Source organism: Globicephala melas, chromosome 9 (assembly GCF_963455315.2).
Source record: "Globicephala melas chromosome 9, mGloMel1.2, whole genome shotgun sequence".
In the NCBI taxonomy this organism is placed as follows: Eukaryota; Metazoa; Chordata; class Mammalia; order Artiodactyla; family Delphinidae; genus Globicephala; species Globicephala melas.
This window is the reverse complement of record NC_083322.1, coordinates 56,736,117-56,880,295: the sequence shown is the minus strand read 5'-3', so window position 1 is coordinate 56,880,295 and position 144,179 is coordinate 56,736,117. Positions and strand designations below refer to the sequence as shown.

The following is a 144,179-nucleotide window of genomic DNA, read 5'->3' as shown; positions in this document are numbered from 1 at the left end:
CTCCTCCTGCTTCAACTCTCTGAGCAGTCTCTCTGGCAGTACCGTATCCTCCAAGCCTGCTCAGTTCTGCAGGCAGCTCGGGCTTGGCTCATTTATCAAAACTGTCTGGTTTCTGTTCCCTGACTGGCCAAAGTGATTTTTGCTCCTTTGGCTACAGGAAAGTGGAAAGGAACGAATGGGCAGAAAATTAGGAAAAGTTGAAAAGTGTGAAGGATGGAAGAAGCAAGGGAAGCAGGTTATGAAAAGGGAGGTCATGCGAAAGCAGAGTGTGTGGGGGTGGTCAGAAATAAAGGCCAACAGGTGGAAGTAATAAGAAATGAGAGTAAACTAAATAAGGGAGAATGCAGTCCACTGGATGCATAGGAAAACTGCATGTTCACTCTTCCTTACTCTCTGGCCTCACTTCTTTCTGATTTTTCAGTCAAAAGATGTTATTCCTTAATGGCTCTTTAATCTCAACAGGTGTTCAAACCTTCTCTACCTACTCTAAATATGGGCACCCCAGCCTTTCCCTCAACCCTGGTTGGACATTAGAATCACCTGGGCGATGTTTAAAAATGCTGACACCTGGGCCCCACATCAGGCCACATATATCAGAACCTTTGGAAGCGTGACCCAGCACTGATATTTTTTTTTTTATTGAAGTATAGTTGATTTACAATGTTTAGTTTCAGGTGTATAGCAAAGTGATTCAGTTATACGTATCTATTCTTTTTCAGATTCTTTTCCATTGTAGGTTATTACAAGATATTGAATATCGTTCCCTGTACTATACACTAGGACCTTGTTGTTTATCTATGTTATATATAAAGTATTGATAGTTTGTATCTGTTAATCCCATATTCCTAACTTATCCAATTTATCTCTCCCCCACCCGTTTCCCCTTTAGTAACCATAAGTTTGTTTTCTGCGTCTGACAGCACTAGTATTTTAAAATGCTGCCCAGCTGCCCACTTCCTACTTCCCTCGTCCAGAACCACACAATAAAAACTCTCTTATTATTATATTTCTTCTGCCTCAAATTTCTTCAGCTATTGTCACTCATATGTTCTTCCTTCCCTATGACCTTAGAGGAAAATTGTCTGCTGTCCTTTCCAAGATAATGCTCTCGTGTGCGCCCACTACCTTCTATTTGCGATATTAACTTGCTTTATTGTCGCTTCTCTTTCTCATTTCAATTTCTCCCTTTTCTTAACCTAAAAACTGCCCCATACAGCTTCTCATTAAGGAAAACTTCTCTTCACCCAACTTCCTCTCCTGGTAGCAATTCTTCTTTATTATCTTCACTATCAAATTTCTTCTTCCACGCTTTTATGCTTTGTCCTCCCGTTTCACGTTTCAACATAGTTTTCACCGTCAGCTCCAGTGGCACTGCTCGCTCAAAGACGAACGATGACTCTGGTGCTCAGGTCCCTCGACTTGCCTTGGTCCTCGTTCAACGCAACCTTCCTACACTAGGTTCCTCTGGTCCTCCTGGTGCTCTGCCCTATCTCTCTTGCCTTTGGCTAAAATGCTGTATCTGCCTCCTCCTATCCGTCCCCCGAAGTCTCACCCCTCTTTTAAATCTCATTTCAAATGTTCCCTCATCCATAAAGCTTTCATGTCATAGAATCCTCGTATCATAGAATCAACCTCTACAGCTATTAACAGCAATTCTTCCCTTCATAATTAATCATTTAAGGTGTTTTAAATGCCACCTTAGAAAAACGGTTATCTAATTTTTTTGTAATAAAACTTAATTTTTTTTTTTCATAAAGAAATACTAACAATTCTGGGAGGTCTATTTGGATGTGAGGAGTAAGAAAGGCCTAAGGGTCAAGGTTGGTTCCCAGGTGTCTGGCTTGAGCAAACAACCTTTGAAAGGGAACATGTTAAAGGAGTGAGAAGTGGAAATTAGTTCATTTTAGAGCGTGTCATGCAAAATGCCTGAGGGTCATACAGACTCATAAGTGAGATAAACACATAAAGTTTTGTTGGTGTTGAGGCCATGGAAGTAAGTCTGTTTCTCTGTTGAAAGCATTCAAAGTGAGAAGTGGTTACGGACAGAAGCTTGCAGACACCAATACTTGAGAATAAGACGAAGAGATTCCAGCTTCCTATTTAGCTAAAACTTATATAATGGACAAAATCAAATACTTTTAAACACTTGGTACCATGTAGATAGATTGCAACTTTCATTATGCTTATTTTATACACAAAACAGAGCACTGTTGAATGATGAAAGGAAATTAAGTCAGTCTAGCAGGAGCTGTGTTCATCACAAAGTCGCTCTAGTTGTTTGTTTCCTGCCTCACCCCCACCCAGAACCTTTGCTTGTAACTCTGCCTGTGGTGAAGTTTTCTATTTCTTCCAATAGAAGCTAGCAACTCCAAAATATTTGGTCCTATCCTTTAGGACAGTCCCTGTCCCTAGAAAAACCTAGGAACGGTAAGTGCGTGAAGTCTTAAATGCCTGTTGAAAGTGTGGCTACACGTCTGCTAGAGAATTTTCACAAGTTAACAGCAACAACAACCGTTACAGAAAATAAATGTAAGAAGAGATTCTCTTGGGAATAAAATAACCTATTTCCTTAAGTATGATTACATCTTCTCGGCTTTGAAGGTTTCTCCGATATATCATCATCATCATCATCCTTAACATTTTAGGAACATCTTATGTGTCAGACATTGTGCTAAGTGCTTTACTCTTTATAACAACTCAGTTATGATCATTTTAAAAAGCAGGAACTGAGGTTTAGAACAAGTTACCTGAGGTCGCATCATTATTAAACACCTATAATAGTTACCATATGTAAATACAATCCAAGAGTCCCTAACCATCACAACTACGGTGATGGTTATGTTCAGGTTATGGTTAGTTTATGTTTGTGTTTCTCAAACTTGTTTATGCCATTTGTGCATTTTATTCTAATTATGTGACTTCATTATGTGAATAAGTGATATAGAAGGGTTAAAGAAAGGATGTTGTTTGATGAAAACAAAGTTGAATGAATTTACAAACAACATTGTAAAGATGGATTGCTGAACACTGCTGTTGAATTAGGTATGGGCAAGACAATAAAATTTCTAAAACTTTATGCAGCATTCAAATTGCTTTTCAAGTCTCTAAACTCTTGTTTCACGTTTTCTTTTTTGAAATTGAGATTTAATGATATATACATTATGTTATTTTCAGGTGTGCAATATAGTGATTTGGTGTTTGCATGTATTGTGAAATGATCACCATAATAAGTCTAGTTAACATCCATTCCCATAAATAGTTACAATGTTTTTTCTTGTGATAGGGACTTCTGAGATCTATTCTCTTAGCAACTTTCAAATATGCAATACAGTATTATTAACTATAATCACCATGCTGGACATTACATCCTCATGACTTATTTTACTTTTTTAACAGCTAGAATTGGGCACTAGATATTGCATTATGATTGTGGTTTATGAGAAAAAAAAAGTAGGCACTGCAATCAGCAGATACACACCCAAAGGAAATGTGTTGGCACTACATCAAATGAACATGCCTTTGTAAGTTTTAAATTTAAACAAAATATTTACGGTATACATGTATCACTTTTTATGACTCACAGCTTTAATCAACTTTTTTGATGACGTGCCCAACCGCTGGTCCCATGGCAAGGCTTCTACCAAACACATAATGCTGCAGTGTTCACAGGGGATCACTTGCTATCACATCTGTCTTCTAACTAGCTTGTGAACTCCTTGATCACAGCATCAGTGATCTCCCAATTATTATATATGACTTTGAAATATATCATAGTATTTAATCTTTTAATAAAAAATAAGTCTGATAATCTGACAACTTGCAATAACCTCAAGATAAAATCAAGAGTTTTGCAATATTGGTCCCAGGGAAGCTTAGGCACTCAATGGCCACATTCTCTACCTAATACACAGCTGCCTTTCTCTTTTCTAAATAGTATTTCTATATATCTTGAAACAGTAAATAATTGGTTTAATCTGAAACATGCCCTCTGCCCCCCATTTAAAATTCTCAGGTGATACAGGGGAGGAACCCAGTATTTATTATACACCTACTACATGGGAGAAATGGGTTAGGTACTTTACATGACATTTCATTGTTATAGCAACACTGCATGGTAGATATTATTACACTCATTTTACAGATGAGAAAACTAAAATGCCAAGGAGAGAAGTAATCACCCAGCATTACATATAAAATAGGGATTCAAACACAAGTTTGTCTAATTCCAGACTGTACAATCATTCTGATGCACTGTGGTACTTACGTCACCAAAGAATAATGACATAACAAGGGTAAATAACAATAAGAATTTGAAGGGAATCGATTTTTTCACAACCTGCTTGTATTTATTTAATTGATTTATTACATTGTTTTAAAGGGTCATTTCAAGGATCTCATGCTGTTTTTTAAATAGGCCTTTAAAGGCTACAGCTTTAAAGGGAAATGATTTGCTTATTCTGACAATAGGAGTATCTTAATCCATAAATGTTACGACTGTGTAATCCTTGTCTAAAGAAAGAGATAGACTTGCTGGATAGATAGATAGATAGACACAGACAGGGAGAGGGAGAGAGAGAAAGAAGGAAGGAAGGGAGGGAGGGAGGGAGGGAGGGAAAAGAAAGAAAGAAAGAAAGGAAGAGGGCCTCCCTAGTGGCGCAGTGGTTGAGAGTCCACCTGTCGATGCAGGGGACACGGGTTCGTGCCCCGGTCCGGGAGGATCCCACATGCCACGGAGCGCCGGGCCCGTGAGCCATGGCCGCTGAGCCTGCGTGTCCGGAGCCTGTGCTCCGCAACAGGAGAGGCCACAACGGTGAGAGGCCCGCGTACCGCAAAAAAAAAAAAAAAAAAGGAAGGAAGGAAGAGAAAGAAAGAAAAAGGAAGAAAGAAAGGAGGGAGGGAGGAAGGAAGGAAGGAAGAGAAAGAAAAAGAGAAACAAAGAAAAGAAAAATTAATTTGCAGGCCATTTATATTGGATATATAGTCTATATACAAACATATGTACATATACACATTCATACCTAAATATGTACATTTCAACTTATGTTGCCACTTTTCTAGGCCAGATGGTTTTATACTATATTCATATATGAGCACATGTGTGTCTCTATAAATTCTCTACCTGCATCTCTTTCTAAGAATTTGCTACAATGTGCTACATAAAATACATAGAAATTCCTGTGAGCATCTATCTGTGATTTCACACGATTACATCATGCCAGGAACTCCATCTACCCCTCTGCGTTCCACTGGGTGCACTCAATTTTGTTTCCAGCAAAAGTTGTATCATGGACTCATCATGCAAGGTTGACAGTCCAGAAAATAACTTGTTGTGATGAGCAGCCCATCTTTCACATCTCATCAGTCCTCTTGAGCCTTTACGGAATGCTGTTGAACCACTGTGAACACAACCAGTAGCAGGTTCCCGGTGACACATTTTTTGTATGTGTGTAGGAGAGAAGGAAGATTCAGGCATAGAATAAATTCAGCCCTCCTCCATGTTTTTCAGACCAACAACGGGGGGGTCCACTTAACTCCCACTGTTGTCTAACAAGGAGTGGGGGAGAAGTTCTTCCTTTCTATGATAAAAGTTCTAATCAAAGAAGTACTTTGAGAGTAGGCCTAAATATAAATATTAGGGATTTCTGTTTTTGCCCTGTACCAATATGCATATTCTATTAGTAAATGAATAACAAAAACATATTTTATTTATTTTTTAAAGTTTATAATTTTTTAATGGTAACTTTTATATATATTTTTAATTAATTTATTTATTTTTGGCTGCATTGGGTCTTCGTTGTTGCATGTGGGCTTCTCATTGTGGTGGCTTCTCTTGTTGTGGAAGACGGGCTCTAGGCACACGGTCTTCAGCAGTTGTGGCATGTGGGCTCAATAGTTGTGGCTCGTGGGCTCTAGAGCTCAGGCTCAGTAGTTGTGGTGCATGGGCTTAGTTGCTCCATGGCATGTGGGATCTTCCCCGACCAGGGCTCGAACTCGTGTCCCCTGCATTGGCAGGGGGATTCTTAACCACTGTGCCATCAAGGAAGTCCTCAAAAACATACTGTAGAAGGGTAAAGTTACCAACCCTTGGGGAGGAAAGTGACTTGGATAATGAAAATGCCACCAGGCACTTAACTCCAGCAACTCTGGCAGGGACAATTGTAATATAATTTATCACCAGAAAGCACACTAAGATGCAGAATACATAATCATCTTATCAGGAAGCTGAGAACAGTGGCAAAACTCATTTGAATTAAGAACCAAAAAATGTTATTAGTCTCAAGGAAATTATAAGTGTGAAACAATCAGTAAAATGGAGATAAATGCTAACAGCCCTTCAAGAGGTAATGTTAATTTGGGGGGGGGGATTCAAGTCTGTAACTATCAAAGGGTTAAAAATGTACCACAACTTTAAGAGTAAGAATGGCTTGTTAGGGATATATACATACTTGAAAGAGAATAAAATTTTCTACTTTGCTTTCTTTCAGAGAACTATGTATTTTCATATCACCACTATAAAAATCAAATTATTTCCGTTTGCTGAGAGCCTAAAAGTACCTCACCCAGGGTCTAAACTTCATTCAGTGCACAGCGTTTAGGTTTTCTCCGCTATTATCAAATTTTCTCTTGTTTTTAAGGGGCTCTGTGTTATGTATAAACCACACTATGCTCTTTTTTAGACTGAACTGGGAGCTACGCTAAAAATGTAATATCTGGCACACTTTAATAGCACTGGATCCTTTTCAACCATTTTCACATATGCTTTTGCAAGAGACTAGCCCTGGGCAGGGGAAGAAAGAGCAGTCTTTTTTGTCCCATGCATTCTCCAGGAAGAATTTCTTAATAAATGCCTCACCCCACAGGGCTTGCAGCATCTCTCAATGGTCCAGCCTAGCACTAGGTGAGCGCCCGCGGGCACAGCGTGAACAAACCAGCTCCCTTTCCTTTCTCTCCTCAGTGCAGACAAGCCAGGATGTAATTTCCAAAATGAACCGTTCTACAAAACAACAAAAATAAGCAAAGGAGCTTTTCCTCAGCTTCCGCTAAGGTGCTCGGTCCCTCCGAGGAAGCTAAGGCCGCGTTGGGGTGAGGCCCTCACTTCATCCGGCGACTAGCACTGCGCCCGACAGACCCTGCCTAGCCCTCGCCTGCACCATGGCCTCCGTCTCGGAGCTCGCCTGCATCTACTCGGCCCTCATCCTACACGACGATGAGGTGACGGTCACGGAGGATAAGATCAATGCCCTCATTAAAGCAGCCCGTGTAAATGTTGAACCTTTCTGGCCAGGCTTGTTTGCAAAGGCTTTGGCCAATGTCAGCATCGGGAGCCTCATCTGCAATGTGGGGGCAGGTGGACCTGCCCCAGCAGCTGGTGCTACACCAGCAGGAGGTCCTGCCCCCTCCACTACTGCTGACCCAGCTGAGGAGAAGAAAGTAGAGGCCAAGAAAGAAGAATCTGAAGAGTCTGATGATGACGTGGGCTTTGGTCTTTTTGACTAAACCTTGAGTAGCACGTTCAATAAAAAGCTGAGTTCTTTAAAAAAAAATAATAATAATAAGCAAAGGCAATGCAAAACTATAAAGATGAATGATATTAGTATAAAGTGGAAGTGTCCAATCTAGGACATCTGAAGCCTGCAAAGAAACAATGGTGGCAAAGGAGAAAAAACATAAGAGTTAAGCTAACTCATCTTGCTATAAAGTCTTTTGCTATAAAGGTTTTTTTGGTCTTACACTGGATATTTGTGCTTGGATATGGTATGTATACTGAAGACCCTCCATTTTGGTTGTAATGTGTTTTTGTTTTATTTTGTTTTGTTTTATTGAATTTTTTTATTTTATTTTTTATACAGCAGGTTATTAGTTATCTGTTTTATACATATTAGTTTATACATGTCAATCCCAGTCCTCAATTCATCCCACCACCTCCCCTCCCCACTTTCCCCTCTTGGTGTCCATACATTTGTTCTCTACATCTGTGTCTCTATTTCTGCCTTGCAAACTGGTTCATCTGTACCACTTTTCTAGATTCCACATGTATGCGTTAATATACGATATTTGTTTTTCTCTTCTGACTTACTTCACTCTGTATGACAGTCTCTAGGTCCATCCACGTCTCTACAAAGGACCCAGTTTTGTTCCTTTTTATGGCTGAGTAATATTCCATTGTATATATGTACCACATCTTCTTTACCCATTCGTCTGTCGACGGGCATTTAGGTTGCTTCCATGACCTGGCTATTGTAAACAGTGCTGCAGTGAACACTGGGGTGCATGTGTCTTTTTGAATTATGGTTTTCTCTGGGTGTATGCCCAGTAGTGGGATTGCTGGGTCATATGGTAATTCTATTTTTAGTTCTTTAAGGAACCTCCATACTGTTCTCCATAGTGGCTGTTATCAATTTACATTCCCACCAACAGTGCAAGAGGGTTCCCTTTTCTCCACACCCTCTCCAGCATTTGTTGTTTGTAGATTTTCTGATGATGCCCATTCTGACTGGTGTGAGGTGATGCCTCACTGTAGTTTTGATTTGCATTTCTCTAATAATTAGTGATGTTGAGCAGCTTTTCATGTGTTTCTTGGCCATCTGTATGTCTTCTTTGGAGAAATGTCTATTTAGGTCTTCTGCCCATTTTTTGATTGGGTTGTTTTTTTTTTAATATTGAGCTGCACAAGCTGTTTATATATTTTGAAGATTAAGCCTTTGTCTGTTGATTCGTTTGCAAATATTTTCTCCCATTCTGAGTGTTGTCTTTTTGTTTTATTTAGAGTTTCCTTTGCTGGTAATGTGTTTGTTTTAATGTGTAAAACGTGACTAGTAACTCCTACTTTATAGGACTGTTATAAGAATTATAATTTGTGAGCAAATGTGAGGCATTTTTTAACCTGTTGAAGCAGTTTTGATCAAGAACACCATGTTATACACTGTTACAGTTGGCAGGGCCTTGCAGGGATGTGCAATGCCCCTGTTGTTAGTTCAGAGCTCCTGAATCCATTCAATCACAACACTATCTGTGACATCTCCAGTGAGTGCTGCTTTGTGTCCGAGAATCTGGCCATGACTCACACGTAATAAATTAAAAAACCAAAAAGTTTTACGTGGTCCAACAGCCCTATGCCTTTTAAAGGCACACTGTCCCCCAAGATCTTGCCCCTCCCATCTCTATCCAATTTTCTATTTCTCTCTTAAATGAGATTTTCGTGTTTGCTTCATTTGGATAGCACTGATGTCAGGTTCCTATAACCCACTGAAGCCAGCCAGTCCCTCCCTGGTTTAAGTGTCTCAATTCTAGACACAACTCCTTTCCCCTTTCCTATTCTTCCCATAAGGGAGGTGTTCTTGTCAAATGAGTGTAGTTTCCCAATATCTCAAGCATTTAAAAATAATCCTATATATGCATATATTATACGCAAAAATTCACGCCATCGTATTGCCTGAGATCCATCCTGTGAACGCAGCCAGGCATGTTAGGTCCCACAAGTCACCACCGCGGCCAACGCAAAGCCTCATTAAGGGCGTAAAGAAGGACTGAGAGAGACAACCCTCACCCTCTCCACTGGGAAGCAGGGTTAAGTCAGAGAGTAGAGCAGGAGGGCCAGGAAAAAGCCTCCTGCAGTCTGGGCCTTGCATCAAATATGAGGCAGTGATGGTCTTCCCCAGAGGGAGGGGCAGAAGAGCTGAGAGGGACCCACAACGAGATGCAGGAAACTTAAGACCTTTTGTGTCTAAGGGTGAGGAGAACTGACCAAAAATCTCCAACACGCCATACCCCACACTACCTCTTTTACGCACAATGACCAGCATTCAATAAAAAAATATTACACTATGCATGAAAAAGCAAGAAAACACATTGTCAAGAATCAACAGTCAATAGATGAAAACCCAGGCATGGAACAGATGTAAAATGATCAGACTGGGACTTTAAAGTAACCATTCCTATCGGCCAGCAGCAGCAGAATAGGATCGACAGCCCTCTCATTATTCAAGCAGTGGTTCTCAAAGTGTGCTTGGAAGATCAGCAGCAGCAGTAGCTCCAGGGAACTTATGGGAAATGCAAATTTGGGGCCTCACGCTATACCCACAGAATCTTGGAAGGGGGCTCAGCAATTTGGGGTTTAACAAGCCTGCCAGGTGATTGTGGTACATGCTAAAACTTAAGAACCACTATACTAAAAAAACTGAATTCACTACCGTAAATAAAGACAACATAGGGTTCAGCTATCTCCACTCGTTAATTCCATTAAATATTTAGAATGAAATAATAGCAATGCAACATGGACATTTTCAGAAAACAAAGGAAAGTGGAACAGTTTTGAACTCATTTCAGGAGACCAGCCTAAGCCTGATACCAACCTGAGAGAGACATTATAGGAGAAGAAAACTATAGACCAATATCCCTCATGAACTCATATATTCAAAATGTTAGCAAAATATTAGATAATTTAATCTAACAATGTATAAAAAAGATAATACATCATGACCAATGAGATTTATCCCAGGAATGCTAAGTTGGATTGACAATAGAAAATCAACCGTGCATATTAACAAAATGAAAGAGAAATGTTATATGATCCATTTAATAGATGCAGACAAAGCATTTGACAAAAATTTATACCCATTAATGTTAAGGATTTCCCATCAAAGTAGGAGTAGAAGAGAAATCATAAATTTAATCAAAGGAGTCTACAAAAAACCAATGCTAACTTCCTACTCAATTGTGGAACATTAGTCATAAAGCTTCTGGAACAGTGCTTGGTACAAAGTAAGCACTACAAAAGAGTTCACAAAAATAAAGAATTACACAGGTCTCTATTTTGCCTTGCCAGAAATGCTACAAGTAACTACATGTTGTGAAAATTTATGATATAATATTAACTTTTATCCTGCCAAAAATTAGATGTTCAGTAGATGTTCTTTTTTTGTTGTTGTTCTTGGATCCCTACATTTTAAAAAATTCTCATTATATTTGGTTGTGAAATTTAATCATGTTCTAAACACTTTAGTACAGGAAAAGAGAGATTTTTTTGGTCATAAAATTATTTTTAAACATTATTACTCTTTTCTTCCTTTCTAAAGAATGGATAATGCCTTCCTATTTTCACTGACTGAAAAGCTTTACAGCAAAAATACAAGTTTCTGATGGTGTGACTGTGCGTTTCTGAGAGAGGGTGAGCCTGTATGTATTTTATGTGTTCTGCACGTCAGGGTCCCTTTCATCTTGTCCTAGTTTATGTGTCCACCTGAATGCAGCTGGGACTTTACTTGCAGCAACAGATATCACTAAAGCACAGGCATTTGGTGGTGGCACAGTAGTTCCAACTGGACCTTAGTGTCCCATAATGTTTCCCAATACAGACATTAAAAATCAAAAACCAATTTAAAGAAGTGCAATATCTCTCTGCTTCTCTTTAGGTGCCGGAAGGGTAAGAGGTTTTCTTTCTTAAGAAGTTATCTTAAGAGTTATGAATTACTCCTAACTCCTATTTCACATTCACTGAACTTCAGTTCTCTCATCAGAAGGAAAAAGAAACCCACCTTTATCCGTAATAATTTATATCCTCACTACAGCCCTGTGATATGATACTAATATTACCCCCATTTTATGGATAAGCAGACTGAGTCAACGTGAGATTAGGCAATTTAAAGTGCCGTAGCTAGTAAGTGGTAAAGTTTTGAACCCAGGTTGACTGACTCCAGACTTCTAGCTCTTCAACAACTCATGTACTGCCACTCAAATTGAAATCATTTGCTTAAAGTCTTTATTAAATCATAGGTTTCACAAAGCCACCAACTATTTACCTGGCTCCCAGGGCATAGAATAGATACCTAAGAAATAGATGAATGAATGAACCATATCATGTAGCTATTCTTATCCCTGATTTACAAATGAGGAGACTGAGATTAAAGAAGCCAAAATAGTCTTCTCAAAATCAAGCAAATACAGAGTACATCCAGGATTTGAATCTAAGCCACTCTGACTCCAAATCTTTTCCTCATTCCCTTTATAGCACAGCACACTAACTCTTCTTTAGAACTCTGGAAACCTCCTGATAATTAGTTGACCGCAAAAAAGCACTGGGGAGAATTTGTCCTTTTGAGGGGTTGTATATGACACCACTTTTGTCATGAGGCCTTTATAAAAGAAGGCAATCAACATCACCTGCTGGTGACGGCAGTAGCCTTGAGGTCCCTGATGATGATGATTCCTATGATGAAGAATTAGTAATGGGATGGGGGGAGAGAGCAAAGTTCTACCCCTAGGACATAATATTTTTAACCTCAATTAGTCCATTAGGCATTATGTACACAAACTTTGATATGTTCCGTAAAACAGATCTGCTACTTTAATGGTCAGACATTATCTGGGCAAGTGATAAATTCATTTAATTCAGTAATAAAACAACAGATATTGACTCTGAACTGTCATTGACATAGCACTACAGGACTTCCCTGGTGGCGCTGTGGTTAAGAATCCACCTGCCGATGCAGGGGACACGGGTTTGAGCCCTGGTCCGGGAAAATACCACATGCCGTGGAGCGACTAAGCCCGTGCGCCACAACTACTGAGCCCACGTGCCACAACTACTGAAGCCTGCACGCCGAGAGCCCGTGCTCCGCAACAAGATAAACTACCAAAATGAGAAGCCCACGCACCGCAACTAAGAGTAGCCCCTGCTCACCGCAACTAGAGAAAGCCCGTGAGCAGCAACGAAGACCCAATGCAGCCAAAAATAAATAAAATTTTAAAAAAAGAAATAGCATGCACAATCTAGTTTACAGTTGTTTATTTTTAAGAAATTTTAAACTTTTCACTAACCACTTTGACACTACATGAAATATCCTTAATACAAAAAAGGGTAAAATAAATTTAAGATAGACAGGCTGGACTGAAAGATATCAGTACAATCATAATAAAATATATAAAGGAAGTAAATCAGATTTACTTGTATTCTTTACGGATTCAGAGGTAAAAATGAAAATTCATATTTTAGCAGATAGCTAATTATTAGTCTAATAAGAAGAGCATTCATGTCACCAACAACAAAGTCAAAAAGACATTCTCTTAATGGTGATGTTCAATGTAGTTCTTTCCTGTTACGTCCAATTGTTTTCTTCTTAAAGAAGGAAACTAAAAAGAACTGGAAAAGCAGTTACCATTCAGAGTCAGCTGCAGGCATAGCCACAGGGTCTATGCACGTAAATAATGGTCTGATGCTGTCCAGACAGGCTGATGACTCATTCCCAGACTTGCTCTCTAGATAGAATCGTAATTACCGGAAAATTTCACAACTTTCTGCCTCAGACTAAGAAATCACCCAAGTATGTTTAATTAACAAATAAAACATTTGCTTTGTGAGTTTGAGTGATTCAATCTAATGCTTCAATCTTCTGATCAGTAAAAGACTAAAATACCTTCCACTAACTCTTAAAGTAGCAAGAAAAGGAAGTGGCATCAGTAAGATGTGTGCTGACAAAATAACCTGTGACTCAAGGCCAAACTAAAGTACATTGTCCTTACTTTCTCTCCTTTCCTTCCTTGCTTCCTTTATTCACTCATTCAACAAATATTTACTGAGCACCTATCATGAGCAAGGTCAAGTGTGTGGCTATGTCTACTGTGCTCTCAGCACACATCAGGAAGCTAGGACACCATACTGAAATATGGTGGTACATGGTGGACGACGTTATTCTTTCCACTTATGTTTAGCCTATCAACAACTGTGATTAAGTGGGGTTGCTTGAAGAGAGCTTCTACCTGGGTAATCAGATAAGACATCTGAGATCCTTCTTGCCTCTCCTCAGGACCAGCAATCCATTTACAACTCCTTTTTAAAAAATATACTAGCCTTCTGCTTCTCTTTGTTTTCCTCTTAACTAGAATGGAGATATTCTATTATGCAACATTTCAATAATATATTTATGTCCTTATATTTTGATCTCATGGGTCTTGCAAAATACCAGTCTTGGATAAACCCACTTATTGATTCTCTACTTGCTTATATTCATTGTTGGCATTCCAATAACTTTTTTTCCCCCCATATAATTCTGCAGTCACATTACTCAGCAGTGACTGTTTTAAACCTTTTCCATTTTCCTGGAGCTTCCATCCCTGCTACTTTCCACATTGTCCTTGGTGTTCGTAGTTCATATTACCTATTCTCTCAGAGGGAAAGTAGGCGCCACCAGGTAACATTTCCTCCATCTCTAAATCACCAAACATCCCTTCTCTCTTCACCCATCTCTACCCTCTCTTTTGGCAAGAGAGGAGATGGTCGTCCTCCCTGTAAAATTCAAAATCTCCCAGCTGTGACTGAGAGGTTACCCTCTCCCACCTTCCCAGGAACTTTACACAATCAAAAATTTTTTTCTCTGCAATAGTTTCTAATTTTCCCTTAAGCCTGAATATTTTCAATTGCTTTTAAGCTCTCTCAAGCCTCTCTCAGAGAAAAAAACTAAAACTCTTACCTCATCACTCATTCTCCTTCAGCTACAACAGACTTGTCAACAACATTGTGCATATTTTGCTGTTTCCAATTCTCATTTCATCATCACCAGTCAGCACTCTAATTTGGCTTGAACGCCTACCACTTCCACCAAACAGCTTTCATCAAGGTCCCTAGTGACCTCCATGTTACTAAATGGAATTTTTCTTTTAGGTTTTCATCTTATTTGATTTCTCAGTAGCATCTGACGATGTTGAATATATCTCCTTCTTAAGACACTTTCTTCTCTTGATGTGTTATAGCACATTCTCCTGGCTTTTCCCCTATGTTTGGCCATAGCTTCTTGGTGTCCTTTACACGCTCTTTCTCTTCTACCCTGGAAGTAATTCTTGGCTTTCCTCCGGACCAAACCTAGGCTCTTTTCTGCTTTCACGCTTCCCCCTAAGCAATTCCATGGTTTAGTTACCATCCATATGTCTAGATTGGACGTAAATCTCACGTACCTCCTAAGATATCTCCCAACTGCCTCCTTATTTTTTCTTGGTCAGCATCCCACCTAGACTCAACTACACCTCTACTTCAAGTTGAATATGGAGGTTAACTTGGGTGTTAAAGGTTGAGGAGAATTTTACCAGGTGGAATACAGAAGTAGAGGAAATTATTCCAGATATTGAAAATGGCAAAACAAAGGCATAAATTCATAAGAAAAGATCAAGGTGAATTTTGAAATTGCTAAGTAACCTGCTTGACATGAGCACAAGCTTTAAAAATAGGGTCACAGAGGCACTGGGCTGTCAGATAAGGAGCCCAGTCCCCACTCAAAAGATAAGAGTATTCCTATGATGGTTTTCAGTGAGGGTCATATGGTATCAAAACAGTGGTTAAGATGACAAACCTCAGGGCCTTATGCAGGGTGGCTTTAGGGAAAGAGACTGTAGAAGCTGGAACATGAAATTGGGATATAACTATTTTAGGTTTCCTGTTTTGGGGTGATAAAGGCCTCAATCAAGATGACAATGACAGGGCTTCCCTGGTGGTGCAGTGGCTAAGAATCTGCCTGTCAATGCAGGGGACACGGGTTCGAGCTCTGGCCCAGGAAGATCCCACATGCCGTGGAGCAACTAAGCCCATGCGCCACAACTACTGAGCCTGCACTCTAGAGCCTGCAAGCCACAACTACTGAGCCCATGTGCCACAACTACTGAAGCCCTTGCGCCCAGAGCCTGTGCTCCACAACAAGAGAAGCCACGACAATGAGAAGCCCGCGCACTGCAACGAAGAGTAGCCCCCGCTCACCGCAACTAAAGAAAACACGTGCACAGCAACGAAGACCCAACACAGCCAAAAATAAATAAATAAGTAAATAAATAAATTTATTTATTAAAAAAAAATGCTGACAATGACAACTGGAAGAATGGGCCCAGAAAACATACTGAAAGACAGCAACAAAATGTGATACATGGAACATGCAGCAGATGAAAATTCAGGCTGAAAACTCTCTTGAAGGTTGAAGGTAATCACAAAAAGGGAGTCACTATTTAACGCTTAGAAGGCGATTTGAAAACACGGATCTAGCATCTTGGAAAGAGGCCTGGGGTGTTCTTATTAATTTAAAAGTCACACTCCAAGAGACGGGAACTGAAAATTTCACAGCTGACTTTTCCAAAGAGAAGCATAAGTAGAGAAATGGAAGAGAAGAAAGTCAAGGCTAAAATCTTGGGAGGTATATAAAATGTTAAGGAAGGAAACAAACAAACAAACAAAAGACAAGCAAAGATGAATGTAATTTGTGCAGGGCCAGAGAAGCCAAGGAAAGGAAGCACGTCAAGAATGCTTCTGAGGAGCCACAGGGAGAGGAAAGGACATGGCAAATTCCCTTGCAAGGGATTAGGAAGAGATTGATGAAAGCAGCTCGGTCTTTGAAGAATGTTGTGGTTAAAGGAAGAAAAAAGTTACAAGATACTAGTCTAAGGAGAGAGTCAAACCGGTGAAAAGTTTATGTTTTTGCTTGCTTACTTTAGGCTAAGGAAAACCTGACAGCACATTTATACAGTGTGGAGGGGCAATTATTGGAGAGGTTTTGGCAAAAATAGCTCAGTTGTGAGGACCTGAGAATGAGGTACTCAGGAGTCTGGATGAGATAAAGTTTTAGGGCACTGTTGGAAAAGAAAGATAAGGGAGGAATCAGATCACCTGCAGTTATTCATCTCCTAAAATGGCCACGTACAAAACAGAAAAGAGGGGCTGCCAAGATAGTTTTTTAACATTTCTTTTGAAAAGTGATTAATGAGTTTTGCCCAAACGATTGTTGTATCTGTTATGTTTAGAAAAGTCTGACCCTGGGAAGGCAAATAGGTTTAATCTGTCACGTCAATTCCAATTGATTAGTAAACCTGCAGTGCTATTGGAAAGGATTATGAAACCTGTTCTAGCTCAGTAGGAGAGTGCCCTGTGATTGATTAGCAATGTCTACTTTGGGCCAAGCATAGAGGGTTGATATATTTGCTAACTCTGGAACCATAACTATTAGTTATTTAGTCTAATCTTCTGATGTACAGATCAGAAGCAAGACAGCATTTAGATATTCATCACAGGTTTATAGGAAAGTAGAAATGTTAGGCAAAGTCATCCACTTGAAGATTCCTTAGCTGAAAGATGTGGACTTTGGAACCCAGGTTTTGAAAGCTGCAGAATTCAAGCAGAAATACCAGACCTCATTCATTTTTCTAAACTGTTTCAGATTTCAAGTCTGTTTCTTCCTCCCAAATTCATCTGGAATTGGCTTGTAACACATTTGAACTTTACATTTAAAAAATATACATACAACCAAAATTTGCACCACTATCCAAGACTGGTTGTCTGATATTCTCTTCAGTAGAAAGAATACTATTCTGGATCAAAAAGCTTTCAAAAGGTACTCTTTACAGTGGGATGAAGCAAGAGAGAATGGCAGAGAGGGAGGAGAGCAGCAGCATCTCTGTGTAGCGAGAGGTCTCTGCAGATGAGGAAGGGCTGGTGGAAGCGCCATGACAAAACACCTTCTATAGTGCCAGCCCCTATCATGTAAATATTGGTCAGGGGCCCTGGGAAGAAGGCAGGGTATGGTTGGGACAGCACAGTCCTGTTCATTTGCTTCAATGTCTCAATTTAACTGGAGGTAGAAGTTGGCTATAGAAAAGAAAATCAGAAGGTCCATCATTTTAGTAAAGATATGTTACTAAGAATATAAATATTGATGTATTTCTTGAGTATAGTTAACTTTTTGGTTAGCACTGTTGAAACTAAGCTCTATACTTAATAGTTGCATTCTTGTTTTCTATACTTGTGTTATAAAATTCCTCTGCTATTATGTAGTACATTGTTCATGTGAAGCTGTTTTTAAAGGAAACACAGTTCTGTCTTGATAAATATCAGGAAACTACCAGATGTTTCCTACTGTCTAAGCCAAACCAGCCAACAGTATGATCATGCTGTCCCTGACATAGTCATGAACTGTATACCACCCATGGCCTCCCCTGTAATACAGAGTTCAATGCTCTGGCACACAGCAAAATGTGCAATTTAAATAGTTAGAAAACAAAATGAAACAAAAACAAGAGGAACATCATTCTAATGTTATTTTACCTTTCTTACCTAAAAAATGCTATTTTTTTCTATTCAAATTCTTAATCCATAGAAGAATAGACTTCCTTTCTAATATCTTCCAAAAATAGAACAGAATTTACATTTTTTCTCTTCTGAAAGTGGAGAGTTATTTAAGAGATTAGAGAGAGAAAAAGCTAACTTGTTCTTTAAGAATAATATATTAAGAAAGGCTAGTTGTTAAGGAAGTTTCTTATTTTAATAACCCAGGCTGAACCCTTGCTCAGCCTGCATTCTAGCCTTGGGGCTATCTGGACAGGGGAGAGATAGGGAGGGAATACAGGGTTTCAGACAGAGTAAATGGCATATGTAATGACTGAGAGACAGAAAAGCTTAAGGCTTACTTAGCTATCAGCCAGCGGTCCCCTGGATAGGTATATACAGAAAAACAATGGGAGGCAAATATAACATGGTGGATTCAAAATGTGTGGTGTGGAACTTTGAAGCCAAGCTGAGTAGTTTCTACTTCTATCAGCAGATCATATAGGGCCATTGAAGGCTTTTGAAAAAGGAAGTGTATTATTGGATCACTAGTGAGATTCCTCATGAAGAGGCGTAGAGAGACAAGTGTGAAAGGCAGGGGTCATGGCATGTCTGTGTATAAGAGCCTGGAAAGAGTTGCTAATAAAGAAGCTGGAAAAGCTCCAAGAGGCAGAGGCAGCTGGAGGAGCATGACGGGTGAGATTTCAAGATCAAAGGAGGAAAGGACTTTGAGTGTAAAGCAGATTCCAATGATAGAGAAGGTCACGAGGAATGAGAATTTAAATGCCCTGGATTTGGCAGTCGGAAAGTCATGTAGAGATACAAGCAGCTCATGCAGCTCAATATCAAAAAAAACAAACAACCCCATCCAAAAATGGGCAGAAGACCTAAATAGACATTTCTCCAAAGAAGATATACAGATTGCCACCACACACATGAAAGAATGATCAACATCACTAATCATTAGAGAAATGCAAATCAAAACTACAATGAGATATCATCTCACACCAGTCAGAATGGCCATCATCAAAAACTCTAGAAACAATAAATGCTGGAGAGGGTGTGGAGAAAAGGGAACCTTCTTACACTGTTGGTGGGAATGTAAATTGATACAGCCACTATGGAGAACAGTATGGAGGTTCCTTCAAAAACTAAAAATAGAACTACCATACAACCAGCAATCCCACTACTGGGCATATACCCTGAGAAAACCATAAGTCAAAAAGAGTCATGTACCACAAAGTTCACTGCAGCTCTCCTTACAATAGCCAGGACATGGAAGCAACCTAAGTGCCCATCAACAGATGAATGGATAAAGAAGATGGAATATATACAATGGAATATTACTCAGCCATAAAAAGAAACGAAATTGAGTTATCTGTAGTGAGGTGGATGGACCTAGAGTCTGTCATAGAGAGTGAAGTAAGTCAGAAAGAGAAAAACAAATACCGTATGCTAACACATATATACTGAATCTAAAAAAAAAAAAAGAAACAATGGTTATGAAGAACCTAGGGGCAGGACAGGAATAAAGATGCAGACATAGAGAATGGACTTGAGGACATGGGGGGGGAGGGTAAGCTGGGACGAAGTGAGAGTGGCATGGACTAATATATACTACCAAACGTAAAATAGCTAGCTAGTGGGAAGCAGCCACATAGCACAGGGAGATCAGCTCAGTGCTTTGTGACCACCTAGAGGGGTGGGATAGAGAGGGTGGGAGGGAGACACAAGAGGGAGGAGATATGGGGATATATGTATATGTATACCTGATTCACTTTGTTATAAAGCAGAAGCTAACACACCATTGTAAAGCAATTATACTCCAATAAAGATGTTTAAAAAAAGAAAGATAACCAACAAGTAGCTGTTAAAAAAAAAGTGAATTGGAAAGGAATGACCTTCTATGCAACATTTCAGGTATCCAGTTAAACATGTGATTCATTGTGGTCTACCTAGAGTAAAAGTCACAGGTGAGCCTGGAGGATAGGAGCTGAGTTTATACCTTTCTTCTGATTTGAATTGAGAAAGCATAAGATTTGTCTAGTGCCTAGAGAAGGTTCAATGCCTGGCAGTTTTGATTCAACATAGGGAAGTTGTTTCATCTTGAATTTTCGGAACAAGTATGTGTATGGAAGAGAAGACTTTGGGCTTATCAAAGTAGTTTTTCTTTCACTTTTCACAAGTTGCACTTATTTTCATAAAACAGAAACAGATTTCAAAAAAAAAGAAAGTCATGTGGAGAAAGTGGTTAGTGAGAATGGAAGTGAAATTGCAAGATTTCAAAGATTACTCAAAGAATGAGTAATTAGTAAGGAATGGAGTCAGGCAATGATACAGGCAATGCTCTAAAACGTGGGAAATTGAATAAAAGCATGGAGAGTCTTGCTCTGACAGGAAGCAGGAACAAGGGCAAGTTTCTCCTTTTAGTAAAGTTTTACTATTATGATTGTTGTTAATCAATTTGGGTAGAGAATCCAAGTCACACTTTTAGGCAGAAAAGAAGAAACCAATCAGGGGAGAGAAAGAAAAATCTAAGATATGGCATACTTTATAGACTTAGGTCCTAGGAGATCCAGGGATAACAGAGCTCAAGAAGATAGGCTTAGCAAAAAAAGGAAAATATTTGCTTCTCCATCAGAAAAGCGAGGCATCAAGAAAGATGAATTTGACACATTCTCATGTAGAAAGGAGAAAAAGTTGGGGAGTGTACATCTGCTATTCTCAAACTCTCCTACTGAATAAAATGGTAGGACATTTGCCAGCAAGATGGCCGGTTGAAATAAGGCTGGACTCTTGAAGAAAAGACAGAAAGTTGGCAACCGATGTAGTGGAGAATCCAGGCGAGAAGTAAAAGAACCCCACTGCAGCAAAGGGCTTTGCCAAAATTAGTCAGGGTTTCTCCGCACCTCGTCATCATCCCGGAAACTGGATAGCAAGGCTTGGAGAGAAATATGGTGGAAAGACAGTACCAGAGATACCTGATACTTCACTTGAGGTTGTTTCTTCTTTTATCTTATAAACTCCTCTTCACTCAAGTCATGGATAATATTTGCTACATACAGAAATGTCCTGGGAGGGCTTCCCTGGTGGCGCAGTGGTTGAGAGTCCGCCTGCCGATGCAGGGGACACGGGTTCGTGCCCCGGTCCGGGAGGATCCCACATGCCGCGGAGCGGCTGGGCCCGTGAGCCATGGCCGCTGAGCCTGCGCGTCCAGAGCCTGTGCTCCGCAACGGGAGAGGCCACGGCAGTAAGAGGCCCGCGTACCACCAAAAAAAAAAAGAGAAATTCCCTGGGAGAACAGTTTTGGGGAAATGAAGAAAAGACTCAGAGAAGAGAATATTGGCCCGAAGTGGAATGTGAGGGAGCTGGAGGGATAATTGGGTAGAATGCAGAACCAGAGGTGACTTGAGAAAGTAAGCCTCGGGAATTCACATACATGGGGATCGACTTCCCACGGGGCCTGAGTGATTTTTGTCTAACTCTTAAAGGACAGTATGAAATTATCTGATGTCAGAGTAATGCAAGTATGATGCTTAAAATGGGTGACTACCTGGGCCCGGCTGGATAAAGGCAAAGAAGTTCAAAATGTGGGGGAAAAATATTGGGAAAAGTAGAGGGACTATAAAGGAGAAGGTGGATGAACAGCAGGATTTCTATAAAGGACAGAAAGAAAGACGAAGGCCTGAAAAATTCACAAGCTTGGGATTGAAGGGGAAAGAATTTTAAGATAAGCCAGTGCTGGCAGAGATAAAGTGAAAGAAAAGATGAAGGAAACAAAGTAGTGACTGCAATCCTGCAGCAAAAGAACAATACTGGAATTTTGATGTTTCAGTTGGTAATTTTTCACAAAGCAGCACGTGGTTGTCATTATATTGTACATTCTGCCCCAGATGCTGCTCCGCCTGAAAGAGGGTCAGGGTTCAGGCCTGAAGTCTCTTTGACCTTGTGGCTTCCGTGACTGAGGAATAAAGTCCTGGTTTAAATAAATCATCTAAGAGCACCAGAGGTCTGGCCCCTGACAATGCAGCAGGCTTAGAATAAGAAGAGGAGGAGAGTGAAGTGCAACAGTAATCAGCCTGAGAGACAGTCTGGGAGTTAGACAAGGTAATGACCTCCCACCCTTCATTGCTCTCTTCAACTCCTACAATCCCCCTACCACACTCCTCCTTCTTAGTCTCTCTCCCCGCATGTTTTTACGATCCTCTCATGGACCTCAGGAAGCATGGGACAAACTGTCTTTGGGGAACCCCAAACGACTAGAACATCAGATTCTCAACTCACTAGTAACCTGAGAAATTAGAATGAAAACAAAAACAATACCTTTTAGATAGCTTAAAAGGTATCACATATTTGCTATGTGATGGCAAAAAGAGTACATATCATAAGAGTATACAGCACAAAAAATTTTCACAAAGTGAAAACAATTGTGTAATTAGGGACCTCAACCTATACCCAGCATTCCAGAAGCCTTCTTCCTGTCCCCCTTTCAGTCATGCCGTGCCCCTAACAGCAACAACAATCTTGACTTTTAACACCATGGATTGATTTTGCATTAAAAAGTACAGTGTTATTTTGTTCATATTTTTAATACTTTCTGGGCATAGTTCAAGATAGAAATTATTAATATCCCAAACTGGTAACATACCAACAAAAATACTAGTATTTGAATACCTTAAATGGCACAAAGTAGGCCTGTATAATGGAAGGGTATCATGGGCAATACTAGTATTGTAATCACTGGGGTTAAGGAGATTGAGAAATTCTAAGGTGGGAGTGTCAAAAGTTACCTCATCATCTTAGGTTGGCGGGAGACTAGGGGGAAGAGTGGAGGCAAGGTCTCTGATGTCATCAAGGAAGAAGCAAGGCTAGCAGGTGACTACATGCAGGGAGAGAGGATGGCAAAAGAGAGCAGCTTGAACTTCGAACGTGGGTGAGTGAAGGCAGTCCGGTGGTGGTCAGGAAATGGCAGTGGGGAGCCCTCGGCCCAGGAAGGAAAACCGGTGAAAGGAGGAGAAGTCTCTGAGTGATTGTGATAATGGGGAAAGCCACGGGAAGGAAACAATTGAGAAGATGGGTCCATTTGATTACCGCAGAATGGAAGGTAGGCAGGGCTCAGCAGAGGGCACATGGGACTGGGCTCCAAGCCTCCAACGCAGTGAAACAGTAACAGGGTCTAAAGTGAAGGCAGAACTTTCATATGGATTATATAAGCAACCTCCCTCTCAAGGTAAAGAATCCTAACTGTTTTTTGCCTTATTGACACTTCTGAGATGAAAATAGTAGATTGTCTTACCAAAGGGGGGAGGAGGTGGGGGAAGCATATACAACAGCATTTTAAATTAAATTTTAGAAGGTTGATTAACTCCTAAAACTCATTCGCACATGCTTATGTATATTGCAAGTTATGACAGAGAGAGAGAGAGAGAGAGAGACAAGAGGAGAAGGGAGAGGAGGAAAAGATGGAGAGGAAGAAAACCAATATGTCAACAACAATGTGGGAAACCAGGAAGATATATGGGATTCTAACCCAAGACCCTACATCTTTTATCCTCATTCATTATCAACCTGTGTTTATTAAGGGTTAACTGTGCCATGTAGTAAATACTGAAGACGTATATGATTCAGTTCTTTGTTATGTACATATCTACCAGGTAACTCGGTGGTTTCTTGTGAAATAAAATCAGCATCTCTAGAGAATGGAATGTACAACATCCAAGGAAACAATACTGAGCAATGAGAAAATGAGATTCAGGTGGAATCAGAGTCTCTGGCTTTGAGTGCTGGTTTCACCATTTAAAACCTGTATGGGGCTTCCCTGGTGGCGCAGTGGTTGAGAGTCCGCCTGCTGATGCGGGGGACACGGGTTCGTGCCCCAGTCCGGGAAGATTCCACATGCCGTGGAGCGGCTAGGCCTGTGAGCCATGGCCGCTGAGCCTGTGCGTCCGGAGCCTGTGCTCCACAACGGGAGAGGCCACAACAGTGAGAGGCTCGCGTACCACAAAAAAAACCCAAAAAAACAAAAAACGTGTATGACCCTGGGAAATGTACCTAAGCTCTCCAAGCCATAGTTTTGTCACCGTAAAATGGGGCTAATCCTAGTACAAATGTTATAGGGTCCTTGTGAGGATTAAATGACTTAATGTGTAGCAAGCCCTTAGCATAAAGTCAGAAAAACTCAACAAATGTTAGCATTTGTTAGCAGGAATGACACAGGAATAGGAAGAAGCCTCTGAATAAGGAGACTTACAGAGCTGATACTCTCACTGTGGCCTTGCTACTACTTAGCTGTACAGCCTTTATAAATGTCATTAGCCCATGGTTTCCTCATCTGAGAATTTAGAAAGACACAGTCCACAAAACCTCCCTCACTTCTGATGCTAATTACAAGTTCAGGAGTCCCCAAGACCACCCTTAGAGTCAGTAATTTGCTAGAAGAACTCACAGAACTCACTGAAAGCTGTTACACTCACAGTTACAGTTCATTACAGCTAAAGAGACAGAGTAAAATCAGCCACGGAAAGTGATGCATGGGAAAGAGTCTAGGAAAGTTCCAGCTTTCCAATTGTTTTCTCCCAGTGGAATCACGGCCAACACTGCTCTCTCAGAAACAGTGTGTGACATGCATTGGGTACTGCCAAGCAGGGAAACTCACCAAAGCCTTCATATGCAGAATCTTTGTTGGGGCTCCATGATCAACTGCCCCCATGGCTGGCCTGTCTCCAGCCTCTCCAGAGATCAAGCTGATACCACATGACTCAAAGATTCCCCATAAGTCACACCGTTAGACTGTCTGACGTGGCCCAAAGTCCCCAGGTAAACAGACACTCTTATCAGGCAGGACATTCAGAGGGCTTAGAGATCACCCCCAGAGGTAGGCAGGGAAAGGCCAGACCTCTCTTTGGATGAGGTTAAATTCTTTATACTACCAAAAGCTGGACTTCCAGTTCTAACACTCTAGACCAGCAACCTTCAAATTTTTGTTCACTGGAACCTACAAAAAGAAATGAATTTTACATGTTGATTTCAACATATACGTGTTTCATAAGACAAATACCCTTTTACTATACGGAATGTATGCTGATATTCTAGTTTGTTTGAATTTATTTTATGAACAATATTGGTAACTTTCCACTAAATTGACCACTAATGCGCCTCAACGTGCAGTTTGAAAGACAGTGATTCAGAGCAGGGCCCTGTGGGCCAAATACAGCCTGCTGCTTATTTTTATAAAAATAGCATTGGAGTAGTTGCCACAGAGATAGTACTGCATGCGAAGGCTAAAATATTTACCACCTGGCCCTTTACAGAAAATGTCTGATGACCCCTGATCTAGTGTAGTATTATGATTTGTGACCTCAGGAAAATACATTTATGATATTGCCTTATATCCATTCCAATGTATGACGAATTCATAAACTTACCCATTTTGTAGTTTGTACAAACACATAACAACACAAATATTAGATTCCAGGGGATAGTTTAAGCCCATGATCTTTGTGTTCTCAAATGTGTGATTGCGCTACTCGCTATTCAAAAAGCATCTGCAAACTCCTTCCCTTCTAGATAACCTGCACCCTTTTAACTACAGCAAAGCATGAGAAGTTATGTGAGAAACATCTGGCACCGTCAAAGACCTCAGAAGCCAGAGAAATACTGATCAGTATTAAAGAGAAGGAGTTCAGCCTTCATAAGAGAAATGTACCAAGAAAAAAAATTCCAACACATACACCCAAAGAAATGTCAGTAGGGGTCCCTCTAAAGTCCACATTCAGATGAAATGTTCAGAAGAATTAAAACAAGAGCAAATTTGGGAGGAGAGGAGTACCCCAATTCACTCTGGACATCTCTCTCATCTCAGCCCTCTAAGACCGAGTATTAGGAAGAGACTAGAAAGAAATGCAGGCTTCCCCAGAGGGTGAGCTACGAGTGGCACAATATTATCAGTTTCTGAAATATTAGCAGGATTGGCTTTTAGCCTCACCAGACTGACTGACCGGTGTTGGGAACAGAAATAAAAGCTTGTGACTTCATGGGGTTTGACCCTATTGAAAATGAGCCCCTCTGCTTGAAGAGGTGATCAAGTCGCAGGGGTCCTTTCTACTCTCTTAACATAAGGTGCGAAAAGGACATAATCGGAACCCGTAACCTTCTGCTTTCCAGAAATTGGTGTGTCTGTAAACGGATTAAGTAAAATTAATTTTCAAGAGGCTGCTCATTTTCTCTTTAGTGCAATTCAGCTTTGCCACACTAGCTGTGAAGGTTTGTCAAGTTACTGAAACTCTCAAATTCACTTTGATACAGATTTCTAATCTTCCCCTTCCCACCTTTTTAAATTACTGCCTGAGTCTGTGCCCTAAACATGCCCATGTTTTGCTTTTAGCACCAAAACCTTCTAGTTTATTCTATTGGAGCTGCTTTTCCCCTGTATCCCTAGGCTGTTCCTGTTGGCTTCCACGGTCCAAAACTGAGACCAAAATCCTCACCCAATGATGCAGGTAGATGGTAAAATATCCCCAACTTTCCGCCCTTCTTTGTATCTGTGCCCTTTACCACGTGACTCTGAAGCTCCCTCACTCAAGAGGGGGCACCTATCGTCCTTTCCTTTGAATCTGAGTTTGTCTTGTGTCTTGCTTTGCACAACTGCACGCAGTGGAAGTGATGGTGTGCTTGTTCTTTCCCTAGGCCTAGAGACACTGTTTTTGCTTCCACTCTCTTAGAACCCTGCTGTACTCTGACAAAAAGCCCAGGCAAGTCTATTAAAGGATGAAAGTCACCAACTTTGCCACAGCCAACCCCTAGCCGAGACCCACTGACTAGTCAGCCCGGAACTGATCCATCAACTGACTACAGATGAATCAGTGACACCCACCAAGATCAACAGAGCCAGGCCCAGAAAGATTGACTGGTGAACTCAGAAACAATAATAAATGCATTGTTTTAAGTCACTGGATTTGGGGTAGTTTGTTGCCCACAATAACTGAAAAGCATTTTTAAAGACTTTCTATCAATGACAGTGTACCCAATTAACTATAAGTTCCTTCTGTTCTTGCGATATAAATTTGATAAATGCCTTCTTAGTCGGCCAAGCTGAACTCACTAAGTGGAATTTCTCTCTCTTACTTTAATACCACAAATTCTTTTCCTTCACTTATGCTACTGTGTCTCTTTCCATGAAATGTTCCCAGAAGAAAAGGTAGAAAACGTCCTAGGTTTACCCTCATCACTCACTTATTACCCCTCCTTTTCTCGGACACTTAATCCACTTACACTTTGCACATAAAATTGGCTTCATTAAGTAAACTTGATAACTGTCACCACCATTTGTCTCGACTGCCAATTCCTAGAATGCAGGCAAAATGTTGGCAGAACTTGTCCATAGAGTATCATGTTTACAGGCCCTTAATCCGTTTGTCAAATCAAATTAAAATGAATGGTTTTTAAATGTTTGAATTACTCCCGGCTCCAAATGGAACAGTCCAAATATTAATTTATTCTACCTTATATCTGTTTTTATATTAAAATAATATATGTAAATAAGAATCAGTTGAAAATCCAAACTTCCAACAATTACTTAAAACAATAAAAGAAAAGGCAAGTCTGGACATGGGCAATTAAAGAGCAAGTGCATCCTCGTTGTATGTTCCTCGTTAATACATGACTTTAGTTATAAAAAGGAAACATTTAGCAACAATGGTCTTTGAACTGTTCGTAAGTAATCAGTGAACTATATCAGTATTTATCAGAGTTTTTAGATGTTTTCAAAATATTTAATATCGCTTTAAATGTTTCTCTCCTTTCTTCTTTGTCTCCCTTAGATTGAGACACATCCAGGCTTTAATACTATTCCAAAACACCCAACAAGGCAAGACCAACTCCTTCCCCTTCCTTCTCTGTACTGTGCCCATCAGAGCTGTGAAAGTCGGAGTAACTACGCCAAGTCTGTAGGATGGATAATTCTTTATATATTTATATTTAATCGAATTATTTCCAAATGGGATTTGAGGGTGTTTGTTGATAAATACTGATCATCATCAATACATGAGGACTTTTTATGAATTTAAGGAGCTCTACTCACAACCTAGACAATCAGACCCATTAATTCCCAAAACAACTCTGTGACGTAGGTCATTTACTTCGTCTGTCTCAGGCTGGCTGTAAGAAAAGGTTGAGATGACACAAGCTAAAACTACCTTTACGAAAGAAAACTCAGTTTACAGAGACTGAATTTGATGACATCTTTGAAAAGATTCTTTGGTACCTGTTCTTTAGGGGTATCAGTTCTCTAGGGGTATCACTAATAATTTTGGTATTTGCAAGAAAGTCTTTATAGCGTCTGATTTATCTCTTCTTGGCACTCTACCATAATTCACGTAGCTTCTATCAGATAAATTCTGGTACTAAACTGAGACATATTCTTCAGCAAAAGAGCAAAGCTATTTGATTGTATAATTAGAATTCATCACTGTTATAATAATTCAGAGTTGTGATATGATTTTAACAAAGCAAAATTCACCCCTTTGATAAGTTAAAATTGTTATGCTAGGCTGTGATTACAAAAAAAAATCAACCAATCAACCAACAAATGAAAACAATTAAAATAAGTGATGATAAAACTCGATGTCATACACAGGGCAAAAATTTCTGAGGCTATAGTAGCTGGCTACACATATGCCAAAAGGCACCTCGGAAAATTCTTGAGCTAATAATTCTTTTCACTCTGAATATGTTTTGGCTTCTAAAAGAGAGTACGATTGCATAATGTTTAAGGCACAGTCTCTGTTTTGCTAGTCACACTAGCTATATGATTTTGAGTGAATTATTTACCCAATACATAAGGTACTTGTGAGAATTAAAAGACATGATCTATGTAAAAAGCTTACTCCAGTGTCAGACAAATATTAAGCACTTCATATGTATAAGCTATCAGCATCATCATCATTTATCACCATCATCATAATCATAATGCAGGGGACACGGGTTCGAGCCCTGGTCTGGGAAGATCCCACATGCCACAGAGCAACTAAGCCCGTGCGCCGCAACTACTGGGCCTGCGCTCTAGAGCTCGCAAGCCACAACTACTGAGCCCCCGCATGCCACAACTACTGAAGCCTGCGTGTCTAGAGCCCTGAAACAAGAGAAGCCACTGTAGTGAGAAGCCTGCACACCACAATGAAGAGCAGTCCCAGCTCGCCGTAACTAGAGAAAGCCCACACAAAGCAACGAAGATCCAACACAGCCAAAAATAAATAAATAATTAATAATAATCATTTAAATGTAATCATCATCATGCCATCATCAGCATCACCACTGAAAAATACAAAACATACGTTCCTGTTTATCCTTAGAGATCATAATATACTCTGTAATTTCCACCTATATCTGAGTAAGTATAATTTCTGTAAATTAAATTCCATGATCCTAAGGGTTTTATCTAATTCAATACTGTACCCTTTAGGCCTAAACCAGTGCCCTGTACATAGAGGGAGCTCCAAATATTTTTGTTGTTGAATAAATAAATGCATACATACCTTTACATATTTGTTAATATGGATTATTTTTCATGACTGTAGAATTTTACAAGGATCTATTTCCTTCATTTTAAGTGTAACTTTTGCACAATAACTTTGGAGCCAATTTCTGAAATTTATAAGCCACCTATTTTAATCCCTCCCTGTCCATTTTCATGTTCAATGAAATTATGTACTCTTTAATATTAGATTTTATTCTTTGTTCAAAGAAAAAGAGGTCATCATTTAATGCGTGTGTGAGCCAAAAGGAAAAGGAAGCAATGGCATCAGTGAGGCTCTACATTCTCCCAGTGTCAGTGAATGGTTTTTAATGGTCTGTGGATTCCTCCCTTCAGACTGAGTGTAGCTTGACTGGAAAAGGTGCTGAGGATGTCCTGGTCTTCCCTGGTTAGGACAGCTCAATGCACAGAGTACGGTGTGAGGTTTCACCCTAACAGGAGAGGGCCCCCAGCACTTTCCTTCTGTGATCTTCCCACTCCTTCTATTAAATCAAAGATATCTTCTCACTGGTCCCTGCTCTCCTAGATTGTTCTAATCGAAATAGGGGCTTACTTCTCATTGATCATCATCCTTCTAAGACTCAATTAGAAGCGATATAGGTGGAGTATAACTATTACTGACTCAATATATTTGTCTTACTTGGTGGGATAAGCTTAACAGATCAAACTCTATGATGATTAGTCATATCCTGTAAACTATACAAACTTATTACTGATTCATATGATATTAATACCCAAATATACTTACTTTCAAAAGGCTATACATAGAAATATGAATTTTGCTCTATTTTTAAATTACTTTTATTTTTAAACTAGATAATATATTTGCAAGATCCCCAAATCAAAACTTTATACAAAAATATACAATGAGAAATCTCCATCTCATCCTTTCCCACCTGACTGTACCCAACATGGGCCCTAATAGGTAGCAATTTTTATTAGTTCCCTGTACAAACGTCCAAAGTTTATTTAAACAAATAAAAGCAGGTGCAAATAGGTATAATATAATGTGCTCAACATGACTAATCATCAGGCAAATGCAAATCAAAACCACACTGATATATCACCTACACCTGTTAGAATGGCTATTATCAAAAAGACCAGCAACAACAGTGTTGGTGAGGATGTGCAGAAAAAGGGACCCTTGTGCACTGTTGGTGGGAATGTAAATTGGTACAAATAGTACAGAGCTTCATCAAAAATTTAAAATAGAATTTCCATATGATCCAGCAATTCCACTTCTGGGTATTTATCCAAAGAAAATGAAAACATAAGCTTCTAAAAATATATGCATTCCTGTGTTCATTGCATCATTATTTACCATAGGCAAGATATGGCAACAATCTAAGTGTCCACTGATGGATGAATGGATGAAGAAATTGTGTTATAGATATACAATGAAATTATTATTCAGCCATATCAAAGGAAAGAAATCTTACCATGTAACAACATGGATGGACCTTGAGGGTATTATGTTTAGTGATATAAGTCAGACAGACAAAGATAAATACCATATGATCTCACGTATATGTGGAATCTAAAAAAAAAAGGAAAAGAAAAGAAAAGCAAACTCATTGATACAGGAAACTGGTGGTTGCTAGAGGTGGGGTGTTGAGAGAGTGAAATAGGTGAAGATGGTCAACAGGTACATGAAAATCTGACTGCAAACATCACAGGAAATCAAGGAAGTGCAAATTTAGACAATAATGAGATACCAGTTTGCAACCAATATACAAAATAAATTGTCTTGAAATACCAAGTATGGGTAAGCTTCATATTGTTAATTCTGCCTAGAAACAGAAAAACCAATTTTGCTAATGAGTTCATAGAATCTAAGTCTCAAAGCACAAAGCACAGTAACGATTTAATCAGATACTGAATGATTACAGAACTAGATATGCGGGAAGAAATTAAACCCATGATTTAAATTCTACTTAACAAATTCCCACTTACGGAAGGTTACTTTTACAATATAGCCAAATACACAGTTACCATATTTTTTCATTTTCTTCCTAATGTAAGCTAATACATTTTTAGCAGCTGAACACTCTAAAATCAAGAGGATTTTATTACAATTCTACAGGTTTGCTGATTTACTATGATGAAACAGTGAGAAAAAAACATAATTAGATTTAGTAGAAACATCTGTGAGATTGGATATTTATTAAGGAAAAAAACTGAAGTGGGCTGACTAATTTGTCATACGGTTGAAAGTACATGAAAAGCAAACGTTAGGACTTGGAGGCATACATGACTGAATAGGCCAATGTGACTCATAGAAATTCAGGATCAGCCTTGTAATCCACAACTCTCAAGAAGTTAGGGGATACAGGTGCTGACTTGGCCCTCCCTGAAGGAAACAAATGATTTGACCTACCTTCCCAATAACCAGAATACCAGATGTTTGCTTCCCCATACAACAGAAGAAAACCTTATGACTTGAAAGAAATGAAACAGCTCATTAAAGTAAAACTTTTCAAGCACCAAGGTACTAATCCCATGCCACCTTAAATGTTAAATAACTAATAGTAGCAATACATCCCCAATACTAATTGTTCTATGGTTGTTGGAAAAAATATCTTTACTTTTTTAAACTCTACCATGGAGTTGATCATGCTTTGGGATAAAATTATCCCTGGGCTCCCAGTAATCCCAATTGACGTCAACACTTGGAAAAAACGCAGGAAACTGAAGGAAATCGTTCCAGCTCTTGGTTTGCTATAACCTGCTCTTTCAAAGGCCTGGGGTATCGTGTTCCTTCTCTGAGAGGGGAAGGAAGGTAATTTCGGAAGCAGGATGCTGATATACTTTAGGAAGCTACTAGAGGTCACGGGCACCTCTCTGGTTTAATAAGGTACACCTATGCATATAAGCAGGAGAAAAGGCCTCCTTGAGGAGAAACCTGGGCTTCCATGCCACACTGAAAATTGCAGGGCAAGTTAGTAACTAAACCCATTTCAGCTGGAGCTAACCTGTCACGGTTTTGCTCGTCTTTCTTTTCACTTTAACCTGGCGCAATCTGCATCCAAAAAAACAGAGCGAGAGGGGGAAAATGCTCAAAGAAAGGAAGAAAGGTCCTTTTCTTTGAGGTCGTGCCGCCGGTGCCTTCATGAAAGACTTGAGCAGGCCATATACTTTGTTGTTGGTTTTTTTGTTTGTTCTTTTCCAGCAACAGAGACGTCAATGGTTTAAAGAACGGGGGAGCTTACATGTCTGAAGCACGGTCCTGGAGTGACACCTCACCGGATACTGCGGACTGCAGGCAGGACGCGACGGCAGTCCTCGCTCCGGGGAAGGGCGTGTGGGGAGGGGCCGGTGGAGGGTGTGCTGGGAGAGGTTACCAGTTATAGGGGAATTGACGTCAGGCCGGCTCATTAGTTACCAGGGAAACCAGTAGAGGGGCACGCCCCTCACAACCCCTTTGCTGATAACAATCACCAGCTGGGGCCTGGGGCAAGGGCATAGGAAGGTCAGTCAGTACCCTGCATAGGGTGTAGGTGAAGCAGGCCCTGGTCTGGCAGCGGATGTACACAGAGCAAGGGAACAGCCATCTTGAGTGGCCTGACCATACGTCCCACACCTACATACCCAGCAGAACCCTTACAATCTTGGTCCACAGCTTTTCCGAGATATCTTTGGGGCCAGGCCATATACTTTGGCGTGCTGCATCCTCAGGCTAAAACTTCTGTAGCTAGGATCCCATGGTGAAAAGTTAAGCTGTGAATCGGGAGAAAGTATTCACAACACCTTTCACCAGCAAAGGATGAGTGGCCAGAATACAGGAAGAATTCCAACGAAGCAATGAGAAACAAGGCAAGCTAATTTTAGAAAGTGGCAAAAGGTTAATTTGTCCCTTTGGAGAAAGAAAGGAGGCGAGCTTGGCCCGGGCCTGCTGGAAGAGGCTGGTAGGCATAGGCGCAGAGCTAAGCATCTGTGCCAGTGCCCAATGCCACAGAACTGGAGGGTCGCCACGCCAAGGCCTGGCAATCACGTTGGAGATGTGGCTCCCTGCGGGAGGACAGACCACCGCTGGCCCCCAGGGGGTCCTCCTGATTCCCAGCCCACTCCCTTTCTCCAGGCCACTATCGTAGAAACACTCTGAACAAAATCTGTATGACATAAACCGGGAAGTGCTAGTGTAGACGTGGCTTGGCCTGGTTCCTGACTCAAATAGTCTGACTCCATCAACTTTAGGAACTCTACTCACTCAGTTCCCTAATAGTTAATGTTAGATGAAAACATTCCAGGAGTCAGAACTCAGCGCTGTAAACCTCCTGAGATGTGAAGCAGAGAGAGCTGGATCTGAGACCTGATTTATCAAACCACCTAATCTTTAGATACAGGTCCCAAACACCCAAAAGGTTATGGGAGAAGTATAAAAGGTAATGCAAAAAAACCAAACAAACAAAAAAAATCCCCCCAAACAACAGCCTTCTTAAATCACCCACACTCATTTTCCAGAGATAAAACTTTATTTGAGGCATCAAGCAATATACTGAAAGAGGTGAGTCATGCACAAGTGATGTCCTTATTCCCATAATCGTACATTTGATACTCTCTGTCCTCTTAAAAGGGGTGTGTAGTGCGCAAGACGAGAAGCACATAGCTTTCAGACAAAACCATATCTCTGTGAGCACTTAAGAAAGTCTCCTTTAAATTTTGTTGTTCCTTCTTTAAAAGGCATGTCGGTTTTATTTCAGAAAACTACAACAAACTACTTCTTCCACTGAGGAGGAAGTTTCTCCCCAGAGTTATTTATGAAATAATGCAGCTGCCTTTTTCTTTAAAGGGATTCTTGTCTTCTGGAATTCCTTTCACCAGGGGATCTTCTCCAGAACGTTCTTCAATATAGTTCTTTATTTCTTCAGAACATTTAGACACCTTAAGGAGAAAAAGAAAGGAAAGAAAGAATGAATCAGGTCAGGATTGTTCAAACTTTGTCACCACCCTTCAGTGAAATTAATATAATTGGGTACAACCAGAAGTTTTTAAATGAAATAGAATAGAATAAAAATATTAGATTACAGCACAGAGCCTATATAATATATATGAATGATACAGTCTGTGTAAAATATGTTTCTTACTATGGTCAAGGTCAAAAAAGTTTGAAAGTCACTGTATTAAAAAAATTACCTCCAAATGGACTTGAGGACACGGGGAGGGGGAAGGGTAAACTGGGACCAAGTGAGAGAGTGGCATGGACATATATACACGACCAAATGTAAAATAGATAGCTAGTGGGAAGCAGCCTCATAGCACAGGGAGATCAGCTCGGTGCTTTGTGACCACCTAGAGGGGTGGGATAGGGAGGGTGGGAGGAAGACACAAGAGGGAGGAGATATGGGGATATATGTATATGTATAGCTGATTCACTTTGTTATACAGCAGAAACTAACACACCATTGTAAAGCAATTATACTCCAATAAAGCTGCTAAAAGAAAAAAAATTACCACCAGCATTTTCTATCCACTATGCCTCATGATTTCCTTCCTCTGCTGAAATACAATTATGACGTGTCCACCATATTTTAGGAACTGAAACATACTCCACTTTCAATTTTGCACGCTAATGAACAGATGCAATAGTAGATACTCCCCAAATGTTTGGGGGTGTGACCTGCAAAAAGTCTCACTTACTGGGTATGTGCCAGGTTCTGCAATTTCATAAAATGCTAGAAGCATTGAAGAAAGTCTGACTCCGGAGAGGCTAATGTTGTCCAAAAGTCATCCCCATCCCCACCCCATGTTTCTGCTCAGAACTGATCATAAGAAAAGACATCAGAGGCTTAGTAGGCTTATCTGAGGCTTGTGTTTATATAAGTAGTTCAAACTTTTTCTGAATGGAGGAAGGATTGAATAGTTTCTTCAAAAACTCCATTCAAAAGAGACAGTTTGTAAGACTGATTTTTAAAAAAGGGAGGGGAATAAACAAGAAAGAAAGAAAAAAAGGATTACTGTCTTAATGAAGGCCTGCATTAGTAGTAAGAAATTAGAAGTAAAAATTACAGAAGTTCCAGAAAATTCCAGTGGAGTCCTCTTAAAACTAGGCAAATGTTCCCATTGATTTTGTAATCTAGATTAGTAATCTTCAAACTGTTTTAATGTTGATCACTAAAAAATGTTTGCATATGTATCCCAAAATGTAAATAATTATTTACTTGTAACTAAGTGCAGTTACTACTGTGTTAATACATCATGTATAATCATAAAATATAAACTAGAAATTATTAAAAGATGAGATTCTAAACTAGCCAAAAATATATCATTTTGCAATATATACACATATCAAATCACTATGTTATATGTCTAAAATTAACATAATGTTTCATGTCTATTATACCACAATTAAAAATTTTTTTTAATAAAAAATTTAGTGTTTTACTCCCACACCTCAAAGATTCTTGGCACATCAGGGTGGAGGCCTAGGTGATACAGTTAAAATGTGGCAAAACAAAATCTTTACAAATCTTTCCAAGTACCATTCTCTCAGGTAACATTTGCTGTCAATCATTGCTGACATTCATTGTGCGGGCATTTTAAGTGAATTCTCAGAGGTGATGATGTAAGTGTCCATAAGCTGGGCTCTGTGGCCACAGAGAAATTTGTGGATAAGACTCATGTTTCCCCAAGTTGTATCTGTTCTTAGAAAGGCTTCTTCATTAGGTTTCCAAAAAGATGTGTAACCTCCGGAAGTGAATAATGACTTCTCTGATGCATTTCCTTCCACAGTCAAGAGGATATGTTTGAACAACAACTAGCTAGAGCCAGAATTCAGCCTGTGTATTTTGTATCCCTGGCCTGAGCAGAATACACGGCTCAGAAGTGAACAATTTATTGACAGAATAGTGGACTGGGCATCAAGAAGATATGTGTTCTAGTGTTTTCATAACTGCTCTATCATTATCTCTGGGGTCTTAACTAAAAGGCTGGTTAGCCTCCTCAGGATTCAGGTTTTTTAATCCTTAAAAGTGAGTGGGTTGAATGATCTCTAAGAGCCATAATGTTTTTCTAGCACTAAGACTCTATAATTCAAAGTGCATAATAAAATGCTGGAATCTTATCATTAGGACGTAGTTGCCTCTCCCTCTACCCTCTAAGGTTATCCCTGAAGTTTTCTCTCCCTCTGGCACAGACTTGGGGTTTCTGGAACTGAAAAGCCAATCCAGCAGGGTGTGTCCTAAGGAGTGGAGGGAGCTGGCAGGGAGGAAAGGCTAATGAATGATACCTTTAACTTCCACACAGTCAGCTGCATCCAGGCCCCTGCCCAATTTCTAATTTGAAGCTTGATAATTGGAAGACACTTGTCTCTTTTTTTCCCTATAAGTTCTGCATAGTGATACCAAATATTAAGATATTTCAACTTCAATATATGCAACTCTGTTTAATTTGTAACCTCTGAGGTTCAATGCGTGAAAAAAATCTAAGTGATCAACAGATGCCCAACTGTGGGCTTTGCCATCCACAAAATGGATCCCTTAAAGTTTCAAGAAACAATCCTATGCACTGGGTCCTGGAACTTTGGTTTTTCCTTTAAACACAGCAGTATTAATAAGCCACAGAAACTTTCAACATGTACAAAAAGGACTGTGAACTTCAAAATCCTGGAAGACTAGGGATTTGGAAGTTACAGATTAAATTTGAGAAAAGAAATGTATAAAGAGTAAAACACAAAAAAGCCTGCACATTCCAAACATCACTCAAAATGTGCCTTCTGAGTAACAAGACTCTTGTTATGAACAGATTTACCATAACTAGAGCAGGAAGGTAAGTGAACGTATTAACCATACCTACTTCCTTTCCATTTTTTCCTTACCTTTTTCTAGTATTAGACCATAGAGAAATAAAATCAGTTTAAATTTTTCTTGCTGGGGAGAAGGGACTATGTTTCTTGTTGGGGAGAAAGGACTATTCTTCCCTTAAAAAATTATCTATCCAAAAACCTGTTCCTGGACTACAGGTTGCCTGATTGAGGAAAAAGGGAAGAAACTAAGGCCTGTATTCCCAGTAAAAACTTAAAGTAAAAATTACAAAGTCTCCAACAAATTTCAGTGGAGACTTCTGAACACTGGGACATATGTTCTAACAGAATTTGTAATCCACTTCAGTGGTCTCTAAAATTTCTAATCATGATCACAAAAAAGAACTTTTGTATGCAGTATAATTTTTGTTCATAAATAAATACAGATACTACTGTATAGGTATTAGTTCATTGCACATACTTACAAAACATAAAGTGGAAATTATAAAGGGATGAGATTTACAAATAAATAAAGATAGATACTGTAATGTTTTGCTCCCAAGTCCCAGTGGACTGTTCATCACACACTTCCTAGAGAGCCCTGATGAAACTCAAAACTAGGTAATTCAAGACTTACATTGTGATTTTTTTTTAAAAAACCCTTTAAATACCGTTCTTTCCCCTTATGAAAAAGATCAAGGAACTAAGTAGCCATCTGCCTTTTCCCTACAGCTTGAGTAGTTTTTAAAACCAACTAACAGCAGGCAGAATTTCTTGTCTGTTCCCCTCATTCTCAAACATTTGGCTTTAAAATTACTCATGAGATCCTTGCTCTCTCCTTTACCTCCTGTGATTTCCCCACATCAGCTGGCAGTTCCCAAGCACCACCAAAGCCCTTCTTCAAAAGAAGCTGCAGAAAAAAGGAAAACAAAAACAAAAACCCAAAACAAAACCCCAACCCCCGCTCCCCACCCCCCGAGCCAAAAACTGTTTTACTGCAACAAACTAGGAAAAGCTGACTTTGGTTCATTTCAGAGAAGGAAATATTCTGGGACATCCAACTTACCTGTTGTCTCTGCAACTTGACTTCTTTGCGAAGTTGCTCAACTTCCATCTTCAGCTTTTCCTTTTCTGGCAAATCTTCGATGTGAAGGGCCGGCATTTTCGCCCCAGACTGGGCGCAGGGACAGCTGTGGAAGTGGGGCGGCTGGACGTGCCGCAAACCAGGGCGCGTCCCGAACTAACTACGTTGCCTGCGCACCCGGCCAGCGCAGGAGGTGACAGCCTCCCCCAGCTCCCCGACGACTTCCCCTCACGCCAGCCCTGCCTAGCGTCCCAGGATCTTAAAACCCCTGCTCTTTTTCTCAGATCTCCACAACCCCAGGAGGCCTGCCCCCGGGAGCCCGGGGAGGGTTGAATTTGCGAGGGGGCCCAAGGACGCAGAGAGGCTGCGCGCTGCGCTGTGCGGGCTCCCGCGGGGATGCTGGCCGGGCCCGCCCCGGCTCCCGACCCTGCCACGCCCGCGGGAGACCGGCCTGGGCTGGGGCCAAAGGGTTGGAGTTGAGCGAGCCCACTTTCCTGGAGAAACAACAAAAGTTTTACTTTTGTTCCATTTTTTTCCCCCCAAGTCACATCCGGGTTTTGTTTGTGAAGCTAGAAAAGGAGGACACTAGCCGGCAGGAAATAACGGCCCTTCACTTCTCCAAGAGTTTCAAAAATATACAGCATGTAACTTTCCTCCAGCTACATACATGTTTACTGTGGGAAATGTGGACGCTTAAGAAAAGGCCCAAGAGGAAAATGAAACTGAGCTGTAATCACAGAAATGCCCATCGCATCTGTTGATGTATACACACCCAGTCTGTTAAATGCCTGAAGCGGATTAACAAATTTTGGAATAAAAAAGGCATCGGGATGTGAATATTGTTTATAACTCGCACAGCCATTTTCTGACATTAATAAATTGTCATCCTCAACAACAGAGTTTTATTCTTTCTGCAGGGGAATGTTTTGTAATGTTCTAAATATAAGTGGATGATCCTAGAAAAGACAGAAGCAGAAATCTTGAAGTTCTTACCAGAAAGTATTTCTCCATTCCCCATTTGTCAAGGTTTGGGTGACACTTGACACCGAGGGTTTTGAATTCCTGGCTCAAGCATCTTCCTGGATGTTTGCAGTGGATTCGCTTAGTATTGGTTACTCCACTTTCTGGAAAGCAACGTGCATCTAGCTGCTACTTTGTGAAGCCAGGAACAATGTCTGATGTGACAAACGTTTGCATGCAATACAAGATTTCCCTTTGACTATCTAAAACATTGTTAATGATGCTCAAAAGACTAGAAGAAAAATAAAGCATGTAGGAAGAAAAAATAAAGTATCCCAAGCAGTCAGATACATATTCCTTTCTCCCCAGAGATTACCTCCTGCCTATAGAGTCAAATTCAAGTTGAGTAGAGGCAGTAACTGAATATTTCAGGGTATTTGGCCTTAGACACCATAGTCATTCCGTTTTGTAAGCAGAGGTTTTTGTTTGCTCATAATTCCTCACCAGGCTCCACCCACTTATCCTCAATAAATATATTAGAATGAAAAGAACAATGAGCCCCTTGATGGGTTGCAGTCCCTGCTCTGCCACTGGCCATCACTAGAAAAGTCACTTATTTCTTCCCGGATTTTGGTTTTCTAGTTTGTGAGATATGTCATGGGGTAGGGGAGGGGTGAATTACCTAAGGTGAATTTCATTTCTAATTGTATTTATGTATCTACATCTGACACATCACTTTCACAAAGAAAAATATTTAGGAGCTTCATTTTCTGTATTTGAAATACCACACATTCCAGGATCTCCCAGGCTCAAAAAACTTGGATCAGCTGCAGGAGTTTTCCCTGTTAGCAAGCAGTGAGCCAACACAAAAAGCTCATATCTGTTTCCAGAACTGATTTTTTTTTTAATTTCCCCATTGCTTAAATTTGAAAGGTTGGTTAAAACTAGCTTAAATAAGTTAGTGAAAGTAAGTTAATGTGGCCTGAATTAAATAAGTTCAGCACCCAAATTAAATAAGTTGGTTAAGTAAATTAATGTTTGTCTGTTCCAAATCATAAGAATAGAGTTATTTTGGCCTTGAAATTTCTTCCCTGTGAAATCACCTAGTTGTATGCAGTGATATTTATAAATCCATAATGGTTCTTTAAATGGTTCTTTAACTTCTTCCACAGTATTATGAGACTTAAATTAGAAATGAAATACATATTAGTATAATTTTAAAAATTTATTCTTATCAAATAATTCACATGCTAATAATACATTAAGTAAATTGATTAAACTGAGTTGGGAAATGCTGACATCTCATGATCACATGGCACTGAAAAACATTTTGCTGTTGTTTGGTTTTAAATGGTAAAATGATGGGTACTTTTTTCTTTAAAAAACAAAAAAACAAAATACAAGAGTACGTAGCTCCCTATTCCTAAGCACTACTTCACCTCCTACGGGGCAACCATGGTAAGCAATTTCTCGTGTATTCTCGAAGACATATTTCATCAGCAAAATATTTTGGATAAACAAATGTTAAAATCCATTATTAGTTGTATCCAATTGTGTTAACTTTTTACTTATATTGTACATATTACCTCTAATGAAGTTACTTTACAAAATGGTATGTGTAGAAACCATTCTGCAGTGAAGATGACAGATGTAATCAGAAATGAACCTTTATTAGCCCACTGTCTCTTGACAAATGTTTTAAAGAATCTGCTAAATTAAAAAAAAAAATTAACCATGTGGTTATTTTCACTTTTAAAGTATAAAAGAGCAAAGACTATGACATATTTACCTTGGCATGTAAAGAAAGGGAAAGCTCTTTGACTATTTTCCTAATGTATTAAGTATGCTGTTAAAAATCCATGTAAAGAAAAGTCTATAAGCAAATGTTGAGGTTAATTTTATTGGAGTTGATTTAATATAACATGAGCTCAAAAAAGCAGGGTTCTGGTTTTATCTTGTGAGTTTTTCAAGACATAGATCCCTTCTGCCTCTGTTCTGTAGTATAAATAAAACTAGGTTACCTCCCAAATTCTGCTCTTCTAAAATTTGTAAAGTAAATGGTGACTGTTTAGGCCATGAAAATGATTGTTTCTTTAAGGGAAATATTTAACCCACATTTGATGCACTCGGTTCATTTGATATTCATTCAATTTATTATAAGATTCCTTTTCCAGATAAAAATAATAGGAAATCACAAGATGACCAGGTCTGATGCTCCAATTTTCATTAACAATTACTTACAATTCATCGTATCAAAATGATTTACCAATTCTGTCCATATAAGAGTTTAATTTCTACTGCATATAATTGGTCTTTTTCATTACTCAGTTTACTGTCTTCCTTGTGGCAATACATTCTTTTAAGAATTTAGGAAGTTTGAAATTAGCCTTGTTTTGAAATTGGGCAAAAATCAAATCAATCCAAATTAAAATAACAGTGAGCGTTTTTTTTTTTTCTTGCTAAAGTTTAAACTCACCTATATGTACACTGGTGGCCCTGGAATAACAACTTCTGAAAAAAATCCACAGTCACGGACTGCCAGTTGTAGCTGTGTAGGCTGAGGGACATTCTGATTTTATTACCTTCTTCCTGGACCATCTTTCCTATAATTTTTATCTTATTCAAATTTCTGCTGACAATCTGTATTTTTAAGCAACAGGAATTTTACCCTATGGTTGATTTAATCATTAGTTAAGCCAATAAGAATTCTGAGTTATCCAATATAAAAAATACCTCCCTTGCCTGCTTTTAATTGAACACTTATTAAGTTAATTAAATTGTAGAGACAATTTATTAGTTGATATGGCAGTTTCAAAGATGAACAGTTTCTGACTTGGGAAATTTACAGTATAGCATTGATACTAAGACAACCATATAAATTAGAGTAAGAGAAAGCAAAGTAATGTTAAATGACTTAAGAGATATATGCTGGGAATGGAATGAGAGACTGAGATAGTTTTCGGTCAGCCTCAGAAGAAGGGTAGGATTTCAAAAGGCTGAAATGAGATGGAGTGGAGGGACATTTCGGGTGGAGAGCTCAGTATGACTAAATCCAGGTGAGAAAATGAGGTGGCACATCAGGGATTATTTAATAGTTAAGTCTGTTGACTACAGGAAGTCTAAAGGTTTTATAATAATAGAAGACATTTATTACTTTTTTTCTATATGTTTATCTCCTATCTAAATGATTTTATATAGTCACATAAGGATCCACCTTAATCCATTTTACAAAGTTCAAGTGTTGAAATTACTTATCTGAAGGTCTCAGCTATAAAGTGGATGAGTCAGGGTTTTAATGTAGCATCTTCTGGCTCCCAAATCTATTTCCAGTTGTTAGATGAAAGGTAGAGATGTTGTTAGGACTATACATGTTACTAAATGCCAAAGCCAAGACTTCATATTTTTTTAATCAGAAAAAAAAGATATATTGAACACTTAATAAACATTAAATGGCACATGGAAAAAGCTCCTAGAGACAGACAACAATTAAACAAACAAATAGATAAAACATATAGGATGCTAGAACGTGGTGGGTATTATGGAGGAAAATTAGAGTGGGAAAGGGAGATAGGGAGTGCTGGGGGTAAGGGTGGAGAGGGTTTTTGTAATTTTACACAGGGGAAAAAAGCTTCTCCTGAGGAAAAAAGACGAGACTCCTGTAGTTTATCTTGGAATCCCTTAATACACAAAGCATGTTTTGTAATAGGGAAGAATCTTTTGTATTCTATTACAAGTTAATCACTAAAGGGATATTGCCTATAAGCTTAAATTATACATAATGGCCCATATTTGGGAACCCTGCCTCCTACGTAATATGCATTTAGCTAAAATACCTTTGTTTAGCTCAAAGGAAACATTCTGACCAGGCCCACCTGTGAATGATGGCAGGGAAGAAGAAATGAATACATCCCCTCCAGAGGCTGATGGGAACTAGGAAAGGTTTGACTTTACTCCCTCTCCTTTTAGTATAAAAGAAGCCAGAATTCTAACTCAGGCAAGATGGTTCTTTGGGACACAAGCCCACCATCCTTTTTGGTTTGCTGGCTTTCTGAATAGAGTTGTTTATTGCTTTCTGAATAGAGTTGTTTCCCGAAGAATTCATCTCTTGATTATTGGCCTGTCGTGCGGCAAGCACTATGCGCTTAGACTCAGTAACAGTTTGATATGTGTTGCTAGTGATTCATCCAGAGATCCAGAATTTGGCCCTGAGAAATTTGCCAATTCATTTCTCTGATCCTCGATTTTCTCCACTCCAAGATGAAGGGGTTGGACAAGTGTCAATAGATCTTTGCTGAACATTTACTCTGGCCAGAGTAGGAGGGCACTGTGCTAGGAGCCAAACCTGAGATGACCTTTAGATTCCCTTCCAGGCCCAATCATAGATAACTCTTATCTTGTTTTTTGTTTTTTTTTTTTTTGCTGCACGTGGGCCTCTCACTGTTGTGGCCTTTCCCGTTGCGGAGCACAGGCTCCGGACGCACAGGCTCAGCGGTCATGGCTCACGGGCCCAGCCGCTCCGCGGCATGTGGGATCTTCCCAGACCGGGGCACGAACCCGTGTCCCCCGCATCGGCAGGCGGACTCTCAACCACCGAGCCACCAGGGAAGCCCTTATCTTGTTTTTAAAAGCATGACAATCAATTAGCATTTGTGAGTATTCTGACTACTAATGTATCCAAAAACAGCACTGTAAATGTGGGATAGCAACAAAGAGACACAACAAAAACAGTTTCTGAGTTGGGGTAGTTTACACTTGTCATTTGTTACAGAAGCGTAGGCAAGTTATCTCTTAGTCATTAGCACAAAGGTAGTGAAATTTGGCTTATGAAAACTCAGTTAAGATGCCGGGAGGAAACTGATTAGGAAGGTGATGCAGGTGATGGCTATTATTCTATCATCTGCAGAAAAAATCCTATTCTGTCACTGCTGCAGAAAAAAAGGACTATACTGGTGAGCCTTCGTGGGGAAGGGATGGAATAACATGCATCTTAAAGGATTCTAAGTATTTTGTCTAGTTCTGTTCCCAGTAATAATACTAGTTAACACTTATTGGGTCTTACTACATGTCAGACAATATGCTAAGTGCTGTAGTTACCCTAGTACAATATTTAACCACCATGAAAAAGGGGGTTGGATCATTATTATCCCTATCCTACAGTAGAAGAAACTGAGATTAAGTAATTTATCCAAAGTCAGGCAGGCAGTAAAGTGCCAGAGCCAGACCTTTCTGGCTTCTCATGACCTTTATTTGAGTGCTTCTTAAATCCACCATGCTCCATGACCACAGACTGAACCCTTAATCCAACTGGCATTCTGGGAAAGAGTCATGTCATTGGTGACAAGCAGAATTGGTAAGAATGCAGAAAGAGGTTATGTTACAACCACTGCTGCTGACTGGGGGATGAAAGAGGGAAACAAAAAACAGAACATCAACAACAAAACTCTTCACATTCTGCCAAGATAGGTTTTCCGTGAATCAAAAGGATAGATTTCTTAATTCTCTAAGTAAGTGAAAGGTTGGGGAAAATACAAGTCTAACCATGAAATTAAGCGTGCTGAAAGGGTAATGGAGAAACATAAAACATTAACTATATCCTGGCATCCGGAATAATATAGACTCATTTATAAAACATATTATTGTTAAAGAAATGGGTCAATCAATACTTGTTGTCAATTATGTGTTAAACCCTGTGCTAAGTACTTTAAGAAAAGCATAGACTTATGCATTATCACAGTCCAAATTTTATTAAATGCTCATATTTATAATTTTAAAATTCATGTACATGCTTAGTAGTATTATTACATATGACCAAACAGTATGTCATTAAAGCTCAAGATATTCCATGGAATTAAAAAAAAATTTTTTTATGAAATCACACAGCCTCCTTTGAGCTCCTTGAAGGGATTTTTGTCCTCTGGGATACCCTTTACTAATGGATCCTCCCCAGATCTTTCTTCAACATAATCCCTTACTTCTTCACAACATTTGGACACCTTAAAGGAAAAAAAGAAAGAGGTGACTCATTTGGCTTAATAGAGAATACTGCAGAATCCAAGAATGCATTTATAATAATAATTTTTGTGTGTGTTCTATCTTTTTAATGTGATTCTGCTTTCTGCCAATGCATTTGTACTTTCTACGAGAGAAGAAGAAATAGCTGCTCCCTGCCCTGTCCTTGTGGATATCTCTGGGCAAAGGCTAACCAGCCGCCATACTCCAGCTAAGGGCTCTCAGCGCACGCTGCCTCCAGCTTCTTTAGAGGAGACAGGGTCCAGGGATCAGAACACAGCTGACAGCACAAGTCAAGAACGTTACCAGAGTGAGCATTGATTAAATCGTTGACTTCATTCCAAAAATATGACCTGTGAAGGTGGAAGGGAATGAATAATTGTTAAATTCCAGGCTTGTCACCACTCCTGGATTCTCAGAAGTATACACATGTAATTTTATTTTAAGCTGGTCTACAATGATTGATCATGATTGTAAACTTGAAGGTGAGCTCCAAAGGGACCTTTGGCTGATTTGTTCACATGCATCCCAGGCATCTAGAACAGAGCCTGCATTTAGTTGGTGCTCAGTAAATAAATACTGGCTAAACTAGATCATTCGTTTTGCTTATGAGCTTGCTCCTTAGTCATCTGCTCCATTATAGTAATGACCCTGTGAAAAATCAGGCTTTAGTATTTTAATGGACTCAGCCAGAGCCTGTTAATGTACCATGTAACATACTGTTTAGAGAGAGGCAAAGTTCTATACATGTGTAAGTATGAGTATGTGTGCGTGTGTGTGTGTGTGTGTATACACATGCATATACACACATGGGACCAAATTATTCATTTCTTTTAATGGTCAACTTGTTTTGTTTTCACTTAATTTATCCTTCATGACATTAACACAAAACTGCTTCATTTCTGGCAGTCCATGAAGTGACCATTCTGTAAGTTACCTAAGGAATTTATTGTTTTGTTTTAATAAAATCTTCACACCATTTTTGCATGAAAGTTCTAAGCAACATTAGACAGAAGACTTAAGATTACTTAGACTCTGCAAACTCATTATCTACATATTAGAACAGATCATTTCTAATCGGGGGCAGGACATCGTTCAGGTGGCTCCTTCACAGGACGATACTTGGAGTTTATGCACACGTTTGAAATATGCAATAGTTTAGATTCACTTTTTTCCCCTCAAAATTCAAACTGGAGATTTAGATTCACTTCTTCCCCTGTCTTCCAAACACCAGCTCTTTGGGCCCCAACCAGTTGTCAGGAACAGGACTCAGTGAGGGGTTAGTTTTGACAGTGCCTGGCTAGGATCTGAGGATCCTGAGGAACAGACTACCTAAAATCCTATGTGGGTGGATGCGCTTCAAAATTATTTCACGGAGCCTTATTATAAGTATATATGGTTTAATACAGGATTACATGGCATGGTAGAAAGAGTACGGGCATTGGATTCAGGCCATCCCAGGATTGATTTTGACTCTGCCCACTTACCAGCTGTGTGTCCTTAGTTAAAATAGTTTATCTAAGGTATAGTTACTTCATCTATGAAATATGAGAAGCAACACAGATTGCATTAAGTACCTGGCATACAGAGATAGTCAATCAAATGGTAGCTATTACTATAAAGATTGCTTTTAGTTTTTGCCTATTATATTTGCTTATAGTCATTGTAAATCTTTCAGCTTTAGAAACTGATGCAAAGAGTTGTCTTACTCTGACAATAATGCTGCCTTAACAGCAAAGTAGGTTGAGGCACATTATGAATCGGTCTGGTTCATAGATATAAATAATAATTTTTAAAGTAAAATAATTACATATTGTTACTATTCCCATTTTATAGAAGAAGAAACTGGCACAGATGAGTTAGCTCATTTAAGTGAGTATTACACAGGAAGTAAGTTGTAGAGCCCCAATCTGAACCAGGAATATGGTTCCAGAGGATACCCACTTACCCGTACCGTGATGACACTATGCTATCCTGTGTCAGAGCTCTGGATTCAGGCTTGGAAAGTTCTGTGTGTGAGCATGTATGTGTAGTTTTGGCAGTCTGACACTAGATTAAATTGACTTCCAAGAGCAAAGACACATTGAGTAATAGGGCAAAGGAACCCCAAAACCTGACAAATGGGGACGGATGCGATATTTATCCAAAACAAAAATTCCCAGGTGAACTTGCCACAAGTGAATAGTAAACATGACGACAACCAAACTGCCTACAAAACAATCCTGAGTATATAAATAACAAAACAGCATTTGGATGTTTCAAATAAAGAAGAAAAAGATAACCCTCCTTTACCTCAAAAGTTTATTTTCCCCCAATTATAAACATAAGGATTTAAACTTTTTTGGTGTACGTTCCAAGCTTCTGTGCTGTTTACAGATTTAATTTTATCTTTTAAAAATCACATGTTTTGCCTGTATGGAAAGGGCAACAGGGAAGTTTGAGACAACTATAAACATAAAAGAAGTCAAAATTCCAATTTTTACTGGGAGTAAGAGTTTTGAGCAAAGTATGAAGATAATACAAGCTTCTTTTTTTGCTTTGGCCTGATGAGGTTTTTTTTTTTTTTTTTAAGAAATATGAAATATACTCTTCTCACTTGTGAAGGAGTTTTTGTTCTACTGATGTTCCCCAAACAAAGAAATCTAAAATACATATCTACATTTTCTAAGCTTCAGTCACTGTTTGGTGGAAACTTTTATTCCTTTGCCATTTCTCCTCCTTCTACTGGCAGAGGACTTTTCGTAACCATTTCTAAGATATGACAAATGTTTTTAGAAGAAACCAGTGAGTTCTTGTGCCTGAACTCATTTTTATTTGCAAAGAAGGAATAGAATGTATTCATTCATTACTGGCCATGACAGTGCTGGAGGGGATGTCTTGGCTAAAAGTATTTGAACAATATCAAATAAAGAGAAGCTTATCAATTTAGAAAAGTAAAAACAAAATGCCTATATGCATTGCTTTACTTTATTGCTAAGCTAAAATATGATGTCTCATATTCTTCATTTTATTTTTCTTTCCCCTTTATTTAAAACAACTCTATAGGAGGACGCTTCAAGATGGCAGAGGAGTAAGATGTGTAGATCACCTTCCTCCCCACAAACACATCAGAAATACATCTACATGTGGAACAACTCCTACAGAACACCTACTGAACGCTGGCAGAAGACCTCAGGCTTCCCAAAAGGCAAGAAACTCCCCATGTACCTGGGTAGGGCAAAAGAAAAAAGAATAAACAGAGACAAAAGGATAGGGACAGGGCCTGCACCAGTGGGAGGGAGCCGTGAAGGAGGAAAGGTTTCCACACAATAGGAAGCCCCTTCGTGGGCAGAGACTGCGGGTGGCGGAGGAGGAAAGCTTCGGAGCTGTGGAGGAGAGCACAGCAACGGAGGTGTGGAGGGCAAAGCGGGGAGATTCCCACACAGAGAATCACTGCCGACCAGCACTCACCAGCCTGAGAGGCTTGTCTGCTCACCCACTGGGGTGGGCGGGGCCTGGGAGCTGAGGCTTGGGCTTCGGAGGTCAGACCCCAGGGAGAGGACTGGGGTTGGCTGCATGAACACAGCCTGAATGGGGCTAGTGCACTACGGCTAGCCAGGAGGGAGTCTGGGAAAATGTCTGGAGCTGCCTAGGAGGCAAGAGACCATTGTTTTGAGGTGCGTGAGGAGAGGGGATTCAGAGCACCGCCTAAACGAGCTCCAAAGATGGGCGCGAGCCACAGCTATCAGTGCGGGCCCCAGAGACGGGCATGAGACGCTAAGGCTGCTGCTGCCGCCGCCAAGAAGCCTGTGTGCTCGCACAGGTCACTCTCCACACCTCCGCTCCCGGGAGCCTGTGCAGCCACCACTGCCAGGGTCCTGGGATCCAGGGACAACTTCCCCGGGAGAATGCACGGCACACCTCAGGCTGGTGCAACATCATGCCGGACTCTGCCACCAAAGGCTTGGCCCGCATTCTGTACCCCCAGCCTGAGTGAGCCAGAGACCCCGAATCAGCTGCTCCTTTAACCTCGTCCTGTCTAAGTGAAGAACAGACGCCCTCAGGCAACCTATACACAGAGGCAGGTCGAAATCCAAAGCTGAACCCCAGGAGCTGTGTGAACAAAGAGAAAGGGAAATCTCTCCCAGCAGCCTCAGGAGCAGCAGATTAAATCTCCACAATCAACTTGATGTACCCTGCATCTGTGGAATACCGGAATAGATAACAAATCATCCCAAAATTGAGGAGGTGGACTTTGGGAGGAACTGTAGACTTGGGGTTTGCTGTATGTGACTGACTAGATTCTGATTTTTATGTTTACCTTAGTATAGTTTTTAGCACTTGTTATCATTGGTGGATTTGTTTATTGGTTTGGTTGCTCTCTTCTTTTTTTAAATACTTTTTTATTTTAATAATATTTTAAAATTTTAATAACTTTATTTATTTGCTTGCTTTTGTTTTTTTCCCTTTTCACCCTGAGCCGTGTGGCTGACAGGGTGTTGGTGCTCCGGCGGAGTGTCAGGCCTGAGGCTCTGAGGTGGGAGAGCCGAGTTCAGGACAGTGGAAAACCAGAGACCTCCTGGCCCCACGTAGTATCAATCGTGAGAGCTCTCCCAGAGATCTCTGTCTCAACGCTAAGACTCAGCTCCACTCAACGACCAAAAGCTCCACTGCTGGACACCCCATGACAAGCAACTAGCAAGACAGGAACACATCCCCACGCATTAGCAGAGAGGCTGCCTAAAATCATAATAAGTTCACAGACACCCCCAAACTCAGCACTGGACACGGTCCTGCCCACCAGAAAGACAAAATCCAGCCTCATTCACCAGAACACAGGCACCAGTCCCTTTCACCAGGAAACCTACACAACCCACTGAACCAACCTTACCCACTGGGGGCAGACACCAAAACAATGGGAACTATGAACTTGCAGCCTGTGAAAAGGAGATCCCAAACACAGTAAGTTAAGCAAAATGAGAACACAGAGAAATACGCAGCAGATAAAGGAGCAATGTAAAAACCTAGCAGACCAAACAAATGAAGAGGAAACAGGCAGTCTACCTGAAAAAGAATTCAGAGTAATGATAGTAAAGATGATCCAAAATCTTGGAAATAGTATGCAGAAAATACAAGAAACATTTAACAAGGACCTAGAAGAACTAAAGAGAAAACAAACGATGAACAACACAATAAATGAGATTAAAAATTCTCTAAAAGGAATCAATAGCAGAATAACTGAAGCAGAAGAACGAATAACTGACCTGCAAGATAAAATAGTGGAAATAACTAACACACAGCAGAATAAAGAAAAAAGGATGAAAAGAATTGAGGACAGTCTCAGAGACATTTTGGACAACATTAAATGCACCAACAATCGAATAATAGGGCTCTCAGAAGAAGAAGAGAAAAAGAAAGGGACTGAGAAAATATTTGAAGAGATTATAGTTGAAAACTTCTCTAACATGGGAAAGGAAATAGTCAATCATGTCCAGGAAGCACAGAGAGTCCCATACAGGATAAATCCAAGGAGAAACACTCCAAGACACGTATTAATCAAACTATCAAAAATTAAACACAAATAAAAAATATTAAAAGCAGCAAGGGAAAAGCAACAAATAACATACAAGAGAATCCCCATAAGGTTAACAGCTGATCTTTCAGCAGAAACTCTGCAAGCCAGAAGGGAGTGGCAGGACATATTTAAAGTGATGAAAGGGAAAAACCTACAAACCAGATTATTCTACCCAGGAAAGATCTCATTCAGATTCAACAGAGAAATTAAAATCTCTACAGACAAGCAAAAGCTAAAGGAATTCAGCACCACCCAACCAGCTTTACAACAAATGCTAAAGGAACTTCTCTAGGCAAGACACACAAGAGAAGGAAAAGACTTACAAAAACAAAACCCCAAAATTAAGAAAATGGTAATAGGAAGATACATATCAATATTACCACAAATGTAAATGGATTAAATGCTCCAACCAAAAGACACAGACTGGCTGAATGGATACAAAAACAAGACCCGTATATATGCTGTCTACAAGAGACCCACTTCAGACCTAGGGACACATACAGACTGAAAGTGAGGGGGTGGAAAAAGATATTCCATGCAAATGTAAATCACAAGAAAGCTGAAGTAGCAATTCTCATATCAGACAAAATAGACTTTAAAATAAAGACCATTACAAGAGACAAAGAAGGACATTACATAATGATCAAGAGATCAATCCAAGAAGAAGATATAACAATTGTAAATATTTATGCACACAACATAGGAGCACCTGAATACATAAGGCAAATGCTAACAGCCATAAAAGGGGAAATCGACAGTAACATAAGCATAGGAGGGGACTTTAACACTCCACTTTCACCAATGGACAGATCATCCAAAATGAAAATAAATAAGGAAAAACAAGCTTTAAGTGATACATTAAACAAGATGGACTTAATTGATATTTATAGGACATTCCATCCAAGACCAACAGAATACACTTTCATCTCAAGTGCTCATGGAACATTCTCCAGGATAGATCATGTCTTGGGTCACAAATCAAGCCTTGGTAAATTTAAGAAAATTGAAATTGTATCAAGTATCTTTTCTGACCACAACGCTATGAGACTAGATATCAATTACAGGAAAAAATCTGTAAAAAATACAAACACATGGAGGCTAAACAATACACTACTTAATAACCAAGGGATCATTGAAGAAATCAAAGAGGAAATCAAAAAATACCTAGAAACAAATGACAATGAAAACACGACCCAAAACCTATGGGATGCAGCAAAGGCAGTTCTAAGAGGGAAGTTATAGCAATACAAGCCTACCTCAAGAAACATCTCAAATAAACAATCTAAGCTTATACCTAAAGCAATTAGAGAAAGAAGAACAAAAAAACCTCAAAGTTAGCAGAAGGAAAGAAATCATAAAGATCAGATCACAAATAAATGAAAAAGAAATGAAGGAATGATAGTAAAGATCAATAAAACTAAAAGGTGGTTCTTTGAGAAGATAAACAAAATTGATAAACCATTAGCCAGACTCATCAAAAAAAAAAGGGAGAAGACTCAAATCAATAGAATTAGAAATGAAAAAGGAGAAGTAGCAACTGACACTGCAGAAATACAAAAGATCATGAGAGATTACTGCAAGCAACTCTATGCCAATAAAATGGACAACCTGGAAGAAATGGACAAATTCTTAGAAAAGCACAACCTTCCGGGACTGAACCAGGAAGCAACAGAAAATATAACCAGACGAATCACAAGCACTGAAATTGAAACTGTGGCTAAAAATCTTCTAACAAACAAAAGCCCAGGACCAGATGGCTTCACAGGCAAATTCTATCAAACATTTAGAGAAGAGCTAACACCTATCCTTCTCAAACTCTTCCAAAATATAGCAGAGGGAGGAACACTCCCAAACTCATTCTATGAGGCCACCATCAACCTGATACCAAAACCAAACAAATATGTCACAAGAAAAGAAAACTACAGGCCAATATCACTGATGAACATAGATGCATAAAACATAGATGCAAAAATCCTCAATAAAATACTAGTAAACAGAATCTAACAGCATATTAAAAGGATCATACACCATGATCAAGTGGGGTTTATCCCAGGAATGCAAGGATTCTTCAATATACGCCAATCAATCAGTGTGATACACCATATTAACAAATTGAAGGAGAAAAACCATATGATCATCTCAACAGATGCTGAAAAAGCTTTCGACAAAATTACACACCCATTTATGATAAAAACCCTCCAGAATGTAGGCATACAGGGAACTTACCTCAACATCATAAAGGCCATATATCACAAATCCACAGCCAACATTGTTCTCAATGGTGAAAAACTGAAATCATTTCCACTAAGATAAGGAACAAGACAAGGTTGCCCACTCTCACCACTATTATTCAACATAGTTTTGGAAGTTTTAGCCACAGCGATCAGAGAGGAAAAAAAAATAAAAGGAATCCAAATTGGAAAAGAAGTAAAGCTGTCACTGTTTGCAGATGACATGATACTATACATAGAGAATCCTAAAGACACTACCAGAAAACTACTAGAGCTAATCAATGAATTTGGTAAAGTAGCAGGATACAAAATTAATGCACAGAAATCTCTTGCATTCCTATACACTAATGATGAAAAATCTGAAAGGGAAATTAAGGAAACACTCCCATTTACCACTGCAACCAAAAGAATAAAATACCTAGGAACAAACCTACCTAAGGAAACAAAAGACCTGTATGCAGAAAATTATAAGACACTGATGAAAGAAATTAGAGATAATACAGACAGATGAAGAGATACACCATGTTCTTGGATTGGAAGAATCAACACTGTGAAAATGACTACACTACCCAAAGCATTCTACAGATTCAGTGCAATCCCTATTAAACTACCAATGGCATTTTTCACAGAATTAGGACAAAAATTTTACAATTTGTATGGAATCACAAAAGACCCTGAATAGCCAAAGCAATCTTGAGAAAGAAAAATGGAGCTGGAGGAATCAGGCTCCTTGACTTCAGACTATACTACAAAGCTACAGTAATCAAGACAGTGTCCATCATTGGATGAATGGATAAAGAAGATGTGGCACATATATACAATGGAATATTACTCAGCCATAAAAAGAAACGAAATTGAGCTATTTGTAATGAGGTGGATAGACCTAGAGTCTGTCATACAGAGTGAAGTAGGTCAGAAAGAGAAAAACAAATACCGTATGCTAACACATATATATGGAATTTAAGAAAAAAAATGTCATGAAGAACCTAGAAGTAAGACAGGAATAAAGACACAGACCTACTAGAGAATAGACTTGAGGATATGGGGAGGGGGAAGGGTAAGCTGTGACAAAGCGAGAGAGAGGCATGGACATATATACACTACCAAAGGTAAGGTAGATAGCTAGTGGGAAGCAGCCACATAGCACAGGGAGATCAGCTCGGTGCTTTGTGACCGCCTGGAGGGGTGGGATAGGGAGGGTGGGAGGGAGGGAGATGCAAAAGGGAAGAGATATGGGAACATATGTATATGTATAACTGATTCACTTCGTTATAAAGCAGAGACTTACACACCATTGTAAAGCAATTATACTCCAATAAAGATGTAAAAATAAAAATTAAAAAATAAATAGAAATAAAGCAACTCTATATAAATTTTAAAACATTTTTAGCTTAGTGGCCATAGAAAAACAGGCTAAGTGCTGGATTTGGCTTATGGAAAATAGTTTGTCAAAGTGTTGATTTTAACTCTAAATCAAAAGATAATTATGATTATTAATTTTCTTAATTTCTGATGAATTTTATCTGAACAACTTGTTTTCAACTATATTGAGTTTCTCCAGTGAATGATGTGGGAGAGGAAAAATAATTTTCCCTCTACACTTCTAGGTTCTTGACTGAGATAACCCTGTAATAAGAAAGACAGATTAACAGGAGAAAAACAAACAGAAGTTTAATAACACGTATACCTCCTGTATACAAGGGAGAGACTCAGGAAAACTGAGAAGCTCCCTGAAATAGTCCAAGCCACCATCTTAAATCCCACTGCAGTGAAAGACCAAAGAAGATGGTAGGTGTAGATGACAGGGGTGTGGGGAGCCAGTTATGGGCTTAAGATAATTACCAGAACCTTACCCTAAAATAATTCATGACAGCCTATCCCTTAAGGACAAATACTTCCTCCCTTATGTCAGAGTACAACCTCTTGGCTTTGCCTTTGTAAGCCCCTGACTCCTTCTCTTCCCTGGAACACTCTTTCTGTTTTACCCAAATCTGTCTCCTGAACTGTAATTCTTAACACCCCAAATACACGTTTTTTATTCGGGGAAAAAAAAAAAAAAAAAAAAAAAGGAAAAGCACAGTATTAAAAAAACAAAACAAAGCAAAAACAAAGAACAGTCCCTAAATGGACAAAGCTCCACATCAACAAACCAAAACTTAATACCTAACTTAACTGCAGTTTCAGCCTTTCCCAGGAGTGGAATTTCAACCTATCAATCTGTAACTTCCTGATCAGCACTAGTGAGGTAATCTGCATGATAGACCCCTGCTCTTCCCACAAAGGAAGTTGCTCCTGCCTGAAATAATTCTTTCTTTTGTTTATGACTTCCTTGTCCCACCCCTTTGTGCCTATAAAAACCTTCCATTTTGTACAGTTCCTTGGTGAGCCTTTCTATTTGCTAGATGGGATGCTGCCCAATTCATGAATTATTTAATAAAGCCAATTATATCTTCAAATTTACTCAGTTGAATTTTGTTTTGTAACAACAGCAAACAAGGGTAAGGCTGTTAAGCAGATCTAATCTTTGTGTTCTCCATGATAAGAGTTTCTAGAGATTTAGAGTCATGCTTCTCCTCCTGACACAGAGAAGGAGACACCCTTACTAATGGAGATTTCCCTTATAAATGTAACTGTCTCTTAGGAAAGGGTAACTTCTAGTTGGTTTTCAGAGCTTCCCCTGCGTCTGCTATTTTTCAAAAATAATCAGCCTAAAAGAATCCATATGCCAAAAAGGCATATTTTGGGGTGGCAAATTCTGCTCCCCCTCAATGGTTTTTAACCTGGTAGTGCTACAGTTATCTCTAGTTTAAAAATAAAATTCAAAACAGAGCAGCAGTTTACCAGCATTCTTTCCAGTGTCACTTCTTTCTTGAGCTGGTCAACTTCCATCTTCAATTTGTCCTTTTCTGTCAGGTCCTCAATATTGATCACTGGCATCTTTTGCCTGCTGAAAAGGTAGAAAGTTTATACACCTGAATTGCTAGACTCACGTCAAGTTAATGTTAGCCAACCCTTCCTTCAGCTCTTAACCTACTAAGTGAACTGTTTGTTTTAACTTCCTGTGATAGTCAATTTCTCTTGAATGCTCTCTGAACAATTCTAGCACTGCACACTAGCCTTGAGGTTTTAAAGCTTCCTTATAATCTTCATTAATATGATTAAACTAAGTATTTGACTCTAAATACCTGCTAGTAGGTTTGTGGGGAGAGGTCAGTTCAGTCAGTAAATAATCTTAAATATCCAATGCTCCTCCTTTTCCCTGTTTATTTGACACAGTGTAAAAACTTGAGGTTCCAACCCTTATCTCCAACTCCAAAGCCCTCCCCCATACGATTTATGCCATTTAAGTTAGTTTGAGGTCATTCTGAGGACTACCCATTAATCCCCTAAATCGCTGGAGTATTTGATCTGGTATTAACAGAGAAACATACAAAAAGTGTCATTATAAGTTCCTTGTAAATAACGGATTGAAATATAAACCAATGGAATGAAACTATAGCAAACAAATAACCTTGTTAGTTAGAAACAAACTAGCATACTACTTAGATGTGTTTCTCCTGGAATTTTTTTGTATGTAATTGTCACAACGAATTGGACAGCAATGATGAGCAAATGCAGCAGGATAAAGGGGATGCGGGGAGTCTGATCTCCTGATGTATATCATAAAAAAACAGACTCTTCTGCCCTTTTAGCAATGTCTTCTTCTTCTTAATTAGATCAATGGGCAATGGGAAAGATGGCACAGTAGCTAGTGATTCCTGTATGAAATTGCCTGGAAAATATTTCATTGTAGCCAAGTGGCATCACGCTTTATAGTCTGTCCTCTTTAGGTCCTCTCTTCTCTTTTGTTTCTCTGGTCCAACTTCTATGACGACGTATTTTTATTAAAGTAGACACATTCAGGTCACATGTTATTTCAGAAAACAACATCATACATCTACATAAAAATACGCTGCTAATCACATTTCAGCAATTAACTTACTTCCTTGCATTTATATAGTATTTTCATTTCCAAAACATTTGAGGAAATATTATTTTCCTTCTTTGTTTTATAATATCCTGTTCTTCTCTGGAAAAGAGGTAGTTTAACCTATTTTTTAGGGATAAATACCTACATAGGCCAGCACAGAGGTACCCGATGGGTACCCAAAGCCAATGTTTCCTATCCTTTTAATTTTTATTTTATTCTGTTCTTATTTTAAGAATCAATATGACAACAAAAAAGTTATTTCTTCCTGTGTAATTATTGCTTGGTATTCAAGAGCCCATTCTCAGTGTTATTCTTACCTTCCTTCTTACTCCCTTCAGACTACCTGCAAAAATTCACAAGCACCTCTGTTTCTGCTGATCATTTTTATCTGTTGACATTGTCTTTTGCACAACTTTTCTCCATCTTGGAAAATGTTTTCCACTTGGCAGTGACTTTGAAGAATCACTTTAGGAATTTGTTAAAATAGAGGCCCAACTTAAGGGATTTTGATTTGGGGAAGGGGTTAGAATTTCATTTTCTCTATTCCAGTAAAGCTTTACCATATATTGCCAATGAAATGATCACTCACTGGCACTTGCTGGCTGTGTGGTCCTGATCAAGTTATGTAACCTCTCTGTGCCTCAGTTTACTAGGAAATAGGAGCAATGACAGTACCTACATTGTAGATGTTTTCTGAGAAGAATAAAGATCACATAACACTGCATAGCATGGAGCAAGCCCTCAGTACACGTTAGCTGATGTTACTCACTTACTCTGTACGTCTAGAGTTTCAGATTGTGTTGTCTTACATGTCACTTGCTGATAGGTGGCTTTATAAATGCTCTTAAAGGATATCATGTGGACATGATTTAGCTCCTTTAATACCATGTGTAGTAGATGCCGTTGGTGCCCTTCCCAGACTCCCCTTTCCCTTTCCAGGTTGGGGTATTTATACCTCCAGAAGCTGCAGTTGTTGACCACCAAACCTTTACATACGTTTATCCTTAGCTGATGGAAGCCACTTCAGCTGGTGATGTCTGGAAGATTATGACAACTGGCCCCTGTGGGTGTCCTGTAGCAAATGGCTGGCTGAAGTGGGGTTCTAATAGCCCAGACAACTTGCCTCTGGGCTGAAAAGCCTTGGTGTAATTGAGAAACTTCCTGAGCACCCCATGGGTTCAGGATGAAGCTAGACTTCTGAAACCGCATCTTTGCCTGTCTTCTCCTCCTTCATCCTGCTTTCCTCCTTCCTTCAGAGATTTCTCCTGAGAGCTCACCATCAATAAATCACTTGGACAAGTGTCCCTGTCTTAGGCTCTGCTTCTAAGAACTCTAAGACACGAAGGACTGTAAAGACCTTTACAAGAGCATCCATATCTTTCATAGCTTATGTCCTTATCACTGTGTACTGTTTTGTATATTGTTTGGTATACAGAAGAGAATGATGAAGTATTGATAAAGTCACTTGCAACTTACATCAGAAATATTCACCTAGACATAGAGAAAAGTGCATGATGTTGCAGGGGAGGAAAAATAATGTTCCCTCTATACTTCTAGATTCTTGGCTGAGACCATCCTGTAATAAAGGATTAATAGAAGAAAAACAAACAAAAGTTTAGTAACGTATATACCACCTGTATACGTGGGAGAGACCCAGGAAAACTGAGTAACTCCCACAAATGGCCCAAGCCACCACCTTAAACGCTGCTTCCAGCTAAAGACAAAAGAAGATGCTGGGGAGGGGAAGGGGGAGTCAGACATGGGAGGTTAGCAGGCAAAGCACAGTAAACAAGGGTTATGAGAGTTGAGTTGCTGCCTTCTCCACTGATAAGAGCTTTTAGAGATTTAGATTCATCCTCCTCTTTCTGGTACAGAGAGGGAGACACAATTACAAATGGAGATTTCCCTTATAAATGTAAATGTCTCTTATAAGAGGATAACTTCTACTTGGTTTTCATGGCTTCCCCTGTGTCTGCTGTTTCTTAAAAATAATTAGCTCAAAATACTCTTTATGCCAGAGAGGAATACTTTGGGGTGGCATATTCTGCTCCCCTCCAGTATATAACTTCATATTAATAACAAATGATTTCTTAACTCTAAAATGCTGTGATTCACCATATTTAATAATAATTTAAGCAAAACACACTTCATTTGGTGGAGGTGAATCTTAGAAGATTTGAGAACGCTTGCCAAATTTGATACCATGGGTCTTGTATGAAAAATTTCAAAGAGTGAGGATCAAAACTCTCACCACCCTCAGGGACACCTAGATACACAGAGAAGCACAGCATATATTGTCTGCATGGAGAGTTCAAATGCTCAGAGTTGTATTGAAGTCAAGGATTTAAAAGGATTCAAAGAAAACATACAGATGGCCAACAAGCATATGAAAAGGTGCTCAACATCACTAATCATTAGAGAAATGCAAATCAAAACCACAATGAGGTATCACCTCACACCAGTCAGAATGGCCAACATCAAAAAACCTAGAAACAAATTCTGGAGAGGGTGTGGAGAAAAGGCAACCTTCCTACACTGATGGTGGGAATGTAAATAGATACAGCCACTAAGGAGAACAGTATGGAGATTCCTTAAAAAACTAAAAATAGAACTACCATACGGCCCAGCAATCCCACTACTGGGCATATACCCTGAGAAAACCATAATTCAAAAAGAGTCATGTACCAAAATGTTCATTGCAGCTCTATTTACAATAGCCAGGACATGGAAGCAACCTAAGTGTCCATCGACAGAGGAATGGATAAAGAAGATGTGGCACATATATACAACGGAATATTACTCAGCCATAAAAAGAAACGAAATTGAGTTATTTGTAGTGAGATGGATGGACCTAGAGTCTGTCATACAGAGTGAAGTAAGTCAGAAAGAGAAAAACAAATACCGTATGCTAATGCATATATATGGAATCTAGAAAAATGGTACTGAGGAACCTAGTGGTAGGGCAGAAATAAAAATGCAGACTTTGAGAATGGACTTGAGGACACAGAGGGGGAAGCGCAGGCTGGGACGAAGTGAAAGAGTAGCACTGACATATATACACTATCAAATGTAAAATAGATAGCTAGTGGGAAGCAGCTGCATAGCACAGGGAGATCAGCTCCATGCTCTGTGATGACCTAGCAGGGTGGGATAGGGAGGGTGGGAGGGAGGCTCAAGAGGGAAGGGATATGGGGATATATGTATGCATATAGCTGTTTCACTCTGTTGTACAGCAGAAAATAACACAACATTTTAAAGCAATTATACTCCAATACAGATGTATTAAAAAACTAAATAAAATAATAATATAGAACCTTCAAAAATTATAAAAGTGGAATCTTTAAAAATTATATGTAAATTTATTATATTGAGTATATAGTTATATACATATATTCATTTTAATTATAGTGAAAATATAAAATTACAAACTAAAAAAATAAAAGATTCAGATATAATATCATTTAATTACTCTTTTAAAAAAATATTTTTATTGGGGTATAGTTGATTTACAATGTTATGTTAGTTTCAGGTGTACAGCAAAGTGAATCATTTATACATATACATATATCCACTCTTTTTTAGATTCTTTTCCCATATACGCCATTACAGAGTATTGAGTAGAGTTCCTTGTGCTATACAGCAGGTTCTTACTAGTTACCTATTTTATATATTATAGTGTATATATGTCAATCCCAATCTCATCCCTCCTCCACCTTATCCCCTGGTAACCATAAGTTTGTTTTCTGTATCCACGACTCTACTTCTGTTTTGTAAATAAGTTAATTTGTACCCGTTTTTAGATTCCACAAATAAGTGATATCATATGATATTTGTCTTTCTGTGTCTAACTTATTTCACTCAGTGTAACAATCTCTAGGTCCATCCATGTTGCTGCAAATGGCATTATTTTGTTATTTCTTAATGGCTGAGTAATATTCCATTGTATATATGTACCACATCTTCCTTATCCATTCCTCTGTTGATGGACATTTAGGTTGCTTCCATGTCCTGGCTATTGTAAATAGTGCTGCAATGAACACTGGGGTGCATGTATCTTTTCAAATTATGGTTTTCTCCAGGTATATGCCCAGGAGTGGGATTGCTGGGTCATATGGTAGTTTTATGTTTAGTATTTTAAGGAACCTCCATACTGTTCTGCATAGTGGCTGTACCAATTTACATTCCCACCATCAGTGTAGGAGGGTTCCCTTTTCTCCACACCCTCTCCAGCATTTATTGTTTGTAGATTTTTTTGATGATGGCTATTCTGACCAGTGTGAGGTGATACCTCATTGTAGTTTTGATTTGCATTTCCCTAATAATTAGTGATGTTGAGCATCTTTTCATGTGTTTTTTTGGCCGTTTTATCATTTAATTTCTCTTTGTCCCATTTTGCAGATGAGGCAAAGGTGATCCAGAGAATTGAAATGCCCCAAATCACACAGTTGGTGACAACAGAGCTGGGGCTATAACACAAGTGTTTGTTTTCTGGTCTAGGATGTTTTCCACTCTAGCACACTTCTCTCAGTTACCCTCTTCAAACTAGTTTAAAAGAGTAGGTTTGCTTTTTTTTTTTTTTTTTAATATATATATACTCCATCACTCCAGAATTACATAGAGAAAGAAAGCACAGAGTTGACAACCAAGGGCACTAACCACCTCCATCCCCCCAGTGCCTCCACTAACTAGGCCACTTATATTCTAAACTTCCAGGTTGGGCCACCCTCCATGGGAAGACCTAAGAGGGGCTAGATCAGATTGCTGGAACTGTTACCAAGTATCCCCATTCCCACTTTCACCAGAACATAACGGGAGGACTGGAGACTCACAGACCAACAAGCTAAGGTAGCAGTTACAGCTAATTCAGGGGAGAAACACACCCTCATTAGGTAGAATATATGTCACCTTTTACTTCTTCCTCCATCCTGCACTACTACTATCAGAGGAGCTAAGGCCCAAAAAACCCAAGAAGAGAAGAGGAGGGGGAGAAAGTATCTCAGAGCTGTACCCCATCCACAGAGCACTGGTTCTCAATGGGAGCAATAGTGCCCCCTAGGGGGCCTTTTGAAACTGTCATGTTGTTTATGGTTTTCACTGGTTTTGTAGGTACCGGTTAGGGATGTTGAGGATAGAACTACGTAGAGTAGCTCAGTGTCTCACTAATGTCTTTCAGAGTTTCCATAGGTTTCTTGATAATTTATTTAGAACTAAAACGGCCTAGTGTAAAGTCAAAAGGCTACTTGTTTCCTGTTTGCTTTTACCAATTATAGACTAACGTATTTTGAAGTAAGAAAACTTGACTAGGGCTTCCCTGGTGGTGCAGTGGTTAAGAATTCACCTGCCAATGCAGGGGACACGGGTTCGAGCCCTGGTCCAGGAAGATCCCACATGCCATGGAGCAACTAAGCCCGTGTGCCACAACTACTAAGCCTGTGCTCTAGAGCCCGCGTGCCGTAACTACTGAACGTGCGTGCCACAACTACTGAAGCCCACATGCCTAGAGCCCGTGCTCCACAACAAGAGAAGCCACCGCAGTGAGAAGCCCACGCACCACAATGAAGAGTAGTCCCTGGTCGACGTAGCTAAAGAAAGTCCACGCTCAGCAATGAAGACCCAATGCAGCCAAAAATAAATAAATAAATAAATTTATTTAAAAAAAAAGAAAACTTGACTAATAAAATATTTAACTTATAAGGGCTATATTAGGGGAAATTATTAAAATTAATTTTTAAAAGTCCTTTGTTTTATACAGAGGGTCAATCACAGATTCTTTGAAATAGAAATGTTAGCACTTTAAATATGTTGATTCATAAACATTCAGTTTGACACATTTTTTTCAGAAACAAATTCACTCTGTTATGTACAATAAGCTTGTAATCATATGGGTATAAATTTTGTCTCATACTGTTCTTTTTCATCCTGACATTATACTCGGGACTATTAAAGAATAACAGCTAACATTTTATTCATTCATTCAACAAATATTTACCAAGTGCTGTTATGTGCCAGACACTATTCTAGATGCTTGAGGGTAGAGCAGAGAAAAAAAAATCAGAAAACTTTGCCTACAGGGAACTTACAGTCTAATGAAGGAGACAGGCAATGAATAAGGTTAAAAAAAAATTAAATGAGGCAATATAGTGTGATAAGTCCTAAGGAGAAAAATAAAACAGAGAAGGAATAGGAAGTGTCAAGAGAAGTATTTCAATTATTGAGAGAGTGGCCAGGGCAGGCTTCTCTGAGACAATGCTATTTGAATGAAGACCTGAAGGAGTGAGCCATGAATGCTTATTGCTTATTGATTATTATTGATTATAAGAGAAGATTATTCCAGGGAGCAGTGAGCTAGTACGACTGGGAGGAGCCAAGTGAATATGGGGAAGAGTAGTTTATGGTATCAGTGATCACGTGGGTCTTTCGGGCCATTGTAAAGACTCTGGATTCACTCAGTGACTTAGGGAACACTGGAGGGTTTTGAGTAATAGAGTGATACTATCTGTCATATATTTTAGTAGCATTATTCTGGCAGCTATTTTGAGGCTAGACCATAGAGGGCAAGGGTAGAAGCAGAGAAGAGACAATTTCGGTAATTAAGGTGAGACATGATGGTGGCTAAAACCAGGGTAATAGCAGTGGAGGTGGGGACGGGTGGTGAGATTCTAAATATATTTTGAAAGTAGAGATAATAGGATATGCTGAGAGATCAAAAGTCAAGAAAAAGTCAAGATAACATCAATGATTTGGGTCTGAACAAATGAAGAAGGAATGCTGTTTCCTGAGATGAGGAAGACTTGAGAAGGGGAATCCCATGTTTAAGATGCTTGTTACACATTCATTTGAATGGGCAGTCTGGAGTTGAGGGGAAAGGCCAGAGCTTAGGAGAGAGCCATGAGAATGGATGGGAATACCCAGGATGAATAGGAAAGAGAAGAGAACAAAGGATTAAACACTAACCCTCTAAAGGGAGGGAGTTGAGACAAAATTAATAAAGGAAAGTGAGTTTGTTGTGATGATTAGTTAATAACTTTTGAGCATTCACCATGTGCCAGACACTGTGCTGAACACACATATGCAATACCTCTATCGCTTTATATCTGTATGTAGCTACTCTTCTTCCTTCTGTCTTTGTACGTGGACCAATAAAATGATAGCAGCTAACAAGCATGTGTTTATTCAGCAAATATTTATTGAGTAACTACCACAGACCAGGCACTCTTGATTGCTAGGGGTTGAAGCAGCAAACAAAATCAACTTTCTTATCTCTTACTGTGTTTATACTACATCACTCTATAAATCATTCTTTTCAGCTGAGGGTTTTTTTCTTATCACATAAAAGGTAGTTTGTATTTGGGGTTTTTTCTTCCATCTAATCAAGTTGATCACACATTTTATCATATTTCATTTTTCAAAGCCAGTTGCGGGGAGAATGGATACATGTATATGCATGGCTGAGTCCCTTTGCTATACATCTCAAACTATCACAACATTGTTAATCGGCTATACTCCAACATAAAAAAAAAAAGCCAGTTGCTTTTGTATATATTGCTATTTTTGTTACATGAATACCAATCTCTCTCAACCTATAGCCTATACTTAAGACACATGTGACTCACAGACATTCAAATATATTCTATGACAACTCGCTTTCTTCCCCAGGGCAACTCTATTTCTCTGTTTCTACTGAGCCAGATGGGTTTTCAAGACGTTTGGAAAGAAGTGTGATTGTGGCAATAATAAGTAATTCGTTTGTTCCACAGACATTTATGAGATCCTACTTTTCAGGTCTTGTTCTTAGCATCGGGATACAATGGTGAGTATGACAGGTAAGTTTCCTGTTCTCATAGAACTTGTATAATAGTGAGAGGATTAGACAAGTCAAATTAAAATAATAAACATAGTGATTTCAAATGATAAAGCTATAAGGATAGTTTGTGATACCATGAAGTCATAAGGAGTGACTGAGATATTGGGCAACATCATATAGGCTGATTAGAGGTAGTGCCAGTGGGACCAACACCCAAATGCCAAGAAGGAGTCAGTGAAGTAAAGATCAGGAGATGAGCATTTCATGCAGGGATAAGGGCTAAGCAGAGGGAACAGCTCATGCAAAGGGCCCGAGGTGGGAACGAACTTGTATGAGGAGAATAAAACACACAGTGTAACCTGAGTCTAGTAAGGTCAAGAAAGAGTGATGGGATGAGGTCAGTAAAGGGAGACAGTGGTCAGATCCCATAGTCACTCAGTTAGTGACTTCCACGGTGAGAAATAAATGAGGAGGTAAATGGGGGGCTTTATTTTTATTCTGAAGACGTCAGGTGTTGTGGCACAGTCTAATGTGTTAAAAATACTCTGCTCTGTGGGGTTTAATGGAGAACAAAAGTGGAAACTGGGAGTTTCCACTAACCTAACATAATGGTCCCATAAGAACAGACAGATTTGAACTAAACTGGTGACTGTAGATATAAAGAGATACGGGCAAATTAAAAACGTGATTTGGAGGTAGAATTGACAGGACTATTGATAGACTGGGCAATGAATGGATGGGAGGTGTTAAGAATGATTCCAGAGTTTTTAGCTTGAGAATCCAAGTGTGTCATTTACAGAAATGAGGAAGATTGGGGGTTATCACCAACACTCCAGTTTAGGACATATAGCGTTTGAGATGCCGGTTAGACATCCAAGTGGATATGTTAAGTAGATAAAAGTGTTTGGAATCCAGCGGTGAGATCGAGACTATCCATAAATATATGTATATGTACGTGTATGTAAAGTTTATGTGTATATGTACTTGAAATCACATAAGGAGAGAGTAGAGTTAGAGCCTTGAGTCAGCCCAACCCTTAATTGGCAGGCAGAGGAGAAGGATAAATTGATTGAAAAGCAGTCAACTACGTAGGAAAAAGCCAAAAGAATGTGGTATGGTAAAGACTAAAAAAAAGGCATTTCAAGAATGACGAAGGATTTGAAATTGTTAAATACTGCTGAGAGGTTAAACACAATGCAGATGGAAAAATGTGGTCTTTGGTGACCTTAGGGCCAGCTGCTTTGTCATACGTATTGAGAGGTCCAGTAAGATGTGGCAACATGATGAGTTGCTCTTGACAAGAGCACTTCCTGTTCTTCCTCTTCCCAGTATGAAAGTTTACTGAGTGGAATGTGGGAAAAAAGGGAGAGGAAGTGGAGGCAGAGAGCGAAGATAACATTTTTGATAAGTTTTGCTGGGAGAGGGAGCAGTGAAGTGGGGTCCTTACAGGAAAGGGATGTAGAATCAAATAAGAATTTTAAGTTTGGGATGAAAAAGAATCAGAGATAGAGCACTCCAAATGGAAACGTAAAACCTGGGTGTATGTGCTGAATGTCGCAGAGGAGTGAGTGAAGTCCTTGAGAAGGCAAGAGAGGAAAGGAGCCAGAGCAGTAGCCAAGGGGCTGGTCTCTGACCAGACCAGCGCATGCCCTCCACTGCAAGAAAAAGCAAGACAGAGAATACAGGACATTCAGTTGCCCAGTAGGAACAACTGACCCTTCTCTGGCTGGTTCAGTATATCTAGTCCAGACTAGTGTACTCAATTCTCTTCTAATACAGACATTTCAGTTCAATTCAGTTTTTCCCTCAGCTAATAGATAGTCAATAAGAGGAAAAAAATAGTGGTAGTGCTAGGAGATGTATGCCCATTTCAAACTGCAACTAATGTTTTCTCCTGCCCCCAAATGGCAGGTTGTCCCTCCTGTGTGATTTAATATACAAAATTTTTCTACATAAAGCTAGAACAAATGAACATTTGGAGGGCTTATGACACTTTAGTAAGTAAAGTATAAGCAACATGAGATTTGGGTTAGAGTATAAAAATAAAAGGCATTTTCATGAAAGGGTATCTTTATACTTGAAAGGTCAAGATCCATTACTTACTGCTAAATATAACCCTGATAATAAGGTCTTTAGGGATTAACTCTCTCAATCCTCTAATCTGATTACCAACTTTGGCAGATGTTTCTCTTAGAGCATTAGAGCAATGTATTAAATTGTAGCTATCTGTTAGTTCTCAATGATAAACTTCATGTTTGAAGTAAAAGGAAATCTGAGATAGAGCTGTCCACGTACTGAACGAGGGTCACGAGCACATGCTCTATATAATGAGCCTGGCTTTTTGGTCCCCACTAATGTGGAAGAAAAGGATGTGTGCACAGAGACCAGGGGACCAGAATTCAGATTGCTAGTTGTATAGTTTTGACCAAGTCATGTATCTATCTAAAGCTTCAGCTCCTTCATTTGCAGAGTGGGGAGAATAAAGTACCTGTCTCAAGTGGTTATCGTGGGGGGTTTAATGAGCTAATGAATGCAAGGTACAATGCAAACCCTCAATAATAAACATTTTATCCAGTATTGTAGTTATTGCTATTGAGGTTTCCACATGGTATACAAGAGTTAGGGGAAAATTTCCCCTTCTTCCCCCATTCTTAATGTGTCACTCTCTAGTGGACTGGTAACCCCAGCTAGAATTCTGGGTAGGTGGTGAAGCTGCATTATGCCAGAAAAGTCTTGGATAAAATAGTCCAAAATCTGTTCCAACCTTCTGTGTGCCCTACATAGTTAAATGTGCAGCACCTGAGTGAGAAAAAAGATGGTCCGCGTCCTACGTAGGCACGACCTTTGAGGGAACATACATCTAGGAAGAAGAGAAAGGGGGTTTCTGAGATCCTGCCCTTCTGCAGAAGGCAATGCTTTGTCATAACCACAGCTGCTAAAAGAACCAACCAAAGCAACTAGCTGATGAAGAAAAGTGTCTGTGTCCCACAGGCACTGAAGATGTAATGTGAGATATGTTTGTGTGGATTGGTTTTTATTTCTAATTGAACTCTTGCTTAAGTTTTATTTATTTCATCCTCCATAGTCCCACAGAACCTGGTACATATTTTTAATATTATAATAAGAACACTATATTGTGACTGGGTCATAGAGTGTTCATCTGTCTACCCTATTTTGCCGTGAGATCCCTAATGTGTTTATTCATCTTTGTATCCCAAATGTGCACAAAGGCACAAAGTTGGGCACATTTTAAATGTTTAATCTGCTTATTTTTAAAATAGGTGAATGAAAGAATGGCCATGGTAAGAGACACATTATACACTCCATTATCTTGTTCTGCCTAGGGAGAAGGAGAATAATAAAATTAGGCATGGGGAATGTCTCATCTTCTAAGTGACTCCACTTTATTACAACACTGACAAATGCACTCTGTGTCCGACAGAGGGTGCATTAGAGCAAACATTTCCTACAAGGCCCAACCCGCTGGAAAAATGTCTAGTTGGTGAAGGAGCTGTCTAAACTTTAACAGAACTCTCATGACCCCTAATCTCTCAGAAGAGATTAACTGCCTTTCTTAGCAGATGTGCAAACTCCTTGTTAGTGCCAGCTGGACTCATTTCAGATTTTATTTTGACAGGGCTAAACTAACGGGCAGCAAGAACTTTGTTTATTCAGAAGTTATCAGTGGGCTTCCCTGGTGGTGCAGTGGTTGAGAGTCCGCCTGCCGATGCAGGGGACACGGGTTCGTGCCCCGGTCCGGGAAGATTCCACATGCCGCGGAGCGGCTAGGCCCATGAGCCATGGCTGCTGAGCCTGCGCGTCCGGAGCCTGTGCTCCGCAACGGGAGAGACCACAACAGTAAGAGGCCCGCATACCGCAAAAAAAAAAAGTTATCAGTGTAACTCCTTAAGTGACTATGTTATGTTATACACAACCCCAAATCACTGGGCTAAATTAATTCTCCTCATTCACTCGTAAGTTAGACATGCCACCTCTCCCTAAGGTATCTGACAGAGAGGAAGACCATCTATCTCAATCTTTTCTTTAAATTCACGGTCACCTTTCAAGACTGTGGAGCTCTCAGAGGGTAGAACATCATGCTCAAGGCTTGGGAATTCTAGGAGCTACTGTGTTCCAAGTCACCTTCACATCCACTTGTTATGGGTCCAATGCAGGGGAGGGTGTGGAGAAGAACAGAGGCAAGGATCTGACACCTCAAAGCTGCTCCTGAACTCATGGGAGCCTTTGTGTGTTTCAATTCTGGAGTTTAGTGTTCTGCTCTACGGTCTTGATACAGTAGAAAGAGCTTAGGTCTGGGTATGTCAGAAAGAATACAAGACTGAGTGAGTATCAGGAATGTGGGTTCTAGTCTCAGCTCTGCCAACAAACTAAGGTAATTAAACATGACCAGCCATTTTATCTTTCTAGGTCTCAATTTGTAAATGTAAAATAAAAATACTGGAACAGATGGTATTGATAGTTCTCTTCAGCATTCAAATTATAAGAATTCCATGCCTTATTTTACAGAGATCTAAACTATTTTGAGCCTCTGTCTTTAGCTGCAGCCACTAGAGCTGTCACTTGGTCTGGCAATGACAAATCAATCTGGGTGACGGTTCTTCCCTGATCCCTCCAGCCTTGTACTTCCTGTTGACTTTGGATTAAGGAATTGTTTTCCTCAGCTGTGGTAACCTTTTGGCCTAGACACTGGTTTAAGGAAATAGAAGTACTATGACATCCCTATGGGGAGGCTGATCGTGGTGGTCACATGGCTACTTCCACATAATCCTAAGGATAAATCCAGTAATTTAAAGTAGTCCCAGGAATTTTAGATTCCTCTTATATAGGAAAATATCTTTTTCATGGATATAAAAATACTCAAGTGTTTTGCAATTGAGGAGTAATTTCCTTCCTGATCATCTGGCTTGACAATCTCAAAATTCTGACTCCCCCCACTTGTTCACTTCTCCTTCCCTGTCCCTACTCAGCGGTCACAGAGGTGTTAGAGACGCACCCTATTTGGCATAGAACAAGGGAGGAAACTAACATTTCTAGAGAACCTCTGAATACAGATTTCAACCTGTGTCTATAGACTCCATACCACGGAGGGGTGAAAAGACTGGTTTTGAACCCCTCCACCTCCATCTGTTACACAGCAGGCCTGAGTGGACTGAGTATCTGCTGGGGCTGAGAGAACCCTGAAGCTCATTTCCCCAGAAGAGACTATCACAAAGTGGTATCTGATTGTGTGACACCTTCCTACGTGGAGAGGTGACCCCTGAGCACAGCCAAAGAGGAGAGCTGATGGGAGCAAGGCTAGTTCATGCTGCTGTGTTTCTTGATTGTGGCTAATGCTCCATCTTAAAATGCTCTGCCGAGGCTTTCAGTGGTAACTGCGACATGGGACAATTCCGATGGATTCTGTGCCTGTATGTGAGGAGCACATCTCTCAGAGTTCCTAGGCGCTTTCCCGTTAATCCTTATAGCACACTTGTACGGGACAGTGATTATATCCATTTCACAGATAAGAAAACTGAGGCTCTGAGATTTTATGTAACTTGTCCAAAGGAACAAGGAATAAAATCCAGGTTTCCTCAGACTCCCAAGTCTGCTTTCCCATTGCACTATGCAATTTCCCAAAATAATCTGCCCTAATTCCAAAGATTTCTCTTTCTACATGAAGCAAAAGATGATTAAAAACTGCCAGCAGCTGAGAACAAAGAACAGAAGTGACAATAGTTAATGCTAAATGATAAGTCTGACTGAGTCTCTGTCCTTGAATTTGTTTTAGTCTGTTTCGGAGATATATTTAATCATATTCAGAAGAATGGAAATAGGTTAAGTTTGACGTTGAATTAGCTTTTCTTCCAAACATGATCCTGTATAAACGTGTGGTAAAATTTTCCTCCCCTAATAATATTTGGGAGGTATTGGGAAGGTCTTATCTGATTCTCATATGAGTGTGTTTTTCCAAAACCAGCTGGCTGCCGCAGGGCTTGGCGTGCGGGAGTCAGCTCACACTGGCTCTGGTGAACTGATTGTACTCATCTATTTCCAACTCTGGCAGCTTGAAATCAAGCCAAAGTGAGAGCATTTACTCCATGGAAATCAGTAAAATATACAAACCACCAATCGCCCCCCCCGCCGCCCCACCGCCCTTTTTTTTCTCCTGGTGAGCTTGTTGTTAAACATGTATCCTTACATCTCTGTCATTCTTAATCATAGATATCTAGTAATCTGACAGCATAAATGACACAGTATTTCCAGACCAGGTTAGTTTTCCTAGGAATATGGTTCTCTGTCATGACATCAGGATAACTGAAAACTGGCCCAAGGGGTTATAGTGTGAAAACATCCCAGACGATTAACTCGCTGTAAGCACAGAGATTCTCAGAAACTTGAAAGAGAATTCCTGTAAACTCCCTCCAGTATCTTTAGGAGAAGCCAAGGATAATTATTCCCTTAAGAATATTAAATAGAGCAAGAGGAAAAGGGGGAGGAAGGGAAGACACATTCATCAAGAGAACCCATTAAAATGTTCTCCAAAAATATCCTTGATATTTCATGTAAAATCCCAGTGTAGATAATTTGTTTTGTATAGATAAAAAGTTAGGCTCAGGCTAATATATCAAAGGAACAATTAACTATAATAGATGCACTGACACTAAGAAATGTATGGGAAGGGGCTGATCTGGCCAAAGCTTCAGGATCCCCCCTAAGGCCACCTCTCTTTGGACTTTCATGTTCCAGCTCCAAAAACATAGTTAAAACACTAACACATAGCTGATGGCGGTGTAAAATGGTATAATCATTCTGGAAAACTGTCTGGCAGTTTCTAATATTTTAAAATATTTTACTTGAGAGTAATAAAATTTGTTTGCACACACAAAGCAGCTTTATTCATAGTTGCCCCAAATAGAAATAACACAAATGTCCAATAATAGGACCTTTGTTGTCTACTCATACATTGGAAGACTGCTCAACACTTACAAGGAACAAACTCTACAATAGCATGTGTGTCTTAAAAACGGTAGTGGAGTAAAAGAAGTACAAAACAGTAAATATCTTATGATTCCATTTGCATGAGATTTACAACAGGTGAAACCAATCTGTGGTGCTCAGAATGGTTGCCCCTGGCCTGGGGTTGGAAGGATTGACTGGGAAAGGGTTTGAGAGAATGTTCTGGGGTGATGGAAATGTTTAATTCTTGATTGGAGTGGTGATTACAAGGGTATATATAGTTGTCAAAACTGATCCAACTGTAATATTATGAACCTGTTATGAAATGTAAATTAGAGCTCCACTGAAATATGAATGTGTATATCTATGTATAAATGTAAAGAAATACATATACTTAAATTTCTATTAAAGGGTCTAATGCAATGAGCCCAGCTTCCCTTGGCCCTGTGAATTTCACACTTTCTGCCCTTCAAAGACCTGGACTTTGTGCTTTCAAAGTGTGGATTCAAGCTTCAGCGTGATGCTGCAAGTTGGAACCTTGTGCAATCACAACCAGGTCATTTCCCTCTAGCCTGTGGACTTCCCATCTCTGACACAATGCCCCATCTGGTCATCCCCGCTCGGCCACTGGAGAAAGTTTGGGAGGCAGGTTCAACTTGGTGGGGAATTCCTCTCCCCGCCCAACCCCCACCCACCGCCGCACACACTCTCCAGCGTCCAGGGGGCGGCAGGGTCCGCGCTCTCAGGGCATGAATCAGTCTCCCCTCCAGGTTCCGCAAAGGCACGCTCCGCCCTGTCCCAGGTCAGAAGGACGCTCACCCTACATAAAGCAGCGGCACCCACCACGCTGGAACTCAGACTGCCTCGAGGTTGGACGCTGTGCACCTTCCTCCCGCTGGCACATTCTGGGGACGCCTCACCCCACGGGCGGCTTGAATCCAGACACCATGTACTCTGTTCGCCCCCTCCAGCTGGTGGTTCTGCCGCTTCTCCTGGTGGGAACTGCGCTGGGAGATGCTCCTCAAGCGCCGCCAGGTATCTCCCTGCCCAGGGGACCCCCTTATCGCCCCGGCCAGGCGGCGAGGGCTCCGCGGACCCCTGCACTCGCTCTCTGTGCCCCGCTTTCCCCGATCCCTGCCGTGCACCACGCAACGGGGCACTTGCACCCAAGTTTGCACTTTCTTTCTCTGCAGATGCCCTTCTGCTGTGCTGGGAAGCTGCCGGGACAGAACTCCCCGGGAAGCTTCTCCCTCCGCGGAGATGTGGCTGACCTCCTTCTCTCACTCTCTGGCTCTCCTTCTGCCCCTCCTGTAGGAAATAACGCGGAGATCTGCCTCCTACCCCCGGACGAAGGGCCCTGCCGGGCCCGGATCCCCAGTTACTACTATGACAGGTATACGCAGAGCTGCCGCGAGTTCATGTATGGGGGCTGCGAGGGCAATGCCAACAATTTCGAAACTTGGGAGGCCTGCGATGAAGCTTGCTGGAGGATACAGAGTAAGTGCTCGCACGCACACTCAGGACTCTTGTGCTGCTCCTTGCACTGAAGGGCTAGTAGTAACTTAGCTTATTTTCCAGATCCCATCTTCTACAGTAAGTTTTAGCCTGAATTTTCTCAAATATTAAGGCTTTTAATGCTTTTCAGTTTACCACAAGTGATCACAAAGTTTACAACGCCTAAGACATCTCCTCTCTCCTAACTGGCATTTATCATAATTCACTGCGTGTGCAGACTCAGGAAAAGATTTCACCAGTAAGACGTAACACTGCAAGAGTATAATGTATTAGGTGCAACATAAGGGCTTTTCTGTATTTATTATAGTTCTAAACCTATGGTTTTTATGCCTCCTTGAGAATAGCATTTTCTCGTGTCCACTATCAATCTGAAATACTTTTAGTGGATTTTGTTATTAAAGTGTGATTTAGCTAATTATAATCTTATTTTTGTCCCCGATACCCCATCAGGTCTTAGATTAGTATAGAGATATAGTGGAGATTCATGATGCTGTTTTCGATTTTATTTTAATTATGTTTATTATCTCTGTTAAGGCCTGTAACAGAACCTGGGGCTCTGCTATTCAAGGAATTGAGCCAGGGAAAAATGTGTATTCCTACGAATAAGTTTGATTAACTTCGTATGTAGAAACAATCAGAATACTCTGAGAGAACAGTCTTTCCACTGAAGTTGAAAATTTATCATAGCCGAGCCAAGTCTGGAGACACTGTTAAAAAAAAAAAAAAAAGCCGAATCCAGTTGCCTCTCAGTGTCTGTGGGGATTGGTTCCAGGACGCCACCCCACCCATACCAAAATCCACAGCGTTTGTCTATAACATATGCACATCCTCCCTTATACTTTAAATCATCTCTAGATTACTTATAATGCCTAATACAACATAAATGCTAGGCATATAGTTGCCACTATAGGACAAATTTAAGTTTCGCTTTTTTTTTTTTGAACTTTCTGGAATTTTTTTTCCTGAATATTTTCTGTCTGGGGTTGGTTGAATCTGTGGATTCTGGACCCAGGGATACAAGGTCTCACTGTAACTGGACTAGTGGGCAGTCTTTTGGGGGTTTACTAGCCCAGCACTAAATATGATGCCTTCCCCCACTCCACCCTGGCCACCACCAGTTGTTTCTGAAAATACAGTAAAGTTTTGAAAGTAATACCAAGAAGGTTAAATTTTTACTAACATTGTTTTATGCTCTTCTTGTCCTAGAAGTTCCCAAGATTTGCCGGTTGGAAGTCAGTAAGAGGCAGTGTGGGGAGCCCAGAGAAGTGTATTTCTTCAATCTAAGTTCCATGGCATGTGAAAAATTCATATCTGGCGGGTGTCACAGCAGTGAGAACCGGTTCCCGGATGAAGCTACTTGTATGGGCTTCTGTGCACCAAAGAAAGGTAAATATTCTTTTTACAGTGTTTCTATTTCATTTCTTTATTAAGGCTTTAGGGTGAAAAAGTTAACAATTTGATGTGGAATGAACATGGTTTGCGTTCTGGTGATTTCACATATAATATGATATCAATCTTCACACTATTGCCCTGTGAGGGAGTATTATTATCCCCTGTTCTACATATTAGAGTGCAAGCTAGAAGTTAACAACTTGCCAAGTTCTCAGGGCTGGAAAGTGACAAAGCTATGATTCAAGTTTTGCTTCCTCTTCTGCATTGTTTCTTTAGAACTATTTCTCATCTACGTAATTTACACGTAAAAAATTACAATCTTCATTAATGACATGACCTCAGGTTTGTATGAAATCAGTTGTATATATGAGATAGTGTGATAGAAAGACTTCATGGTGAAACCTGAAAATTTCTAAAGTTTTTGGTTAGATTTCTGTGTTCTTTAGTAGTTACAAATTGTAGCACAAATTGATCTCTATTCCTCTTTTCTCTCTTCCCCATTGCTTACCTACATTCCCCCCACACAATCCCTAAAACCATGGGTTACTTGGGTAGTATGTAATGTTTGTACAGGCATTTTCCGTAGGCATAGCAGAGACACGTACACAGAGATAAATAAGTTCAACAAACAAGGAAAACTTGCTTTGGCAGAGACTTTGATAAAGCTCTGTAGCTATACAGTGTTGAATATGCAAAATCTTGAATTAATGAGGAGATGGTTCTTGCTGGCGTTCTTTTAAATTGTTTATGTAAATGTAAGTGTTCCAGTGGCTACCTGGGAATTAGATACATGTATTCTTGATTAATAATGGAAGGAGAGCTGATAAAAACATTTAAAATAAAACTACCAACACAAGAGAGTTTACCAAAGCATGTCACATATTTTCCCATGAAATGTAGCCCATTTTTACCTGTCCATATCTGTTTTTCGGGTTTAATTTCTTTACACATTCAAACGATACAAGGATATAGCTTGATATTCTGTCCACTTTATAAAAATTTAGAGTTAACAAAATATGGCATGTCAGCTGTTTTGAAATTCAAGGCACACTTTTTAAATGGCGTAGTATATTTTGGATTCAGAACGAAGCTTCTATGGGATTAGATTTTCTTCAGTTACTTCAGTAATCAGCACAGTTTAGTAAATCTGCTATTACTGCATTTTTAATTTTATTTTCTTTTTCATTAAGGTCCATCATTTTGCTATAGTCCAAAAGATGAGGGACTATGCTCTGCTAATGCAACTCGCTATTATTTTAATCCAAGACACAAAGCCTGTGAGGCCTTCACCTATACTGGCTGTGGAGGGAATAACAATAACTTTGTTAACGTGAAGGACTGCAAACGCATTTGTGTAAAAGGTAGTGGATTTTTTTCTTATTCAATTTTTAAACTAACTTTATAAATAACTCATAAGCAAAATTATATTTTGATGTATCCATTTTACTAATAACATATTGCCATTTCTAGACTACTTCTACATAGATAGCGCTTTAGTACTGGTCAGTTTTGTCAAAATGCTTATACTGGCTAGGTAGAGTGTTATTGACTAAGTGGATAGTGAGTAAAACTGACTTTATAATCATTAAAATTAAGATGAGGTGAGTTTGTAAGCATGTCGTAAGTGGTGATTTATAGCGAGCCTACAGACTGGGTAATATGATGTTTATTTTTATTTTGTTGACCTTAGCCTTGAAAAAGGGAAAGAACAAGAAGATGCCAAAGCTTCTCTTTGCAAGTAGAAGACTGAAAATTAAGAAGAAGCGATTTTAACCCTTTTTTTTTCCGTATGTCATCTTGTGAATGCCTTTATGATTATATCTGAAGGATAATATGGTAACACAAGTAAGCGAATCATTAGTGATTTATTCACCAGTTCTTATGTTATATTTTTAAATTTGTGTATTTTTTATACATAACTAGCTGCTATTCAAATGCGAATCTATTATTTTAAATTTAATGTTCAACTATTTTTTTATGAGGTTAAATTCTTGCTGTGCATAAGATATAAAAGCAAATATGACTCACCCAGTTCTTGGGGTTGCTCTCCCTGATTTCAGAAGATGATAGTAACTGAAAAATATAAGACAATATAATCATATTCTTTTAACACATAGGATTATAAAAAGGACCAGCAAATATATTTAATTTTGCATTTAAAAGTTAGATTATATTTTGGGGCCAAGGAGACAAACTTGCAGACTTACCAACACTTCAAAAAATGTTACAAATGCTACTATGTAGACACTGCTAACTTATTTCTATTTCTACAGTGTCATTTAAAAGATAATAAAATAAAGTAACTTTTTTGACTGAATTAAAAAGCTAGTAAAGTAATTACAACCAGAAATGCACTCCTCGGGTAGGGGTGGGGGGATTCTCTGTCTCTCTCTCTCTTCAGCTATCCATCCATCCCCACTCAGCGTTAAGTTGTTAAAATTTTTGTACTGTTCAAGGTGCTTATTTATACTATACCAGAGACAATGCATAAATTTAATAATTTAAATTCCACTAATAAAATATTCCTGATAAATATGATCATCCCATTTTAAACAGTTTTTTTCTTTCTCTGTAACAACAAGATTTTTTAAAATTCCTACATTTTCTTGGCAAGATTAATGTTTAAAAGTATGCCCCTGATATGGCCAAATTATAAGTACATTTGCCCTTTTCTTGAGCAATGCCTCCTTTAAAAATCTATCCCAAAGGTATTGTGACAAAAAAAACCCCCAAAATGCTAATATGCCGTAGTTGATATATTATTTGGAATAACTGAAAACTGGAAACAAACCAGATACTCATCAATAGGGGGTTGGTTGAAGAAATTATGGATGAAAAATCAGCAAATTATCTATATGTGGATATCATCTGATCCTCAGGATACATTAAAGAAAAACAGGGTCTAGAACAATATGAATAAATACACACACACACACACACACAAATCACAGAAGATACAAAGATATTAAAAATGTTTACCTATAAGATGAGGTAGGAGACAAAGGATTGGACAGGTATGGAAGTGAAATTTATGTGAATGTACCTTACTATAATTTTGATCCTGGATCATGTAAATATTTTGTGTAATTAAAAAACAAAATTAAATCAAAAAGAATAAAAAGCATTCCTTCTAAAACTGGAAACAAGACAAAACAATTGAACCTAAATGAATATCAAATAGTGGCATAACTACAAAAAGGGTATATAATTATTTTCAGTGACTTTCAAAACTAGTATTTTGACTCTGTATCTTTTGGAGGATATAATCTAAGAGTCAAATAAATTCTGAAGCTATCTAAAAATACATTTTTTAGTCTGATTAGTAATATTGTTATTTTGAACCTATCATACATAGAATACTATATTATATATTCTATAAAAATGTATTTGCCACCCTTTCATTGAAAAGTCTTTTGACAATCCAGTAGGAGTAAGTATACCTACCATCCAGATTATGGTCACTAAAAGAAACCAGAGCTTGCTGAGTCTAGGTCTGGGACAGGAAATGTGTAAGATGAACCTGGGCCATCTTATGCTGTAAAGCAAGGAAACTATCAAAGACTAATGAATTAAAAAAAAAAAAGACTAATGAATCACGTCACAAAAACAGAAGAGTAACATTAGGGGACTTCCACTGACCTAAAATGAGGCAATATGAGCATAAAACAAAAAATGACCACAAATATATAAGTATATAAATATGAATATAACATGAGTTAATAATTACACATACACCTCCTTGGTGACTCTTAGAGGTTGCTAGGGCATTGTCTCATTACTCTGAAAACTGATGAAATTAGAAAAATACTAAAGTACTTATCCTTTTTTATTTAGTCTTAACAACTAAATAGTGTACGAGAGAAAGTTACTCATAGAAGAATCCCACCTAATACATGCAATAAAATGTTAGAAGATACCCCTAATGAAGTATGCATCTAGGTAATGATCATCTGTGGATGCTGAAACCATGGCATGAAAGATTGATGGGGAACAGTATCATGGAGAAATCAGACTAATGTCTCTGAACCCATGGATAATTTTAACATTACTAAAAGTGTGCCAACAGACATTATTCACTTCTGGATGTGATGCAATAAGAAGTGTACACCCTTTCTGATGAAGTAATCTTTCAGAAAGAAAGAGAGAAAAAATTAAACCTGAAGTTAGGCCAGTCTCTAGAGCTTACTGTCTATCATATTGCCAGATTGTAAGGTACTCTTGGTGGGTAAAGGAGCAAGTTGGAAGAAACCAGGGAAAGTCAATCAGCCAAATACATAATATTGGACATTCTACAGGACAAATATCCTAGTTTCTCCAACAAACCAAAACAATTTTTAAAAGGAGGAAAAAGAGGAGACAGTGCTTTTATAGAGTATGAGATGTAACAACAACAAAAAGCCTGTCATTAAAAGGTTTTCAGTTGAATAAGGCCTGTATTTATGACTGCTTTTGGTGGTTTCTGAGAATGACTATAGCAGAAGGATCTTGTGTGTGCTCTGGGGTTGTCGAGTGAGCGATACAGAGCCTCTGGGCATGGTGGTTAGGGGGTTTCAAGCACTACAGGGAAGCTTGATTTATTTGTTGACTTTAACCCACCCTGGGACCAAAGCCCTTTGGGGATCATGGACCTGACTTCGCTTACAGCTACAGCTTTCTGCTCAGCAAGGGTAGGAGGTAGACTTTCTGATATAACTGTTCTAATAGCCCAAACCTCTGCCATTTTAATCTAATGACGAAATAAATAGAACTGTCGTAGGACATTCTGCAGTTGAAGGGAAATTCCTTTTTGCCACCATCAGCTTGAAGACAGGTCACTACTGTGATTTTACCAGACAGCTGTTTAAAAGGAATGTCTCATTCCGTGACACAAAAAAAGGAATGGCTAGCTTTCGAATATCACAGCCTCTTACTGAAAAAAATTACTCTGGACTACCACTTATGCACACACATTGTCACATGTTCACCGACAGAAACTGCAGTGGAGCCTTCTAGATTGCCTGGATCATGGTACCTCCAAGTGTACATGTTATCTCTGCCAACAGTCTTGTAGACATTTAGCTAATGATGTTATTTAGTAAGGGACTGTCCTTTGGCATGTCCTTCCCTGTATTGTAAGAGTGGTCATAGAAGCTTGTCTTTAGAAGCTTCATGTTTCTAAAAAAAAAAGAAAAAGAAAAGAAATGTCTTGCGATAAAAATAAGAAAAAACAGAAAAGTGCAGAGTTGTAGCTTTAAATATTTGTTGTCTATATATTCTGTCATAAATATAGAGATGGAGGCAAGTAAATGTGGGAATCAAAATCATCTACAATTATTTCTTCTCCCTTCACCCTTGTATCAATTGGTCGCCAAGTGTATCTATTCAAACCTATTCTAATCCTCCTTATCTTACTCCAGAAAATTAAAACATTCTCCCAAGTTTCCTCCCTGCCTATGTCTGCTCCATATCCAATCATCCACACTAAGGCCAGGGTAATCTTTCTTAAAAAAAAAATAATCTTATCAGGTTACTCTTCTGCTTAAAACTCTTTAGTGGTTGAATTGGGAGATTGGGATTGATATATATGCACTAATATGTATAAAATGGATAACTAATAAGAACCTGCTGTATAAAAAAATAAAATTCTAAAAAAAACCCTAAAACAAAAAAAAACACTCTTTAGTGGTTTCCTATTAAATCTTCATGTTACTGTCCAAGCCCCTAGTATGTCATTTAAGACTTCATACAAGTAGACCATGACATTCTGCTCCAGCTTCATCTCCCCGATTACACCATCATCTATAACCTACAATTCAGTTGCACTAAATTGTGTTCAATTTCCAAAGCATAGTGCTTTATTTTTCTATAATACAGTTATTAAATTTTGTGCATGAGAGCCATCTGGGCAGCCAGGCACAGTACAGACTCCTAAGCCCCATGCCCAGGGGTTTTGATTTAGTGGTTTGAGTTGGCACTCAAAGATGTACATTAAAAACACTGGATCCAAATGATTAGAACGTATACTTGCATGACACGTGAGGAACACAGTTTTATGCCTTAGAATGTTTAATTTTCCTTTGAAAATAGTATCCATCCCTCCTTAATAACTACTTGACAAGTTGAATCTTCTTGTTGGCACAGCATTCCTAGACCCTCCTCAAGCAGGTTTAACCATCTGTTCTGTGGGCTTGGCTATACCCAATACAATTCCCAGTCACTCTAACACAGTATTTAATTATTTTCCCAGGAGTTTTATTGTTAGGGTGTTTGGGTTTTTCAAGTAAAATTAATAGGTTTTTTTTCATTTTAAAATATATTATCATACTCACTGTATAATATATAGAAAATAAAAGAAAAATATAAGGATAAAAATAAAAACAATCCAATATTTTACCACTAAGTGTTTAACAATATTTGTCTCCTTGAGGGAGAAATAACTTAGTCAAGAGATATGAGCATTTTTATGCTCTCAGTATATACTAACAAACTGCATTACAAAGTTAAATCAATTTATCCCCACCTAAGAATCTATGCAAATGTCCAACAATTTGGTTTAAAATAAACAGAAAAATAAATCACTTCTTTATAATTAAGTGGTATCTAATCATTATTTTAACTGGTATTTCCAAGATTATTACTAAATGTTGCACTTAAAAATATTATACATTTTCTCTCATTAAAGGTTAATACTTCCCTTTAAACTTAGCTTACAATGTTAACATAAAAATAGAGCTAATATTTTATACTCGAATTTTTAATAATGAATTGTTTCAAACATAGAAAATTACAGAAAACATTATAACTGACCCAATTTAAAATACATGATAGGAGTTTGCCAGATTTGTTTCAGGTGCTTTTTCTATTTTAAGAAATGAGATGTGGCAAATAGAGCTTAAGACTCAAATGTTCCTCTGTCATCCCATTTCTCCCTTACTCTCCTGAGAAGTAACTGCTCTCCTAATGTTGGAGTATATACTTTCTGTGCATATTTTAATGCTTGTATTATGAATATATTCACCCACAGCAATATGAAGTATTGTTACACATTTTAAAATTATTTATGATGTCACACTATGTATCCATTGTCATCATGCATTACTACCATTATGTTTTAGGTATAGTCTATAAATCCACATTGTTTCATGTAGATCTGCTTCATTTATTTTGACTACACAATGTTATTCCAGTACATGAATACAGTATATTCATCCATTTCCCTATTGACGTATATTCCCAAATTTCTGCTTTTATAAGCAATATAATAACAAATGTTTATATACATATCTCATATTACACACACATGGACCTGGAAGTGGAATTGCTAGTTAAAGACATGTTCATCTTCAACTTACTGTATTTTGCCAAATCACTCACCAAAATATTAGTACCACTAAGCACCAATGTACACAAATTTCTATTTCTTCAAGTTTTTGACAACACTGAACACTGTCAAAGTCTTTAATTGTTGCCATTTATAAGTGAGAAATTGTACCTCACTGTTGTTTAATTTTTATTTTCCTGATCAGTAATGATGCTGAGAATCATTTTTTTATATTTGTTGGCCATTCTCATTTCCTCTTCTATAAATTGTCCATTTGTATTTCTTCCATTTTTCCCTTTGACTCTGTATCATTAATTTGTATATTTTTATGTATTCTGGGTAAGAATCTTTTGTTAGTTATGATTTACAGATATCTTCTTCCAATTTGTGTAAATAGTGATGTTATTTTGTTTTTCCTCTGCAAGTTGGATTGTGAAGCTACATTATTTCATGATATGTCATTAAGCAGGATTCATTTAGCACTTTCTCAACTCTTAAACTGATTATGTGACATCCTTACAAGAAATCAGGAACTATGATATTTGTGCCAAAGCCCAGTAGATTGTGAGATATTTCCTCAATAAAACACTGCAACAATTTGAATAAAGTGATAAGGAAAGTGTTATGTACTATAAGAATTATTATAGAGAATATAAGAAGAAGCAATATTGGAAAAATTACTGGCTAAGAACTTCTCCTAACTAAAAACATATGACTATATATTCAAGAAGCTCTACATGTTCCAAACAGAAAAAAATCAAAGAAAAATACAACTGGCCACATCTCAGTCAAAATTCTGAAAACTAAAAACAAATTGAAAATCTTCATATAACTAGAAAAAACAAGTATCTCCAAATGAGCATCAAAAAGACTGATGACTGATGACTTCAACAGAAACTATCGAAGTCAGAAAATGACAGATTAACATTTTAAAGTGCTAAACAAACAAAACCTGCAAACCAATAATTGTACACCCAGCAAAAACATCCTTCAAAATGGAAGGATAAATGAAGATGTTTACATATAAACAAAAGCGAAGAGAATGTGTTGTCAGCAGATCTGCACTACAGAAAACATTAATGGAAATTCTGAAGGAAAATGATCCCAGAATGGAATGAGAGCACTAGAAGATAGAAGTGTGAAAAACTATAAATGAATATTCTGTTTAAAAGTATTGAGTATCATATCTTATGAATTTAAAACATGTAGGTTTTAGATATATGGAATTAATAGCACCAAAGGTAGGAGTGTTGGTTAATGGAATTAAACTTTTGTCAGCTTCTTGTATACTTTGGGGAGTATTACAACTTACTAGCTAGAATACATACAGTAAGTTAAGGGTAATTGGTGAAAGAATAACAAAACAGATAGGGCTAAAAAGTGAGTAAAGAATGGACTAATAGGAAAAATGGAATAATGATTAATCCAAAGGAAAGCAGGAAAAAAGAAATGAAGAAACAAAAGATGGGACAATTAGAAAACAGTGGCAAGATAGCTGACTTAAACCCAACTATCTAAGTAATATTATTAAATATAAGTTGGCTAAACACTCCAATTAAAGGAAGAAATAGTCATATTGAATTAAAAAACAAACAAAAATCCAGGATTCAACTCAATACTGTTTACAAGACACATGCTTTATATACATGTTATAAATAACTGAAAATAAAGAATAGAAAAGGTATACCATATAAACACTACTAACCAAAATAGTTTATTAATCTCAGACAAAGAAGATTTTGAGACAAGGAGAATAGCCAAAATAAAGAGGGATTTTCACAGTGATAAAAAGGTTCAATTTAATCAATAGGATATAATAATTATAAATGTCTACATGTCTAATAAAAAGTTCAATACATGAAAGGAAAACAGAGATAACTAAAAGGAGAAATAGACATATCTATAATTGTAATTTATATAATGTGATATTTTAACACAGTTCTTTCAGTAAATGAAAAAGTAGGAAAAATTAATGAAATAGGAAATTTAAATAACACTATACCCAACAGATTCAGAATAAACATTGTTTGTAAGTATATATGGAATATTTACCAAGTGGACCACTTGCTGATCCATAGGTAAGTCTCAATCTATTCCAAAGAATCAAAATCACATATATATATATTCCCTGTATATTCCCTGATTACAAAATTAATCTAGAAAGTTAGAAAGATGGTTGGAAAATCTCTGAGTGTTTGGAAATTAAACACATACTATTATATAACACATGTGTCAAAGATGAAATCACAATGGAACAGATTTCAGCTAAGTGAAAATAAATCTGACATATCAAAAATCTGAGATGCAGTTAAAAATAGTGATCAAAGGGAAATTTATACTTCTAAATTAGTAATTAAAGAGGAGAAAGATTGAAAATCAATGTTCCAATCCTCCATCTCAAGAAACTAGAAAATTAACCATATTAAACACATTATTTAAGCACCCCCCAAAAATGTAGAAGAATGTAAGTTAATACAGATAACAGCAATAAAAATGTTTAGAAAACAGACATAAATTTTAAGGAAATAAAGTCAAAATTTTTTCTTTAAAAAAGTTAATCAAGTATTTTGTTAATAGCAAGATTTTAAAGAAAAAGAACATAAATTATTAATATCACAAATAGAAAAGCAGACAATATTACAAATCACAAAGTTGTTGAAAATAGAATTAATGGATATTGTTAACAAATTCATAACAATACATTTGGTAACTCAGATGAAATAGGCAAATTCCTTTAAAAACAAAAATGACGGGGCTTCCCTGGTGGCGCAGAGGTTGAGAGTCTGCCTGCCGATGCAGGGGACGCGGGTTCGTGCCCCCATCCAGGAGGCTCCCACATGCCACGGAGCGGCTTGGCCCGTGAGCCATGGCCGCTGAGCCTGTGCGTCCGGAGCCTGTGCTCCGCAACGGGAGAGGCCACAACAGTGAGAGGCCCGCGTACCGCAAAAAAAAAAAAAAAAGACAAAACATGAAAAGCTATGTAATTTGAGGGGTCCAGTACAGAGTGAGAATGGCAGATTCCTTGCTCAAACACTAATTAGGAATTTAAAGATGGTGACAATAAAACATTAAACCAAGAGCAGGACCCTTGTAAATGCATGTGACCACATGGAATGCATGCCCATTAAGCTGGTCCTGTTTCCAAAACTAACATGAAAATAGGAAGACATTCTGGATGTTCCCATATCTGTTAAAGAAATTGAAGCCACAGTTCAACTTTAGCACAAAGAAAACTTCAGGCCCAGATGGATGATTCATTGGTAAATTATCCCAGACTTTTAATAAGAAATAATCCTAACTTCCAAAATCTCTTCTAGAAGATAATAAAAAAGAAATACTTCCCATTTTTCAAGACTAAAACTAATTGGGAAAGGCATTACAAGGAAGAAAAATTATAGGCCAATTTCTTCTTTGTGAACAGATGCACAAAACTTGAACAAACTATTACAAAGTCAAATGCAGTAATATACAACACATCATGACTAAGTGAAGTTTGTCCCAGTGGTGTAAGACAGTTTCAACATAAGAAAATCAATCATTGTAAATGACCACATTAACAAAATAAATGACAAATCACATAATCATCTTAACAGATGCAGAAAAGGCATTTGATAAAATTCAGTATCAATTCATGATTAAAAAAAATCTCAACAAAGTAGGAATAGAAGAGCTCCTCCTTCATCTGAAAATGGATGCCCACATAAAACCTACAGTTAACATTATATTTAATGTTGAAATCTATGAAATTTAAGCTATATGAAAAGAGGAAGGAAAGCATCAAGGGGAGAGAGTGTGAAAAGGTGGTAGGATCAATAATGCTGTGAAATCTATTGTTGATATCTGTTTTCCTCTGTGACTTGGTTTTTTAGCCTGAAGTCCCAGAGGTTTGTTCTTTAATTTTTGAGTCTAATAATTTACTGAGTAACATATCAAAATTGACCCAAATTTAAATATTTTATAGTTGTTTTTCTTCTTGCCACTTTTGTTATTTATACATACACATGATTTGCTTGGCCTATTTTCTATATCTAGTGTTTTCCTTTTGAACAGCTTGTGTCTTGCTGTGGTCCCCAGCGTTTTTGTTTGGCACCAGGGACTGGTTTTGTGGAAGACAATTTTTCCACTGACCAGGGCAGGCGTGGGGGATGGTGGATGGTTCAGGCAGTAATGCGAGCGCCAGATGAATTTTCGCTTGCTCGCCCTCCGCTCACCTCCTGCTGTGCGGCCCGGTTCCTAACAGGTACCCGTCCGCGGCCCGGCCCGGGGTTGGGGACCCCTGATGTCTTGGATATTCTTGAGTCAACAATAACAAGCAACCCACGGAGCACTACAAGGGGTTTGGGTAGCTTACTAGGGTTCTTAGTTCAGGAATACTTTTTTCTGCTGGTGCACAGAATTATAAAGACTTTACACTGTGGTGTGTCTTCTACTGCTGTAATTCTTGAACTTTCTATGAGATTCTTACTTTCCATCATTTTCTTCCTTCTTACCATTCACTATCAAGTCTATCAAGCCTCCAAGGGCTATTTACTTCTTTTCGGTTGTCTCACTGCCACCCTATGCAATGTCTTCCCTAGTCTGCCACCTTTGGTTCTGCAGCTTCCATGTCTTTTCTCCTTCCCAATTCCCCAACAGCTGTGGCTTTGATCCAGATCTCACACTCCAGTTTGGGTAAACCCCTCTTTTTCTTGGGGTAATATTATCTGTATTTCTCCAACTGCAGGATCCCACTACATTCTCCTCTTTTGGGGGCATAATCTTCACATTATTCCTCAATTACATGTAAATTGAAGTTTGTGTGTTACCTTTCTCTTAGTTTTGCTCTAAATGTAAGTTATGGGTGGTTTTATTATATCTCCTTATGGATCCATATAGTCTTTGGAGGATGTGTAGAGAGATTATTACTTAAGTAACCACCATTATCCTAGGGAAATCTGACAAACACTTTTAAAACTGAAATAATATTTAAAGTTTTAAGAACCACAGATCAATTTTCCTGTTCTCTTTTTTAAACTTAGTCTGATTTTTACATTCATAACTCTTAATGTGTACAGAATATAAATTACAGTTGACTCTTGAACACAGGTTTGAACTGCACAGGTCCATTTATATGCAGATTTTTTTCAATAAATATACTACATATATTTTAATTTTACAGATCTTTGAATTAACTAAGTGTGGGGAAAAGTTTGTTTGATTAGAGATCACATTATGTGGAATCAAAAGAACTGGGGTTTGAGTTCTGATTCTATCTAAACTGTTTCTGCTTCCTGCCCTTGAGTGAGTCATTTATTAATTCCTTTGTTTTTGAGGCAGAGATAGCAGTATACAGACTTTTGTCTGCACAGGCATGGGTGCTCCTAACCCCTGAGTTGTTCAAGGGTCAACTGTATATGTTGACACTACCTTCAGAGCCTAAGCCCCTTAACCCCACAGTTGCACTTATAACTTTATCTTACCTAGTATTTGAAGCTAATAAATTCTTCAGCAAAGATACAAATTGATATGGTCCTAGATTAGAATTTTGCAGTAGAGGCCAGCTATTCCCCTCTGAAACTAAAATGGAGGTTAATTTTATATTTTGCTTAAACAGTTCTTTTATATTTGATACAGAAGAGCTCTGTCTTAGTCATCCTCTCCCGGAAATTTTTCATCTGAATCACAGCACTATAATTCTCATGACAAATTGATATTCTGCATTGTGTTTTAAAGTTAATCTTTTCAGATAACTTTTACTTGTAAAATACATTTTTTTTTTACATAGAGCAGTTGTTCAGCTATAATTTTAAAGAATATATTCTCAGTCATTTTTTGTTTCTTGCGTTTACTGGAGTGAGATGAATGATGGTATACCATCAGTTTAATGATTACCTGCTAAAAACTTTTGTTTCAAATAGTAGTCTACACTTTTAAGTGAACAACCAAAGCTATTTACAACTTTTTAACAAATATTGCTGTCTGTAATAAAATGTTACTTTATAAATCAAACTTTTGTATGCAAATGTCATTTCTTGTAACTAATAATCAAGGCTAGCCTTATCTCAAGATTACGAGTTAAGCTTCAAGGAGACAATTACCTTTAAAATCAGGATATTTCTAAATTATTGTCATTAGTTCAAACATTTAACTACTGAAGACCAGTATTTGCCCTTCTTAGAAAATAAATGGTTATTACCTAACTTTCTTTTCTAAAGATTTATATTGATTTTTACAATAATATCACAGTGTTTTATTCTTCTTTAAAAGTAATTTCTTCACTATTTGGATACATTTATTTTCCAGGTTAATTTCAGAATCTGTTTTTCAAGCTAAAAATATAACCCCATTCCATTAATTGGGTTTGCATAATATCTATACTTTCATTTGCAATAAAATTGTCATCTGTAATATAAGAAATTTGTCAGTAACACAAAGCATGCATTTAGGGTCATATTTCTATCTCTATTTTGTAAAATCATATTATAATTTTTCCAGGTGCTCTTATCAAGACAGATGGTCCACTACAAATCTATGAGAATTCTCTTGCTTCACTTGGATAGTTTAAGATTACTGGGAGATGGAAGCCTTCTTCAGCTGCAAATGAGAGCTCTAGACATTCAACTTAGAGACAGGGAGAAGCCTCCTCTCTGTCCATGACCCCTACTTATCCTTTTATAGAAGAGAATGCATTATCAGCAATCATCTGCAACTCTGCCTGGCTTCTCTATGCTGTAATGTGGTTGTTTTTCTCAGCCACTTGTCCAAATCAACTGGTCCTACAAAGGAATTTAGGCTCAGATTGAATCCATATCCTGTTTCCTAATGTTGAAGTCAGCGATATTCCTCACCTAAAGCACATCCAGGCCTTATGGGCTCACTCACAGCCACCCTCTCCTGAGGTGTTCTTTGGAGGTGTTATGGCTGAAAGGAATCAGATATGTTTCAATAGGGCATCTATAACCCCTGCCCTTCTGCCTGTACCAATAATTCTCCAGGATTCCATTATTTCTTAAGCCCTATGGAAATAAAAGGCTTATGAAACCCTCTCTTCCTGTAATGGAGTTAGGTCCAACAAAGGATAGCTACTATAAATCCATGCATCTCACTCCTTTCTAGGGATGACAGCCCTAAATACCTACCTGATTCCTTCAAAGATATGTTATCTTTACTGTCTTAAAGATGAAGAAAGGGGTGAAACACACACGCACCTCTCTGGTAGGGTATTACATCAGAATAACAAAAAAATCACTCCTTGGTGCATCATTATTTCTTTATTTTATATTTCAAGTTTATTTTTCATGTTTTTAAAGTTTTTGTTTTTTGTGTTAGTGAAAGTATCTTATGATTCATACATTCTAACTGGTAATTACTGTTAAATAGGAAAGATGATTTTTGGCCTAGTTATTTTCTGATTAATCAAACACAATAAAGCTTTACTATCTGTTATACTATTTCAGTTGATTTTTTAAGTTTTTCTACAGAGATTCACAAAATTTGCAAATAACAATTGTATCTCCTTGTTACTAATACCTAAACTCTTTGTTCTTTTTCTTGCCTTGTTGCATTGCCTAAAATTTCCAGAAACAATGATACATAATAGTAAGGAAAGTCTATTTGTGTATTCCTGACTTTTATCAACATACTTTGTGTCTTACAGTTAACTATGCACTGGTTGCAGGTTTGAAATTAATATTTATCAGATTAATGAAATATAATCATCTTCCTTATTTACTAAGAGGTTTTTCCTTATACGAGGAATATATCATGGTTCTAGTTACACAGATTTTCAGCAAATAAATGTGATATTTTTTCTCCTTTGAAATTTTGATATGATAAATTATCTAATAGATATCTCAATATGAGCTTATGTATAAATTCTTAAAATAAAACTTACATAACATTAAGGCTTTTAATATAGCTCTGAATTCAATTTGATCATTTTAAAGGAATTTTATCTAAAATCTGTAGCTTTTCTCTTTCTAATGCTCTGTCAAATTTTGGCATTAGTGTTATATGCTGGACCAAAAACTAAAAAAGGTGTATTCTAAAGTAGTCTATCTTTTTCTATGCTCTGGGATTTTATAATATTATAAGATTTATTTATTTGTGTTAAGAATGGTTTTACTAACTCACACATTAAACTGTCTAAAGCCTAGCACCCTTTCCGGACACGCAAGCTCAGCGGCCATGGCTCACTGGCCCAGCCGCTCTGTGGCATGTGGGATCTTCCCGGACCAGGGCACGAACCCGTGTCCCCTGCATTGGCAGGCGGACTCTCAACAACTGCGCCACCAGGGAAGCCCCTAGAACTCTTTTAAAGGAAGTTCTTTGTCAACTTTTTTCATTTTATTTATGACTTTTGATTTATTCAGGCTTTCTATAACTGCTTGGGCTGATTTTGGCAATCAATATTTTCCTTTAAAGTAATTTGATGGAGGCTTTCAAAATTTTTAGCAATGAAATTTACATCAGATTTTTAAAGACAAACCTTTCGTTAATTTTATTCTTGATTACAGCTTTATTATACTTTTTAATAAACAAATATTCAATTAAACGATTCTGCTATTTGTATGTGTTCTAGTAAATTAACTTTTGCTTTTATCTTTATTAATTCCACCATATTCTTTTTGTAAGTTTTTCCTTACTTGAAATTTTTTATATGGAAGATCTGAAATATAATAAGAAGTGAATTAAAAAAGTAGAAATCTGTAGTTAAATACAAATAAATCCATGCAAAAAAGAAAAAAACGATAACACTAATTTTAGGGGAGGAGGTTAAAATATGATAGAAATAAACTGAAAAATTATGTTTAAGTGGAAAGTAAACTGAGTAGAATGAAAGTATTCTAAGAAAGTAAAGGTACATGATTCTGTTAGGTTAAAGAGAAAAAATAAAATTAGAAACAATCATTTCAAATGAGGGCAAGAAAGGGGCAAAAAAGAATCAAAAGATTCCAAAGCCAGGACAAATAGAAAGTCCAATATAAGCTTTAGAAATAAATATAACAGTAACTACATTAAATGCACATGGAAGAAATTTTAAAGGCAAAGATCATTTTCCTGGAATAAATAATAAATTCCAGCTCTTTGCTGTTCAGCAGAGACAAATCGAAAACGTAACTACACAGAAAGATTGACTATAAAAGCATTGAAATACATACCAGGCAAATACCAAACAAAAAGGTTAGTATATGTATATTAATAAAAGGCCAGAATTCCATCCAATATTCAAATTTAAAAAATTAATTCACCTGAAAAATATAACTATTCTAAGTTTCTGTGCATCTAAGAACAAATCATTTATCTGTGTATCTATCTATCTGTCTACAGCAAAACTGAAAAATTTTACAGAATTATAAGGTTAAATGAACAAATATACTATATGAAACACAGAACACTGCCCCCAAACTGCAGAATACGTATTTACCTAAAGTAGGGATCAGCAAACTTGTTCTGTAAAGAGCCAGATGGTAAATATTTTAGCCTTTGCAGGACATAGAATTTCTGTCACAACTTCTCAACTCTGCCACTGTAGTATAAAAGCAAACACAGACAATACATAAATAAATGGGTGTAGTTGTGTTTCAATAAAACTTTATTTACAAAAACAGGTACCTGGCTGGATTTAGCCTGTTGGCCATAGTTTGCTGATCCTTGTTCTTAAGTACACATTGAACATTAATGAAAATTACCACCTAACCCTAAAACAAGACTCAACCAATTTCAAGGTATTGCTATTATATAAGCCACATTCTTTGAAAACAATACAGTTAACTTAGTTAATAGCAATAAAAAGTTAACTAGAAAATCACTTTTGTTTGGAAATTTAGAAAAACCCTTATGGGTCAGAAAGAAATAATTGGAAATTAGAAAATATTTTGAACTGAATAATAATGAAACTATTACATAAAACTCATAGAAAGCAACTAAGAAGCTCCGAGACAAAAATTGTTAGCATTTAATGCATATATTAGAAAAATATGAAAGGCTTAAATTAATGAGTTAAACGACCAAGTTAAAAATCGAGATTAAAAAGATTGGATTTTCAAATAAGACTCACATGAATAAGAGGTCAAGCTTTATTAAGGATGCAAACAGTCAAAGAGCATAGTCAAATCACAGAGAGAGGTCTAGGACCTCTAGCTGGGCATTCTCAGGTTTTTTTTTTTTTCCAACTTCATCAGAAATTCTCTGGCTCAGAGCACTCATACTGAAGGTGCTATCTAGGCCATAAACCATCTCTGCTTTCTACTCAGATGCTTAGAGTTTACATGATATTTTCTAGGCAATCATGTCCTATAAATCCACAGATTCCAAGTTTCTTTACTTTAAGCAATTCTTAATAACTAGGCACACCCTGATAAAAGCCTTTCATAGGTAAGGCCTATTTTTCTGCAAAAGCATTTCATTTGTTTACTATTAAGCCTATCATCAGTATGTTTACAAGGAGATTAGACTGGGACATCTGCCTTCATTCTTTTCCAGGGATGTCTCCTCCCCTGACCAGCAGAGTAAATGCATTGCAGACCTTCTACTTTAATCATTTATTTCCCAAGAAACTAGAGTCAGAACAATGAAGTAAAGCTCAAAACAAAACACCAAAACAGAAAATGGTAGAAGAATTAAGGAGGTAGAAACAAAGATAAAATGGACAGAATACACAATGCCAAACACACAAACAAGCAAACGCTGATTAATTGGAATTATTAGTAAAATTTATAAACTTCTGGAAAGATTAACAAAACAAAAACAAAGAAAAAAGTATAAAAAGACTTAACTGCAGATGTGAATAGAGATTACAGGGATAATAAGAGCATTTTTGCCAAAATTTCTATGAAAACAAATAAGAAATTTTTTTTTTTTTTTTTTTGCGGTACAAGGGCCTCTCCCGTTGCAGAGCACAGGCTCCGGACGCACAGGCTCAGCGGCCATGGCTCACGGGCCCAGCCGCTCCGCGGCATATGGGATCTTCCCAGACTGGGGCACGAACCCGTATCCGCTGCATCGGCAGGCGGACTCTGAACCACTGCACCACCAGGGAAGCCCAACAATTAAGAAATCTTAAATGGGCACAATTCTAGAGGAGAATCTGCAGTCAAGCAAGTAACAAGAGAGAAATGTGAGAAAAATTATTGTTGGGAGCTATGAATGCTGTTAACTGTAGACTAATTTTTAAAAAAGGTGGGAATAAGGCTAACAGAATGGAGTGATTTTGTTATATGCTCAATGTAGAAATGAAACTAGTAACACAAATCAGGAGCCAAAGAAAAGAGACGGTGGAAAACAGAACCAGCTGTGATACCTGGGAGTCAAAGGATATCACTTACAGCTGAGAAGTCAAGTAGTTGGAATAGTAACACCTTCACAAATACAAACACTAAGATCAAATTCTTGACTGTGCAGTTCAACTACCAGTGGCGGGTAGAACGTAAGTTAATTTTACTGTAGCTCATAATAGGGAACTGATAGGTAGCGACTAAAGAAAGAAGGAACTAAGAGCATTTTATAAAAGTAAAACTGTCAAGTAGCCAGTAGAAAAGAAATAAACTTCTTAAATATTAGAGAATTGGAATAAAAAGCAAAGAAAATAGAACATCTAGTGAAATACACATATTTATAAAAACAGAAGAGACTTGCAGTTTCCAGTCACTAATAAAGAGCTTGAAAGTCATCATTCTGTCCTTACAACAAGATAAAAGCTGAAAAAACTGGAAATTAACAACCCTTCTTAGATCTATCAAATAATTGACGTCACAGTGTAAACTGCCACCCTGAAAACTAGAGAGAGGTGAATACAGAGAATCACAGCTTACCAGGAGTAGAGGCCCAGGAGCAGAATCCGGCAGCTCACATCAGTAGCTTGTAGGAACACTTAAGTAATAATTGACTAATTGCTGGAGACTGAGCATGGGCTAGTTTGAGAGATTAAAAACACCTGGGGGCTCAACTTTGCAAAGTTAAACCATCTTACCATATGGTCCTGCCATCATGCTCCAAGGTATTTACCCAATAAGTTGAATTTATGTCCACATAAAAACATACACACAAATCTTTTTAGCGGTTTTATTTACATTTGCTAAAAATTGGAAACAACCAAGATGTCCTTCAGAAGGTGAATGGATAAACAAAGTGTTGTTCCTTTCCATAGAATGGACTATTATTAGCAATAAAAAACTATCAAGCCGAGCCACAAAAAGACATGGAGGAAACCCAAATGCATATTGCTAAGTAAAAAAGCCAGTCTGAAAAGGCTACATCTTATATGATTCCAACTGTATGACATTCTGGAAGAGACAAAACTATAGAGAATAAAAAGATCAGTGGTTGCCAGGAGTTTGAGGAGAGGGAGGGAGGGATAAACAGGTAGAGTACAGTGGATTATTAGGACAGTGAAACTATTTTGTATTATACTTTAATGGTGGATACATGACATTAAGCATTTGTCAAAACCCACAGAATGCACAACACAAAGGGTGACCCTAATGCAAACTATGGACTTTAGTTAATTATAATGCACCAATATTATTTCATCAATTGTATATCACACTACTGCAAGCTGTTAATAATAGGGGAAATTGTGAGCAAAAGAGGGGTATAAATGGGAACTCTCTGTACTGTATGATCAATTTTTCTGTAACCCAAAACTTCTCTAAAAAGTAAAGTCTATTAATTAAAACAGAATAAGTAATGTAACACTATGAAAGGATTCAAACACACCTGTCGTATAAGTGAAGGTAACGATCTAAATCATGTGGAAAAGAAAAGATTGGATCACAAAGAAAAACCTACCTCTGTACTATACACAACAGACAAATCTAAAAGTAATCTGATTCAAAGTTAAAATTAAAAAGAGTAAAGGCAAGTAAAAAGAAAACAGATTGTGTTCTTAATATGAGACATGGTAGAATAAACGGATATAAACTAGGTTTAAATAAGACAAAAAAGGACATAAAATAATGTTAAGGATATGACTCACAATGAAAAGATAGCAGTTATGAATATGTATGCACCTATAACATAGAATCACTTTTCATGCAGCTGAAATTATAAGAGATGTCAGCGGGACCAGTCAGTCATACATGTGAAGCCAGCAAAGTATACAGCATAGCTCTTTAGTTCAGTTCCAGTCTTCTTCAGGACTACCTAAGTGGTATTTTCCAGGTGACAGATCTGAAGCTTACAGAGTTTTTGAGACCATCTTTAGATAAAGAAGGTAATTTACAAATTCAAAATTAGGTACAAAAGTGCTTATTTTGAATGAGAAAAGAAATGCCAGTAAAATACTGGAGCCTGGGAGACACAAGTTTCCTTTTTTTCCCTGAGGTCTCTAGTAGAACTACACAGATATGCTTCTTGATTGCACCCTGGCTCCCCCTCCTGCAAAACACTCTGTAACTCCCAACAACACCCACTATTCACAGGTGAAAACCCTTGAATCTTAGTCTTCATTAGCATCACAGTAAATCTGTCTCTGTACCATGACTATTATTCTCCAATTCTCAAGAGTCCATAGGACCTGGGGGTTCCAGAGTATCTCTGAGAGCCCCAAGCTTCTCCATAACCATGAATGCCTTCATTCTTGACTCTCAGGACATAAATTGTGGCCTTCCCTCTGGGGTCACTAACGAAAACTTTTCTTCTTGGAAACTCCTTTCCTTATAGGCTAATTGCTTTCAAACCTTGTTTCCCACCTCACTGTCTTGTCTCCTAGCCTTGGCCTTCAGTTCCAGTTTGCAATCACTGAGTTTCTGAAGGGAATCAGAAGGGAGAGGTGGAAGTTGGTCTTTGGGGCCAGTAAGTTTAAGGAGCTGATGGGGAAAATGGGTCCTAAGAATGAAGTAGGTATAAGATATTGGTCTCAGGTCTTTCCTTTCATTAAGTTTGACCTCCTCTTAACCTACATCCTAAATAAGACTATATTATACTTTCTGTCTACCTGGAGTTGTAAAAAAAAAAAAAAGCAAAACTTTACCCCCCTACTTCTATTATATGACAGTTTCCAGTAACAGGAAAAGTAAGCAATTCTGACATTATTATGTCTTTATTCATCTCATAGCTTGAGGAGGTAGAGTATATCTTGAATACATTTTTTCAAGAAGGTTACATCAATGGTATATTTTCTGAAAAACTCTTTCTTTGTCTTCATACATGAGGAAGGACATGGCTGGGATGTCATTCACTTCCAGTTCATAGATACATTATTTAATTGCTTTTGTCATTTAGTGTCTTGGAGAAGAATCCTGCATATGTCCGGCTCTGTTCTTTAACACTGTAGCAATCTATGAACCTTTCCTACCCATATACTTAGGAAGGCTTTCTGCCATGGGCATACCTAGAATTCTACAGTAGTCTTTTTTTTCTTGCTTGTCTATTTACCTCTCTCTCTCTCCCCCTCTCTCTTGCATTCGAAAAAAAGCTTACATAGTTTTTCCTCTTTATTCATTTTATTTTGTCAGTTTCAATTCCACTCTTTCTTTTCTTCCTCCAGTTTTCCCTGAAATTCTGGTACTTCATTTTTCATTTTCTTACAATCTTATCTTGCCTTTTACCCGTCTTCTAATTAAGATTCTTCTCATCACAGTCTGTGCAACCTATGTGCACAAAGGTCTTCTTTTTCACAAAGGCTGTATGTTGGCATTCTGTTTTCTGAAATGTTTTTCCTGCAGTAAATCATGTTTGCTTTTCCTTTGAGTCTTTAAGGAGTTGTTCATTTAATATGAATTGAGTGTAGTTTCATAGATCCCATGCTGGTTTTATACCTTATGCCTTTTTGTAGGAGAAGAAATCAATTCCTCCATTAAGATAGTATATGTAGACTTCCCTTGGCATTTTTAGTTACTACCATTCTCTTTAGTGCCCAGATCTCTACCTCAGAATTGCAGCTGGAGATGCATCTATGTACAGAGAGCAATTATCAGAGTTCAGCAGATAATAAACTGACGCAGATTTCTTAGGTGATATAAGGTATTCTTGTGTTCCCACTTCAAGATGCTTCCCGAGATTCTGAACTGGAATAAAAAACGAAGACAAAACAGAAAACCTCACTCTATAGCTCTTGTTGCAGGCTTGCCAATAGCATTTATTTGGAAAACCATAACTTGCAAGATGCACTGTTTATTGGTGATCCCTCTTCTCCCTTCTCCATTTCCTTTCGCATTGTTTATGGGGAGTCACAAATTCTAACTGATTACATATAGAAAGAGTGCTGCCGATGAGGGATTGTGATTCCCTGCTTCCAAGGTAGCCCCAAGACTTCCCTGCTTTGTGCTAGGCCCCTCCTGTGTGGTCCCTTTCCACATTGGACCAGGGTTGGTCTCTGAGAGCAACAGCATACAGCAAACACCATGGGATTTAACTTCTGTGATTCGAAAAGCCTCCATCTTGAGTATTTTCTCAGTCCCTTTTTCTTTCTCTTTTCTGGTTACTCATTCTGGGCGAGGCCAGTTTCCACATCTTGTAGACACTCAGGTAGCCCACAGAAAGAACCATTTGGTGAGGAATAGAAGCCTCTCAGCAGCTACGTGAGGGAGCTAGGAAGTGGATTCTCTGGCACCAGTCAGGTTTGAGATGACTGCCGCCCTGGCTGGCAACTTAACTGCAATCCTGTGAGAGGTGCTGAGCCAAAACCCTCCAGAGGAGCTGCTCTCAGATTCCTGACACTCAGAAACTCTGTGACGTAAGAAATGATAGTTGTTTGAAATTGCTCGATCTGGGGATAATTTGTTATGGAGCGATAGATAACTAATATAAGAATGGAGAAAAACATTTTGGGTAACCTCAAAAAATAGCAGTCATAAAGTATATGGATAGTTGACAAGGTGTGTGGTGGTTTACCCCAAAAATGTTTTTTCTAAACTGGGAAACAAAGAATAAGGGAAGAATAAGGTCTCTTTCATTCAGAAAAGGGAGTTTTCTCCTTTCTAGCATGGCTGCTGAAGTGGGCAGGAGTTTTTCAATCTAGCTCTTTTAGTATCACAATTAATACAGATTTCTCTCAGACACTGATAACAGATTTTCTAAAAATTTTGGTTTATAGCATCATTATGAGTTTCTTTATTTTTCTATACCTTCATAGGTATTTTTGTGACTATTTGGGAAAATCTATAACAGGATTTAGTAAGCCAACTCAATTTTGAAGTAGAATTTCTGTAATAAAATTAATTATATATGATTTCAATTATTTTAAATTTACTTATGTTCATTTTATGGGTCAGGATATGGTATCTTGGTGAATGTTCCCCAACTATGATGGTCAATTTTTCTATTTCTTTTGTCAGCTCCATCAGCTTTTGCTCTATTCATTTCAAGAATTTTGTTTGGTGTGTACACTTGGCATCATTATGTGTTTCTGGTAGATTGATCCTTTTATCATTATGTAATGTCATTCTTTCTTTTCAGCAATTTCTCTTTCTCTGAAGTCCATTTTACTGGACATTAATAAAACTAATCCCTCTTTTTTTAAATTCACGTTTAAGTGGTATAACTTTTCCATCCTTTTACTTTCAATCTACCTATGTCATTGAATTTAAAGTGTCAGTTTCTTGTAAACAGTTTATAATTGGGACATGTTTTCTTTATCCACCCCGTCTTTTGCTCAGTGTATTTAGACTATTTACATTTAAGGTAATTATTGATATGCTACAACCAATTTGCCATTTTATTTGTTTTCTGTTTGTTTCTTCTTGTTTTTGTCCCTTTATTTCTTTTTTCTGCCTTTCTGTAGGATACTGCAATACATTTTTAGGATTTCATCTCGATTTATTTAAGGTCTGCTGAGCAGAGAGGAGCAGGGAGAAATGAGTCTATGCCATCTTACTTGGAGTGTTAGCCTCATTCGTCTACTCTTGATTTCTTGACACACTACTCTTGACATAGTACCTGATATAATCCACACCTAGTCTAGTTGAAATTATACTTCCTATTTATTCAGAAAATGTGCAGTGTTGGGCTATTCTTTTTGTAGGGCTGGCCACAAGGCATATTATATGACAAAGAGCAGTTGCAGGCTATTCATTGACTGTTTATTGGTCAAAAAGAAAGGGCATTGCTCAGTGGGGGGAATTTCCTAGATCAATCAGATTAGCTCCATCCAAAAATCTTGACAGATTAATCTGTATAAAACTATACAATTAGCAGTAAGAAATGTCAGTGATGAAGATCATGAAGGCAAAGAGAGAGACAGAGAGAGAGACAGAGAGAGAGAGAGAGAGAGAAATTGGCAAAAACCCATCTACAGAGTTGCCTAGAAACCTAAACATCTAAGTGTCTTCATACAATAAGCACCCACACTTTGTCTCTAGAATATGACTTGAATAAGTGTTTGCCCCTGTCAATAATATTATAGAACCACCAAAATAATGCACTATACCTAGAAACTCTAATGAGATATGATTGGGAAATATTAACCTATTCTTTTATCTTGATCTTCCCCCCCATTCAAGAACTAGATTGTGGGACATCCTCAGGAATGGGACATTACAACAGAAAATCAGGGGAAAAGTTTTGTAATTTCAAAAGCCTAGGTGCTGAGATAGCTCAGAACATAAAAAAAAAAAAAAAAGAATGTGGTAAGGCTGAGCTAGACTTCTTACTCCTAGAAGAAATACAAGACTTCAGATAGCCTCATATGTCCTGGGTACAGCATGATGATTCTGGTGTGTCCAAGAACGGAACAAAAATGTCAAGTACAGAGCAAAATCTGGCAACACACACATTCTATTGGCTGGAACTAATCATATGATCCAAACTAGACACAAGGAGGCTAGCAAATTCTAGTCTCTGGCTGGGCAGCAGCTTCCCAACAATTCTACATTATGGAAAGGGAGCATAAATTTGTAGTGGTACTGAAAGTGGGTTCTGCCACAGATAGGTTGTAAAGTGTTCATGGCAATTTGGCCAGATAATTATAATTTGTGTTCTAAGAGGTGATAATAATTTGTATTCTCACTAGCAGTGTAGGAGTTCCAGTTGCTTCATATCTTTGTCTGTGCTTGATACCATGCAAGTTACTTCACTGAACAATTATACAGATCATCAGTTTGTAAAGTTTTTTATTTAAAATGTGAATTCCTAGAAGGCCTTTCTTAAATAAATCATTAACTGTTTTATGATGAAGCAAATGAATAACAAATCATATAATTTATTAAGGTCAGGCCAGTAGTACCCAGACTTTATTCTCCATAGCCCAGCCATCTTTTCTGAGGGCTTTAGTAATTACAAATGTATTCAGTGAAAGATTTTTTTATTGTTTGTTTTTTTGCCCCTATGGATTTAAATATTTAGCATAGTGCCTTGTAAATTATTGGCAATTAATAACTATTCTTTGAATGAATGAATAATGAATTTCTAGGAAGCAATCACATTTCAAAGCTTCATAATATGCTTGTATTATAGTCCCCTCTATTTCAGGTTGGACTCTTTGGTCTTTAAAAAGGACTTGAAAATCACCAATTGGGGGCAGGTATGTGTGTGTGTGGGGGGGGGAGGGAGGGGCAATGACCTGATGGTATAAATGGCCAATTTTTCCCTCCTTGGGAATAAAAAGCAAAAGTCAGTTTGTGTCAGACTGTGATGCTTCTTGCTTAATCACCATAGTTACCTATTTTGAGCAAGAAATAACTAGTGTGGCTTCCTCCCCCTGCCATGTTTCTATTCTCACCTAGAGATTAATCACTACTGGGACCACAGAGGCTTGTACAAATAGCACTTGTTCACTGTGAAACTTATAAATCAAATACTGCAAACATTCTTTCTTCCTCAGAGAAGTCAGGAGCAGGAAATGCTAAGTTCATAGAAAAGTGACATGCCCTTCAACCACATAGAGTGAGAGAGTAGATCAGTTTAAAATCTATGGGGCTTTTATTACTTTCAGAAGGTGTAAAGGAGAAAGGAACTAAAGAGATACAAGTTAGCCTGCAGTAGTGGTTACTTTTTGCCTTTTCTTATTAACGCTTTTCCTAGGCTATGAATAGATGATTACAAATAGATACTTTGATTTTCTATAGGACTTGCAAAACTGTATTAGGGGAAAAAATCAATTTTATTCCTTCAGAATAATCTCACATTTCTTATTATGTTAAAAAAAAAGGGGGAGGGAAGTAACTTTTCTTTCTTTGTAATGTCAAGCATAATTAAAGAGAGAGATTTGGATTGCTCAATGCTGAGACTCATACTCCCTAGTGCATAAATCACCTTTTGCAGAGAAGTGAGTTGTACACTATTTAATGGTGTGGCAGCATAATCGCCTCAGATCAGTTTGCTCAGCTTGCAAGGCCAAGGGTTCATACGTCAAGGAGCAGTCAGTTTTACTCCGTTGCAAAACAGACTTTTGGCTTGAGATGGGTAGGGCTGAAGGGGAGAGGCGGATGTATTCACTCTCCCAGGAGAAGAGCAGAGAGAGTTCATGACAAAGGACACTTTAAGGCAGAGTGAGGAGTTCTGTTTTAAGAAGCCTTGGGGGCAAGTCTCTCCAGTGTTCTAGCATGGTAGATTTGGACACATTGCGTCTGGAGTCAGTGCATTTTCCCCCATTAAATATGATACTTCATTTGATTTTAAGGAATTTTATTGTTATAATTCTCTATTTCTTGGAAACATTAGCCTGAGACCACAGTTCAGTTAGGATTCCCTTTCCTTATCCTGCTTTTCAATTTGAAAAAGGAATTTTATTGACCTTTATTGGTAACACAGATGCTAAATTGCCAAATGTCCTACTTCTCCCGTCGGTTTGAACTTTGAGTCTGTCAAGCTATTGATTTGTTTTTGTCAGCATGAATCTTAAATAGCACCTAATGTTGTTCACCCAAACTTTTTACCAGATAAGCACACTTTTCCCCATTATTTCTTCTTCCCATGAACTTGTGTTTTTAAAAATATTTGTAATCCAGCAAACCACATTTGTTAGGCAGTATCTTGTTTTGCCTTATAACACAAGATATATCTATATCTATACATATATATATATTAATTTTTTACATCATGGAAAATAACTTGTAAGCAGACACTACTTTTGGATAAGTGATATAATGCAGGGAGCTCAATGGGGATATGGTAAGTAAAAGAGCTAGAATACAATGGTTTCCTTGAAAGCAACATCTATTTCATTAGAAACATTTTGAAGATTGAGTTTAAATAAAGAGACATCACTAACAAGGTCAATACTTTCTGCGGATTTCTAGGAAAGAAAATTGGCTGCATGACACAGTCACAAATAATATTTTATGGTGACATTTTATTGAATGTATTTAATTTTTAAGTCAATAAGCAAGGTAAAAGTAAATCTCACAGAATATTAAATATTTAAACGCATCTAAATACCCTCAACATCATTGTTTCCACAAATTTTTCATTTCCTGATATGTCAGTTGTTTCAGCTTTCATGGATCTGCCTTGGTACAAAAAAATTCTCCCTGTTATGAGGTGACAGGAGTGCACTCTCTAAATAGGTAATCCTCATGTACTTTCATTTATAAAGATTACACTTACACTCTATTATAGTTTGGTGAAATTATAAAGTTTACATCTGTACTACTTCATAAAATTTCTACAGTGTCCCTGTGGGTTTCCAGATACCACTTCTCCTGGCCTTGTGGTCCCTTATCTGTAGATTTCTTTCCTTATTCCTCTTCTAGCCTCCATCAAAACTTATCCTTTCCATCATTGCCACCACACAGTGCTAGCTCTAAGATGGTATAGGGCTAACTCATATAATAAATGCACTTAGGTTTTACATCCCTCAGTAGAATGTGAACCCTCTGATGGTGGAAGTTCCATCTTTATCTTCAGTTTTCCTCAAGAACAGGAAATGTGGGCTTCCCTGGTGGCGCAGTGGTTGAGAGTCCGCCTGCCGATGCAGGGGACACGGGTTTGTGCCCCGGTCCGGGAGGACCCCGTGTGCCGCTGAGCGGCTGGGCCTGTGGGCCATGGCCGCTGAGCCTGCGCGTCCGGAGCCTGTGCTCCGCAACGGGAGAGGCCACAACAGTGAGAGGACCGCAAAAAAAAAAAAAAAAAAAAAAAAAAAGAACAGGAAATGTAGTATTTCAACCTACTTCACTCTCCTAAAACTGCTCTTGTAAAAGATCCGCTGATCTTCTAATTGTCATATGTAATATTTAAGCTTTTACTTTACTTGCCATTTCCTCAGCATTGACAGATTGCCTACTTCTTTTTTCAACTGTCTCTCCCCTTGTGTTTGAAAATACGGCTCTATCCAGGTTTCTTTCCATCTGTCTTGACTTCTCTTTCTCCATTTGCTTAATTGGGTCCTCTGCCCTGGACTAGCGGTGATTCCCAGGCTTCTATCCTCACCACTTTTTTCTTCTATTTTTTTTTTCTCACTCCCTGAATAAACTGATTTATTTCATTCTTTCTGTGTATTTTAGCAGACTAAGACTTTTTGTTTTTTGTCTGTCAAACTCTTATAGTCTTTCATGATCCAGTTGGCTGTCAGTTCTTCTTAATGATGCTTGACAGCCCAACTCAGGCATCGCCTCATCTGTGAACTCTTCCCTGATCTTTCTATACAGAGCAAATCAACCCCTATTCTACAAGATGGCTGATTAATATATATACTTCTGTTATTGTTCCTATTATACTATTAATATATTACCTTTTTCCTGTGACTCTGTGAGCTAGTAGATGGCAAAGTTTGTGTTTTATTTATCTTTGTATATCCAGTGACTAACACAATGCATAATATATGGTACATTCTCAATAATTGTATGTGGAATGATTGAGGGGGTACATGAACAGACACGCAAATGAAAAAGTAAATGCTACTTAACTATTGATTCAAACTGTTTTAGTCACCACAGCCAGTTTACACAGCTACAGAAGCAGTAAGGAATTGGAACATTCCAGTCCCAGATGTATGTAAGTGGTAAGTTTGACCTGAAAATCATTCCTCATATCTGCTTCCACAGTATATAAACTCATGTAAACTAAGCAAAGAAAGTCTTCCCTTTGCTCCTATCAATCTTATAATTTGCATTGTCTAATAGTCTTTAGAAAGGTTCTACTGACAAACCCACCATGTCCCCATTCTATGTACTATCTTTACTTATGCTTTGTTTGTATGACATTTAAGTACTTTTAACTGTTTGAATTCATTTGGCTGCAAATTTAATCTGACTAGGAAGTAAGGAAGAAATACCAAAGGAGAGACTATTTTCTTTTCAGAAATAAAATATGATATAGTTTCTTTTCACTTGTTAATACAATCAAGCTTTCAACACTCAGGAAAAAAAAAACATGCATTTACTGTCAATGGTTAGAGACTTCATGATAAATAATTATGTGTTTAATAATACATTTGAGATAATTTCTTAATGCGTACATTGGAAATCTCTGGTGAAATTAACTGGTCTTTTAATATTGTGCCAGCCATTTTTAAGAAATAACCTGACACTTTCATTTAAACCACCCTAAAAATAGCAACACTGACAAAAAAATTTAATCCTTGGCATACACCATCTCGTACATTCTTAGATCAACCATTGCCAGTTACCTAGCTTTAGAGAAATAACTAATTTGAAGTAATTGGTTGCTTTTCCTTAAAAGAGGTCCAGTTTTGTGCTTCATAACTTCATGTCTAAGACGAAAATATAATTTTCTGAAGTTGATTTGCACAGCAAGTTAAGGAGATAGTAGCAACATTATTTATTTTATTGGATAAGAAAAACGCAACGGGCAGCAGGAAAGTTTTCCTCTGTTTCCTTCCCTGAATCTGCTTTAAAGCCCAGCTTATAAAGGAAAGAACTAAAAGTCCAACTACTATTTCTCACAGTATTGGGAAAGAAAAGGATTGCAGCCACATAAAAGAAAGAACAAAATTATAATAACTGTGTGGTTACTTCATGGTAAAGTGCAAGAAAATCTCTGGAAACATCTCAAAGGAGTAAATGAATTTTCCTTGAATGTACTTAGAGTACAGACAACTCATCACAGAGATCTTCCTTTGGGATTTCTATAATGGACATAATGACAAATCTGGTAAGTTCACATATGACTCTAAGATATAGCCATGGAGTTGTGTTTTTATATCATATTCCCTAAAGGCTCTGTGCATAAGCCAGCAGCTGGAATTGGCTTTGTCATGTTGATTAAAATCCTAAACCCAGTTTGTTATAGATGGTTATGATGAGTCAATTCAGACACTGAAGAAATATCTGAAGATCTAGAAATCTTCCTGATATGCCATTTTTGTCTATCAAAGTCCAGGTCAGTTGGAATTCTGTGAACCTGGATATAAGAAGTGGATCATCGTTCAGCATTCATAGTCTTCCTAACCCAAGAATGCAAAATATTTTAAAGGCCAAATCAAATGTAAAATTTGGGAAAAACTCAAGGCTAAGGATAATGCAAAGAGATGGAAAGAAACTAGAAGTATTGTGTTCATTTATTCTCAAAGAGCAATGATTCCAAACTGAAGAAGAGGATTACAAAATGCAATACGGATGTCATTATGTTATCCTACGGAGTTCTGATAATGATAGGAATCAACTTAGATCAGCATCCACAAACCCTAAAAAAAATTATCCCAAAACCCCCCAAATCAAACCATGCAAAACTTCATTGTACATAAACCAAAACAGTCTAACTAAATAACTTATAAATCATAGTTACAGAGGAAATGACATGGTGTTATCAGAGAAGGGACATAAGTTTTTACATAATGTCAGAAGGGAGTCCACTATAAAAACCTCTGAAGAGTTCACCGTCCTCTGCAGGAGGCTGGCAGAGCTGCTTCTCATCCAACCTCCTACAAGGCAACATAATGTTCTTTTGCATTTTTTGAGGAAGCAATAAATCCCATGTGCATGCCCACTTGTGTGCATGAGCACATGCATACACACACACACACACACAAACACACACAACAGAGTTATATCTGCATTAAGCTTTCCCCAAACGATTAAAACTTTACTGAGTTTGCTGAGAGAGTTTAATATTTTTCTAGACAAAATCCATCCTAGATACTGAAGATTACTTTGTTTGGAAGTTTCATTGCTGCATGTAGAAGCATGGGAGATCTTCCCATATATATACTCAAAGAAAGAAAATGAGGTGAATCTTGGGAACATGACCTTATATTTCTGGTGATATTTTTAATTCTAGTCTAATTAACATGAAGTCATATTTTCAGAAGTCCCAGAATATGTATTGTGAATGAAGATGCTTGAGATGTACATAATTGCCCATGTTAAGTAAATTATAGGTCCCTTAATCAACAGTCTGAGAGAAAATATGCAAATTAATTATTTTTCAGTTAGAGACTAGAGAAAAAATTATCAAAAGATGAATAGCTTAAGCAGGTAGGTAGCTCGTTTTATTTATTCTCAATTTACCTTTGAAGTGATAACATATAAAACATATTTAAAATCAATTAACTTGTGAATACTATAATTCAGTTTTCTAGCAAACATATCAAACTTACACTTACAGTATTTCAAAATAAATTTCTTAAGGGAGACTTGGCTTCTGGCTATTTTTAAACTGTTTAATCATTTGAACTACTTGGATGAAATAAGATAAATGGACGTTAGTAAATAAAAGTTCTGATTGTGTTGTTATACATGTAAATCCCTGATGAAGTCGTACTTATAGAATGGACTTTTTGCTTTAGATGCTTTCTTATGCCAAAAATTATTACCAGTGAACCCTTTATGAGAATTCAGAGAAACTAATGGGCTGTAATGCAATCACCCCTCCTAGAGTGGATTTGGTGAGATTAGAACAAGCCAATCTGCCTGGGTACACACACAGGTAATACATCTTGTCCATGGCAACCTGGAAATCTTTCACTTGGCAAATTACCTTCCCTGACCCCATTCGTATAATGGTATCTTAGCAAACATATAGTAACCTAAGTTCCAGAAAAAAATAACAAAACTACATAAATTATATTTTTAAAATGCTAAAGAAAACTGTTGCACATTGTATAAAATTAAGGTATGAGGACAACCAAATTGGATAATTTTGGACAAAAGTCCATTTGGGGAAGTAAGTCACCCAAATCAATATTTCGTAGTCATTCTATAAACCACATATTTGCTAAATAACTCCTTTAATTTGGGCATAGACAATCTACAAATAACAAGGGATAGTTTACAAGAAAGGTTAATACAGTATGATAGATTCCTACTGGTGAGGTAAATTATAATCTTAGTAAGGTTTATCAGCTTTCAGTAAATACTTTGAGCGAGTTTTTGAGATATTTTCCTACCTGAATGCCTCAGAGCCTGTCATTCATATAATTATAGTCAGTATTCTAGGTTAGAAGGAGCTTACAGCCTGGGAGGAGAAAGACGTTAATATTTTATAAAGAATTAACTGTTATTAGAAGGATGTCACCCAGCACATCATATTCACGGTTGTAAAACAGAAGGAAAATAAGAGATTTTGAACACAGAGATAGAAAGAGTAGAAACTTTACAATGTCTAGGGGAAGGCTGGTCATTGAAAGACAGAATGGGGGACTAGTACCAGAACACCCCTCTCAAAAAGAAACCTGAATACCTATGGAGGAAGAAGGATGCGAGAGGGCAGGAAAAATAGAGCATAAACTTTGAATATCCAAATTTGAGTTTGGAGATGGTCTCTATTGAATCGTCATGAGAGGAATGAAAAGTCTGACAGGAAAATAACACCTGTTAGAATTTGTCATTAATAGAGCTGAGAGTGGGTTTCTAAAGAAGATTCCTTGTAAGCACAAAATCACAAGAAAGACTGGCAGATTCTGTTTCCAAGTAAAGTCTGACAGGCAGAAATTTACAATGTATCAATCTGTGGGTGACCAAGTTCCCTCCTGTGAAGTACAGGAACCATGCCTGGGTGAAAAAAGGAAATGGAAGGTGGCCATTAAAGTAGGTAACATTTTTGTTGCTGGGTTTCCGCCTTCATATTGACAACTATTAACCACTTGTTGCTTTAGATGAATTAGGGTATCAGGACATCAGACTTCCCTTCAATCTCAGAACACCGTCATGGTATTTTCTTGGTTAGCCTCTTTCCTTTAATGTGGGCTTTAAATTTTTAAATATTATTACTCTCTTCATTTGCCTAAAGGGCCATCAGTACAACCATACACCTCCTAGTCAGAGGGCCCGAGGCTTGACAAGAGCCATTGAAGAGGAGGACATTTATGTCTAACTTTTGGAATTGAGATGAGCATGGGCATGTTCCCATTATTCTGATAATCATGATATTCTGCCTAGGGCATAACATTTTTCACCACAATGAATAATACTACAATAAATATTCGGCTCTTATAATTCTTACATCACAGAATTTGATAGTTGAGAGAGACCACGAATACTATCTTAATCCAATGGTTTCCCACTTATAGTAGCTGAATTCTTTTTCTCAAATGAAATCCTACATGGAATTCTTTATCTCCATTCCACCTTTCTCTGATGTCATACAATACTTGTTCAGAGAAAGGAGAGACATATCTTTTACATTCCATCTTTTAATGAACTTTCCATGACATCTGGTACCTTTTCCTAAAAGAGTTCCTCTATTTTCCATTTTTTCTGGGCGACATCTTTACGTTTCCTCACACTGGACCCTCTTTTTAAAATCCTGAACACATGGGTGGAGATGTCCTTCCAGTAGATTTCCTTTGACAATTTTCAGAGAGGAAAAGTAGTCTTCCTGAGCAATCTCAGTAACTCCCATGAGCCTCCTTTCCCCAAGCCTAAGTAACTTATTTTTCATATCTCAGGGGTTCCTATTTTATTTACTGGGATGCCTTCAAAAGAAAGGCCCCAAACTTGACATATGGATTAAAAAAAATCCTAACACAGACTATTTTTATTATTAACAAACAGTGTAGAATGATGTGGACACAAAATTGTGTTCTTCCTGAAATCATACAGTTTAGAAAAATATTAACTCTTCAAACCAGATAATAATAGCAACCATGTACGTAGACCCCCAAATAGAAGTATTTATCCTACAGTTCTGGGCATTGTGTATATAAGAAACTGGTTTTTGTTGTTGTTGATGCTTGTGTAGAGAAGCACAACTTGCCACCCCAAAATATCTCTTTGGCATGCGATTATTTCAAGCTGAAAACAATCAAGCTGTGTCCCATTGTCTCGACATGGTCCAGAGAATATTTGTTTATCAAACATTTGCTTTTCCCTCTCCATGTGAATTGCCTTTCTCTACTCTGAAGTCGCAACCCACTACAACTAACATACTCTTTTGTCTTTAGCTGAAGATGGTACTGTAGGTGACGGCTTCAGCCATCTTGGTGAGTTACTCAGTTCTCCTGGGTCTCTCCCATATTTACATGTTATTAAACTTTTGTTTGATTTTTCTCCTGTTAATCTGTCTCATGCCAATTTAATTCTTAGAGGAGCCAGAAGAACCTAGAAGGGTAAAGGAAAATTTCATCCTCCCCGACACTCGTGTGTGTGTGTGTGTGTGTATTTGTGTGTTTACTAACACATGGTTATATTTTCTACCATCTCAATCCAAAATAGGAATTTTTTTTTGAAGAGCACAGTGAGGGAGATAGATAGACAGATAGATAGATAGATAGATAGAGTTACATATATAGATTTTTTTCCTTGCAAAGGTGGCCACCTGAAACTAATAAGAAGATTGAAAAAATCTGAATATTTAACATTGTCCTCATATTAAATAAGACTACATGAAGCAAAGATTTATTTTATTGTTTCTTACATTCTTTCTTACCTTCTCTTTCTCTCTCTTTCTCGTTCCTTTATCCCATAAGCTAACTGTTTTTTGCTTTCGCTCTTCAGTGCTGCCATTTAGCCACCTATATATGGTTCCTGTGGAAAAAACAAATTGAATGTTTTCTTGGCTTTTGTGTCTGGCAGAAGTAGGACAATAAAATAATTCCAGCACAAATAGTTGGATGTCTAGGAGACCTTCCCACAAAACAAAAATAGGAAAGAGTAAAACAAAAGTTAGCTGTCAGAAACAGCTGTCTGGCAAACTTTCTTGCATTTACAAGTAGTCCCTGAAATGACCATTTGAGAGAAGCCATTCCCCTGGTTTGCATGGCTCACTGGGTCAAAATGGAATTTCCTTCCATACTTTCTTCGACCCCTCCAAACATCTACTAGTCATACCCCAATCAGTCTTCATTCTAATTGGTAGAGTCTTCAGTATCCAGGCAATAAAGATAATCCTACACCTTAATTCTTGGGTATTCTTTCCACATTTGAAAAGCTGAACTGTACAATATTCAGAGCAAAATTTCAGATTGAAATTCTTACAGGGACTTTGCTGACTCATAGTACTATTTCCCTCAAGTAAAGCAAATTAATTTTATGGTTGAATCAATACCATGCCCACACATAAAAATAAAAAGGAAGAAGTCAGCTCTCAAAATCAGCATTTCCAAAACGTATCTGAAAATTATAAAGAACTGATTGAAGTCTGACAGGATAACATGAGTATAATTCAACCTTGAATTTAGATAAATACAGAAGGTACTGATAATACATTTGCTATGGTGTAATGGGAAAGAGATGTTTTTCTCCTATTTGGGAATATCCCTTCATCTGAGTGGATGAACACGAACGTGCTAGGATGATGCTTAGTGCAGCTAGAATCTCAGAAGGACTTGGGTGGGTGTTCAAGCCAAAATAAACTTTTATTGTTATTTAAGCCTTGGTTTTTCAGGATTATTAACTTAGTAGGGATTGTGGAAAGATGCAAATCCTTGATCTGAACAGAAACCCATTTTGTTTTGAAAGCAAATGTACTTCTTCTCCAGTCTCTTATTTCCACTAACCATAGTATTCTCTGGGGGATTATTTCTTACACTTGCCTTTGAGATATTTGCCATTTCCTTGTAAGCTGGAGCTTTGATGATTAGCATTGCAGATGTTATATATTCTCCAAAAAAAATTTTCCAAGGAAAGAGTACTAGCAACTAGGCATTTTAGTTCCGACAGAAAAGCATTTCTATTAAGTTTGAAGTACTAAAATGTGAGAAGTCAAAATTGTCCCGAGTGAAAAGATGCAGAGTTTGAAGAAATGAAAAATTAATCTCACTGGGCTCTTTTTAGTTGATTTAAAATAAGTTATTTATTCATTTATTATTGAGCCTCAATTGAGCCTGGAGTATGTCTCCAAAGATAAAGAACTGGAATCCTTTCACATGTGGTCAATTTAATTCTTAGGCTATCTAGTGCATCAAATGAGCTCTTATAGTAATCCAAAGACAATTTTTAATATTAACTCTTGGTCAATCCATTTGATTTTCCCAATAATCTGGTTCATATTTGCTTATAAGTATTTTCCTGTCATGCTACTTCTTCCAGTATTAACTTCTGCCGCACATGCTAATATCACTCTAATGATTTATCTTCTATTAATAAATTGAACAAGACTTCTTCTTTCTCCTTCAGGGAAGCAGTCTCCTCACTATAATCATTTGTCTCTAGTCATAGAGGAAATGCATCTCTGTCTTAGTGACTCTCTTTCCCGCTCCCTCCTCTCTTACTAAATAAAACTTAACCTTTGAGGAACTTCCTATTACATGATCATGGTAGCAGTAGTTCTTTAAATCTCCCTGAAACTCCTCCCTAAAACCAAACTGATTAACCGTAAGAGTAGAAGAAAAAAGAACTCAGATGACATTTTCAACCAGTTTTATATCACAGTCCAAAATCCAGCATTTTACTTTATGGGGAAACACTAGAGGGTTTCCAACAAAAGCCAAGAATAATGCAAGGATGCTCACTATCAGCACCTGTGTTAGACATGGTACTGAAGATATTAACCAATGTAATTAGAAAAAAATAATTAGGGGCCAAAGAGCGGAAAGTAAGATGTTAAATTAGCATTGCTAGCGGGTAATAATGTATGATTGAATTTTTTTCAAAATCCAAGAGAATCTATGAAAAAAAGTGGTAAAATCCATGAGAATTTAGTAATGGAGAATATAAAGTTAGTATACATAAATTAATCATCTTCATGTATGTAAACAATAATCTGTTAGAAATATAAGAAAAGGCTCATTTACAGTAGCAAGAAAAAAAAATTCTCAGGCAAAGCCATTACATAAAAATACCTTAACACAGTCTTAACTTTAAAACATTACTAAAATTATACAAACTATACTTGAATAAAAAGATTGAATTATCATGTTTTTGAACAGAAAGACAGTATCAGAAATGTATCAGTTGACTGTTAATTTATGAGTTAATAATTAAAATTTTTTAAATGTTTTAAACTAGAAATAATGTGGAAAAATAAATAAGTAGCCAAGAAAACAGCAATTCATGATAAAAGTTCTCAGCAAACTAAGTAAACATGGAAACTACTTAATCTGATAAAGAGCATACATGGGGAGTGGTGGGAGGAACCCTATAGCTAACATCATACTTAATATTCAAATACTGAAGGTATTTCACCTAATATTAAGAACAAGGCAAGGATGCTTATGCTCATCAATTCTATTCAACGTCATACTGGAAGTCCTAGCCATTGTAATAAGGCAAGGAAAGGAAATATAAGTCATGCAGACTGAAAAAGGAAGACATAAAAGATTATTTATTTTAAAAATAGCCAGAAAAACTTTGGAAAGAAATAACAATATCAGTGAGCTTGCTTCTATAATTTAAAATGTGTGTTGATGCATGAAGAGACCTAACAGTAGAACAGAATAGAAATCCCAATAATAGAGCCAAGTATATGCAGAAATGTAGTGTATTATACAAGGGGGCTTCCCAAATCCCTGAGGAAAAGATGTACTTTTTATTACAGGGAGTTCTCACTTTCCATGGTAATATAGGAACACAAAAATATGACTATGCAAGCTGATATCATGTAGCGCAATCTTAATAGTTAATGGAAAACTTTATGTTATCAAGTATTTTCGGCTGCATATGTAGAGCTTCTCAAACGGCAGAAGTGTCACCATTCCCAAAGTCAGCTATTTTTTATATAATGTCATTTTTGTTTGATTCAAATTTACTTCAGCATTATTATTTTTATTTCTTCAGCACACTTTTTACTTTGTGCAGCAATTCTCTCTTAATTATCTATTTTTATAAAATGGCACATGGATTTATCACTGGAGGCCAAGAAGGCAAATGACTATATGCTTCACTGTGCATGAATTGAATAATTGATGTACAGTGACCAATTACCAATAGGCTTTGAAAGAAGTAACATGATTTGTCACTGACCAAGATGTCCATCTGTTGTTTCTGTAGTGATTTATAAACTGAAGAGCTAGCAGCAAAGTTTGTACTATATGTAATTATTCACAGTTAATATACTGTGGTAACTGAAATTTGAGCTACATTATTGAGGAACAATGTTATTTAACTAAACCATGGTAATTGAAATCCATGCATATTTGAACCATGAAAACTGGGATTGCCTGTTAATTATTAGTATAACTGGTTAGCCATTTGAAAAAAGATAAAATTATATTTGTACCTCACTTCCACATGAGAATACATTCCACAACTGATCACAGTTCTAAATATAATACAATGAAAATCTCACATAAACTAGGAGAAAATATAGATGAATTCCTCTGTAACCTGAGTATTGGAAATATTGTCTCATCATTACTCAACATGTAAAATGAGAGAAATGATTGATAAATTTGACTACATTAAAATTTCTTCAGTGTGAAACACAAAACAAAGAAAATTTCCATAAGCAAAATCAAGGGACAAATTAACAGTTAAAAAAAAAGATATTTCCATTTATATAATGTCAGGCATATGAAAAACTGCATAGCTCCACATATAATGAGAGAAATAAGAATTTAAACTATACTGAGATACCACTTCTCACCTATCACATTTGCAAAAATAAAAAAAAGATAGAATCTTGCAAAACTGTACTACTGTATCACCAGAGTATTAACATTGATACAGTCAAGATACATGATATTTTTATCACCACAAAGATCTCTCATCTTGTCATTTTATAGCTACAACTTTACTCCTTCTTTAATAACTGGCAACCAGTAATTTTCTCTTTTATAATTTGGTCATTTTAAGAATGTTATATATATGTAATTATGTAGTCTGTAACTTTTGAGGACTGGCTTTTTCTTACTCAGCATATTTTTCTGAAGATTAATCTAGGTGTTTTTAATGTGTCAATAGCTTTTTTTGTAGTTAATTAATTAATTTATTTTTGGCTGCACTGGGTCTTCGTTGCTGCACACGGGCTTTCTCTAGTTGCAGCGAGCGGGGGCTACTCTTCGTTGCAGCGTGCAGGCTTCTCATTGCAGTGGCTTCTCTTGTAGAGCACAGGCTCTAGGTGTGGCGCACGGGCTTAGTTGTTCCGCGGCATGTGGGATCTTCCAGGACCAGGGATCGAACCCATGTCCTCTGCATTGGCAGACAGATTCTTAATCACTGCGCCACCAGGGAAGTCCCCCCTTTGTTTTTTAATTGCTGAGTAATATTCCATGTTATAGATGTACCACCATCTGTTTAACCATTTACCCAGTGAAGGACATCTGGGTGGTTTCCAGCATGGTTTCCAATTTTCCAACAGATTTTTTGTTTGTGAGCATAAATCTTGACTTGTCTGGGATTAATGCCCAGGAGTGAATTTGCTAGGTTTTATAGTAATTGCATATTTAGGTTTTTATTAAAGAAACTGACACACTATTTTGGCAGAGTGGCTGTAGCAAGGTATATAATCCACTCTGATAATCTCTGTCATTTAATTGGGTTATTTAGACTTAAAATATCATATAATTACTTATATATAAGTAGTTAAGTCTGCCATTTTAATTTTTGTTTTCTGTGTGTTCTGTTCATGTGTGTTTTTTCTGTTTTTTTCTGCTTTTCTAAGGGTTACTTGAACATTTTTTAGAATTTCCTTTTGATTATTTAGTGTTTTTCTCTAATTTTTTTTTTTGCAGTACACGGGCCTCTCACTATCGTGGCCTCTCCTGTTGCGAAGCACAGGCTCCGGACACACAGGCTCAACGGCCATGGCTCACGGGCCCAGCTGCTCCACGGCATGTGGGATCCTCCCGGACTGGGGCACGAACCCGCGTCCCCTGCATCGGCAGGCAGACTTTCAACCACTGCGCCACCAGGGAAGCCCTTATTTAGTGTTTTGAATGTATTCTTATATGTTTTTTAAGGGATGCTCTGGAGATTGCATTATGTATACATAACTTATCAATCACAGTATGCTGGTGTCATTGTTTGACCAGTTTGAGTGAAGTATAGAAACCTTACTTTTTACCTTCACTCATTTATAATATAATGGTCTTAAGTATTTCCTTACATACATTTAGGACCCTGTCATACAGTGTTATAATTTTGCTTCCACTGTGAAACATAATTTAGGAAATTTTGAGAAGAAAAGCCTACTGTATTTACTCATGTTATTGTTTATCATTGATTCTTTCTTTCTGACGTTATAAGCTTTCTTCATTTATTTTTCCATTTCTGTTTAACAGATAACTTCCTTTAGCCATTAATTTAGGGTAGGTCTACTCATAACAAGTTCTCTTACTTTAACCTCATCTGAAAATGTATTGATTTTCCCTTCATTTCTGAAGGATATTTTCACCAGGTATGTGACTATAAGTTTATGTTTCTTTTCTTTTAGCACTTGAAAAATGTGCCACTTTCTTTTAGTTTCCATTTTCTGATGAGAAATTTTCTGCCATTCAAAATTTTTTTTTCTATAGGAAAGGTGTTATTTGTTCTCCTGCTGTCTTCTTTGTTTTCTTTGTTTTTAGTTTTCAGAAGTATAATTATTAGTGTCTTGGCATTGAACTCTTTGAGTTTACCCTGTTTGAAATATTTTCAAATTTGTGTACTGTAGATTTATTTCTCTTGCTGAATTTGGAAAGTTTTCAGTCATTATTTCTTCTAGTACTTTTTCAGTCCTGCTCTCTTTGTCCTCTCCTTCTTACACACTGATGACACACAATTTACTTTTTAAAAATGTAATCCCACAGGTCCCTGAGGCTTTTATGTTTCTAACTTATTGTCTCTCTGTTGTTCAGATTGATTTGTATTATTTTGTCTTCCAGTTCATCCATTCTTTCCTTTCACTCATTCTGTTGTTGAGCCCATCCAGTGAGCTTTTTACTTCAGCTTCGTTTTTTTAATTTCTGAAATGTTTATTTGTATGTTATTTATATTTTATAGTTCTTTGCTAAAACTTTCTATTTTTTCATTTGTTTCAAGTGAGTTTGTAATTGCTTGTTGAAGAATCTTTATCAAGGCTGCTTTAAAATCTTTTTTGTGCAAGTCAGATAAATCTAACATCTCTGTCATGTTTGTGGATGAATAATCATGTTTTAAAATATTGATAATTCTTTTTCATATGTATTCCTAGTGCAGCTCCATGAAGTAGGTACTATTACTACTACCATTTTCCAAGTGAGATAACCCTCTCTCCTCCAACTTCCAGTCTTTGACTTGGTATTTTGGTATATGCTAAAAAAGAAAGAAGGTGACTACATAAATTTCCAAGAATGGAAAATACACACACCTTGTGTATTAAATTCCTACATTAAAAGAAAAAAGTGTTACATTGGAAGCAATTCTAAAAATAAAATAGACAACATATTAGTTAATATTGTGGTTCCTTTCCTGGTCCCCCCCAAAAAGAAAAAAATCCCATTGTGGATCGGGATTGTAAAACAGATATGTGCTTTTGGTTAGGTTGACACCATCTTGAAAATCTATTGGTAGGCATTGACAATCAGCAGAACGTCATCTTTTAGCTACAGTAATTGGCTCAAAGAGGAATATATAACTTATGTTAGCCCACTCATCCTAAAGTCCAGGATTTGTGCCTGAAGGTAGAGAAAGATAAATTTTTTTGTCTTCTAGATGGTATTACCTGGAGCTGCAGCCTTTTAGCTAATTTAAGGAATGTGAGACCAAGAATAAAGATAATTGAGAGGGGCAGAGACAAGAAAACAGCAAGGAAAGGAAACCGGAACTCTGATCAAACTCAGGTGAATCTAACTCTATCTCTAGAATTTTCAGTTAAATGAGTCAATAAATTATCTTTATGGTTTAAAAAAGTTTTAAGTGATCCCAAATGTCCCCAAGGATAAAATCTTTTATCTTTATGCTTTATTGAAGAGACAATGCTTCTACAAACTCTTTATCAGTACTAGTCCTGAAACTTTTTAAAAACATTCTTTAGTCTTAGCCTCAGGAGGCATAAGTGTAAGTAACTGCCAAGTCTTGTAATGTATCAACGTGGCTGACAGGACTTTACCAAAAAAAAAAAAAGTATACTGAGAAATTTATAATGTGCTATAGCTTTTCTTTTTGAACTAATTTTATGAGCATTTGTGCCTTACATTTTAGATTTTCTGTATTTTTGTAAAGATAATACAATATGGAAAAAAAGTCAAATATCCTAAGATATAATTAATAGGTTTTGTCCCACCCCTGATATGCAGGCCTATAGTTCCTTCACCTAGAGTCAATCACTGATATTATTTACTTGATTAAACACAAGGAAATACCTTATACATATACAAGCATACATGTGACCATCTGTCCATTTTTTGTGTACTTAAATGATTACTAGCTGCACATACCCTTCTGCACCTTGCTTCTTTTATTTAACAATACATTTTTATTTTCCAGCCATTCCATATTAGTACTTACTGGTCATTTGTTCATTCATATGAACTCTGTAATTTATAATCAATCTTCATTTTAGGGATGTTAGGTTTGTTTTCAGTATTTGATATTACAAGTAGTACTTTCATAAATAGCCTTGTACATACTTCTTTGCAAATATACTAACATATATCTACTATAAATTCCTAGAATGATAACCATAGTATAAGTACATTCTGAATTTTAATAGATATTGCCAAGCTGCCTTCCAGAGATTCTATTTTTTTCCATAAATTCTCCCCAATTCAATTTTGTTAAAATTTTACCATCTGATAGACAAAAGCCTGTTATATTTAAAATTTTTATTTATTTATTATGAGTGATATTTAGCATTGTTTTACACATTTATAAACTATCTGTATCTGTTTTCCTGGGAACTTTCTATTTATGTTCAACTTTTGCTTATTGATTTATAAGATCTCCTTATACATTAAAGAATGAGCCATTAATTGCCATATGTGTTTATGGTCGATAATATGGACTGGTTTACTTAAACTCTATTCCCTCTCTCTCTGGTATGCCTTCTTTTCTGCAACTATTGGAAAACTAATAACTGCTTTCCCAGACTACCTTAGAACTAGACTTCTGTAGTAAATTGGTATTGCACTTAGGTGTATTTGCATGAGATTTGGATGGAAGCAGTAACAGTGAACCTGTGTTCACTTTCCTGACTGGCTTTATACTGTTAAGCAAAATTTTGGAGATGTGAGGTCATATAGAGTATTGGCTATTCTTCATCTTCTTGATAAAAAGTGGCTGTTTTGGTGGAAGAAGCAAAGGGGTCTCATACTCCCATTCCCATATACCAGTTTTGTAGGTGGCAAGAGGCATTTTAGGAATAGCAAGTAAACTCATACACCAGTGCCAATTTACCAGCTTTGTAGCTTCCTGACAACATCTCCTAATCTCTGAATTCCAGCTCCAGAGGTGTGTAGTTCACAGTGGCAGTTTTGGAGGTAAAACATCCTCTGATGGGACAGAGCAACAGTGTTTGGGGGGTGATTCTTGATACCAGCTTCCAGCTCATTCCTCCACTTTCCAATGACATTGTAAAATGCACACTGTCCTTTATCATATAGCTTTCTTCTTAATATTTCTTAAATAGTTTCTGCTTCTTGCACTGAATCCTGCCTGAGACAATGTTGCAAAATCTCTTTTACGGTTTCCTGGCTTGAGTAATTTGAGTCTTTTCTCTCTCTCTCTCTTTTTTTTTTTTTTAAATTAACCAGTCTAGTTAGAGTTTTAGAACTCTAGTTAAAGAACTAACTTTTGGTTTTATTGTTCTCTATTGTTTTTTCTGTTCTCTATGTCATTTAATTTTACCCTATCTTTATTGTTTCCTTCCTTTTGTTTGCTTTAGACTTAGTTTGCTTTTCTTTTCCTTTTTTTTTAAAAAAGTTTCTTAAAATGGAAATTTAGATCACTAAGAACTTTCTTTTTTCAACACAGTAAATTTTTTATACCTGTATCACAGCTATAAATTTCCCCCCAAGCACTGCTTAGCAAAATCAGTCACAGTGTACAAACTTCTCTTACCTTGTCTATAATGGAAATTCCTCTATAATATCATTTCACCATGATATTTTAATTTTGACTCAAACTACACAGAGACATATAAAAACATACCAAATAATATATATTTACATTTTATATACTATCTCATTAAGGAAATGCCTGGATTGCATCAATCTTTCATGATCTTGGAAGATAACTATATATATATATATATATATATATATTTTTTTTTTTTTTTTCTTTTGCAGTACACGGGCCTCTCACTGTTGTGGCCTCTCCCGTTGTGGAGCACAGGCTCCAGACGCGCAGGCTCAGTGGCTGTGGCTCACGGGCGTATCCACTCTGTGGCATGTGGGATCTACCTGGACCGGGGTACGAACCCGTGTCCCCTGCATCAGCAGGCGGACTCTCAACCACTGCACTACCAGGGAAGCCCAAGATAACTATATTTTTACCTCACTCTCAACCTTATGTGGCTGAGCTGAGGCTATTAGCTGCTGAGATCCTGAGACAGCAGCTATCTGGAATTTTTATTTTGGGTGTCTGCAAACTCAGCAAGGAAGTTCAGATGTTGACTACCAAAAAAGTAAAAAAGAAAAGACAAGTGTCCAAGTCAACACAGATGTGGCCAATGCCAAAATGAAAATTCAAGTAGAAGCACTGAAGTCCTACAATTTCTAAAATTTATCTGCAAGACATTATTAATCCACTAGGTTATTCTTCAGCTATATAGGTATTACTTCAGGTATAAAAACATAACTCAGCATACCTTATGAAGGGTAAAGGTATATTAAATAAAGCATTAATGGGGTACTGATGCTAACAACAGAAAAAGATACAACTATTTTCTAGAGAAGAAATTTTACTCTTCAGACACAATAAGATATAAAACACAGAAGAGAATTTGGTCTTTTCCTTACCAGTTGGAGTTGATTAGATAGATTGTGTGACTCTCAAAAAGTTTATATACAACAATCTTAGCTCAATTTTTCATTTTATTTTGGATAGAAGGAATCTGCTTTTACCAATCAATAAACTGTAATGTATCATCTGAACTTAAATGAGAACTACCTCCTATTGCTAGTTTAATGTCCTGCTGCTACCCTTGCTCTCCAGCCATGAGAACAGCACATACTATTTGCCCTCAGATTGACATTCATATGGAAACATTAATTGCCCAGTGGGTGGTCAACATACTCTTATTTTTCTTCTACAGCCTGATGAATAACCTCCTCTGCTGTCATTTTACAGTTTGTGCAGAGCTCTGCACCTTTCTACTTTAGGTGCATTACTCTGCTGATGCTTGAATGTTTGTATAAAACAGACCCAAGTAGGTGTTATCTCAACCCACAGAGAGTATTGGGTTCATTCTAATTAGTTAGCACTAGTAATTAATCTAAAGTCTTCTCTTATAATTCAAGGTTTGAGAATCCTGTTTATTGTTAAAATAGGGGTAGGTATTATTTTTTCTTGGTGAGCTAAGATCATTTCTTTTCCTAGATCATTTAACTCTATGAGTTGTAGATCATTATTATCTACTTTTTACAGATGATGAAATTCAGGCTTACAGAAATGAGATCTTTTCCCCAGGATCTTACAGCTATTATGAGGCAAAGGCAATATTCAAATCCAGAGTTTCTGAGCCTATTCACTTCATCTCTAACTTCAGATTCCTCCTAACCATTCCATCTGTTGTCCCTTCATTAGTCATTTCATGCTATAGATTAGGTGTTTCACTAAGGAGAGAGCAATGGAAAAGGAAAGAGGAAACTCAAAGGAATTTATCTCCTAATCATAGGAAAGAAGTAACATTATAGTGACAAGCAAAATGTTCCAGGTTTTGATATTTTGTGTATTTTCCAGTAAGTGATTTTCACTTTTGCAAACCAATAAAACCTGATAAAAATACCCACCCATCCTTTCATTGGGTATAAAGAATTTGAGATTTGCAATTGTCCCTTTTATTATCAAAGTCATGGTGAGAGAGACTAAGCTTTATCTATTAATACCTTTATTGACAGGCATTTAAAAGCAAAACATTGGGGAAAAGACATGGATACACAGTCATTTGTTTTTTACCCCCCATGTTGCGCTATAAGATGCTCATTTTCCTTACACCACTCACTTGCCCTCATATCGTGTACTCACTCTATTTCCTATTTCTCTGAAATCAGTGATAGAGGTGAAAGATTTATTTTCCCCTGGAAGCCAACAGAAGAAAGAGGATTTGTTTCATTCAACAAATATTTATTGAGCATCTATTGTATTTAGGCATACAAGCAGTAAAAAATAAAAAAGACAGAAAGGTCTCTATTCTTATGGAATTTACATTCTAGAGACCATCAGGCAATCAAGTCTGAGTATTTTGAGGTGGATTTCTCTAGATTTTATTTGTGAAATTTAACTTTAGGAAAGGTGTGACCATATTTTATCTCTTTGGTAATCAAATCTTTCCAAGAGTTGACTTTATCACCATAGATTTCTATGAGGCAAGCTTGGCTTAATAAGTTGTTCATAAATAATAAAAAATAACTGATAGGAAAAAAAATGAAATTAGCCATTGTTTCCCTATTTAACAATAGAATGTAGTAAAATTTAATAAAAGAGTTCTTTGACTTTATAATTAGGTAATATATTATTTTTATGGCTATTATGTCCTGTTCACAGATAGATATTGTAGCTTAGAAGCATGATCTGTCACAGAATTTCATGGTGACACATTTTGCTTAAGCAACGATAGTACCTGCTCTCCTCTAAAATCACATGGTTCAGATGAATTTCCAGTAAGCTAAATTGTGATTCTAACTTGTATATATACAGGATGAGGTAGATGAAAAAATGCTTTGAGGCTTTTCAAGCACCATTCGAATGTGAATTATCATTGTGAAAGGCCTTTCCAAGGTCACACAAAGTTATCGGGAAGCCAGAAGAAAACCCAGGTTTTAGTTTCCTAGACTGGGGCTCTTTCTATTGCACAACCCTCCTTATAAGTGCATAAACCCGAACGATGCACGAGGCACAATGGATAAGCTTTCTTAGTATGGTAGCTTAATTGTAAAAACTCCATTTTCATTCTATGAGAATGACTCAATTTGCCACATAGGCCCACTTAAGATTTTTTTTAAGTTAAAGAAAGTAACTAATGGCTTTTAAAATATGTCCTTCACGTGGGCCAGACATGAAATAGTTTTTGAAATAAAATGCCAAAAGCACTACACTTTTCAATAATGAATCACTAACCATTTGTCTCTGTGCTAAAACTTGGCTTTTAAGAAGAAATTTTTAAAACTCTAATTACAGCTTACAAAAGCAAAAAGGTCAAAAAAGTGATGTTTAGTAGCTTAATGGGATTTCTTATTGAACCAATACAGCATTATGAGGAGGCTGCTTTTCTCTTCATCAAAAAGCTGCACACATAAACCAATATCACCGGTTCGAAATTATCAATGTGTCATACTAGCATGCTACTCAAGTCAATTGTCAAGCTCTTAAGCACCTAAGTTATACACAAAAGGCTAAAAGACTGATTTTCTAAGTGAGCAAATATATATGTTGGGAATGCATGAAAATCTCTCTTGGAACTGAGAAGTGGAACCACTACGAAACATTTTCATCTCAATGAATCTACATTTAGTGATGCAAAAATCACTACTTGGTTGTAATGAAATTGAAAGCAGAACTGATTTCTTCATTTCATTGCTTGAATAAATCAATTCTACAAAATATTTCTTTAGTACAAGTCAGGAAAAGTCACAATCCCTTAACTAATGCCTTTTACAGAGTTAAAACTTATGTTTTGCTTGCTATAACTTATTCTTTACTTCTTCTATCCTATTCTTTTACTTGCTGGATTTTTATACTGCTCTTATACAATAAAAATGGTACAGCTTTGTCATTGTTTCTAAGATGGAAAGTGATATGACTGAAGTTTTCCAGAAAGTAATCTTAAATATTGGTTCAATGCATGCTGGGGTTATAGTTTATGTAAGTCATGAGGTGTAAGTATTGATATTTTTTTGTGTCATTTTCAAGTCCAGAAGGCCTATATGGTATACTAGTTGTAGGGCTTTCCTTTGATTCTCTTAGATTATTCTAAACTTTGATCATATTAGGTTATTTTTTCTAATTTCCAAAAACATCCTGTATTAGAACAAGAAATGCCAACTACTATGAAAAACAACTACCAAGTATCAGTGGCTCAGCATGATCAAAATTTGTTTCTTCCTCACATCACTGTTGACTGCAAGTTAGTTAGTTCTCCTTCAAGAATGTGTCAGGAACCTAGGCTTCTTCCATTTTATAATACCAGCATTTTAAAAACACAGCCTCTATGACAACCACAGAAGGAAAACACTGTGGCCAAACACGTAGTACATTTTCACAGCAGGGTTCAAAATGAATACATTACTTCTGCCTACAGCCCATTAGCCAGAATCCAGTCATGTGGCCGTAACCTAACTTCAAGGGAGGCTCAGAAATATAGTCTTCCTATGTGTCCAGGAAAAGGAAAGAGGATTGGTGAGCTCATAGCTATTTTCAGTCACAATCCCTAAACAACAAATCTGCAACACCTAAACATTTCAGATTGTCATCCCAACCCTTGAAACCTGGTTAATAGTGGTAGGAGGTAGGGTTGTTGGGGACAGATAAATGTAGCAGGCAGGGCACATAAAGATATATGATAAACAAGAGCTGTCAGTTGCTGTCTGCCATAATGTCTCTTTTTCTTCATTCTGTCCTCCCCATCAGCCACCCCTCCTGGTACTTCCCAGAGTCCCCTTGAACTGACTGGAACAGTTTGATCTGGTCCGTAGAGAGCGAAGACTTTCCAAGGTTTCTAAATGCCTTGATTTCTACTTCGTGAGGAAATTAAATAGCCTTAGTAGAGGCAGCAGAAGGGAAGAAACAAAATACGCCTGGAATTTAAACTGTTAATAGAAGTAAATGCTTTTTTTGTTGAGATACTGACGTGCACAATTCCAAATCGCTCTTATTTAGCTGCATATTGGAATGAACTTGCAAACTACTGTTGTCATATTGAAACCTGCTAAGAATTTAGTGAGCTGATAAACTGATACCTCAAAGAAAGGAAAAATGAAAATTAAATTAGAAATAAAAATTAACAACTGAAGGCATTCAAAAATAAATTTCCATCTTATAAGTTCCTTTCAAAGACACCAACAGCGAGTATTGTTGTGAATGGAAGAAGTGATTTTCTTTTCAAAGTTTTCCATTCAGTAAGATGACAAAGTTATCTGAAATTACAGATCTGAAATCAGTGCTTTTCCTGCTGGCAACTTAGCAGCTTTTGTAATTGATGTGACAGTTTCATTTCCCCACTGCTGCAGACAATCAGCATGTTACTCCATCTCTCAAGCAAATCTAAGAAAAAGATTTTCAGGTTTACTTTTTAGTAGATATTAACATTTTCCAAACAAGATATGGTGGCAATGACAGACTATATAGATTCAAGGCTTTGACAACATCCTGCTTTGGATGATACAAAACAAAAAGCTGTCAGTGTGACTTCATCAACATACCTAACAATTGCTTCAACAGGACAACTGATCATTTAAAATTTTTCTCTAGGGGCTTCCCTGGTGGCGCAGTGGTTGAGAGTCCGCCCGCCGTTGCAGGGGACACGGGTTTGTGCCCGGGTCCGGGAAGATCCCACATGCCGTGGAGCGGCTGGGCCCATGAGCCATGGCCGCTGAGCCTGCGCGTCTGGAGCCTGTGCTCCACAATGGGAGAGGCCACAACAGTGAGAGGCCCGCGTACAGCAAAAAAAGAAAAAAAAAAAGTTAATATAAAGTTTTTCAAGTCCAAATAAAAATCATTTCAATAATGTTGTGTACAAATTTATATTAGAGTCTATCTCCACTGATTGTGTCAAGGATTGGCTTTGAGTTTTAAAAAAATAAGCTAGTAATAACTAGTTGATTTTGGTCTTTTTTTCTCCCTTAGGAGAGCCATACCTGACCGAAGAGGATAGTTTTGTATTCCCCTTTTAATTTCTGGTTCAGTTCAGTAACCAATAATTACTTAGCCTCTATTATGTACCACTTGCACTAGTGCTGGGGAGGCTAAAGGCACATTAGACATGACCCACATCTTTGAAGAACTTCCAGGAGATAGTCATAGAGATTTTTAAAAAAATTATAGTATATTATAGTGACTAGTTAGGATATAATAGGCATAAAATAAATACATTTTGACTGATAGATTAGAAGTATATTCAGGATTTCAGGGAAATCTTTCAATGCAAAGGTTCCTACCTGCACCTTGGGCTTCCTGAAGGAAATAATAGCAGACATGAAGGATAGAAAGCTAGGTGAAACAAGGTAGGAAGTGCATATAAGGCAGTGCTCACTGAACTGTGAAATTCCTGTAGGTTTACTAGAAGCATTCTGACATTTTTGGGGCTTACAGTGGTAGGTGATAAGTGATCAGACAGAATGAAACTGATCTTTGATTTATTATTAACAAGATTTGAATTTACTCTGTAGGAAATGAGTTACCTTGGGAAGGTTGAAAGCTTGAGAATAACATTCTTATGTTTATTATTAATACTCAGTGATTAAAATATTTAGGAGGGTAGAGTTGAGACTGGTAGCAAGGAATCTTCTTAGGATGCTAGCACAGTTAGTTGACCCTTGAACAATGTGGCGGTTAGGGGCGCCTACCTTCAGTGTAGTCACAAACCTGAGTATAACCCATAGTCAACCTTCTCCACGCGTGGTTCCTCCATATCTGCAGTTCCACATACATGAAGTCAACCAACCCTGACCCTGCAGGACTGCAGTATTTATTATTGAAAAAAAATGTGCGTATAAATGGACCACAGATTTCAAACCCGTGTTGTTCAAGGGTTAACTATAAATTAATTCCAAGTGGGGGAAGATAAAAGCGTGAGCAAGTCCTATTTATCAAGGGATTTGAAAACTGAAAAAAATCATGTCCCATTTCTACCTATGCAGAAATGCATGTTTCCTGATAACCATGGGGATATATTGGGTCATGTAAGAAACCCAGATGTTCTTGTTGAACAGGGGCTGAAACTGTTCAAGCCCCAGAGGCTAGAACTGAAGATGTCTACAATGACTTAGGAACTTATCACAATCTCAGGTTGATTTCAACTAAACTACTACTTCTTGGGTGATTACAGGACCAAAACTTGCAGGTCATAATGGGTTTTGCAAAAGTGACTTAAGCATCATTTGAGAATAAAGATTGCTGATTTACATCTAGAGAGAAGTTCTAGAACTCAGAGAAGAGAGAGGCGTAAGATTCAGGTGTTGTAACACTAGCAGTGTCATATGTGGAATATGTTTATCACTCCCACCAAAGACTTCATTTTATTTCCCAAAGTAGCATATTACAGAAGAGGAAGTATAAAAATAATTAAAGCATTATTTGAGTACTAATTGGTCACATTAAATAAAAGCACTCAGCATAACTCCTGTTGAAACAGGATGCAATGGCACTATTAATAATGCAAGTCTAAAAATTTTTTTTTCTTTTGAAACCTTATTAAACTCAAGACTGCAACAATAACACATGGATCAAAAATTCACAGTACAATTTATTACACAAGCCCAACCTCCTTAAAATGGAAGGTACTGATAAAGGAAAAATATCTCCCCACATATTTCCACATATTTTGAATTGCTCAAGGTTTCCACACAGAAGGTAAAATAGAGGGGGAAAGAAACACTTTTATTTAAAAATTTAGTTCAACAAACATTAACCAAATGCCTACTATTTGCAAAGTTCAGTGCTAGTATTGTAAGAACTAAAGCGTCTTCATGAATCCTACCATCTTGTTGAAGAAGAAGACAGGGAATTAAACTGTCATAAAAAAGTACGGTAAGTACTATGAAAATTACAGCCTCTCCCCACTAACGTGCCCCCCGCACCAACACACACACACACACAAAGAAACAAGTAGAGGTAATGCCCTGTGTTTGTTATCACATACTAACAGAGGGGTTCACAGGTAGTGATGTCATTATATTTCTTTAGATCTCAGAAACGTACCTTCTAGGAATTAGTAGGAAGGCATATAATTAACAAAAAAAGCAATGCCTTTGCAATAGATAAATCATATTTCTTTGTTAAACCTATATTTGGAAGCTTATCACCTAGACCTTTTCCAGGGTTTCAGGGTGAAAATCTAAGCAATTTTTACCTGAGGATTCAGATAGATCTGTACTTGTATGAACTTTAGTCTGATGGACCAGCCTACCAGGAGTCTAAGGAAAGAGAGATGCCAAGAAGGGCAAGTCTGGTTAATGACAGTGTTTTTCTATCCAAGAGAGAAATGTTTTCAAGACACCTGGGAATGTTATCTGAAATATCTAGGACATTAATAGATGGAATAACAATGGCAGAGATTTAATTATTAGATGCTTCAGGAATCGAAGTGTAGATGGAATTTTATACTGCATGGTTTTGAAAATGGTCTCCTTGAGAGGACTAAACTGACAACAAAATATAATTCAGCTTTCTAACACTTATGGTAAACTTTGTTCCTTAAAAACATATTTTCAATGCTGTGAGAGTTTTCGTGTGACCCACCCATTTAAGGAACATATTTCACATAGCTTTTGAACTTGAAAGTTGATTACGGATTGAGTAATCAGAGTGATAAGGACCTTTAAATAAATTCCACTTAGGATTATAGTCAATTAAAACCCATCTCCCAGACACAATTTTACATTGATTTAAGAGGATATGAAGCACTACTTTGGAGGGAGATCTGATAGTTTCTTTTTCCTTTGAATCTTCAAAAAAATTCAAAATACTTCAAGCATAATAAATGAATAATTTAGAAGACCCAAATCTGGACTTTTAATATGTGTTAGTGGAAGAAATGAGAACTACTTCAGACATAAAGTGTTTGAACAACAGTTTGTGAATCAGTGGAATTAAGTGCTATTAGAATTAGATATGTCTAAGAGATTTTTCTTTTTTTTTTTTTTTTTACCATTCATTGAAAGAGCTTTTAAACTATGAAGCAGAGTTTTGAAGAAGAATTTTTCATTTGAAAAATGAAAAAAAAAATAACGGAAAGTACTCAGAGATAATCTCATTTACTTCCAAATAGAGATCTAGTATCTCTAACCCTAGCAGGGACAGTGCAATTTGGTAAGAAACACACAAGTCTCTCGAAATAACTAGGCGTGAACCCTGGCTCTTCTGCTGCTTGAATTTGAGCAAAAGTATTATATTCTCTGAACCTTGGTTTGCTTGCCTATAAAATGTAGATAAGTGTCTTTCTCAGAGAATATATTTAAATATCAAATGAGGGCTTCCCTGGTGGCGCAGTGGTTGAGAGTCCGCCTGCCGATGCAGGGGACGCCGGTTCGTGCCCCGGTCTGGGAAGATCCCACATGCCGCGGAGCGGCTGGGCCCGTGAGCCATGGCCGCTGAGCCTGTGCGTCCGGAGCCTCTGCTCTGCAGAGGGAGAGGCCACAATGGTGAGAGACCCGCGTACCGCAAAAAAATATCAAGTGAGATATACTATGAGAAACTAGTCTTTAAAGTCAGAAACCCCATAAAATTCATATATTCATTTAGCCAATGTTTGCACAGTACCCTATGCTATGGACCCTATGACATGAACTGGACTAGGTACCATGTATGCTTCTCCATATGGACTACAGTGGTGAATATTGATTATGTGAGTTATTATCTTTAAAAATTGGCTTGTTAAAATTCCACAATGTAAAAAAAAATAAAATGTCTTACTTTTCAGGGTGAGTTGTCATGTAAAGCTTTGCTCTCATCCTTCTATTTCCCTTCGGAAGGTATTATAAATGCCCAGTTGGCCTCTGAGGTGGTCCAGTGATCCACCATAGTATCTTCCACAGCATGTTACCTAAACTCCCCTAAGCTTATACGGTCTACAACTTTCCTTGGCAATTCACTCCATTAACAACAGTTGTGTCCAGAAATCCCTCTGTAATGGAGTCTGACTTCAATTTTGATGTTTAACTGCTGAGAACTTTAAAAACTCACCATTACCCTTTTATTCCTGCCTCACACCTTGGCAAGCTAATAAGAAAGCCTAGGTGCTCCCTCCTCTGGAAGAAGGTTCAAACCACAAAAGCCCCTTCCTGTCATCCCTTAATCATCATTAAAACCCCAAAGCAGTCTCTTTTCTCTGTTCTCTCAAGCCACTTTCGGACCTGCTTGGGAAACCTGCTGTCCTCTTTCCAGAAAGTCGCATTGTGTAAATAATAAACCTTTCTCATACCCTCGTGGTGTGTGCCTGAAGTCTTCAGACTTGACATCCAAAACAAATTTTGGTGGGGGCCCGTTCTGTGTCTGTGTATGGTCCCTGTCTCTGCAGAATGACCACTGTTGGCTCTAAGAGTGGAGTGCCGAGACAAAGATCACCATCACTTGGGCAGGGTGAGGTGGTGGTGGGGAAGAGGTGTTCCTTCTTTTTCTTTGGCTTGCTCACTGGCTCTGCTGCCTAGATAGCAGGCGTGCACTTTGAGCTGCTGGCTAGCCTGCAATTTGAGCTGTGCTACTTTGTGCTACAGTTGCTGAGTTCTACTGAGTTTCTGTTATAGTTCTAACTAATCTAAGTCAGAAGTTTCAATAATTAATTGGTTTTTCGGGAAAGAAGTATGGGATTCAGGTCCTCATTAAAGCAGCCCTGGGTCATGTGTCTCATATGCCCAGACACATCTGTGTGTCTTAGATTAAATCATCTGTGTCAGTTCAAGCATAAGCTGTTACTAACCCTAGATTCAGAGAATGATTCTTGCCCTGTGACCAACTGTGACCTGGTTTGTTTCATTCAGGTGTATGCCCTCATTCTATAGGGCATTCAGGGGAAAGATTACACCCTATGTAATAAATGTGGGTTCATTGGGTGGTAACTCACATAGAGGAAGAACAGTCACTCACTATGTGAATAGCAGTCATTATTTGAAAATTTGAATTGTGGAATTCCACACTCCTAAAAGCAGGTGGCTCATTAGGACCCTACAAAACGCCTTTGCTGGTGCTGCTACTGTTGTACTTATGTCTCCGCTGCCAAAAAAGATGCTGATCATCAGAAGTACAGGGAAAAATACCCATGGCATTCCTGTAGTACAATCATGGATTAATTCAACTGTTGCCAGGGGGGAGGTCCTTAACCCTGATGATACTGATTTGAGGCTCTCTGGAGCAAGGAGTATATAAATATGACCAGGGTAGAGAGGAATCCAGTAACCACACACACACACACACACAGGCACACACAAAGCAAGCAAGCAAGAAAGCTGGATAGGGAGGAAACATATAAAAATGAATAAAAAAGAGGTTCACAGTTTGATCCAACTGGAAATCCAAAAGTTACTAAAATAATTTACACAGCATAAGAAAAAAAAGGGTGCTGATTGGGTTTTGTGCCTCTACAGCAAAGGTTCTCAATTAACTTTAACATCTGCTGAAATGCACAAACTGGCAAAACTTCATGGTCTTTCATCATATGGAGGCTCAATTTACAGTTACACTGGGGAATCCCACTAAACTGAAACAAAGTACACCCCCTAAGATCTTAGAGGAGGAGTTACTGAACATAAAGTAGAGGACAGGTGCTTCATTTTAGCCATTGGAACTACTGCCTTACCTAAATTCGCCATATTCATAGCAACTATTGCCCTAAAATATTCTATAATGAGCATAAATGCCCTGACTTAATGAACAGTAAATTAAAATTAAACTGTCTTTGCACTTACAAATTAATTTGACAAAATGGGACCACATGGACCCTTCTCTCTAGTTAAAATAGTTAATACAGCTCAAGGGTAAACCAGAACCGGGGACTTCAAGGATTGATCCCCATTATAAAAGACCTATTTAGGAAACAGTGGTTATTCCCACTGTTTCTCCATTTAGTAGTCTAATTTCGCATCCTCTTACACTTGGAAAGAATGAATGGCATCACACAGTAGTTTACCACAAACTTGATGCCTTGGTCTCATGCATTAAGGTTTCCATACCCAATAATACTGAAATTATTGACTCCACACAAACAGCAACTGGTGAATATTTCGCTATTGTAGATTATAGTGAAAAGCTCTAGAATCTACCCAAATTGTGACACAGCAGGCACTCTTGTAAGTGTCCCCAGAGAATCCTTTACTGTAAAGCCTTTAGTAACTTCCTCTCATGTCTTTTGGCATTTCTGGACCACCTATAATGGTCATAAGTTGTTCATAGGCTTCGGGAAAAACTGCCCTCCTTCATCCCATGTTATATGTCATTATTGTGGCAATTTCTGGACACACACTGGGCATGTGACCTGATCCTCCATACCCACCTACCTAAACTGTTGGGTCATGGAAGCAGCAACTCTCAAGCTCAGCATGACTACTGAGACTTCTTGTTATGGGACAGAGCCAAACCTGGGCCCTCTGACTTATCCCACCTTTAGGAGTGGTTGCCCTCTTCTGTCATATGTCTTTTGCTATATGTCAGAGTGCTAGAGAATGTAACTCCTCTCCATGTTCCTCTGGCTACCTGAGCTCCTTGGAATCAACTAAATGAACAGCAAAGGGCATTTGTAAACTTTATGGATGACATTATCACTATCACAAATGATGGAGCTCACTGGAGAGCAGCTGCTTTCCATCCCTTAACCAGCATGTCCTTGATGAAGGACAGGACACAAGGGTCAACACAATTGGTAAAACTTCAGGCACGGAAGCATCAGATGTCAGGCATCTTAGCACTGGATGCCTTGGCCAGCAATCAGCCCTATCTGTACAATATTAGTCTCTTGAGCCATTGCAAATGATCTGGCTGTCTGATCCACCCAATGGCCACAACAATAATCCTTTACATGTTATTGCCCACTTATGGGTAAAGAATTCTGATAATTTCTTGCCTCACAGATACTCAAAACATAAATCAAGGTCACACGTGTCTCCATACAAACTAAAGTACAGCCCAAGTCCTCACCAAGATGCTCCTGATTCCCTTCAGAGTTCCAGGTTTTACTGATAATGACCAAGGCCTTTATTTTACTTTTCAGAATATATAATGCTGGGCCTTTGAAGAAGACATTTTTTCTTTCTCTTGTCAGTCTCATAAAATATAGGCCTCATAGAGTGCAATAATGGCTTACTTAAATAAGTTCAAACTCAATTACATGAACATGGCACATTTCAGGCATCAGTCAAACATCAGGAGGTGGATTATAGCAAAAAAATTGACTCAATTTTTGGATGTTTGATTGTTGAAAGCTTTTGAGCCTCACTACTGCTTCTTCCCCTTTGTCTTACACCTGGACAGGCTTATAAGAAATCCCAGATGCTCCCTTCTTTGGCACTGACAGGAAATTCATGCTCTTTTTTGCAAGGGAACCCTTACTGCAGCCCCAGTCCCTCTCCCAACCATAAAAATCCCAAGCCCACATAATACTTTGCCTGTATCAAAATTTTCTTTACCAATGCAAAATATAGAAATGCAAACCTTAACAAATTTTGTTTTTTCTTGACCTTTCTATTGAAAGTAATACACAGAAGGAATGTTTCTATTTCCTGCCCCCCAGACAGGACCTATGTCCCCAAAAGCTAAAAAGTATTTATCCCTTTGTTGTTCGATGAGACCATATTATCTCATCTCACTTGTTAAAAGAATACCTGGTGTAATGGTACATAATTAGTCTGAGGGCACCCATGGCAGACTGTGTTTGGGTATAGACAATGACATTCTTTGGATTTCCCTCAAGAACACTGCTAGGTTACCAGAGTCTTTATCTTTTCCTGGCTTTGCCTGTGATTGCCCCTCTTCTTCAATTCCAATTATATTTATATTGTTTCCGTATAAATATCCCAAAACTTAGTGGCTTGACACAACCACCATTTTATTTGCTCATGATTCTGTGGGACAGGAATTTGGATAGAGGATGGTGGGAATGGCTCAGCTCATCTTTGTAGCACACGGGACCAGCTGGTACAACTCAAGTGATTGGGGGCTGGTTACGTCAGTTTCACTAGGGTCACATGCCACGGGCCTCTGTTCTTACTGTTGACTGGGCACCTCATCTTTCATCCATGTGAACTCTTCACATGATCAGCTTGACCCTCCTCAGTGCATAGTATTCTCAAGGTAGCCGGACTTCTTACACAGCAGCTGGTTCCTCTTAAAATGCAGAAGTGCAAAGTGCAAAAATAAAAATTTCTGGGTTTTCCTAAGGCTTCAGGCAGGAACTGGCACAGTGTTACTCCTACTACATTTTATTAATTAAAGCAGATTCAGAGCCAGCCCAGATTTAGAGGGGAAACTTCACAAGGATGAGGGTACTGGGAGGCTAGTTAATTAGCTGATAACCAAAGTAACAGTCTACCCTACCCGCCAAAGCACTATCTATTTCCAGAGCTCCTACATTCTCCACACAAACTAGCCTGACTCCTGGCAAATTGGATGTGTTTTGGCCACAATATTTGTGAATAGCATAATTCTGTAGTGGTAGACACCATAAAGTACCACACATAAGATCAAGTGTGCTAGAGAACATGAAAAATATTGGCTAAAAAACAGAGAGAACAGGAAAGCAGAGCTCAGATTGCCTTTCTCTTAATAAGACTGTGAGGTTGAACAACTATGAGTAGTTTTCCAAAATCTAACTGGCCCAAGGTCTCATTTCTATCATATTATAATATCTTAAGCTCACTATATTTTAACAGAATATATTGTGAGAAATAATAGCTACCATTGAACTCTATGGGGTTTTCTATTTTATATCAGTTTTATCTTTTAAAAGTAAACAGTGTCTGCTTAAAACTTATGTGGGGGAGGGAGAGAGCGAGAAAAAGGGGGCACTCATATGTGCACAGATTATAAAGAGAGGGGAAGCGAAGTGATCAAGTGAAAATGAAATGAATTGCCGAGTGTTCATTTAGATAACAAGCAGGATAGTGTTATTTACTGTTCTGCTCCATTACTGACATTTTCTTTCACACCACAGGTTGCCATGACCCCTCATTTTATAGCATTTCATGATTGGAATTCTGCCACATGACATTTCACTAAGCACATTTCACTGAACATCTCTTAACTCTTGACATTTGGGCACTGATGATATATATGAACCTGAAATCCTTTTCTAAGAGCAAGTAATGTTTTAGAGTCAATGAAAGGGATGGACATGTCCACTCTATTTTAAAAAGACATTTTCAATATGTAAGATTTTCTATTAATATTCTTTAGATGCAAGTTAAAAATATGATTTTCCCCTCTATCATGATTTTCTTAGCATATGTTATAATCTTTAGTAACTATTAAAAGCTGTTCAGAAGAAATATCTTTTCTTTTAAGAACTATAGGTAGCTTATTATTTTCTAACTGTTCTTTGCTCATCAGAGTCTACTTGACAAATAGACTTTTTCCCAGCTTTACTGAGGTATAAAATTATATATATTTAAGATATACAACTTAATGATTTGAAATACATGTACATTATGAAATAATCAAAGCTATTTAGCATATCCATCACCTCATAAAGTTGCTATTTTCTTTTCCTTTCTTTCTTTTTTTTATGTTGAGAATACTTAAGATATACCCTCTTAGCAAATGTCAAGTATACAATACATACAGTATTGTTAGCTTTAGTTACACTGTTTGTTATACATTAGATCTCTGGAACTTACCAAATAGACTCTGATTCAGAATTTTTATTTGTAAATTTCCATTGTGTTCTACAATTTTTAAAAAGCTGAATTACAATTTAATTTTATTAAAATTTTAATTTTCCTGTTGAATTTCTATGTAATCTTTAGAAATCCAATTAACTTTCATGTCTTACTCAAATAGCTGACAATACTTCATAACCAACTATATCAGAAATTGGCAAACTATAGTTCATGGGGCAGTTACGACCCATTACCTGTTCTTGTAAATAAAGTTTTATTGGAATATAGCTATGCAATTCATTTACGTATTATCAATATCTACTTTTGCTTTCCAATGGCAGAACTGAGTGGTTGCAAAAAATACTGTGTGGGCTGCAAAGTCTAAAATATTTACTATCTGGCCGTTTACAGAAAAAGTTTGCTGAACATAAGAATGTTGTATAACTTAATATGAGAGCATTTTGAAATATTCTGACTAACTTCTGAAAAACAGTAATGGTTCTCTATCTCAAAATGAGATCAAATATATACAAACTTCTTGACACCTACAGAAATTTACCTGTTCTTCTCTGTCACCCACTTTTGTATTTTATTTTCCTTTCTTTTCCTCTGTGCAATCTCATTGATTCTTCTCTTTAGTTGCACTTCTTTTAACGTTTCTCAAAATGTGATCCTGCACCACCTCAAGATCGCCCAGTCCTCATAAAAAGGCAGATTATTGAGTCCCATGTCAGACCAGCTGATGATTCTTCAGCTTTCTAAAGGCATTTAGGGTAGGCATTCCCATTCCACTATACTTCCCACTGGTCAACACAGATGGCAGGTTTATAGTAACCTCTAACTCCTTTCGTGATTCGCTATCAGAATCAGTTAATAGTTTTTGATATCACTAGAAAGCTTGGGGGATCAGCTGTCTAAAAGCAAATGCTGTTCTTACTCTTGCAATTTAGCTTTACCAGAAACAAAATGGGTATCTTGATCACTCTCTGACTTTTGCCCCTACTTCTCAGTTGAGTTGAACTCCAAACATAAGGGGTGAGTGATAATCACACTGAGCCAGACAGGAAGTTCCTTGCCATCTGCAAGGAACTTGTACTGGGACACAAGGACTCTAATTAATTAGTCTCCTCGGAGCACATGGCTTTGAAATTTAGGCCAAGCCAAATGGGACAATCCCAGTTGAAATGGATTAGCTTTTAAACATAAGTTAGTAAATGGATTAGCATAGGACTACAAATACATAAAATACCAGAAACTTTATTACATAAATGTATTCGGAAATATTCGCTATAATTGAAAAATCTTAATGAGAGAGAGAGACAGAAATGTATCTGTGTGTAGAGAGAAGTTTGAAGACCGAAGCAGAGAAACTATGGCATAGAAATGGAAGGGATGGTTATGATTAATAAAAGAGTCTAGTTTTTGCTCCAGAAACTTATTAGGCCCAGTTATAGCCCTTGAGATATGTATAATACCCATGTATCCATATAATAAATTTCCATATTGATCTTAATCAGTTAAAAAAAAAGCAAGGGTGGGAGAATTTGGTGAAGGGGGTCAAAAGGTACAAACTTCCAGTTATAAGATAAATAAGTACTAGGGATGTAATGTACAACATGATGACTGTAGTTAACAGTGCTTTATGGTATATTTGCAAGTTGCTGAGACAGTAAATCCTAAAAGTTCTCACCACAAGAAAAAAACATAACTTTTTTTGTAACTATATGAGTTGATAGATGCTAACTAAACTTATTGTGGTAATCATTTCACTATACATACATATGTTAAGTTATTATGCTGTATACCTTAAACTTACACTGTGTTTTATGTCAATTATATATCAATAAAATTAGGGGGGAAAAGAAAATGTTATTGATTTGAACCAGATTGTTCACATAAGAGAAGAACTTACATGGTTTCAACAAACTGGAATAACTTCTTGACATTTGGTAGTTGTATTAGTTATCATTTCTGCATAGTACAAATTACCTCTAGAATTTAGCAGCTTAAGATAACAATCATTATGTTGGGAAAGCTGGCACGGCTTATCTGGATGCCTCTGGCTCAGGGTCTCTCAGAAGGCTGCAATCAAGCTTCTGGCCAGGATGGTAGTCATCATAAGGCTTATTTCCAAGTGCACTCATGTGGCAGTTAGAAGGCTTCAATCCTCCGGGAAAGCTCACAGCATGGCAGGTGACTTCACTCAGAGCAAGCAAGCAAGAGAGCAAGAGAGGCCATCACAGATGCCACATTTCAAGCTGCCCTCATGGAAAAACCCATACAGGAAGGAACTAATGTCAAGGGCCAGCAGTCTGTGAAGCCACGTGAGGGCTCTTGGAAGCTTATTCCCTTTGAACCTTGTGATGAATGTAGCCCCTGCCAACACTGCAGCCTTGTGAAAGACATGGAGCTAAGAAATGCTCCAGAGAACCTATTTAATACAAACATCATCCAAAGAAAGTTTGTGTTGCTATATCAAATATCAAACAAAAAGGGCTGTAAGGCCAAAAATATAACCATAAATTAAGAGAGGCCTATCATAATACAATAAGGCTTAATTCACCAGGAAGATAAATAATTCCTTTTCATGCACCTAACTTACATAGCCTCATTAAATGTAAAGCAAAATTTAATATAAGTAAAAAGAAAGACAGACAAATGTGCAGTTATAATGGGTCAAATTTACATACTTTTACCAGTAATTGATTGAGCAGACCAAAAATTAGCAAAGACATAAAAATTTTAAACCATGCCATTAGCAAAACTCACCTAATGGAAATGTAGAGAATAGCTCGTAGAACAGTCATTCTTTCCAGGTATAGAAAGAACATTTTAAAAATTCACCATATGCTCTGCCATAATGTTAGTCTGAACAGATTTTAAAGGTCGAAAGAAAAAAAAAATGTATCTATTTTTATCTCAGCTCAATTACAGTATAAATGGAAAACACCCAACACTCTGTACTTACCATTATGGATTTCACATTCTAGAATACTATATAGTTATTTATTTATTTTCTCTATTGTCTACTTTATATTTCCCTCCACTACAGAACCGAAATTTTTAACTTTTGGGTTTTTGTTTGCTTGCTTTTTGTTTTCGCTGATGCATCCATCTCCAAGCACCTACAATAGTGTCTGGAACATAGTGATACTCAATATATATTTGTTTGTGTTGATGTTGTTGATTGTTAGGGTCCAAAAGAGAAGTTATATGTCACCTAGAAGAACACTCCCCCCGCCATTTTTGTTTTTTTGAGTTATGGCTCAGCAACTCGTAACTGTGTGACTAAAGCAGGGGTACTGAGGAAGGAATATGGTCTTCCAGGGATAGTTGTAGAAAGGGGAGAGGCTGAGGAGATGGCTGCGGAATACTGATGGAGGCTGATGCAAAATTAGCACTGAGGCACTGAGGGTAACACTGAGAACAACATTGTTCAGGTGAGGGTGGCGACGATTGCTGGACAATTGCTTAAATAGTTAAAGGAGCGTTAGTAAAAGTAGAGCTTACATTCAGTTATACATGATGTTTTCTTTGCGTAGTTATTCTAATTTCTTTGTTTAGCTGTGTCTAACATACTGGCAAACTTCCATCAAGTCCTTAATTTTATATTTGCAATTTTTCAATTTTTCAGTTTTATAATTGCCACTTGCTTCTTTTTTAGAGTTTCCAATTTTAGGCATGAATTTCCTATTTTGTGTTTTATTTCCTTAAACATATTAAACAAAGTTAATTTAGATGGTGTCTGATAACTATTATCTGAATCTCTTTTGATTCTGTTTCTGTTGTCTTTTATCCTGTTTTTTTTTTAATTACATTGGTTAGTTTTTACTGAGTGCCAAACATAAACAAAATGTTTTAAAGATAATTTGAAACCTGATATGATATGATATTCCTCCAGACAGACATAAATTCACTTCGGCAGATAATTATAGACACTAACTATCCTGGAATTCCATAATTCAATTACAGCTCAGACAATTTGTATCTGGCTTTCACACTTGAAGAGGAAGGTTCTATTTTACTTTCATTCTTATTTTTAGGCTGGAGGTTTCAAGGTCCCCACCCAAACTTGGAGGTTTAATACTTCCCTTCCTTAGTGATCCTGAATTCCAAATTTTTTTCTTAGTCCAATAAGTCCTATTGAAAGTCCTTTTCATCTTTCTCTACCTCCTTTCCACTTCTACTGCAATCAAATGATGCTCCTTGGGGAAAAGTGTCCCCAAATGCCAAATTCATCTCTGGATTTTCTTCTTTGCCCTGACGTTTGCTCCATAATTCTCCCCTGCCTTAGCAGCCTTCAGATACCTTCACATAGGATTTTTTTTAATAATTTGACCAGCTTTCTAAATTGTTCTCAGTGGAAGGATTGGCACAAATGGCAAATTCTGCAATTATCAGAAGTGGAAACACATTTACTTGACCTTCTGGCACAATATAATTTCAAGGTTCTGGCACAAACTCACGGAAATTATTGTGAATAAAATCACAGTTATTACTTTATATTAGACTCTTGTCTATTCTGATAGGTTGTTACTCAGAGAAGACAAATTTAATTATACAATAAAACATAAGACAGCTTCACACATGGAAGAACTTTTCAAACCTCTCATAATTGACTAAGTTATCTTAGGGCATCTAGAGTGGAGACTTGGTATTAAAAGAATATTAAGAAGTCTAGTCAGAAAAGGTTTAAGAATAAAATAAGGGGAATTCATGCAGAATTTTTCATCTATCCAATTAGCAGAAATTATTTCAATGATCACTTCCCATGCCAGCAAGGTCTCAGACAACCTGCCTATACTATAATGGTAGAAGTATAAATTGATATTACCAATTCTAGCAAGTAATCAAGAGTTTTCTAAATGTTTATACTCTCTAACCAGTTAATTCCACTTTTAGGAATTTATCTTAAGGAAATAATGAGAAATGCACACAAATATTTCTATGCATGGATATTCAACATAGCAATATTTGTAATACTGAAAAAAATGAATACAACCTAACAAAAGGGGAATGGATAAATTATTTATGATCCACTTATATGACTGAGTGTTATATAGTCATCTTATCTTCAAAAATACTCACTGAAATATTAGCCGATGAAATGATGTTCTCTAGACTTTGCTTCAGGTAAATAATCCAGGGAGGGAGAGAGGGAGAGAGTAGAGTTATACATGAAATGAGATTGGCTGGTTGAGAAATACTGAAGCTGGTTGATGGATTCACAGGGTTGGCTAAACTATTCAGTATAGTTTGAAGTTTTCCGTAATAAAGTAAAAAAATACATGGGGAATTAAAAAAAAAAAGTCTAGTCTTGACCACGTGTCTTCCATTTATTCTTCCTCTTCTCCCTCAGTTCTAATGTTCCTCCCTCTTTATGTCTCGGAAACACTGAGGACTAGTGATACATCTGCATCACGTTCTCTCTCTTCCACGTGCCACCACCACCTTCAATTTCTCCTCTTAATGTCTGTGTCTCACTCTTTACATGTAAGTCTCATTCGGGATTACTGTAAGAGTACCTGGCCAGCACGCCTCAGCACCTAAGCATACAGGCTTATAGGCCAGATCATATTTTGTCTCAGGCCTTCCAGAAAGAGAGAACTGCTGATGTTGGCAAGTAAGGTTCAGAAATTTGGGCATCACTTTACATGTGGGTGTGTGCCTGTCTATGGAAGTGTGAGATAGTGATTAAAATTTTTGACATTGATACTGATTATGGGTACCAGGAAACTGGCAGAATGAACCCAGGAAAATTTTTTTAATTGTTTTGTCTGCATAAAATTAATGTTAATTATGCTCATTTCTGTGAACTACTTACCATTTATTCTTAATTACAATATAGCAAAATAATAATTACGTGTGATTAAACATGTTTTAGATTTACTTTAGTATAAAAAGCTTTTTTTTAAAATAAAAGCTGAAAAATTTGCATATCAGCATTAAAAATTTCCTGGATTCTAACAGCTGGTGACTAAAGAATGGATCCAAATTAAGACAACTCAAATTTTACCATTTTGCTTACTTTTCTCATATGCAGGACATATTCTATGACCTCTTGAGTGGGAACTTGGTATCAGAAGAGTTTAGGAAGTCTGGGCTTGGCTATCTTTACATGCATGAAATGACTTCAGCCTCTAGCAAAGGCTCCGAGTTCCCCTATAGTTCTATGATAGTCTGAGAATGTCCCGTGTGTGCTCATAAATAAGCAAGATCAGTGCTTTGCTGGGCTCCACAGTCCTAGTCAGGGTCAATGTTGCTCTTCTAGGCACTTGTTCCTGCACCAGGGTTATCTCTGGACTATGCCTGTACCTTACTTGATATAGCATTCCCTCCAAGTACCACGACCTCTGACGTTGCCACCTTTGGCATCGTATTCTCTGCTGTGGTTTTATCAGATTCATCAGGGTAAGAGAAGTCTGCTTGTATCTCCAAATGTTTTATAGAATTGGCGGGGGGGAGAATTTGTCTGTGTCTCAATTATAGCTTCCCTATTCTGCATAAGACTCTTACATGGAGGTATTGGGGAGCTGCACTGAAAGACAAGTCTGAGTGGTAGACACCATGCAATATTCATAATCATCTTTTTCCCCAGTGATTACTTATTTGATGCAGATCGATCTTTCCAAAGCAAATAAATATCATTCATCATGGGCTGTCGTACCATTCTTCAGATAGGCTCAGAAATGTTTGAGCCCCATTGGTGAATTTGCAAAATCCTAAATTCAAGATGAGATTGCTGTTCTATTAAACTGTATAGTATGTGGCAGCATGAAGTTGTAGTACTGACAACCTAAAGACTTCAGTAAAACATTGTCTCTAAGTTTGTAAGAAACACTCCAAAGAATAGTTGCCAGAGGCAAGGTAAATATTTGCCATATTGTGCTATAATCAGTAAAGTATACACAAGATCAGAGTGCATTAGAGCTGTATTTTTAAAATTCATAAACTAATAACAATTTGTAATAACACATGTATGAAATCAGAAAGCACACTTTTTATTTGTTTGCTTGTTTTTTTAACTTCTATTAGCATGAGCCCAGCATATGGTGGGTCTTCAGTAGATACTGGTTGAAAAATTAAACTAAAAAAAGTTAGTTTCCCATTTAGGATGAACTTTCTAGCTGTATGCATGTTTTCAGATGATAATTTAAAAATCCTTAAATCAGAAAGTCTGGGAAATGTCTTTTTTGGTCAGGCCTGTCACTGATAGAGGGTTTAGGATCTCTTCTATGGTGTAGCTGGTTCAGTGATAGGGGCAATTCTTTCTTATATCAGTTGACACAAGGACAATTATTTCTGTAAAAGCCCTTTCTGTTCAAAGTTCTGGAATAAGTACCTTTAAGTAATATACATTTTTCCCTGAGTAAAATCCAACTTGCCCTTCAAAACCAACTTTAAAATTGCGCTAAAAAGGGTCAATCTTCTAAGTGCATAGCACTTTTCAAAAACTGTGATAGCAGACTAAAATGATAGCAAAATTTACTTGAAAAAATGTAAGAAGCAAGTTTTATGTTATAAAAATTGAATTTTCCCTCAGCTTTATGAGGTATACCTGACAAATAAAAATTGTATGATTTAAGGTATACAACGCATTGTTTTGATACATGTATACAATGTAAAATGATTATCTCAACCAAGCTAATTAACATTTCCATCTCTTCACATGGTTATCTTTGTGTGTGTCTGTAGTGGGAACACTTAAGATATAATATTTTAGCAAATTTCAAGTATACGATACAGTATTATTAACTGTAGTTACCATGCTGTACGTTAGAGCTCCAGAACTCTTTCATCCTGCACAACTGAAACTTTACCCTCTGACCAATATCTTCCTATTTCCCTGACTCTCCAGGGAACTCTCCAGGGAACTCTCCAGAACTCTATGAGTTCTACTTTTTTAGATTTTACATATAAGTGAATGGCTTATTTCTTTCTGTGTCTGGCTTATTTCACTTAGCATAATGTCCTTTAAGTTCATCCATGTTGTTACAAATGGCAGGAATTCCTTCCTTTTTGAGGCTGAATAATATTCTATTATGTATATTATATACCATATATTACATATATAGTATATGTATTATAATAGGCTATATGTTACATATATATATATATAAAATATACCATATTTTCTTTATCCATAGATCTGACTTAGGTTTATAATGATTGAATTTTCCAGGACATTTTGCATACACTGATAAGCTGGTGATAAGGAGGGAGAACTCTGAAGTAAATGCAAATCTCCTGTCTATTTAGGTCAGTGTTAGCTCCACTGAAGTAACTGATATAACTGAGATGAAAAAGTTCCAAGATCATAATATAATCTTACTTTAAATTTTTAAAAATTTCTTCCCTTGCAGAATATTATAGTGGAATATTAGGAATTGGCATAAAGCAATTCATTTATGCTTAACATTGTTGGTAGTTACCAAAACACATCATAGCTTTATGAACTAGATTACTAAAACTTCCCTTGGACAAGATTAATTCAACATTTTAGTATTTGAGATATTTACAATCCCTGATGATCTGCCAACTCTGTTAGTGAGATAATTCATAGTTTTTTTTCTCCAAAGTGATTGCAATTTACCTCATGGCTGTACAGATAATGTTAGACAGATATCTCTGATTTTATCTATTTGGGAAAATACTATAACTTCCTATTAACAGGGTGTAATTTGATTCCATTTCCAAAACTTCATATGTTGAATTTTCTTTGATATTGTGATAATATCTCAAATTATACATACCTGAGAAATAAAGAAATGTGATGTCTTTTTCTAAAAACTATCAGTTCATAGACATTTTCTTCTGTCATTAAAAACAACATCATGGAGAGACCTTCAAGATGGCAGAGGAGTAAGACATGGAGATCACCTTCCTCCCCACAAATACATCAGAAATATCTACATGTGGAACAACTCCTACAGAACACCTACTGAACGCTGGCAGAAGACCTCAGACTTCCCAAAAGGCAAGAACCTCCCCACCTACCTGGGTAGGGCAAAAGAAAAAAGAAAAAACAGAGACAAAAGAATAAGGACGGGACCTGCACCAGTGGGAGGGAGCTGTGGAAGAGGAAAAGTTTCCACACACTAGGAAGCCCCTTCACTGGCTGAGACAGGGTGTGGGCGGGGGGGAAGCTTCAGAGCCACGGAGGAGAGCACAGCAACAGGGGTGCAGAGGGCAAAGCAGAGATATTCTCACACAGAGGATCACTGCCGACCAGGACTCACCAGCCTGAGAGGCTTGTCTGCTCACCAGCCGGGGCAGGTGGGGGCTGGGAACTGAGGCTCA

At 37.7% G+C, this 144,179-nt stretch overlaps 3 protein-coding genes and 1 pseudogene across 3 annotated transcripts; 2 read left to right on the top strand and 2 right to left on the bottom strand.

The window, feature by feature from the left end:
* Positions 1–7,041: 7,041 nt before the first annotated feature.
* LOC115853511 (large ribosomal subunit protein P1 pseudogene) lies at positions 7,042–7,497 on the top strand (annotated as a pseudogene).
* A 26,559-nt stretch (positions 7,498–34,056) lies between these two features.
* On the bottom strand, positions 34,057–38,831 carry LOC115853693 (guanine nucleotide-binding protein G(I)/G(S)/G(O) subunit gamma-11). The gene is made up of 2 exons (XM_030857257.3): positions 38,402–38,831; positions 34,057–34,478 (listed from the first exon to the last, which is right to left on the bottom strand). Exons 1-2 carry the CDS (start codon positions 38,495–38,497, stop codon positions 34,353–34,355), a joined length of 222 nt encoding a protein of 73 aa, XP_030713117.1. The 5' UTR covers positions 38,498–38,831; the 3' UTR covers positions 34,057–34,352.
* A 6,412-nt stretch (positions 38,832–45,243) lies between these two features.
* Positions 45,244–109,887, bottom strand: LOC115853512 (guanine nucleotide-binding protein G(T) subunit gamma-T1). The gene is made up of 4 exons (XM_060305002.1): positions 109,796–109,887; positions 76,843–76,887; positions 56,015–56,117; positions 45,244–45,372 (listed from the first exon to the last, which is right to left on the bottom strand). The coding sequence occupies exons 1-4, from the start codon at positions 109,870–109,872 to the stop codon at positions 45,244–45,246; spliced, it is 354 nt and encodes a 117-aa protein (XP_060160985.1). The 5' UTR covers positions 109,873–109,887.
* On the top strand, positions 72,657–78,085 carry TFPI2 (tissue factor pathway inhibitor 2). Its single transcript, XM_030857258.3, has 5 exons — positions 72,657–72,942; positions 73,222–73,404; positions 74,629–74,808; positions 76,005–76,175; positions 76,505–78,085. The coding sequence occupies exons 1-5, from the start codon at positions 72,657–72,659 to the stop codon at positions 76,585–76,587; spliced, it is 903 nt and encodes a 300-aa protein (XP_030713118.1). The 3' UTR covers positions 76,588–78,085.
* Positions 109,888–144,179: the final 34,292 nt, after the last annotated feature.

Bases quoted from the DNA above. Each gene is read 5' to 3' on its own strand.
- LOC115853512 (XM_060305002.1), bottom strand. From the start codon at position 109,872: ATGGCAGCACTGAAGAGCGAAAGCAAAAAACAGTTAGCTTATGGGATA. The intron at 76,888-109,795 runs GTAAGAAAGAAT...TATATTTTTCAG, and splicing joins GAAAGAGAGAGAAAGAGAAG to TTACTATCATCTTCTGAAAT. The intron at 56,118-76,842 runs GTGAGTCATATT...CCTTTTCAGCAG, and splicing joins AGAGCAACCCCAAGAACTGG to GCAAAAGATGCCAGTGATCA.
- TFPI2 (XM_030857258.3), top strand. From the start codon at position 72,657: ATGAATCAGTCTCCCCTCCAGGTTCCGCAAAGGCACGCTCCGCCCTGT. The intron at 72,943-73,221 runs GTATCTCCCTGC...CCCCTCCTGTAG, and splicing joins TGCTCCTCAAGCGCCGCCAG to GAAATAACGCGGAGATCTGC. The intron at 74,809-76,004 runs GTAAATATTCTT...TTTTTCATTAAG, and splicing joins CTTCTGTGCACCAAAGAAAG to GTCCATCATTTTGCTATAGT.
- LOC115853693 (XM_030857257.3), bottom strand. From the start codon at position 38,497: ATGCCGGCCCTTCACATCGAAGATTTGCCAGAAAAGGAAAAGCTGAAG. The intron at 34,479-38,401 runs GTAAGTTGGATG...TTTCTCCTTAAG, and splicing joins TCAAGTTGCAGAGACAACAG to GTGTCTAAATGTTCTGAAGA.